This window comes from Malurus melanocephalus, unplaced genomic scaffold, assembly GCF_030028575.1.
Source record: "Malurus melanocephalus ecotype Western Australia unplaced genomic scaffold, MMel_1.1 scaffold_0, whole genome shotgun sequence".
In the NCBI taxonomy this organism is placed as follows: Eukaryota; Metazoa; Chordata; class Aves; order Passeriformes; family Maluridae; genus Malurus; species Malurus melanocephalus.
Window position 1 is genome coordinate 5,039,829 of NW_026623232.1, and position 141,795 is coordinate 5,181,623.

The 141,795-nt window shown below is 45.0% G+C and overlaps 8 protein-coding genes across 16 annotated transcripts in view; 3 read left to right on the plus strand and 5 right to left on the minus strand.

Annotated features, from left to right (window-relative positions):
- The window catches only part of LTBP2 (latent transforming growth factor beta binding protein 2), a 70,827-nt gene extending 70,012 nt beyond the window's left edge, over positions 1–815 (minus strand). For both annotated transcript variants that reach the window (XM_057372492.1, XM_057372404.1), the window contains exon 1: positions 1–815. This exon is cut by the window's left edge and continues 55 nt beyond it. In XM_057372492.1, the coding sequence (XP_057228475.1) occupies positions 1–400 (400 nt within the window). In that variant the 5' untranslated portion in view covers positions 401–815.
- A 19,544-nt stretch (positions 816–20,359) lies between these two features.
- Positions 20,360–43,272, minus strand: AREL1 (apoptosis resistant E3 ubiquitin protein ligase 1). 2 transcript variants are annotated; one of them, XM_057372827.1, is made up of 20 exons: positions 43,207–43,272; positions 38,399–38,660; positions 37,173–37,232; positions 36,316–36,512; positions 34,385–34,622; positions 33,245–33,414; positions 32,986–33,166; positions 32,043–32,290; positions 30,280–30,357; positions 29,635–29,776; positions 29,118–29,239; positions 27,073–27,148; positions 26,548–26,657; positions 25,866–26,045; positions 25,591–25,716; positions 25,267–25,396; positions 25,122–25,180; positions 24,842–24,931; positions 23,692–23,867; positions 20,360–23,510 (listed from the first exon to the last, which is right to left on the minus strand). In XM_057372827.1, the coding sequence occupies exons 2-20, from the start codon at positions 38,487–38,489 to the stop codon at positions 23,408–23,410; spliced, it is 2,577 nt and encodes an 858-aa protein (XP_057228810.1). In that variant the 5' UTR covers positions 38,490–38,660; positions 43,207–43,272; the 3' UTR covers positions 20,360–23,407. The 2 variants fall into 2 exon arrangements, with proteins under 2 accessions (XP_057228810.1, XP_057228721.1); XM_057372738.1 differs by having other exon boundaries at positions 36,286–36,512; positions 43,207–43,271.
- Positions 43,273–43,293: 21 nt separating this feature from the next.
- FCF1 (FCF1 rRNA-processing protein) lies at positions 43,294–48,675 on the plus strand. The gene is made up of 8 exons (XM_057372960.1): positions 43,294–43,365; positions 43,454–43,521; positions 43,679–43,750; positions 44,341–44,489; positions 44,895–44,967; positions 45,852–45,939; positions 46,389–46,483; positions 48,286–48,675. Exons 1-8 carry the CDS (start codon positions 43,363–43,365, stop codon positions 48,332–48,334), a joined length of 597 nt encoding a protein of 198 aa, XP_057228943.1. The 5' UTR covers positions 43,294–43,362; the 3' UTR covers positions 48,335–48,675.
- Positions 48,676–53,660: 4,985 nt separating this feature from the next.
- On the plus strand, positions 53,661–90,755 carry YLPM1 (YLP motif containing 1). 5 transcript variants are annotated; one of them, XM_057373084.1, is made up of 21 exons: positions 53,661–54,687; positions 59,934–60,170; positions 61,150–61,344; positions 62,485–63,221; positions 65,403–67,709; positions 70,048–70,153; positions 71,974–72,454; positions 73,597–73,689; positions 74,072–74,246; positions 74,397–74,542; positions 74,893–75,080; positions 75,711–75,773; positions 76,057–76,176; positions 76,458–76,634; positions 76,852–76,935; positions 77,165–77,248; positions 78,740–78,826; positions 81,817–81,868; positions 86,662–86,792; positions 88,549–88,730; positions 89,088–90,755. In XM_057373084.1, exons 1-20 carry the CDS (start codon positions 53,701–53,703, stop codon positions 88,693–88,695), a joined length of 6,597 nt encoding a protein of 2,198 aa, XP_057229067.1. In that variant the 5' UTR covers positions 53,661–53,700; the 3' UTR covers positions 88,696–88,730; positions 89,088–90,755. The 5 variants fall into 5 exon arrangements, with proteins under 5 accessions (XP_057229067.1, XP_057229139.1, XP_057229226.1 ...); XM_057373156.1 differs by having other exon boundaries at positions 72,211–72,454; positions 74,036–74,246; positions 89,088–90,754; XM_057373243.1 differs by having other exon boundaries at positions 72,211–72,454; positions 74,036–74,246; positions 74,926–75,080; positions 89,088–90,754.
- Positions 90,756–106,820: 16,065 nt separating this feature from the next.
- On the minus strand, positions 106,821–111,516 carry PROX2 (prospero homeobox 2). The gene is made up of 5 exons (XM_057385739.1): positions 111,464–111,516; positions 108,282–109,970; positions 107,692–107,803; positions 107,108–107,302; positions 106,821–107,006 (listed from the first exon to the last, which is right to left on the minus strand). Exons 1-5 carry the CDS (start codon positions 111,514–111,516, stop codon positions 106,821–106,823), a joined length of 2,235 nt encoding a protein of 744 aa, XP_057241722.1.
- Positions 111,517–113,949: 2,433 nt separating this feature from the next.
- Positions 113,950–130,253, plus strand: DLST (dihydrolipoamide S-succinyltransferase). Its single transcript, XM_057373649.1, has 15 exons — positions 113,950–114,083; positions 118,413–118,446; positions 119,769–119,817; positions 120,873–120,928; positions 121,292–121,366; positions 121,757–121,812; positions 122,501–122,612; positions 123,101–123,256; positions 123,523–123,608; positions 124,258–124,355; positions 126,168–126,298; positions 126,877–126,950; positions 127,805–127,888; positions 128,412–128,579; positions 129,046–130,253. Exons 1-15 carry the CDS (start codon positions 114,015–114,017, stop codon positions 129,178–129,180), a joined length of 1,383 nt encoding a protein of 460 aa, XP_057229632.1. The 5' UTR covers positions 113,950–114,014; the 3' UTR covers positions 129,181–130,253.
- Positions 130,254–132,414: 2,161 nt separating this feature from the next.
- Positions 132,415–139,721, minus strand: RPS6KL1 (ribosomal protein S6 kinase like 1). The gene is made up of 10 exons (XM_057373520.1): positions 139,320–139,721; positions 138,898–139,019; positions 137,965–138,057; positions 137,119–137,166; positions 136,246–136,378; positions 134,738–135,646; positions 133,807–133,896; positions 133,571–133,653; positions 133,207–133,302; positions 132,415–133,089 (listed from the first exon to the last, which is right to left on the minus strand). The coding sequence occupies exons 1-10, from the start codon at positions 139,555–139,557 to the stop codon at positions 132,979–132,981; spliced, it is 1,923 nt and encodes a 640-aa protein (XP_057229503.1). The 5' UTR covers positions 139,558–139,721; the 3' UTR covers positions 132,415–132,978.
- Positions 139,722–141,249: 1,528 nt separating this feature from the next.
- Positions 141,250–141,795, minus strand: part of PGF (placental growth factor) — an 11,851-nt gene continuing 11,305 nt past the window's right edge. For all 3 annotated transcript variants that reach the window (XM_057373867.1, XM_057373781.1, XM_057373955.1), the window contains exon 7: positions 141,250–141,795. This exon is cut by the window's right edge and continues 1,610 nt beyond it. The gene's annotated coding sequence lies outside the window, so the exon portion shown is untranslated.

Below are 141,795 nucleotides of genomic sequence, written 5' to 3' on the forward strand. Positions count from 1 at the left end.
TCAGCCCGCCGCCCTGCCGCTGGCGAGAGGAATCCTGCCTGTTCCTCTGTCCCGCGCCGGCACCGAGCCCTGCATCGCCCGTTTGGCCCCGGGACACGGGCAGCGCGCGGTCCGGACGCTGCCTCCGGCCGTCGGCACCGCTCGGGCTCCCCGCGGCGGCCACGGAGCCGCGGTCCACGTGGAGGGCGGCGGGGAGGGGCCGTGACGGTGGAGGGGACCGGGATGCCGGGGACAGGCTATGCGCCGAGCCCACCGCCTCCAGGGCAGCCCCCCGGCCCCGCAGCCGCGCCGCCCCCCCGGTCCCCGGCTCCAGCCTAGCCGCTGAGTCCGGCCGACAGCGGGCGAAGCCCAGGAGGACGGCGAAGGTGAGCGGGAGGAGGCTGGCGGCGGYGCCCCTCATAGTATCAGCCGGTGGCGGGGGGAGACGGGCGGTGCGGAGCGCTCAGCGCCCGGCTGGCATCCCCCGGCGGGCGCGGGGCAGCGGGGACCGCTGGCTCTCCGCCCCCCGCTCACCGCCCCATCCCGTTCCGGGACTCCGACGGGACCTGCCGCCCACCGGGGCCGGGGGCGCTGAGACCACTGCTGAGGCAGGGGAGAGGGCTGCCGGGCGGCCCCCGCAGGAGGAGGAAGAGGAGAGGGGCGGTCGGCCGGTTCGTTGGGCTGCCAGCGAGATCCCGCGCTCCGCAGGCAGCTCCAAGCACCTTCGCTCCTGCCTCTGGCACTGGCAGCGCCTGGAGGGGATGGAGGGTTTTATTTTTGGAAACCTCCCCCTTTGTGTCTTTTTGATGCTGACATCCCCCCTCTCCAGAGGACACGGCTCGGCCCCCCTTCTTAGGAGAGGAGACATTCCAGCAACACCCACTTTGGCAAAGGGAAACAAACTACAACAGAGAAGCCTTAACCCCTGCCTGGCCAGGGAGACCCGGCCGCCGCCGGCCCGGCAGTCGGCGTGCAGTCTCCGCAGCCCGCCCGGACGCCCGGCCCGCAGCGACCCGCCAGGCCCCGTCGCAGCGGGGAACACTCAGGGAAGGAAGAGCAGCCCCGGCTGTGGGTCACACGGAGCCAAACACACCGCTGCCGGAAGAATACACCGCTGCCCCTCAGCATCTGGGGACTTCTGGAGCTGTGTCAGCACCGCTAGCCCTCTCACTGCACTGGATCGCCTCTATCAGGAGAAAAGCACGGCAATGGGAAGAGCCTTGCTGGCCATCCTGTGCTCGCTCTTAGATCCTCTCAACCCAATTCAGAGTTTAGTAGTCTTCCTTGTATAGGTCCAGGCTAGGAAAGAACTCACCTAAAAGCTCCAGGTCCTTCAGCCTGAGAGATCTKTCAGGAGACATATTCCAGGAGCTTTGAGTAGATGTCCATCCTTCCCTTCATCTGTCTCTGCATGAGTACCAAGAGGTCGAGGGAGGACTTGAAATGACTGTTTTGCCTTATACACACTGAGAAAGAGTGAGAGAAGAGTAGGAGGAGGGAGAACGGGGGCAGGGGGCACAAATCCCCTTTCAGCCACACACATCAGTTTGACTTAGTGCTCTGCCACATCTCTACAGTTCTCTGCTGCTCTTGGCCATCTCGGGTAAGAAGAAATCCTCCCACTGGAGTGCAAGCACTGTCGTTTATTTGAGGTGGGTGGGCTCATTCCAGCTCAAAGAATCATTGGTGAGCTTGGTGGGTGGCTAAAGGCCTCTTGCTGCATCTCTACATGCAAAGAGGCAGAGGAGGACACCACAAATGCTCATAGGAAGGAGATACTCATTGGATTCTSTCCCTGCAGTGTGTCCTGTAGCAACCCTGAACACTGCAGCTGAATTTCTGCAGGAGAACACAAGGAACTTTGTGTACAGAGTGATCCTTTGGGTGAACTTTTATATCTTCCAGTAGTCTGCAGTCTAGGGGCTCCTTCAGCCAGATGCTGCAGCTCAGCCACTGGGCTTAAAAGGCAAATTGTCGTATCAGTCCATGATTTGATCTATTTTTTTTTGTTCCCTTTGATGTGTGAGGTTGACTGCAACTTAGACTACTGGCTCCCCCTCTGGCCCATTACATGTGCACCCCATCCCWCTGGTGCTTCTCTCCCTTCAGCCTCTCCCACTACAGGCGCCACCTTCCCTGGTCCCCACCAAGCTGTCTGCTTTCCAACAGCGCTGTGGCACAGGGCTCTGTCCAGCTCTCCCAGTTCTTTCTCTCCAGCCTCCAGCAGTTGTTCTGAAGTGTCTCCTATTTAAAACCAGTGGCTCCATGTCTCTTCTCATTGCCCCGTGACTTTTAGGCTCTCTTAGACCACAACTACCCCCTTCTTGGGATGGGAGCACTGCTGCCTACCCTCCAGTGTGCAGAGGAGCTGAGAAAGGAGCAGAAGGACAGGGAATTAATCCCCTGAAAGCATGTTGGAGCTGGAGTGGAGCAGGACATCAGCACATCCCTTCTGGCTGGGGATGACAAGTGAGAGATATGGGAGGTAACTTCCCAGGTGATCACATGTGATCAGAATAATGGGCAGAGTGGGTTCAAGCTTTACCCTGGCACTGGCAGCTGGCTTACAGGGCAGCAGAAATACCAGAGGGTGCTCTAGCACTTCCTGGGATGCAATCAGCTTGCCTTTCTGCCCTATCAGGGCAGAGACAGTATTTGGGCAGGAGTTTGCATGGTTGTCAYGAGCAATGCCCAGTAACAACCGTGGCTTGTTTCTTTTTTCTGAGGAAGAAGTATGTCCTTTCCATCCCCACCTAATTACTTTCTTATGCAGCAGTGGAAAGAATGCTTGTGCCTAAACCTGACACGAGAAAATTATCAATGCCATAAACAAAGCCATAAACAAAGCAGCCAAGAGCCAGGGTAGTGCTCAAAGCTAGAGCAGSAGACCCCAGAACAGGGGGCAAAAGTGCATTCCTCCTTCCTGGAGGTGCTGGATCACCCCAGAGAAGAAGATGACTTGCAGCATCCCCAGGRCACAATGTGTGCACAGAGCCTGCACTCAGGGACCCAGTGGTAGTGAGACTGCAGGAGTTTGTGCTTCCCTAACAGGGCTGAGCAATGAGATGTGCAAACCCAACAGAGCCATCAAAGGCCCCCTGGCAACTCTTGCAGCTGCCCCTGGCTCTGGTGAGCCTGGCCCGGGAGTTGGCATCCCTTCTCAAATCAGCTTAGTTCCGTGTTTACAGTAACCCCCTGGAGCTGGACACTGAGCTCCTTGCAGCCTCACACATGCAAACACTGCTTTGCTTTTTCAGTGGTGTGCTGATGCYGTTTGATCCACAGAAATGCAGCAGAGCAGGGGCCAGCTGAGGGCAAGCTGAGTGGCCCCCAAGACCCCCACCTGAGGGCTGTCTGGCACAAGGAGCCGTGGGCCCAGGGGTTATGCACAGATGCTCCATGGYTCATTTCATATTTGGCCATTCCCAAAAACAAACCCATTGAAAAAGGGGAAGGACAGGGTGTTGGGGGAGTCCTGGTGCAGTTTAGGCTTCAGCATGCAGCTCAGTGGGGGCTCAGCAGGCAAACATGAAATACCTCATTGCTCAGGAACTCACCCAGKCAGAGTGTGGATGGTTGGGCTGCTTGCTGCTGAGGTCAAGCCTGTGCTTGGGAAGAGAGATCAGCGGCAGGGAGAGGATGGGGTAATAAGTTGGCAAGCAGGGTTTGACAGCTTAGCCCCCAGCAGCAAGGAGCACAGGGTTCCTCTGGGGATGTGACCTTCACGCAGGCAGCTCAAAGTGCTTTTTACTGCCTTCACTTCCCTTAATTCACCGTGTGACCTTCTAGGCAGCAGAAATGGCACCAGAGGAGAGGCCAGACAGTTGTACCACCTCTCCAAGTCCATGCTTTCCAGGGCCAGGGCACCGAGCTGAATAAGGCAGACCTGGCAGCCAGTTCAGAAAGCAATTGGCTCACCACACCCTGCAGAGAAGAGGAGCAAGGGTGGCCTGTGTTGGTGACACTTCTCATCTGCCCTATCTATGGCAGAGAGGGTGGGGTGCTTGGGCAGCTGAGAATCAAAGCCTCAGGGCCAGAGGCAGATGGGTCAAAGTGGTCTGTGACCTGGAGAAATGAGCGTAAGTCACATCATCCTGAGCCCTGTCAAAGGATATGAAGAGATTCTGTGTGGATAGAGGCCCCTCTGTGCTAGGCCCCCTCACACCTTCATTCCCCCACCCATTGGGTCCMCACCAGCTCTGCACAATTCCGTTGGGGCAGTAACACCTGGGAGCCATGCTTCCAGGGCCAGTTGGCCCCCAGATGTGGCTCCTGGCACTGTATCCCTTCAATTAATTAGCCCCTTTTCTTCCTCTTCAGAAGGGTTCACAACCCACATGTGCTTCTTCCTCTGCTGCGAGCATACTCGTAACACACTGCAGATGGGACACATTCCATGGATTCAGAAGCTGCCTGCAGCTCCCTCAGAGAAAGAAGGAGTGCTCCCCTTACTCAGGCTCAAGGGCAGGGGAAGGTTGGCCAGCCTCACTAGCTTAAAAATCAGGACATGGAACCGGCCTTGTAGAGGTACAACTCACAGCTTCTCTGAACAGAACCATCTCACACCAGGAGGGAGAACATGGCAGCTGCAGAGAGCTGGACAGAGAAACAATTTCAAGGCAGCGGTACAAGAGAGACCTCTGGAGAGGATCTCTGTAACCATGGGCATCAGAGAGACAGGAAAAGCAGCTTCTGAATTTGCAAACACAGCCAGAAAATCCTCCATGGACAGAATTCCCACCCATTGCCTTTGCCATGAGATACACACAGTTTAGCACATTCATACTTAGGACACCCAGGGAAGTAGACATTCCCACCCAACAAATGAGCCACTACAGCCAGACACACAGCCTGGTCCTTCAGCCACCTCCACACACTCCTGGTGCATCCCTCAGAGCCTTGGGGTACATCCTGGCTTCTCCCTGTGAGGAGGCCACCAGCAGGTGGCTAAGAGCTGTGTGTGCAGTGTTTTGTTGTCAGAAAACAGAAATTGTCCAGCAATTCCTAGTCTAAAGCCAAGGTTTGCTTGTTTTTCATTTAACCAGGACCATCTCTGAGATGGAGGCACAGACCAGGCAACTGGGTGTCCTACAAATGCACTTCTTGATCAGGCTGCTGTCTAAGCATATGTCCATGCTGAGACCCAAGGGCTGAGACCACATGCTGAGAAAGAGGTTACAAGAGAAGACAAAGACATGCYTCTAGGAAATATAAACCTAGAGAGCAGGACCAGATGGCAGAACCCAAGGGATGRGAGTGCAGAATGAGGCAGAGAGGAGATTGGTGTGGGCTACTGCTGTAGAAAGGCCATGGTTGGGCTGGCTGCAGAGCACAGCTGGTTCCTTATTTATCCATCACACTATTTAGAACCCCTTTGGCAACTCCTCAGGAGAAAAAAAAAGAATGCTTAGTTAGCATGTGACTCATGCAGAGCTAGAGCAGCTCAAGGGAGTCTGCCCATCTATAATTAATGATGTCCTGTTTGAAATGATCCACTGCAATCTTCCCTCTTCCCAAAAGGCTGGTCTGGCCTCTCTGCTTCTTCAATACCTGTGGCTGGAACTGCACATGGCAGTGAACAGGACCCGAAAATCAGGAAAGCCTGATTATGTCTGAAGAGCACAGAAGCTGTCTTGACCAGGAAATCCATTCCRTAACATGTTCCCTGCAGGAGCAAGTCTGCTCAGGACATCAGCCTGATAGGGGACTTCACCTGCTCCACTCATCAGTCAGCTGTTCTCATTAAGGGAGGGAAGGAAAAGGGAAGAAGGAAGCAGAACATCTTGCCATTTTTAAGGACTGTGACCCAAAAAGAGGAAGCACTTCCTATGTGGTTAGGCTATGACTGAAAACAGCATGGAAAGGACACTGATAGTGTGGATTTCCGTAACCTTCTCTTCCCCTATTCACTGGGGTCTCAATGCCAGGAGGTTCTTCCTGTGGCAGTTATTGAACATCAGCATGTCGCAGACTGGAAGGGAACAAGGAAGCAGGAACAGCAGCTTGAGAGTATGCAGGGAGCCTGAGGTGCTTCCCTAAGTGGAAAATCTCTCTTCCTGGTGCCTGGTACAACTACACAGGCAGTGCTTCTGAAGGAAAACACAACCTGTAGAAAATAGAAGAGATGCAAACCATTTGACCCAACAGTGAGGATAGAAGAAACCAGTCAATGCCCAGACTATGCTGAAGAATTTCTTTCTGAGAAATTTCTCCCATGCTGAACTTCTTAACAACAAAGAGATCAGAAAAAAACACACCTGAATCAAATTTTGAATTCTACAGAGTGTTTGGGATTAAAGTAGTTTCATTCCTGCTTCTGATTCCAAAGCAATCTTCCTAAAAAGCAATGATTCATTTCCTTCAAGTTGCTGTTCCTTCCTTAAGACCCTCATCTTGGCTGCCCAGGGCATGGGAAACTTGGACTTTAAATTCCTCAGCCCATCAGCTTTGCGTAACAGACTAAAACTGATGATGGGTGATCCTGAAATAAGAATGATTGGTGGGGCTGATGTTATATCTGCATATTAGTTTGATTACTCTGCCATGCTGAGATTGTGAGCTCACTCCCATYACAAGAATTTAGGTGCTTTCCTACCAGTTTGGGCACTGCAATGGCTGTGTGAGCAGTGATCTCAGCTCATTACGATGCAGTGATTTCAAGGGGGTGTTTAATAGTTTATTAATGAGTGAATCTTGGGGAACTGCAAAAAGTGGCAATTATTAGGTGGCATGTATTAGAGCTTAAATGGTTAGTCATCACACAACAGACTAGTACATGGTCACTTTACAGTCCCATTGGGTAATTATTKGGATTAGGCTGAGTACCCAATTTCCCAGCTATGACTTCACAGGCTGGGAATCCAGMTTTCTGGTGACATCACAGCTCCAGAAGTCTCCCTCACTGGTTGCCATGCTGATTCTACTGTCACCCACTCTACACATAGGTGTGGCACACAGCCTTAAGAAAAGACCCACACTCTTACAGGAAATAAGAATAATGATGAATTAGAGTCTAACAAGGAAATAAATGCAGGTCAGCTGCAGAGAATATGAGCAAAGCCCCATTTCTTGCCAGACCACATCAGGTCATAATCTTCTGAGAAAAGCAAGGAGCTTGAGATGGGGATGCATCCACTYCCCACCCAAACACGGGCTAAACCAGGCACAAAATCCATAACATTATTAAAGGGATGGCATTCATAATTCTACCTCTCTCGGAGGAGCTAAAAAAAAATCAGGGACAATGTTCTCTGATGATGATGATGATTACCTCTGTGCTCAGCTCTGACATGCATTTTCAAGCTATGCCTCTGCCTTCCCACCCTCTCCCCTTTCCCCATTTCAGCCCGTCTGAGCAGGCAAGGGAGATTTGCACAGCTCAAGCACAAAGCAGTGCCAACAGCACAGGTGGCCACCTGCCTTCTCTCAAGAGTGGCAAGCCCTGACAGCAGGAGTGACAGCTGAAGAAGACAGCTAGCACCATCGAGACAGGAGAAACCCTCTCCTTCTTCCCTCCTAGAGCCTGGCCCTCTACATCCCTGAGCCAAGGGAAGGACATCCTGGAGGTGGCAGGGCTGAAGGAGGTGGGAGGTCTTGATATTTCTGGGGAACATCCCTGCATCTGCAACGTCAGGTCAGAACTGCCTGCTCTGAGACTCTGCAAGCTGGGCTGGTCTATAGGCAGCTCCTGCTGCAGAGGARCAGGAGGAAGGCAGACAGGCATAGAGCAGGAAATTCCTTCCTCAACCAGGTGTGCAATCTGGGAGTAGGTGAAAATGAAGCAACAGCACTAGCTAGTCTTATGCCCAYGGTAAGGGACATGGGAATGCTGACGGCTCCTGACTGGGCACAGAGCATGTTCTGCAACAACTCCAGTGCTGCTAAGCAGAGCCTGGGGGCTGAGGGATATTTTGGCTTGCCTCTTTCTTCCCTCACAGTCTGACTCTGAGTTGTCATGAACTACAGTTGACCTACAGCTCTCTCTGCCTCTTCTGTCCCTGCCTTAGTATCCATATCCTATGTGGCATCAGCCCCTTGGCCCCTGCTCAGTTCAAGCCTCCAGCTGGCTTTAGAGCCACTGCTAGAAACATTATTGCACACCTGCTCTTCAGATGAGGGTTTACAGCCAAGGCTAGCACATCTGGATTGTAAAATAGACATTTGGAAGTTTATCAACATGTTTCCAAACAGTCTGGGTATGGCAGAAACTCTGTCTCATTGCTTTAGAGGAGGAAGTAGCTGGGCTATAAGGATGGTTTGGTGCCCTTCTCAAGCCTCATGCACTTGGGCTGAGCCTCTCCTCTCCCATCACCTTCCCCTAGAAACTGAGCTGCCTCTTCCTGACACTACTGGTCCAGGAAGCTGTGTCAGAAATGCTCTAGGAGGGAAACAGGGAGGTGAAATCCTGTGCCCTTCCCACCCCAGACCCTGCTGATGCAGCTACATGAAGTCTAGACTTCAGCCAAAAATCTCCCAGAAACTCCACATGCTCAGAAAATTGATCATGAATCTGCACCATCTGGGTTGGGAGGGGGTAACTGACTCCATCAGCATGTGCAAAACTCAGCTGCCAAGAGACTCCAGGGCTTTTGGTCTCAGCAGAGTCCTCATCAGCAGCAACATCAAGCTGCCAYTAATGGGTTTGTCAGCTCCAAGCAGATCGAAAGGAGGAACGTGGCCCACTGCCCTGAGTTGTTTCACATGTGCAGCCCTTCTCATTGTATTTGTTTCTCAGATGTGCAGCACTCACACCGGTGCTAACAACAGACCTCCCACGTAAGGGTTCAGTAACATACTCTACAGATTTTGGTCTCTTCCCAGTCATCCCATACTGGGAAATGTTTGCCCATATTCCTTGCTAGGCTCTCTGGCACTCGAGTGARCCATATTACATAGAACAAAGGACATACTGTAGGAGAAAACACCTGAATTAATGTGAGACCTGTACACAGGTCACTGCTTAGGGAGAACAAGCATCTTTAGCTGCTCCTACCACTGAGCACATATAACAATGACTGAAGTCCATGCTAGGGCCCAGTTCACTGCTGGATACTTCTTCCATGGGATTTGAGAGCCTACAAAGTTGCTAGCAGCAATTCAGGGTAAGAGGCACTGCAAGACATAACAGAGAACAGGTTAGAAAATAAGGGGATTCAAAATATCATTTGCTTCTTGCCAAGCAAATTTCCTTTTTGCTTCTGGATGTGTCTGTGGGCCCATCTGCCCAGACTATTCCAGATGGTGTATTTTTACTGAGAGAGGAGGCAGCAGAGCTTCACATTTCTCATTAAATTGAGCTGGTCACCTCTAAGCTTACAGGTCACTGGGTCTGCTGTCTCTTCCTCCCCCTTGGAGCATGAATCTGACCCCCACCCCAGGCCATTCCTCCCTGAGGCAGGCAGGTCCTGCTCATGACAGCCAACGCTTTGTTTGGCAGTTGAGCCAACATTTCCTCCCAAGGGAGAACATAACTCTATAGAGGCAAAGGTCAAGTGTGCTCTTCCCAAAGCTGAGGATTTGCCTTTGCCACTTAATCCASCCTGAGATCTCACAGCCAACACAGAGCTTCTCTTGAGGCTGGGAACACAGAAAGGTGTGCACCTGAAGCACAGGTGCAAGTGCAAATATCTGCCCTTTACCACAAGCCTTAGATGCACCAGAAAGGAGGCAGCGAGGAAAATAAAACCCCACCAGATACTTCATCACTATTTTGTGAAATAACCCAGCCCTCACTCTCACCAGTTCAGGCCTGACGTCAAAGACAGCCAGGCTGGTGGTGCCTAACTTCCACAGTTGTTTTACAGCCCTGCCTCCCAYTGGGAGGAGTGGAAGCAAGTCACTTTTACCACTGTGGGGCTCAGACGCAGCAGCTCATATGGCTTCCAAAAACACTCTGTGGAGCCCTGGAGTGCTCCTGCCCTGCAGGGCTTAGCCACAACCCTGCAAGGACTGGCATAGGCAAGGAAGTGGTGAAGGATCCCATCAGTCTCACAGTGAAGGTGAGGAGAAAGCAGCTCCTTAATGTCTTTATCTCAGCCAGCTATGAGCCTCCCAGCCACAGCCAAGAAAGCAGGTTGTCCTGGCAGTGGAGAGCATCCCCTGGTGCTCTCCCACACACTCACAGGCTGGTTGACATGGGATATGACCTCTGGAGAGCGGCCCAGCCCGCTGCTCAGGCCAGGATGCTGGAGTCACATTCAGTTGGGTTTTTGAACTCCTCTAAGGAGGGAGCCTCCATGGCCTTCCTAAGCAACCTGCTCCAGCAAGGCTTTTTTTCTGGCCTCTAACACAGGTGGCCATCCACCAGCTTTGCCAGAAGGGATTTATTTGGCCACTGTCGGAGAAGGTGGAGGTGCCACTGGCGGGGATGTGACACTCGTGGACCCACACAATACTTTTAGCTGCACCTTCTGGCTCTGGTCCCAAGGAGCTCCCCTCAATCCCCAAGTTACAGGGCCTTGGTCAAGGGGCCTGCAGCAAAACAGGAGTGTCCYCCTCATTGTCTCTGACCAGGCAAACACAGTGACAGCAGATCTAGCCCTTGCCATTTGCCTGGTTTCTTGCTCTCTGTTCAAGACGACTGAAGATTTAGGGGTGGGAATCAGGGAACATCACTTGGGAGGAAGATTTCTTTCAGAGTTGATTGCCTCTGAGATTTAGGATGATTAACTCTTCAGCCCCCCCCATAAACACCAGATTACCCCATGGCCACCCTCCCTGCCAACTCTTGCAGTCAGTACAGAGCCATGAGGATTGCAGGCCCACAAGCCTGTTTTCACAGATCTGTGCCATTTTACCTCCTGGTGTTTTCTGGTTCTCATTATCTCTGCAGAGCTGATGACACTTAAGATATTTAATCTCCCTGGAGGTTTCTCTGGCACCTTAAGTCTGACTTATGCAACACATCCTGATGTCCTGATCACCCAAGCTCACCTCTGGCTTGTTAACACCCTGGCTGGCCAAGGACCCTTCCCTGCCTGCCAGCAGATCTGAACCAGGCTGAACCCCTGCACTCACCGGGGTTAAAGCCTTGGCAGCTTTCTCCTCCTACCCCTTCTCCTCTTATTCATCAATGGTCATTTATCACAGCAGCCTCTTCCCACAGGGGGCCTGTGTGCACAGACCCCAATCTGCCCCTGCAGCCAAGGAAATCCCAGGGGCAGGCATTGAACAAGGGCAATCCCAATTAGAAGTTGTCAGTAACACTATCAATGACCTTAGCCAGGTTATTAACCCCATCTGCTGGGACAGCATCACCAGCTTAGGATCCCTTCCCAGCCCATCTYGATGTTTCTTGTGGGGAGCACAGCCCCTTCTCAGCCTCTTACCCAGCCTTGTGACTTCTGCTCTTGTTAGAAACCCGTTCAGAAACACAAGAGTTTGGGAACTAAACAGTTCTTAGCATTTATCACTGCCTGTCCCCAGAGACATGTCTAAATCCAAAGTACAGTTACAACACATGTATATCTGTTTGCAACACCTCATTGGAGGAATTAAAGTGACAATTATACTGTTCTTGGGACACTATAACAACTGCTTCCATCCAGCCAAACAAGACTGAGGCCAAGGCTGGTCCAGCCTACTAAATGGTGCTGGAGCTTGAAGCTGGGCATGGTACCAAACAGCAGAGTGCAGCCCCTCTACATGGCCCCTGGACATCTTTGCATTTGCAGGCCTAGTGAACTTTCCAAGCTTTTCTCCGGGCTTTTCAGGCTGTTTCTTGCTTCTTGTCCACACTGCCTGCACAAGCTGTTTTGCAGGAGGAAGGATGGTCTCTCCTGAACTGTCTGCATCGTACCAATATGAGGCAGGGTGGACAGCCTCTGCAGAGCAATCCTCCCACTTCTGTGTTGTACTTGAACGCACCAACATCACTTGTGTTATGGGAWGGGCCTGCCTGTCCTCTGTCCAAGCCATGCACAGACATCACGCGGAGAGGAAGGTGACAACACTGTAACCTGGATGCCGCACACATTCCCTCCAAGACCTTTGCAGTGCTCACATCCAGCCAGGCCCACCAGGCAGATTGAATGGACAGGAGCCCAGCAAAGCCAACAAGGCCTCCACATAGCAACCACTGAATTTGCATMTGAAGCCACTAACAAACGAGTGAAGGAAAAGTCTGGAACGGTGACCAAGTTTGGGTTTGAGTCCTGACTCCAGAGCAGCTGGTGCAGCCTGGCAGGCAATACACAACTCAGCTGTCCCCGACACCCTTGCTGAGCTGGAACTTCCTCCAATGTTCCCACAGGCCAAGTGTGCTGTTCCACCTCCTTGAACTCCCACAGTCCACTACAATTGCGGATAGGGCTAGGACCCTCTGCCCCCCTCCCAAAGCAGACTTTATGCATCCAGGGTACAAGGCGGGGTAGTCAAGAGAGCAGCTCTTCAAAGTGGTTTGTAGTGATTCACCACAGCTGAACACCCCCAGCCCCAAACTCATAGGCCCCGAGACTCCAGCCAGACGTCATCTAGAACACAAGTGTTCCTCAGCTCTTGTCGTGCTGTGAGCTCCCCTCATAACACGGCTGCCCCTTCCCACTCTGCCTGCAGAGTTAGGGCAGGCTGATTTCCAACTGGATGCCATCCAGAGCTTCCACTGAGGTCCAGAGAAGGGAGCAGGAGGTGCTCTGAGGGGGTGGGAGAAGGGACAGAGACCACGGCTCAGGGGGTTAAGGTAGCATTGCAAGAACCCAGTACCTTGGGTGGTGGGGTGAGAGGTATCATGGGGTCAGACTTTTCTATCACTACAATTTCAGAGATTTCCTTTTTTCTATCTGCCTTCCCACCATCTGCTGAGGCGACTGCAAGGGAGCGGAGGTTTGCAAGGGTCACTCTTGGGCCAAAGCAGATGGAAAGGACCTGCTGCAAGCATTTTACTAGACATGGGCCAGACAGCTGCAGTATGCCCCTCAGGCCTGCTGACAGCTCACTGGATCATCCAGTGCACAGAGTGCCACRGTGAAGGAGCTGGCTCACAACTGCACGTGCTGCCCCGGAGGCTTGCTTGCAATGACGGAGGGTCTGCAGCTGTAYGGAGGAGTGAATTAACAAGCTGTTTAAGTCCTTCATTGGAGGCCTGAACAAACAGATGCTGCCAGGAGCTGGTCTCTCCCCCTCCTGGGGACCATCCTTCAGGTCAGAGACTTTTTTCTTGGTGCTCCCTGAGGGGAAAAACTGGCAGAACCTTTGCTACCCAGAGCTCAAGGGCCTTCTCCTCCCCCTGCGCCTTTGAACTTATTCCAAATTTCTCAGCTCTGCAGGCTTCCAGACCTGGCCTGCTGCAGACCTAATTAACTCCCTTGTTCATTTATGGTCTTTTGTCACTAAAGCAAGTAATTGGTGTACAGAGGCAGCAGATCCTCGTGTGCTCACATGGACCTGACTGCTCCCTTTGGTCAGCTGGGGAAGCCCTCTCCTGCTCACCAAGGGTGCCTGCAGACCCTCTCTGTGGCAAGCCACTTCAGGATCATCTGTGGGGAGCACACTGCCTCCATTTCCAGCAAGCTCTCTCAGTACTTTTGCAATTAGAAGACACAGACCTTCTCAGGATGTGACATCTTTGAATTYGAGCAAGTCTGGACCATGGACCGCACCTTAGCCCTTCTCCCTCGCTAGCAAAAAGAAACTCCTTGGAGTTTCTCACCACACACTCTTATTTGCTTGCCTGCTCATGCACACACACACACTCAGAAGCCTCCAGTTCAGTGGGATGGTGCAGACACCAGGCCTGGCAGGGATGGTTTCTCCCTGCACAGGTACTCATTCAGGTTTGCACACAGCCAGATGGATGCAAGAATAACGACCCCAACAATGCTCTTTTACTACCGCCACCCCCAATGCTCCCTTTAACCTCTGGCACCACAAGGATGGAGAGAGTGACACGGCCCATTCACAGGGGGACAGCTGGGCGGATTATCCCAGAGCTCCTGGACCAGACAGCTCTTCAGCCTTGGGAAACCTCCCTCACCTTTATTCCTTTGCCTTCTAGGGTTGGGGGAAGGGATCCCAACGAACATGTTTGTGCTGTTCTTCTTAATAGGGTGTTGTGTAACACAGAGGGAAGTGACTACACCGGGGACCCCAGCTGAGAACAGAGACTTTAATCCTGCTGCCCAGGAAAAACTTGGAAAAAATATCTACATCTGTTCTGTTGCATTAGGCTCATGGCTCAGAGGCTGACAGCTGACCCTGGCTGCTCATGATGCCAAGGTAGAGCCCCTGCCAAACAGTGCCAGGGTAAATTACCATGACTGATCAGAAAGGCAAAAGGCAATCAGGGAAAACGGGGGAGAGCGCTCTCCCTGGGCAGAAGGGAAAAGGCCAAGCCAAAGTTCATGAGGATACTCTGTCTTCTCCACTGCCATATTGGCACAGTGGAAGGAGCAATAGCAGAGCAGAATAAAGCAGAGGATGAAATGCAAGGAGAGGCACAAAGGTGAGGAGGCAGAGAAGACACTACAGCTGCATTCACCTCTCCATAGGGCTCACCAAGGATGAGCTTCAGGAGATAACTGTCCTTGTCCTCAAGCCTGTGCTAGGCTGAGACCACAGAGGACAAAAGGTACTCTTGTATCTACAAGCAAGGTACACAGCTTCTCAAGAAGGGCACAGGACAGGTGTTGGCCTCGTGGAGCAGTGGACACTCCCTGCCCAGAGTCTGCCAGCTCCAGGACATGTAAGAACAGAGGTGTGGGGCTCCCTGATGCAATCCTGCAACACCGTTCTCTTCCAGGCTCAGACTCTGTCATGACCCCACACCCATGCAACAACCCAGAGAAGTGAAAAGGAAATTAGCTATGCAGCAAACAGAGCAACAATACTGAAATTTTACTAACAGCAGACTCCTAGAMACTCAGGAAACATGTCAGAGACACTCATGTTAGAGACTTAGCATATTTCGCGGAGCTCTGTATCGATACACCCACTGGGAACATGGTAAATGCTGCACTGGGACCACAGGGCAGGAGGAAGAGCCCATTCTCCAAGCAGGTCCTCTTAAGAGACAGCAGGATGCTGAGAATGGCCCTCCCCTAGATGGGAGGGTGGTTTCTGGAAAGACATTAACACCCTGTTCTGTGAACRATATGCCTGCTCCTCACTCATGTATTAAATTGGCTCAACCCTAATTTGCACAATATCTGTTACAAGATTTAAGCAGATTCTACCTTCTTCTTCCTGCCTAGGCCAGCAGCTGCCAAACACTCCTCCAGGTCAGCATCCAGCACAGGACAGTGGACAGCTTCAAGAAAAGCAGAAAAAACCCTTCTTTCTAACTCCTGTCTGTCAGAGACAGGCTTTGGCCCTGAAGCAGGAGCGTTTATTTGCTTTAAATCTTCTTTAGCCATGGATGTTTTCATTATCCACATGCATGTCACACTGTTTTATCTGCCTTTAGGAGGATAGGCAGGAAAACTCATGCYTTCCTCGGTCCATCTGTGGAGCAGACAGCTTTGATTAGCCATGTGCTTTTTGCCTTTCAATCCCTGCCGGCTGCCACTTTGACCTCGTTCAACAAGACAAAGGCATGAGGAGCTGTGTGCTTCCTTCAGCCTCTCATAAACTTCAACACCACACTATACCCAACTCTCTTCCTCCCTCCATCTCCATGGTCTACCTGTTCATGCAATCCTAAGTCTCCAGCACTAAATTAAGCACTTAAGGAGCAGGGATCCTGATGAGAACTGCAGCCAGAGTGGTACCTTCTGACACAGAAGCATTTCTGTACTAGTTAACATGACTGTTCACCACCTTCCTACCCTCTGCTGTTATTGAACAGTCTCGTGCATTTCCCTCTGCTCCTTACACTGCTGGGGAGCAGCCTCAATGAGGTCAGAGCCTCAAGACTGAATTAGCTTCACAGCATCAAGTGTATTACACCTCAGTAATGTGTTTGTTATGCAGCTCCTCTGACACTCTGCCACTTCAAACTTGAAATGAAGCTCAGTCCTGGCAAGAGGAGGAACCAGAGGGGATGAGGCAGAGCAGATCCAACTCCCAGAAAGACATTCTTAAAGCACATTGCAAAGGCACTGTCAATAGGCTACTGACACCACTAACTCAAAAACCGCCACCTCTACTCAAAAACAACCTGATGGAGCATRTTTAAGGCAGGCACTGACCTGTCCAGAGACCACTTCAGGACAGTTGCCCCCTGAGGGTGGTAAAAGGGTCCTTTTCCCTTCCTGTCTCTGGAGCTGCTACACTGTTCCAGTCATTACTCACCCAAGCTCATGTCAACCGCCACTCCCTTAGGCTCTCTGGAAAAGCTAGTGGTGCCTGCAGTTAATTWAAAAAAAGTTCATTATGTTATAATGAGTCCTAAAAAGAGAATATCAGCTCTTTCTGTGAACCAGCTCAATTCTGCTTTCCTGATCCATGCATTAAAACTCCCTCTCTCCTCACATACTGATGACTAACCTGTGTCTCAAAGCTGAGGGAACACATTTAATCTGGTTAGTGTTACTGCTGTTGTTTGTTCATTCTAAGCACATTATTCTTACTAAGCTGTTTGTACTGAGCCTCCTGAGAGAATGCTACAGGTTAATCATACATAAGTAAATCCAACTTCCTTTCATGCATTTCAAATGTGTTGCCTGTTGGAAAACAAAAGGGCAAAGGGAAGTGGTGAAACAGGGACTTGTGCAGAACCAGGGGATGCTTCCTAGGTGCTCACTTCTCAAACACTCCAGTTTGGGGATTAGAAGCACAGCAAGTGACTCTACCAGCCAACTGGCTTGCTAGATTAAGAGGTCTGCTAAACAAAAAAGACCAAAAAACCAAAAAACCAAAAACAAACAAAAAAAACTCACAAACAAACAAACAAACAAACAAACAAACAAAACCCCAAAAAACCCCCACAAAACAAAACAACAAACCCAGACAACTGTAACCCAAACTGCACCGTTTCAAGAGAGCTCTAGTTGGCCGTCCTAAACGGGACCACCTCTAGTCGACTACCGGTCCCCCTCTGGTGGCCACCCAGCCGCAGTCAGGGTTTGACGGCACAAGAGGATTGCCACATGGCTACTGTCCCTGCACCGAGGGAGACACCCCGAGCATGGCTCGGCTAGGAGAGCTGCCGGGCAGCAAGGCTTCAGAGCACGGAGTTGAGGCAGGGAGCMGGGCACACCTGGGCTATAGGGAGGATGTCATGGAAGTCTTCTATACTCGAAAAGATTCATTACATGAACAGCCAGCAGGTGCCCAGTCCCTCCACCTTGACAGCCTCAGGACTATCTATAACTAAGCCCTCGGTTTTTAACAGCAATACTATGCAGCACTAGGAGCTCAGTCTTGAAGCAGGGCCCCATTGTGCTTGGAGCTATGCAACATCTGGACACAGAGAGTCCATAGGCTCTTTGGGATAGGGAATAAGATGGAGAGAAAGAACAGAAGATGGGTAGGAAGCGAGTGAGCATAAGGACACAAGATAGCACTGGTGAGCATAGAAGACAGCAGCAATCAGTGAGATGCTCTCAATGGGTGAGTACAAAGGCAACCATTCAAGGTCTTACTAGAGGACACCAAAGCAACATTTTTTGCCTATAATTTTTAGTTTCAATGATATGGACAATTGCTACCAGTGTATTGCATATTGTTCCCCATATAAAAGGGCCTAGGTGAGAGAAGTACCCCTAGAGCTGCTGACTGCTGTAGTCACAGACAAGAAAGAGGCTGCCAATTTTCCCTAAGYGGGGATCTGAGTCTGTTCCACAATATTCAGATCTGCAAATCTGAGCTAACTTGTATACTGCAAGCTGCTTCTTCAGATAATCCTGAAACACCTGCAGCTACTTTTCATCATTCTACAAGAGGACTGCAGGGAATTTTATTTCCTTGAATTTCTTTACCCACTCCTGTAAAAGCAGCCTTATCTCATCTCAAGGCAACCTCACGCTTCAGCAACTGGAGCACAAGAAAGCTCCAAACAGCTGTTCCTTCTGGTAAGAGATGAGATTTCTAAAGTTGCTCAGAAAATTGCATGGATTTACAGGCCTTCACTATTATGTTAGCACAAAGCTCTAAAATAAGGAGCAGGTATGGGCCAACACACTCAGCTTAGCAGAGAATTGCCTCAAGAGGATGGAAAGAATTTGGTTTTGGCCCTGCAGAGTCACTCCCCCCCAAACCACCTAAACTCACTCTGGCCTTCATGTGCTTCAGAAAACTCTGGAGCAACCTGAGGTCAACTCCAGTTTCTCCATCCCTCATACAGTGCAAGAGCTCCACTTCCATTGTCTGTATTATTGCAGCTTTATACTAAGGCAGAGAGGCTTGGCTCTCAGCCTCACTCCCCACTTCCAGCCCTGTGTGCAACTGCCCATGCCTCAGCATACTTTGTAGCATGCCATCCCTGCAGAAGGGTAGCTGGAAACAACTGATCGGGAATTTTGGGTGAACTTCAGCGACAGCTGTTTCGTTTTACTGCAAAGAAGTTATAGCAAATTATGTCTAAAAATGAACATGTTAATGCAGTAACACCTCCCTTCCTACAACCAAGTTTCACGCTCTGGAAAGCAGAGATTAGTGTCTCTCATGCATTTAATAAAAAAAAACCAAAGAGTTTAAGGGGAAGATTCTAAATCTTAGATTCTGTACAGTACAGCTGATGCCAACACAGGCTGAGGTTCTGGTCTGCTTAGCTGTTTCCCATAAGTGTTTCCCTTTTATAGGTTCTGTAATCACATATTTAAATTCTTTCTGTGGTCGTGTGCCAGGTCAGTCAGAYACAAGAGGGTAGCAGAACAGCCAAAACCATATAAAATGTAGTAGTTCACTACGGGAACCAGGAGTTACAGTTTGGTTCAATTGGACCAACTCAGCCATAACACCATGAAAGTAAGAACAGATCCAAACCGAGCATCATTTCCCCATTTTCTCATTTAGGTATCTGAAGAAATTAATTCTCTGTAGTTCCACAATTGAGGTAAAGCAAGTTGAGAAGAGCTGAATGCACAAAAATCCATTTTCCCAAGCTGTACATCATTATACAACTCAGGTCAAGTGGCTGTGTATGGAATCAAGGATCCAAAGATCAGGGAACTCTTTGCTGTTGCTGATTATACAAGCTGGGGCATGTAGGATTCCAGTATGAAGTGCATGGGCATGATTTCTCTCACAGCCCCAACTCCATGCCAAGTGCCAGGATAAATGGAGGCTCTGAAGTCAGCAACAGGGCACTGTCACCACTCCAAGACACCACAAGAAACTGGAGATGAGGATGGACAATGTGAGCAGCCAGATGATATCATSCCTCCTGTAAAGAGGGGCTGAAACTTTAGAACTTATTTCATGCTAAAGTTATCCAGCATGCTGAGCTCTCCTTCACACCCAAACAGATAAAACTCCAGCCTCAACTTGGCCCCCTTCCCATGAGTTGTACTGGTCATGGCATGTAAAGGCATGTCCACATGGCTTGCTGTGTATCATTTTGCTCATGCCAGGTTTGCTGGCCAAGTTACCTACCTTTCAGTACCCTGGCCCCAACTCCAGCAGCTCTAGACTCGCAACTTCTACAGCTTTCAGGGGACACTGAACTTCAGTTTCTGTATTTGTAATATCACCACTGCTTTATGAAACCTTCCCCATCTGAGCCCAACATAAGACAATTCTGTTGCCACAGGAGCTTCTAAGTAATACCATGACCCAACACAGTGTTAGAGACAATCCCTAAGAATCACATGCCCTACTTTCTCCTGTAGCCAGGTCTTATGGCCTGAAAGCCAGAATCAACACCAGATGCTGGTTTCACATGTGAGAACATCCTATAATTATATGGTGGAACACAMGTAGCCAGTCAATGCTTTGCTGGCTGAAGGCAGGCTAAATCTTGTACAGCCGAGGAAACAGTGTTTCATCATTTTACAAGCAGAAATGCTAAAACAGAACCATGTTGCAGAATCATCTCTAGTTTTAAAGTTATGATTTTAATCCTTAAGAACTCAAAAGCCCCCTCTTCTCCTGGCTGGATCTAATCCTCTTGATAGAACAGTGAAGCACAAGCCCTACAAGTACCKGAGCTCAAAGAGTCAGGTAATAGACTGTGAGACAGAAGTGATTGCACCAACTACATTATTAATTTACATATGAGTCCTTAAAGTACTTTCTAGCATTACTAGCTGCTCCAGAGCATTTTCCAGCCTACCTGCAGTGAGGCCTCAGCGTGGCCTGCAAGTCCCAGCCCAGGGTCCCGCTTCTTCCCAAAAGCCCACAGGTCCTGGCTTCAGACAGTCATCCGGAAAAGCTGTAGGAAGAGAACCATCCCCTCTCCCCTGAAGCAGACCTCTGCTAGACATGTGAAGACCCGTAGAGGCCACTTGCCCACAGACAGAACCTCTGTAAAACCCGGAAAGAATGCTGAGCTGAGAAGGCAGCATTTTTAAAATATTTTATTTATTATACAAACTATTTACAAAATCAGCTACTACAACCACAGCCTTCCAAATTTTGGCTGAACTCTGCCAGAAATTCACCAGAGGGAAGTAGGATTTGACCTGTATCATCCACAGCTCCTGGTTTCTACTAACATGCAACATGGCCAGCAGGTGCAGACTGAAGCCAGGCCCTCCGCACCTCAAAGCAGCTTCAGGAAACATGGAACCTGTCTAAGATGGTATCAGGATCCTAAGGATTTCTACCAAAGAGCCTCTATTAAGTGGCAATAAATAAAGAGTAAAAAAGAAAAGTAAYGAGCCTCTGCCAGAAGTAACATACAGTATAGGTGACCAAAGCACATCCCCACTCCCAGCATTAAGGGCAGCATTAAAAGTGACTGTACTGGGAAAGGGTGTAAAGCTAGAGACAAGTTTAGAAATATTGTGATGGAACTCAGGAACATGGGAGCAGCTAGGGGCCTGTGCAAACAATGAGGATGGRTTTAGTTGACTAAGAGTACCCATCCCAGTTCTGACTGCACAGGTATTAAGAAGAAAGTCCTTGGCATCTTCACAGCTGCTGGGAAGTGTTGGGTGCTGGCTGCAACAAAATGAGAAGCATTTAGGAGCTCTTTCCAGTAGAGGAAATCCACTCAGTGGTCGRCTACTTCATCCTCAGAATAAAAAAAGGCCAGTTCAAGAGAAGAAGGGAGAAGATTCCTGAGGGAAATATCACTGTCAGAGCTGGCCCATAGCTACAGGGCTACAGGAAAACATCCTCAACCAGGTAAGGCTACAATATGAAAAAAACACCAAGCCATGCCTCCCAACAAATTGGAGTTAAGCTGAGCACCACTACCTCCTCTCAGTCCCTGGAGAAAGCAGTGAAGTGGTGGCATGGTACACACACAGGAGCTGTAACTCTACTGACCATGGAAACCATCTGCAGTATAAATAAAATGGTACCATACTCTCCACCCAAAGAAGGTCAGAACATTGAAGAACACAGCCTGCACTAAAAAAGGGAGAACAGCCACTACTGATGTAGTCTGTCAGAGCACTACAGTGGCAACTATCAAGCTGGCAGCCTTGCAGCACCTTGGTGCCAGKGAGGGAATGAATTCACAAGGCAAAGAAATCCCCCTGAGTAGTCTCAATGTTCAGCTGACTGCTTTTTTGGCACCAAAATGGCTTGGTTTTTTTTCTGTACAGAAGTAACACACTCAGCCYAAGAATGACTAATATGCTGCCTTAAAACATTTCATAGATGTAGAATATTTCCCACAAATTCCCAGTCAATTCAACTAAGCTATACTTTAAAAAGCACACACCGTTAACTTAAAATATCCATACTGTGCTCAAGTCTGACCGGATCAGCCTGAGGACAGCAGAAGGGGACTGAAGAGGATGATGTGACATTTTATCCAATACAGTGTCCTAAAATTAGCTCAGGGATGCCACTCTGAGACTCCATTCTGGAAGAAATCCAGCAATTCCATAATCCACTGAAAGCTTACATTGCAGGTAGTAGCAATGCATTTCTCCCATTTTGACTCCTGCATGCCTTTCACTTGAAMTAACGGACTGTAGAAAGCAAAGCTCTTCAATTTTGCTTCACTGAAGGACTCATCAAGATTCCCAGATTCACCTTCCCTTTATTTCCCKGGGAAGGGCTGAATAGATTGCCAACTACAACAGACCCCAATCATAAGCTTACTTCTCATGCTGGTATAGCCACTCCACTCCCCACAAGCCAGACAATGATGGGTGGAGGCTGTTGGGTGATCACTTGAGTGAAATTCTAATTAGCATTTTTTGCTGGAAAGCCAACAGCACTGAATGGAACAGGTAGAAAGGAAAGATGAAGAAAGATGGTAGGAAGATTGGAAGGGCAGAAATCTAGCTGCTCTCCAGGCACCAGCAACTCTCTAAACACTCTACCTGAAATGCAGTAGAGAAAAAGAAGCCTCAGGCTGCTGCATGATAGAGGTAGAAGCCAAGATCCTGTGGGATGGTGGGGTGGAGGTACCAGGTTCTGCCCAGTACCATCATCCCAACAAGGAATGCAAGCCCAGTGCACACTGTAGCTGCTCATTGATCTGTCACTGTTACTACACAACATACATACCCTGAAGGTGAATGTGGGATAGGCATTGGTGCTCAGCATTGAGGGATCACACTGATGCCCATACTCTCTCTCCTGAGGAAGGGAAAAGGCAAGGACATGGAACAGCTTCCTGTGCAACATCAACTATCAGAAACATTCAATGGAGGAGAAACTCCTCTTCCAGTTCATTTGCAGGGGCTAATTACCAGCCACTGCTGGAGAAGGGCGCTTCTGCTGCTGGACCCTGGCGGAGGTAGTACAGGATCACTGTCAGGGCCAGCACTTGTGCTCCAATTAGATTGTTTTCCTCTTTGGGTTACTCCCTCCAGTGGACACTGCCCTTTCCTCTCTGTGGCACAGGCAACAATAGCATCCAGAGCAAGATGAAGAACCAGAAACCCCTCTGAGTCAGGTGCTGAAAGGGTGGACAACTCTATTCTCCTCACAGTCATAATGAGATATCAGGGAGCATCACTGGGGTAGTTGAGCCAAGATAAAGGAAGTTACTAAGACTTCCTATGAGCCACGGCTGCCAGCAGAGCTCCATGCTGGTCTTCCCTCTTTCTCCTAGAGAGCTACAATAAAGGCAGCTCAGCAATCTCCTGCACCTCAATGTAACTTCTGCTTATGAACTTCATCTTCTCACAGAAGGATAGGTGTACAGGGCACATGGAAATCAAGTGCAACRTCTCCTTGACAAACGCATCAGTCCTGCTGTTTCACATTGAACCAAAGGGAGAACAAGGAAAAGGGAAAAGATGAGCTCTTGATGACATATCTGGGATACAGAAAGGCCACATGACATCTTCTGGATGACAAATTCCTTTACATGGAGTCTTTGCTCTGCCTCCACTGCCCAAGTGAAGGGAAGGAGAACAAGCAGAGGATTGAACCTGGTCTTGCCACGAAGAGCTGAGAGGCTAAATGGTCTCCTGGGGAGGGGAAATCACAGCATGCCAAATCCCTCACAACCCTCGCTGATAGCTAACTGCAGCATCTTGTGCACTTCTTCATAGGAGTCATAAGTAGGGAGGCACAGCTGGTTAAAACTGTAAAACAAAAGAAAAATTCCTTTCATAGGTCTGAGAGGGAACTATCCCCATTAGCTGCCTTCAGATGGACTGACACAAGCATCACACACATTACATGACCTACGCTGCTTGCCCACAACTAGCTGGTGTCATTCACAAACGCACAATGCAGAAAGTCCTACCACCTGGGGATACTTGCCAAGTGTGGGCTGTCGGCAAAGTACTGTGAGTTGGAGCTGCAATGATCTGGAAAGATGGACAGAGTGCAGCAAAACCTCCTGGGGGCAGCTGGGAGGAACCTGTGGTGAACTGCAAAAGCCTGGCCAGCTCTTCCTGTGTGAAACTGGAGACCACGGTCCAAAACCACCTCATGACCTGTTACAAACCAGGAAAGGTAATGAAAGGTCAGCCAAGGAAATCAAGTAAGCGTATTAGCAACTTGCAAGAAGATCAGTCAGTCGCCCTGACAAGCAAGTGTTCTATTAACAGTTAGAATTGGTTTATTTTACCAGGGTGACACATAGAGGCAAGTACTACAGTTCCTAATCAGTTAAGAGAAGTCCTACACTGTAATTTCCCACCAATCCTTTCCCTTAAAGCAGAAAGATTTCTTCTGCTTCTGCTCTGCCCACAGGGATTTTATTTTTAGAAATACCGCATAAGCAGTGAATTAGGTTTACAATGCAGAAAATGCATTTACTTCTTTCACTATGCTATTTTTTTTTGGTTTTTCACATCCTCTGGTACTTTCGCAGGAAAGTGAAACTCTCCCAGTGTTGACAGGCTGAAAATATAAGTTTCTATCTCTTTGCATCTTGGGTGCTTTGGCAGCTTCCATTATTTTTCTAAACGAAGCTGCTACTATTCCCATATCCCTCCCATGGAAAATGCAGAAAGGGTTAAGAACTATCAGGGGTACAAATTTAGGCTACTGCATCAGTAGTCTTTACCACAGCACTGGACTCCAACCTCTCCAAGTAGGCTGCAAACATATTTTTCAAGCATCTCTTAGAGATATATGTATCACCATCTTCAGTAGCAGTAATTCCCATCAACTCCTGATTCCCTGCTAAACTGTTCTTAATTGGTGCTGTGTTGGATTTATTTAAGAGGCCACTGCTGACAATTTTTACTTGCTGGTATCTGATTACGCATCACCTCTAGTCAGCGAGGCTGAAGGATCTCTCTAGGGGGGAAACATTATTTCATAATGTGTGCRGTCCTATCTGACACATGAATTTTTCAGTTTGTCCTGGAAACCTAAATTTCAACCAAGACATCTGTTTGTCTTCTGCTGTATTTGGGATAACTGGTTTTGACAAGCAGGAAGAAGAAACCCTTTAATTTACCTTTTCACGGAAGTGCCAAGACCCTCCTACCACTACCGCATGTGCCTTGAAGTCACAGACACTGATATCTCCAGTACCACACATAAGCAGCTGAAAGGCAAGAGACTGCAGTCAGAAAGTCAGGAGCCCAGGAAACAAGGCAACAGCTACKGCGCACATTAAAGATGTTTAAAGTGCTTAGAGAAGAAACATTTTGGCTTTATCCCAGATCCAGAAAGAACTTCATTTGTCAGAGAGGAGGAGAAGTAAAGGTAGAGCTGCTTAGGGAGGCAGCAATTACCTCAAGTTCATTCTCATCAAAAATAGCCAGCAGGTTTTCAGGAACTAATTCATTAAGACCTGGAAGAGAAGAGAAGAGAAGAGTAGCCTGTGCTATGCCCTGGGACATAACAGCAGAGAGGAGCAGGGAGCAGGCAGCATGTTACCTTTCAGGAAGTGATCCACCTCCTCTCTAACCTGATTCGCCAGCCTGTACTGTGCAAGCAGATTTAGGTACAAGATTTTGTTTTCATTGGTCACTGGTACCTGAGCCCCTCCTGCCACCAGTTCTACCACCTGAAAACAGAACACTTGACATGAGCATGACCAGCAGCATTTCCCAAACCTGAACTCCCAAACAGAAAAAGCCCAAGCAAGGAGTTACTGCCCAGAGTAAGCTCAATTTTCTGGGGTATAGCAGAGTTCTCAGTCCCCACTGCTGCAGGCAGTAGGGGTTTAACTATCTCACCTTCAGGAATTGCCTCCCTTACCTTCTCCAGCTGTCCTGTTTTGCTATACTTCTCTTCAGCAAAGACCAGATCCATCTCACTCACATCATTGTTTAGTATGAAGCATACTTTGGATTTATAGAATTCTGGATCATCCGTTTCAAAATACTGTGTGAAATAGTAAGAAAGCAGGGACATGGAGGGAAGAACAAAAAAAACCCTTTCATTAATTGCCAGGATTCTGGGTGTGCTACTACATGAACATTCAACCTCTCCCCAAACCAACATACGCTTCAGAYAGGGCTGGGAAGCTTTACCTTGTAATGCATACGAAGTCCTATGATCTGAGCCAAGAAGGATCTAGTGAAGCGAGCTCGAACCAATTGTTTGTAAGCACCTCCCAGAGATGATTCATAAAGACACTTTCCTACTAGGCGGCCTGCAAATTCATATACTTTGAGTCGTAAATATGTGGGACGCCCTGGATTTGGATGCACCTGTGAAGAAGCAAAATGAAATATCCAAGTACCAGACTGACTGGTACAAATAGCAAATATGGAAYCATTTCAAGTTACATCTCTCAAGCTGGCCCAGGAGCTTTGTGGTAATATACTCAAAGCCAAGCAATAAAGAAATAAAATGCCTAAGCCTGCCTAGGAAGAACATTAAATGTTTCACAAGCACAGGCAAGAAGCTGTATGAGAGCAGAAATGGATTCTGAAATATTCAGACCCAAAAAAACCTCTAGACACTCTGATATCACCTCCTCTTGCCCAAAAATCCAGCCTTCCCTGCTGACTGGCCACTGACTGCTTGTCCAGCCAGGTCTTTGACACTTCAGTGGGTCAAGATCATCAAGCAAAGCTTTGAGAAAGGCACTGGAAGTGACTGTGAAGGCAAGCTAAAGAATGAATCAGTTTGCACACCACTTAATAGCAGCATTTTTTAACCATCAATGGTCACATTTCTGTGTATTCAGCATAGGAACTGGAGACTCACCAAGGCCTGGTTGTTATCGCTAAAGCGGGTAAACAGTTGATTGGTGGTATCAAATAATGCCTTACAAATGAGCTCAAACCACTCTCTGCGTGGACCTCCCCAGTCCAGAGCTACAACATAAAACAAGCTTGGTCATTCATGGGTCATCAGTTCAAAAGCTTCATGGATTTTGCTCAGTATCATCAGACATGAGAATTCATCACAATGAACAGCGCCATAGCAACAAAGCAGTAGCCAGGAACTGCAGAATTATAGGTTCTTCTCCCAAAGTCCTAGTTGATTTTTTTTTGTTTGTTTGGGGTTTTTTTAGGGGTAGAAGGCAGGGTTTACATGAGGCTTCATGTCCCCATGTGAAGTAGGCATAGAATAGCACCAGCAGGATAATTCACTAACATCTGCAAGAAAATCAAGGAGCTGGAAAGCTACAAAAGATGGACATACTACAAGAAACAAGAATTTCAGACTAAAACTACTCTCCATCATTCCTTCTACTTTGGCTACATATATATTCACAGGATAACTCACCTTCTTCATCCTGAAAAATCACTTCAAAGTTTTTGCTCCAATCAGAAACAGAAAAATTTCGTGTTGCTTTAAAAGACTGAAAAATAGAAAAGGAAAATAGCAGCAACTATTACTGCTGGCACCCCATAACCAATATGCAGTCCTACATATGTGAATGGGCAAATGCAAAACCYCAATAGTCTCACACTTTGAAGTATAAAAGTGAAAATTAGGAACACCTAAGGTCTAATTCTTATTTCTCCAGAGCTACAGAAGCCAATTCCTCATTTTCTGTTATGAGACACATTATCCACATAAAATACAGCTCATCTTAAAACCAGTGTGAGGTCTTAGGATAGACATATCCCTCTCAAGGCTGCAGTACAGTATTGTTTAAAGTATTAAAATGCCTGTGGGAAGGAGCAATTTCTGTAAAGCACTTTCAGCCCACGAGTTAGATTTAAAATAGGGATGTTTCAAAGAGACATAGAAAATAGCTTGAAGAGAATTACAGAGTTCAAACGTAGAGCAAGTCACGATGCAAAAAAGTAATAAAATATCCCGAGTGTCTAAAATTTCCTGTGCCTTGATTCTGGATTCCAACAGAGTAAATTTTAAAAGCTACATGACAGTCTTCAGTTATACAGGTAGTTTTAACTTAGTTTATCCTCAAATAGGTTAGAGCATCACACTGCYCACACCTCTGGACTAAACACATTGGTCACATTCATTGTGCCTATCAAGCTTGATCACTAGAGCTTATAGTTATTATTATTATGGCACTGGATTTATTTTGTCTTACTAGACTGTAACACCAATGCTCAAAACAGTGCAGGAAATTCAAAAATAATAGGGAAAAAAGACTAATGGAAATACTGTTTAGAAATGAAGTAATTTTGTCCAAACTACTAACTGAAACATAATCTCATAAACACTGCAAACTGGTACATGCAGAAAATACTCCAAAACACAGATTTTCTAAGTGGAAATCAAGGGAAATCCCAGCCACTCCTGTTTTCCTCAGTAATGTTCTTTCCATCTTTGTAACATCACTGTTGTGATACACATGTGGAAACAATAAACCAGGATGACTGCCTCCTCTGTGTACACAGTATTTAGAATGTCATTTAAGAACTGTATTATACAAATGATTAAGTTTGATTTTGGAAACACAACAGTTCAGCTCAGAGTTCGTAAAGACTTTACTAAGGAATTCCACAGAATATTTAATCATCACTCTGAACCACTACTAGTAGCCTACAGATGCAAGAATTTCATGCATGCAGCTCAGGAACATCTGACTTGATAGTTTATCTTGCTGAATGGTTCTGTGCCAGAAAAACAGTCGATAAAGATCCAAGAGCTCTATGCTCAGCTCCCAAATCTAGTCAAGGTAGACAGTCTTATTTCCAGGCCTGAAGTTCCCATATAAAGCAGGGACAGAGAAGCATGGGATTTCCTGCTTTTACAGACTATGAATCAATTTACAGAGTCACAGAATCATTCTGATTGAAAAAGACCTCTAAGATCATTGATTCTAACCTTTGACTGATCCCTACTTGTCAGCTAGACCATGGCACAAAGTGCCACATCCAGTCCTTTCTTGCACACTTCCAAGGATGGTGACTCCACAACCCCTCTGAGCAGTCCTTTCCAATGTTTAACAACTCCTTCCATGAAGATGTTCAACCTGAACTTTTTTTGGTGCAGCTTGATTTAATTTACCCTAGACATCTCTCAGGGCTTGATTTACTCTGATGAGCTCTTAAAAAATTTATCTGTTGAAGTTGCCTAAACTACTTAAGAAACTGATCAGATCTTGCTGCCTATAGAGAAGGAATACAGCATTCCACATAGTAATAAACCAGAACACAGAGGAGATAGTTTGATTTTTTTTTCTTTTTCCCATCCCAAGCTGCCTGTTGGCAGCTGCCTAAAAACAGGGTGACTAACCATTTTTAGCATGGCTGCCGTAGCACACTCCAGTTTGGATTTCTTTAGACACTGAGAAGATGAAAAAGTATGGAGGAAGCACTCAGCTAAAGGAACATGACTCATACACTCACCGACTCCAGCAGACAGTGACGGCTGACCTTCAATGTGACCTTCGAATGGGGTCTTTTCATATGCACCTGACGTAGCTCTCGCTGAAAGAAGTTCACTTTGTCTTGGAAGGTTTCGGAGCCTCCTGAGAAGAGTGATAATTTGGGTGAGGCCTGAGCTGTCAACACCTCAGACATCTACAGAGTATTCCTAAGATTAACTGCACATATCAGCTTCACAGCCCAAAAGTGTGTTTATTACAGCAAGGTTTGGAGACAGAACTCTCAAGGTAGTTTTGCAATTAGTCTTGCTGGTATTCATACTCACAGGTGCACTTTCAAAGAGCCTGACAGAGAAGCCAAGCTGAAAAGGAACAGCTGCTGTGATGAACTGCATTCACTGGAAGCATCAACAGGAAGAGAGCATGAGACTCCAGGAACCAGAGTTCTCATCAAAAGTCATTCAGTGCTGGCAATGTTTATTCCCCAGGGAATAAGTGCTAACTTCCTAACTACTGCACCCACCTCACTGTCCCTTTACCTATATTTTTATGCAGAGAGCGAATGAAAGTGGCTGCCAAGATGTTCCTCTCCTTGCAGCTGAGCTCCACAGGGGGTTGGATCCCATCATCCACCACCAGTGTCAGTAATTTGTGCACAGGATCAGGACCAAGGTATGAAAACTAGCAGCAAAAAGATGCAAGAAAGGGTAAACCCATCATGCAGAAGGCACTATATGTTCAGTAGACAGAGCAACACCACCTGTGCTCTTAAGACTTTCTCTGCCCATGTGTATGCAGTTAACAGGAAAACTATTTCAAGCATCCAGACTCCAGTTAGGAGGCTGCTTTAAATTTCACACACAAGTCTAAGGGCTTCAATGGACACAATCATAGAATTTTAGCAYGGTTATGAGGAAAATAAACAAGAAAAATGCAAAGGAATCAGGATTTTTGCCTAGCATTGGGACAAAAGGCAGAAAAGAATGGTAAGACTGGCTCTTAGTTACAAATATTAGCAAAACTTAGGCTTTGAGAGGGAATTCCAGAGTTGAAATTTATGCCACAAAATGTTGTTCTGTGGGTGGAAGCCCTTCTCTCCAAAAGGAAGAAACAGACTGTGATTCACAAGAATGACAAGCTAACAACATGGAGATGCAGTGACAGGTATATGGAAAGAGGCTCACCTTTGTGCCAGGACACACTCTAAAGGTGAAAAGGCGCCATGGAATGATCTTCAGATAGAATTCTTTTACTGAGAATTGCTGAGTAATCACAAGGAAAAGAAAATGTTAAATGTCACACATTTGTTAAGGGTTGTCCCTGAAACGCATGAGGCAGAGGACAGATCCATAAGGCCAGACCTCTATTCAATCCCTGGAACAGGTTTCTGCAGCATTTGGCAAAATACATGAGAGCCTTTAAAGCTCCACAGAACTATAAGCAACTTGTCAGTAAGATTTCACTGCGTGTATTTATGACRCACACAGGATGCCAGCATGACACAGATTTTACAGCAGTGCACTATTGTGTTCAGTAGAACATCACCAATCTAATTGGAAAGCAATCTTAAGTACATTTGAGAAGCTGAATTTAGGATAAGATTGTAATGCACTGACAAAAAGGTTTTGGTAAAAGTCATGCCAACAGAATACAGCTATTACTCCCTAATTTTCACAACCATTTCAAACGTCTTTTATAAAGCACTTGCAATTGCTAAATCCATGAGATTTGCAGAAATTTATTCTCAATGTATTTCTGCCAGAACAAATAATTAACTGTGCAACTGCTCTAGAGAGCAAATTAAGATGAAATTTTAACATCTTTAGACAAAAGAAAATCATTTCCTGCACAAACCTTTTCTAGCTACAATGATTGCGAAAACTGAAACAAGCAGTATTTGTCCAGAAACAAACCAAATATGAACAGCAACTCTTTAAAAGAAATAGCAGTACAGTAATAGTTTTCTAGTGTTTCCATTTCTATATATAGAGGCAGCCAGGTATACAATTATGCAAGTATAAGGATCGCATTAACGATTTTGGCACCTAAAGGGAGCTTCTAACAGTACCTACTTCTGGTGATCTGCTTTACCAGGTAATGCAATAGAAAAGAGCATGGAAGTCCAAAACAATACGCAAAGGATAAAAGGATGTTGCGCTCACGAGGACACAGCACTCACAGTCAGTTCTTCGAGCCATGTGCAGCAGAGATTTAGAAATCTCTAGCAGTTCCCTCCATCCTATAACTGTTTCATAGCCCTTTCTCCCTTTGGCAGGAAAGCAATTCCTGAATTAGTCTTTGATATTTATCACTGCATTTTTCATTTGAACAGACAGAAGAATGAAGTGAATTTAAATTCATTAGTAGATTTAGATGAATTTTATTTTCTAATTTCTGAATGCTTTTAGGCAATAATAATAGGAAAGAGTTACTGTTAACATATTCTTATTATAAGACAATCCTCAGTTTCTCCTTTTTCTTCTACTTACAAATTTGCCCTTTGTTCTCGGACCATTTTTCCCCTTTCCTTTTCAGCAAAACATTCCAGAAACAGACAAAGAAAAAATCTGAGAAAGGTAAGATTCTCTTAAGTTCAATTTACAGGTATCAGAAACTGAGAATAGGAACTGCACGCCTGACCTGACCAGAGCAAAGGAAAGGCTAACAGCATACCTACTGAACAATCAGCACAAAAATTTCCAGTAGGCTTTGGATGAGACCTAGAAAGACACAATCCTAAAACCTCAAGTTCTAAAACACAGTTCTAAAACTTCCAAGGCTAATTTTAACATTATTCTTAGTCACAAGTTCCATGTTTGCCATAAGCAAACCCTTTTTTAACAAATCTGAGGCACCTGAATCTGGAGCTAAGATATAGAGCACAAGGAAGCTCCTCAATTACAACATACTTTAAACATGCACTCAAGTGTGGTAAATTTATACCTACCTTAGGTGACACATAGCAGTACACTTTTTTAGGCTTCTTCACTTTCTCAGGGGTCTGGCTGTCAGAAGGAGAATCTTCATCTTCATCCTCAATTGCAGTAGAAGAACGGCGCTGGGAGGAGTTCAGGTGCATTGGTGGAAGTTGCCACTGAGTGTTGGTATAACTAGGAGCATCATAAAGGTAAGCTTCAAAATAAATACTGACACCTGAGGTGGACACATTGCGTTCTACAATGTTCTTTTCATTCTCTGAGGGAAACAGATACAAAAGAGTTGTGTAAGTTCTAATGGAAACAAGAATGAAAAAGAATGCACAGCTACCACCAAATCAGTGACTATGATTTTAAAGAAAATGTTATCCATCCAATGGAAAACCTGGTCAAGTAAAACTTTGATAAAGAGAACCCAGGAGTGGGATGAAAAGATTTCAGAATGGCAGTTTGTCTGTCAGTGACTGGTTGAAGAAAAATGGCATACAGAATCTCTCTCTCGGAGCACCAGCCGGARGGCACTTGACAGCCCCACCGAAGTCTGGCTCACTCCTGAAGAAACCAGGAATTGCAGCATTGTAGAAAATCTCCCCCCCCAAGATTATATGCCGTGTTCTTCATCCATGTAACTTAACATACAATGCATAACTGACTCAGATGCCAACTTCTAGCAAGCAATAAAAATTGCCTGATTTCAGAGGTAAACCCCCTGAAATAGGGGAAAAACACTTGTTTCTATCTGCTGATGGATCTGAGAGTATCAGCCCTCAGAGATCTCCCTTGTCAGAAACAAATCCATTTACCTTGCCTTTTTAAATGAATAGGCTTTCCTTTAGCAATTAAGCACGGCCAGCCTGCAGAGAAGTCACAAATAGCTCTGCTACTGAGTGTGCAAAGCATATTGTAAGAGGACACTTGGAGAATGAATACTGAGTGAATAAATACTTGACTCACCACTTAGAACAATGATGTCAAAATCACCATTGCTTATGGGCTGGTTCTGGTAGGAGATGCAGGCATGGAAACACCCCCTAGAGTGCAGGGTGAGTCGGAAGAACACCTCACAAGTCTGCCGATTGGACACCACAGACTTCTCAAACACCACATCAGAGCTCTCTTCTTCTTGAGGACCCAGCTAAATGGAAAACAAATTAATAAAAGCAGCTCTCCAGCTCACCCGAAGTCAAGCAGCAAGGGGTGAGGCTGCACTCACCTCATGGATGGAAAGGCTATAATTGTGCTCATCTATCAGGGACACAGAATTGCTGGTGGGATTGTCATATTCATCTCTGGGAGCTATCTGCAGAGTGTGCTGCTGCCCACAGGTCAGCACCAGAGTGGAGAAATGGCAGACAATTTTGGTTTTGGAGGGAACCACCATTCCTAAAGCAGACAACAATAATTTGGAATCAAACAAATTCCAAGGTAAAGCTACAAAAAGCAAAAGAAAAGCAACTAGGGGCACAATACCCTTGAAAATGGATCAAATCTAAACATGCTTTATGCCCCTACATTAAAAAAGAAAAGTATCTGAGCACTGAAGTACATGATGCAGTGCATAGTGTGTACCTTGGATCAGAGACTTAATACTAAAAAAGCAAACCCAGTTACTAGTCCTCTAAAGAATGCTTTTCCACCATTCTAACTTTCTACTCAGAAACTTGCTCCCACAGAACATACAAAATATAAGCTAAATGACACCTAAGAAAACCTGCAAATGCAGCTTACCAAACAAACTTTATTTGGGTTAAACCTGAGCTGCTTCTTTCCGAAGGGGTATTTTAGCAGGCTTTGTATCTATCTATTCACAATGCAATGAATAGATGGTACATGAAACATAAAAGATACCGAGGTAAAAAAAACAAAAGCAGAAGAAAACAAATTTTAGATGGATAAAAAGGAAATGTTTTTACGTAAGTGTGTAATCAAAGGTATCAATTGCTCCTGGAGTTTACAAGAATAGAGTAGGGTGTTCAGAAGAAGAGGCAAATAATGACAGCATTTCCAATTCAGATACAAGTAACTCAATACTTTCACAAAAGGCACTCTCTGACTACTAGACAGATTACGAAGAAGTTACTACAAAATTGAGAACATGACACAACTGGACAGGGGTTTTAAGTAGCAGTAGTGACTTCATGTGTAAAGCAGTTTCTGTTTTGTTATGTACTGGTAGTCACAAGAATGTTTTACTCATGGGTCTGCTGCTGGGCTCTACACATGGCAGGAAGAAAATGGTGAAGGGTAACCCCTTCCCCGTCACCTACCTATTTTAGCTGGAAACACATTTAGCTAAGGGCCTCCAATATCTCCCAATCTATTTTGAATCTTTACAGGACCACTCAGACCTTACCTGGCTGGAACACCTTGTAGTAGGGGCTGTAGGCCACATTCAAGCCACCAAGTTTTACAGTGATCTCGTATCTCCCGGCCCTGCGCACAGTGAAAGCCACTTTCACCACATTAGAATTGGGCTCTTGAAGAACTTCCTGGGTTACAGGAATATCAATTGCTAACTCCACATGGCAGATGTGAACTCGCAGCCCCACAGGTCGGTGAGCAGGGAAGGGCTGCCCATTTTTATAGAATAACTGCATGGGAAACAGAGAAGTCCAGGTCAGCAAAAACATACAGAGCACAGAGGAAGAGAAAACAAGATGCCTTAGGGAAGGGCAAGTACCTCAGCTCAGCAAAGGAAAAATAATTAATAGACAACTCTATCACACAGGCTGTGTTCTCCAAAATGAACAGGGCACAAGTAGACATTGAACAGCTCCATTCTCTTTTGTGCTGGGGCTCAAATGCATGCCCTGAAAAGAACATGCCTCTAGGCATTTCCCATCTGCACTTGTAGTGCAATATCAGAGCAGAAATCATAAGAACCCACTATCAAAAGGAAAAAAGTAAAGCCATATCCTTTCAGAGAAACAAGCAGATCKTGTTCATTTGTACAGCTAAGCTCTGAAAAGACTCTTACCAATTTGTTACAGAAAACAGTGTGATGAAGATGCCGACCTAAGGAGCTGACCCAGTCTTTACTGCTAAGAAGCATCAGTATGAAAACAGCACATTAGATAAAATCACAGGCAGCTCAATCACTGAAGTGATCTGCCAGACAATTTCAGAAGGTTAACATACCTTGACCACTACTTCCTTACAAGGAAAGAATTACAACTTGAAACTCTACATGCATAGCTCTTCAAGAGCCAGCAGCTTGTTGGCCAGAGCCTGCCTGCCATCTGCACTCAGCCTTCAGTCAGAAAAGAGTTACCATTATTCCCTGCTTCTAAGTAAGGGAGGATGTGGGGCCTGAGGTAGTTTGCATCTGAACTGACATAAAGAGAAACTAGTGTATGCCAAGCTACTGTTGATAAATAAAGGACTAAGCAAATAGGACACAAGCATGAAGTGGAAGGGCACATTGCTGGAGCTGCACGAGTGTCAGTAAGGTGAAAGAAATAAATTTGAATAGTAGGAGCAGAACAAGTCCCTTTCCTGTCAGCTTTTTTCATTGTCTGCCCTGGAGTTAGAAGTCCTCACTCACCATCAAGCAGAAGGGTTTTCCTCACCTTCCCAAGAGGGATGGGTATGGCAACCTAGCCGAACCTTTCTTCTTATTTTGATACCCTCCCAGATGGGAAGGTGGGATAGAAAGATGGGCACATGAGCCCAGCAAAACCTGCTTAAACTTTCTCCACATAACTCTCAACTCTCTGTGGTGACCCATCTTATTTGTATTCTCATCCCTTTTCCCTAGACTTGGCCTTCTGGGATTAGAGGGAAACAAGAGTCCTTGGCAGGCTTTTCCAGGTCTGACAGAGTAACAATCCATTTTGCTGGGAGTAATGGGGAGTGGCCATGAAGCTTTATAGCTCTTGGCTTGGTAAAATGCCCATTCCCACACCCTCAGCTTCAGTTGGACAACCAAAAGATAGCACTAAGTTTGTTGAAGGCAAGTCTCAGCCTACTCACTTCCCAGTAAAGGAAGCAGTAGTCAGAACAAGCCCAGTCTCCTCTGGCTCTTCAGAGAATTCTAAAGAGAGGGACATTAGATTTTAAGAAGTGTAAACCTCAAACATGCACTTACAGAGTTTTGCAACACAGTAACAGAGCAGAAGGCATAAACAGATAGCTTTCCTACTCCTCAGTTACATCTGGCTTAGTCTGAATAAAAAAACACTCAAAGAGCCCATCCTTAACTCAGACCTCWGTTCCTGCCCACAAAGCTGCATGGAAACAGAAATATTGCCTTACATGCACTCGGAAGGCCATGCTATGGCCCACCTCATAGGGGTCCTTCCAATCCCATGAGATTTTGCAGGACCGGGGATCCAGGTAGTTGCCTCGCACGTAGTCATAGATAGTTCGCTCCCCTCGGCGTTCCCGGTCCTCATGCTGAAGGAAGCTGACTATACGTGCGGCAAGCTCAAAGAGGAACTTAATGGTGAAGAAGAAAGCTACAACAGATACTGTGATCCCACCTGCAGCAAGGAGAGAACAAAGGGTGGTTGCAGCAGCCAAGGTGGCTGACTCAGGTTCTAAAATCCCCTCTGTGGCAGCCCAAGATGCCTTCTTGTTAATGATACTCCACTCAAATGCAAATTAGGTATTTATGGCAGATGCTGCTATGTGAACATTTATGGTTTGTGTTGTGATACAAGTAAGGTTAGAGAATATCAAGTCTCTTAAAACTCTGCAAATTACTTCAAACAAAGGAAATAGTTAAAGGTGGTATAGAATCTCAGGTAAGGCTTTCCGGACATCTCAACAGAAACATGGAATTCCCTTCAAGTTGCAAATTAGAACTACAGAGATTCCTTTAAGGGAAACAGATCATCACACAATTCCTGCACATCGAACTAAGGCCGGATTAAGAAACATCACAGAGGCAACAACCCTCCACTAGTTCTCAAAAGAAAAAGGAAGGAAATGGCTTAGGAATTAGGTCAATGAAAGGACTTTGGGAACAAGAAGGATGGTGGAGAGGCAGGTCTGCCAGGTGGAGGGCACAGTTTGGGGTGACAGTAACTTCATGTTTGTTAGGTAAACTCTGAACTAAAATTAAATCAAAGGCTTTGAAGAAACTTTCTAAACCCTACAGAGAGGCTAACAAGTACAGTGGCAGCCTTTCCWTCACTTACCAATAATGTAAAACATCAGGTCCCTTCGGTGAGACACACAGCCGAGGATCACAGCTGCATCTAGAACACAAAATAGGCCAAGTCCAGTCCAGTGACTCTTCCTCACACATACTGGCCTAAATTTAATCTGATTCCTCAAGAAAAAAGCCTATTGATCATTTGTCTTCCTCTCTAAGGACATCCCTAAAGCATTACTCTGTAACACTGGAATATGTGAACAGCACAACTACAATGCTACAATTAACAGTACTCCCTCCATCAGAAATTCCCATTCGATTCAGGGATCTATAAGAAAGACAACATAGCATCCCTCTGAAAACAGTGGGAATAGGCTCTGGGTACTGCAGGAAGGAGCTACTTTTTGCAGGATCACCAACTTCAACAGCAGTGGCCAAAAGCCACTCATCCACTCTCACACCTACTTGCAAGTCACAAAGTTAACTTCTACTCTGATATGAAAGCACMTCACAGAGCCACTACCAAAATGGACAGAAGCTGACCCTTTAACCAGCAGCCTTAGAAGAAAAAGCTGCAGAATAAAAGAGCTGCAGACAAGACCATCTGCATTTGTTCAGAACAAACAAAATGCTTCTAAGGCAGAGGTGAATTTATTTTTGCCCTGTAAGTCTACTTCAGAATGTATGAATGCAACTGGAAAACAGTCCGTTTGTATTTTCCTACTCACTTCTACAAAGTGGAGCCTCTCTGCTGAAACTCTCACTGATCAACACAGAAGCTAAAATGTTCTGTTTGTACACCATTAAGTTTACAATAATTTTTAGAGACACCAACCTAGACTCAAGTTTTCACTGAGGGAACTGCTAAACAAACATGTAGTAAAAATACCACACGCAGAACAAGAACATGCTGTTTGGTTGATAAGACATAGCTGATTGATGGAACAAGAGCAGCAGTAAGGAACGTGTGTGACAATCAGACAAAGGATTTGGCATACAGTAATGCATACAATATAGCTCGCCATGTCACCATTCAGTTAGTGAGAAGCTACATTGTGCATTCAAGCTGCTTTTTTTTTTTTTTTTAACAAACACAAAAGGGGAGTTATTCATCAGTCATCTGGACAGCAGCAATAATGGACATCAGCATGCAGAAAGCTTAAATGAGGTATTTCCCGCCAACAATAGCCATGACTTTCTAGCCCAGCAAATACCCTTTGCTGGCCTTGGTACAYAGTCCATCCCTCCAACCAAAGAGCAACCACATACCTTTAAACAAGTGCCCATGTTCTAAAAGCCAAGAAGTGGGTACCCATTCTTCAGCATCCTTCTGCTTTGTGCCCAAATTTGGGACAAACATCAGCAAGAAGAGGCCATAGAGAAGATTATCACAGAACAAGTAACTCTTGAAACTTGCATCACAGAATCACTGCTGAAAGATAAAGACTTGAGCACAGCAGTTTCTTCCTCTTTGTGGAAAAAGGGCTGTCCTGAAGASCCGTTTCCTTTAGCCTGCCATTTGCTAGCTTTCCTGCAAAAGTWAGAAAAGGAGAGAGACCAGTTAGATCTCTCCATTAGGGATAAATCTAGCAAGCAGAARCATGAGAGGTGCAAGATGCAAGAGCATCACTAGACATCAAATCTCTGAGAGGTGGTATAAAGTTATCACTGTCGATGAGGTGCAAAGCTTCACCATATCCTCAACCTCTATCTGTCACAGTCTCCTTTCATTATATGATCCCCTGAAACTAGCACATTCAAGATGGAACAAAATACATCCTTACCCCCACAGGTTTCATGGAGCAGCTAAGAACCCACATGCTGCTCAAAAAGGAGCATTAAGGATGGAAGCAAGGACAGATAGCCTAGGAGRAATACGGAGAAATTGTCTCAGCAGCCAGGGATCAGGTTAGAAAAGCTAAAGCCCTGATAAAACTAAACCTGGCATAGCATATCAAAGGCACCATCTTTAGAAGAGTTCATGGCTAAGTTGCATGGGGCCTTGAACAACCTGATCTAGTAGAAGGTATCCCTGCCCATGTCAGGGGAGTTGGAATTAGATGACCTTTAAGGYTGCTGCCAGGCCAAACCATTCTATGATCAGATGGCCCTTCAAATCTTCCCACCTAGCAAAATGCTATATACTATTCTCAAACTGATTTTGCCCAGATTATAGCCAAGAAAAAAAAAAAAAAAAAAAAAAGAAAAAGTTTTTCAAAGTTCTTGAACCACAATGCAAACTAGATTTTGGGTTTGGTACTGTTGTTTTAGGCATTCAGGAAACTGATACCCTCATAAGGGATTTCAGTTTCAGCAGCACTATCTACTAAATTACAGTTTACTGTCAGGATTGAGATAAAAAAAATTAATATTTAACAGCAAGGATTGACGCAGCCCACAAAAACCAGGACACATGCCAGAAGAAACGCCACAGAGCCTACACAATCCATATCTACTCATTCAGAGCACATATTACATAATGGAATGAGTATGAAAAGAACAGACCCAGGCTCACCAAGGCAGGTGTCTGTTAAAACAGTCACGGCTTCTGGGGATGTGATGTGCTCCTCCCGCTTGCCATGCCACCACCTCAGCTATCACTTCTTCCTTAGTCACCCCTCATCTGCCTTACTCTTCAGATGGCTCTTATTTCCCTCCACGCCAATAACCATACAGATCTGGCTGCCTTCACACACTTCTACTAATCTTTCTAATGCATATGAAAATCAACCAGTAAGTCTGTGCAGTGCTTTTTGGTTGCACTGCAGAAGCAGCCAGGTTTTCACTGTCTTTTCCTCACCCACATCTCAAGGAAAGTCCCACCCACTCATCTATTTTCCTCTTTCCTCTTCTTTTCCTCACTGCAAAGTGTTGCAGTCCCCAAGGCATAAGTTCTCATTCTCCTCCTAGGTAAAGTGTCAGGTTTCTAAACTCATAAATCTCTGTTTGTTAAGGACCACAGACCTATCAATTTCCTTGGTATTTTAGTTATTTCAAAGTACATATCCAAGATGTGTTACAAATGACTAGTTGAAACTGCTCCAGCTTGGCCTGGCTGTGGAAGGTGTGTGGCTACTCCCCACATAGCTGGGGAATTTCACAGAAACTTATCAATATTTAGGAATCTACAAGATCTTCCTCCACTATCTTCCAGAACCAGTCCCTTCATGTCACAAAAAGAACCATGAACACAAAGCTGTCTCTATGGATTCATCTACTCCWGCTATTTCTGCTTCACTCCACAACTCTTTTCCTTCTGTGAGGCATACCACAGGTCACACAGCCTCTCTCTCAAGCATAAAAAGAGAAAGATCCATCATTTAAACTACAAGGGGTTTTAAGTCAATTTAAACCTGAATCTCTTGATCTGGTTTGCAGAATTTCTGAACTCGCTGGACAGAGGTAATCAGCTATCTCAGGTAATCAGCACAGCAAYTTCTCATTATATTATCCCTACATGATGTGRTAAACAAGGCACCAACTTGGGTGGTCACCGGAGATAAGTGGCTGTTATATAATCAACTTCCTTCTAGCTTACACACTGCCAGCAGCTTTTAAGGGTGCTATTACAGCTGGAATATGTTGAGATGAAGAACCTAGCTGCAAGTAGGTGGTATCCAAGATACGTTGCCACTCACTTCACAGAATGCAGATGTGAATTAAAACAGTATCTGTGCTAAGAACTGCTGGGTAACAATCTGGGAGACAGATCCTAAAAAGCAGCTACCTAAGGTGCCATCCTAACTAGTCTGGAAAAACAAGTGCTGAATTGTCCAGCAAGTCTTGGTAATCTTGGTCCAAGGGCAGAGCAAGCAATGGTCTCCTGCCACCTGCAGGGAAAACAGGGATTTGGAAAGCTTCACCTTGGTTTGTCTCACAGAGAGGTACTGGCATAATCAGGGTAGACAGCCTGGAATCATAAAATAAAATGTAYTGGTGCCATTTCTACTCTCAAATCAGCAAGGAAAGGAAGTACAGTACAKTTAGTTTGTGTAACTGCTGCTGTTGAAGCCAGAGAAACACATTGCAGAGCTCCAGAAGGAAGCACAAGTGCAACCACACATACAAAAGGAACTCTAAGACTGCAAACTGCAATGGCACATTCATATGGCCACAGCTACGAAACCAGCTTGGGGGCATCTATACAGAACGGATGTAATGAGCTCCTAGGAAATCTGCTGTGCCTCTACATTTCATTTGGTGCACTGATAAATTGCCATTCTTCTCCTAACAACAACCTTTGATTTTGTTTTAAAGCCTTTTTGCAGGTTGGTACTATTTCATCCAACCAAGATAAGAGAACCATTTATCTCTGTGCAGAATCTCTCTCAATTCATGTGCACAAATGTCTACCACCATGGCACTCTGTCTCATGCCATGCACAGACGACTGTTCTCTAATGAAAAAGACAGTATGTTCTCACACTAAGCATGCACAAACCAGCAAGCAGAAATACCCATAAGAACCTAACTTTAAAATACACCCACAGGAAACTGAAAAGTCAGCGCAAAAGGAACTAAGCAGGATCCAGTATCAGCTATCAAGGACAAAAGCCACATCAATGGTTAGTGTCTACACAAAACAGTCATTCTCTCATTAGGGATGGAATTCATCAAATGCATTTACATACAAGCCATATAAAACAGTGGCAACAGGAAAACAAAACAAAACAAAAAAAAAAGAGACTTCTGTCAACTGCTTAAGTCGAAGGACTTTTCATTGTAAATGATCCACCACTGCTGTCAGCTCCTCCTGTCCTCCTCAAACACAGCAAGACAGTCAGATGGCAACTCTCAGGACAGTTTCATCTTGACACCAGATCTGCTTCCTGAGCCAGGACAAAATTCARCTCCTTGCCCTGCTGCACATCAGTGGGGAAAGCAGATCAACCCCTTCTTCCTCAATTATTTCCTTTCCCAAACCATTGAGGGTCATTTAAGCAGCATCATGGGAATGTCACTAACTGCATTTCCTCAACCAACAATTAAGCTAGGTATGATCASTCAGGCGGAAAGCTCAGCTGTGGTTTCCCTAACAAACATAGTTTCTCTTTCAGTCTAATTTTCTTCCTCATTGTCAGAGCATCAGTTACATTTCTACTGAAGTCACCACTTCAGGAAAAACTCCTGAGTATTTTCTCATTGGCTGCTTTTTCTGACCAGCATACCAGATAAAACCGGCTGTATTTGGAAGATACCAACAGCTACAAGTTCTCACTAATCCCAGAAGCTTTCATGAGTAAGGCCTTTATCTCTCCCTTCCCTGCACAGGACACGAGAAACCAAGTGCCCCGAACCAGTCCAAGAACTTGGAGAACATTTCCTTTCATACRCAGAAAAGACATTTTGGGTCAGACTACATTATTATGACTGCATAAAGTACAGCTGAAATTATGCTCACTCGCTATGATTTCTGGTCAAAAATATAGGTAAGATCTAAAGATAATAACAACCCACAGCTTTTCATTAAGAAGTTCATGAGCTAGAGCATGGCAAAACCAGCACTACATCGACTCTTTAAAAAGACCAAAAAGTCCAGCAAGCTCAAGCGAGTGGGATGAAGACCTCCGTAACATCCCGGCTTTGCTGAACAGAGAAGARGAGGAAAGAAGGACAAGCGGTGTGCTGCGATTCCCATTTCAGCCCGCAGCAGCGGTGAACTCGGGGCGACGACCAAACCCCACGGCCTTCCCCCAGGCGCCAGCTCGCCCCCACCTACGGACGYGTCCCCGATACCCCCGCATCGCCACGCAGACGGTGAGGCTAAGCCCAAGCGAAAAGCCGGAGGCCGCCGTCGGGCAGGCAGAGCCGGCTCTTCCCGCTCGCCGGGAGCCCCGGCCCCTCCCGCCCCCGCCGCGGCCCTTCCGGAGCGAGCCCCGCGGCCGGCAGTGCGGGGACCCTGCCGCGGCTGTGCCAGGCCCACCGCGGGGGCTCCCGGCCGGCAGCGAGGCCGTCACCCGGGGGGCGCCCGTCTCGGCGGGGCGACCCGGCTGCGCCTGCAGCTCCCTCGCCCCGGGAGCCCGTTCCCCGTGCCAGGGGCCGAGGTGCTGAGGAGGGAAACGCCACTACCGCTGTTACCGTGGACTCCGACGGCGGCCACAAGCTCGCTCCCGCTGGCCCGCGCTGCCGCTGCACGGCGCTGGCAGCCGGAGGTGACGCGCTCCCGGGGCGGGGCGCAGTGACGCACCAAGGGACACCGGCGGCGGCGGCGGCGGCAGGAGCGGCAGGATCAGCATGGTGAGCCGGGAGCGGGCCGGGAGAGGGGGGCTGGCTGGGATCGGGTCTCTCCTCAGCTCATCGCGGCTGTGTGTCCGTGTGCTTGCAGGGGAAGCAGAAGAAGGCGCGGAAGTACGCGGTCATGAAGCGCATGATCAGCCTCCGGGATGAGCGCCTGTAAGTGTGGCTGCGCTGGGCCCGGTCCCGCGCGGGGCCCTGCAGCGTCCTCATGGCCCTCTTGAGAGAGGCGGGAGGAGGTTCCGGCCCAGGGCTCTCCGCCGCTGGCAGCCCGTGCTTATCGCTTGGCTTCACTAGTGCCTGTGTTTCWTTGCAGTAAAGAAAAGGACCGGGCAAAAGCAAAAGTGAAGAAGAAAGAGGACCCGAGCGCTATTAAAGAGCGGGAGGTGTAAGTGCTGCCGACGCTGTGGCGGGGGAGAGAAGAAAGCGGGGAGGGAGGGCCGGCCACGCTGCAGGGTGGAATTGAAGGAACTGAAGGTGCTTCTGAGCAAATYTCAGAGTAAGAAGTTGTGTCCCAAACCGAAGGATTGTGCTGGGGAGGCAGCAGRAGACCTGATGGGTCTTTCTGCTCATTATCCCCTATCGCTCTCTACAACTTTCTGAAAGGTGGTTGTAGACAGGTGGAGTTTGGTCTCTTTCTCCAGGCAACAACTGGCAGAACGAGAAGACATATTCTCAAGCTGTGCCAAGGGAGGTATAGATTGGMTATTAGAAAAAAGTGATAAAGCATTGGAATGCGCTGCCCAGGGAGATTGTGGAGTCACCATCCCTGGATGTGTTTAAAAAGAGATTGGATGTGTCACTTGGTGCCATGGTTTAGTTGAGGTGCTAGGGCATGGGTTGGACTTGAGGATCCTGAAGGTCTCTTCCAACCCTAGGCAGGGTTCTGTGATTCTGTGATTCATTCTGTGCAAGTTGTAGGATTGGACATGATGTTAAATGCAAGTAACTGATATGAATTCTTTGTCTTCCTGTCAGCCCCCAGCATCCTTCTTGCCTGTTCTTCCAGTATAATACACAGCTAGGCCCCCCTTACCATATCCTGGTTGACACTAACTTCATCAACTTCTCCATCAAGGCCAAACTGGACCTAGTGCAGTCGATGATGGATTGTCTCTATGCTAAGTGTGAGTGTCTGCACCAGCTTCTTCTGACCACATAGTGCCACAATGTGCTTGTAATGTGTTTTGTCAACCTCATGCCACTGGCTGAGAATAACAAATCTTGAAAAAAGAATATGTGCTATAGTCATGGAGCTATGGTAACCCTGGCAATGTCTCTTGTTTCAGTCAAGTAATGGTTTTAAATGCTAATCTCAGTGAAGGTAGAGTGCTAGTAATTTAAAAATCTAAAATTACCATGGCATGGCTAAACTCAGAGGTTCTACATTTCAGTATCTTGCAACATCATCAGTTGTCACTGTAAGTAATATGTTATAGAGCTCCATGATGTTTCCAGGACATGTGGGCAGTATGGAGRGGTCTAGGAATAAATACTACTTTGTTTTCATACAGGCTTTTTTTTGCATTTAGGTATTCCATGTATCACAGATTGTGTAATGGGTGAAATTGAGAAGTTAGGACAGAAGTACCGTGTGGCATTAAGGTAGGTGTTCTTCTCCATTTCTAGAACTTAATGCTTTACTATAAATAAATGAAAAAAACTTGCTTTGACCGGTGTTCTTGCACTTGAAAATGGTTAGGCAGTTGCAGAGTCCTGAACTTGGTATTATTTCTCTGGCTCTATGAGATCAGTACAATGACTACAGTTTTAGAAATTAAATGCTAGGCATGCATTCACAATATTGATCTGTAAATCTTGCACCTCCTCAGACTTTGAAAATAATGCTTTTTCCTCTTTCTCAAAAAATATTTTTTAAATTATAGAATTTCTAAAAATTAATAAAGAAGTGACCAAGGTCTTACAGACCTTTTCAGTCATACTTTGTGTTATTCCTGTATGAGTAGGTACCACATACTGATAATCTAGAGCCAGATTATTGTGTGATCTGTACAAAACTAGTCCAGTGTAGTTCATGCTCTCCACTCAAATGTATTCTTTATTTTTTATTTTGGTCTGCTGTATTGTAAAGTATATAAGGGCAAACTCTAAGCAATTTTGATTGCTCTTCAGAGAGGAGTTGAAGTGTCCCTTTTGCATAGTACAGATGATCACATACCAAAAGTTCCTGTTTTTTCCACAGATAACTTATTTCAAATTACTTTGTTTGGCAATAGCCTGACATTGTACAGATTTTGAATCCAACAAACCAGTACTAAGAAATACTTAACCTATAATAACTAGACAAATTGCATTCTTTTTTTGCAAGWCATTTCAGCTCACTTTTGTCTACCATTTACTCCATCCCTTCAGACCTTGTTTTGAGAATAATGTTCTGCATATCACAGAATGGGGTGTTCTTGTTCCTCCATACTGTGTTACTGTACTCTGGTCTGATTGCTGTGATGCTGCTTTTTATATCCCCACAGAATTGCCAAGGATCCTCGGTTTGAACGCTTGCCGTGTATGCACAAAGGAACCTACGCTGATGACTGCTTGGTGCAGAGGGTCACTCAGGTATTACCCTTTCTGACATTTTCTCTACTGTGCTAACATACTAAAAATTCCTGAACTCTCCTAATTACTGATTGACTTAAATTTCCCACAAAGTAACCATAAAATCTCACTAAGGGACAGTTTCAGTCCCTAGAACAACTTTATTTGATACAAGATACTGTCTTCCCTGAACATTGCTGTTGTATGGGACAGCATCAAGAAGCATGTAGGATGGGAAAGCTGTCAGCTTGAAAAGCTGGACAGAACTTCCAGAGACTTCTTGAGTCTATTGGACGAAGATAAGGATGTTACTAGTCTGCTGTGGAATTCTGTACAAGTCCTGATAATGCCTTGCTAAGGATGGTTAGCCTTRTGTTCAATGACCTCCCTGAACAGGAACGTTTAGTCAGCCATGACTCCTTTCTATGGGTTCGCTGGTGTTGAATCTGACTTGCAGTCTCTTTTTGCAGCACAAATGTTACATTGTGGCCACAGTGGATAAAGAGCTCAAGCGGAGAATACGAAAAATCCCTGGAGTGCCTATAATGTATATTTCCAGGCACAGGTAAGGACCTCCTGACAGRAAGGAACCCAGTCCAGAGCAATCCTTATCTGACAGGGACTCTGTCACCACATATTTCTCTCCTTCATTGTGTGTAGTGCAGGCTGCAGTAAAGAGCCTGTTGTTCGCACAGAAGTTAAACTACGGCTACTGCTGAGAAGAGATTGGTCACAGACTCGCTTTTATTGCAATCTACAYGTTCATTTGTCTTAACCTGGAATAGTTTCCTTAAGGCCAGTGTTTGCATAGATCAGTTTTGCTTAGCAGCAGCAGCAGCAGGACTACCAGGCAAATGCATTCTACAGGTTCTTGAGGAAAAGAACCTTTCTTGTTCCATATTCTATTTGGTAGCTTTGTGTATCCTCAGCTAAGAGATTGAATTTGCTTCTTAGCTAAAAACCAAAACAACTCTGAAGGATACTAGTGTAGTATGTTGGAAATGAGGAGCTTGATTGCTATAAATATGTAAAGTTTTAACTGATCTGTAACTGGAATGTGACTCAAAAGAGTTTTCTCTCAAAACACCTTTACCCCTTACTCACTCTGGCCATGAGCTTTTGGAACGGGCTGCCAAGGTGATGGAGTCCCATCCCCGGGGCTGTTAAAGAAACAAACATGGGACAAGGTGGTATTCAGTCCGAGGCTGGACTCCATGATTTTGGAGGTCTTTTTCAACCTAAATAATTCTGTGAATTATAAGTTGAATTCCTAAAGTTTTATCCTCTGTGGTGATCTACTCTTAGATCCTAAATCAGATCTTACAAAGCCACAGGGTTTTTTTCCTTCTCTTGAGATGGTGAGTTTTTGAGATGGCTAATTGCTGAGTTTAAGATGAAGAATAACAGCAACCTTATGAAGACTTTTTATTTTAGAAGCAATATTTTTCTTACTGGGGATCTGAGCTGCAGATAGAAATGCAACAAAGCTTTTTGCTGTTCAGTTTGCCTGTAAGCCCGTTGCTGCATGGGTGTCATGAATGAGTGCTTTAGTGCACTTAAAGAATCACTGGAAAARACACACTATTAAAAGCAGGTTTGAATGTAATTTGGAGCAATGTGACTTAACAGAGTTCAATGGCAAGGTTCATTCTTTTACTACATGGATGAAACATACAAAGGAGAATTGACTTATAAACACTTTAGAATGGTTTGCACAGAGAACAGGATTGCAAAGRAAGACACTCCCATTGAGTCACAAGGTTCAGAAAGGATCTTCTTGCTTTCCAAACTCCTGATGGAGTCCGGGTGCAGCTGCATACAGTCTTAGTCCCAGACCTGGTCAACAGTGTCTATCTTAATTGGATTTTCAGGCGTTCTGCTCAGGGAGAGATGCTGGTGCAGCCCACAGCAGTCCAGAAAAGCTCYAAGGGCCTCACTTAAGACCACTGCTAATAGCATCACAAGATGATTACTTTTTCTCATGCATAAATTTTACATTTTGGCCATAATCCAGATTGGTAACTACTATAGTTTCCAAAACTGGTAACAATGGTACTGTTTCACTCAGGCCACAACTCAGATAGGATTGTCAAGGGATGGCTGACAATTCATCCTTCACCGTAGCCAGGCAACAGGAGTTCCCAGTGCAGTCAGTGGTGTTCTCACCTTAGTCATGCAAGGCTTCCTGGTATGGTCAAGGGTCRCTTCACCACCCAACTCTACACAAAGGCCAAGGCCTAGCAGGAATCCCTGAGATGGTAGAGTGGCCCTGARGAGGAGGAGGAGGTGGGTGTAGAATGCACCACCACAGTGGGGAGTGCAGCAGTGTGGAGTACGTTGTCTTCATAAGTTTTTCTTCTTTCTCAGATACAATATTGAGAGGATGCCAGATGATTAYGGAGCTCCCCGATTCTAACCTGTCAAGTCATCTATGCCAGGACTGTGAGCCAGGATAAGGGTCCTTCTGATTCCAGCCTTCCTGCTTTCTTCTTTTGTTGGAACTCTGCTCATAGGACTGTGGATAACACCAAACTGACATTTTAACCTTGATTTGCTAAGAAAAAGCTATTTTGAAGAATCTGGTATTATTCATCCATCTTCTGCCTTGGTCTGATTAAGTACAGCTGGGAGAAGCATATGGGAAACAGAGGATGGCAGTGTCCAAAATGTGTCTAGCTCTACATTGGGACCATTGGAAAAAGTGATATCACCATTCTGAATTAAATATTGATGATGCAATTCTGGCTGAGAATGAAACCAGATGAGATTTTTCAAGTTTCTTACTGGTGCACCTGCAGTGGGACAGGTATTCCTYTGGGAAGCTGACTCACACCTGTTTACTCAAACATCAGAATCTTCATTCTGGACAAGAGACACAGTTGGTGGCCATCTCTGGAACAGCAGTCCAGATTTTAATTTGGAACTGATGGGTTTTTATTCAACTGCACAATGAATGAAGTTTGGTTAAGTGTCTTGCTCAGACTGCTATTTCTGTACTGGATTAGCTGGCAGCCCAGTCCTTTTGCTTACATTTAGAGGTGGTGGAGGGCAGGGCAAGGTTGGGTYGGGACAGGTCTCTCCCTTGTGTTTGTTTGGGTGCCATGCACCTCAAAGCCTTACCACTCTTGTTACATATCAGGGACAAAAAGGGAAGTGTCTTAACAGGCAAAGGTATTAATGTGGGCTGGGAGGACAGTCATTGTGGGAATAAAGCAATGGTTGCAGATAAGAGTCTTCCAGAGACCTGCAGAATTTGCTGCAGGGAAGGAATTGGTTAGAAGAGGGAGGGAAAAGAAATGGTTAGCCACATGAAGAAATGCAGGGGGGAAAGTATTTCAAAACCATAACTCTGCATTCTCATATCTTCTCCATTATTCCTTCTTTTTTAGCAATGTAATTAGCTCTTACGATCTCTGTTGTGTGGTGAGGAGAGGGTCACCAGGAGCCAACATGCCAAAGCACACTTCGTGGCCAAAATGGTGTAGTACAGGAGAACACTGAAAATTTATACTGTTAGTATGAGAACATTTCCAAACCTTAATAGAGCTATATTCTGTAGTCCTTTACAATGGTTTGGCTGCAGACGTGGCCACAAAAGCCAAAGAGCATTCTTGCCTGTATCAGAAATAGTGTGGCCAACAGGACTAGAGAAGTGATCCTCCCCCGTTCTCGGCCTGGTGAGGTCACATCTTGAGTCCTGTGTTCAGTTCTCATCAGGGCCTCTCATGACATGAAAAGACATTAAGATCCTGGAACATGTCCAGAGAAGAGCAGYGGAGCTGTGGAAGGGTCTGGAGCACAAATCTGATGAGGAGCAGCTGAGGGAGCTGGGGTTGTTTAGTCTGGAGAAAAGAAGGCTCAGGGGAGACCTTACCACTCTCTGCAACTACCTGAAAGGAGGTTGTAGCCAGGTGGGCATCAGTGTGTTCTCCCACATAACTGGTAACAGGATGAGAGGAAATGGCCTCAAGTTGTGCCAGGGGATATTGGGGAAAATTTCCTCACTGAAAGGGTGCTGCCCAGGGACATGGTGGAATCACTGTCCCTGGAAGTGTTAAAAAATAGATGAATGTGGTACTTAGAGACATGGTTTAGTGGGAGATCTGGCAGTACAGTGTTAATGGTTGGACTCGATGACCTTAGAGGTCTTTTCCAACCTTAATGATTCTATAACATGTATGTATGCTCTRTGCTGGACAGCATGCAGTGAAGATAATTTCTTGCCCTTGGGAAAAATTCCAACATCCTAGTAACTTCCTTGATAGCACCATACCTCTACAGATACTGCASAAAACTTCGGGAACACATCAGACCTACCTCTCATGCTGTCTCTTCACTTGTTGCAGGCTCACCTATTAAACATCCCTGAAATAACAGCATACTAACACTTTGAAAACTTAGCCCCTTCCAGCCTATCACTATTGAAGTTTATTTTTCCACTTCCAGCCAGGAAGAAAATTGCCCACAATGCAGAGATTTTACAGTTAGTGCATAATATATATGTTTCAAAAATACTATCCTTAGTTTTTTTCTCGCAATCCAATCCACATTTTTTAAGATAAATGATCAAGTATTGTCATGAACACTTGAAGCCCATGTTTAGTCAAGTGAGGATTGAGAAAGTTKTAGGATTCTGTAACTTCATAATAATTCTAGTTTTGAATGACTTCTTTGAGTCAATAGTTAACTGGAATTGTTCCAGTACAAATAACTTCACTTGAATTAACCTAAATGGAAGAAGACTGGCAAAGAAAGGAATGGACATTTATGATAACATTTGATAAAGATTTTTATCTTTAAAAAGTGCAGAAGAGGTCAAAGGCACAGCGCCTCATGAATTTGGGGAACATACCTGCCAGCAGAATACCTTTTGCAGAGACTTTATGAAAATATATGTATGTATCATGAAGTGTGAGCAGGAATCAAAGTAAATGTGTGCATTTAACTGAAATCTTTTATTCCTTTTACTCTGCCTTSTTTTAGCAAAAGGAGGAGGAATCTGAAATAGGTATAAGGCCATTGCTAAAGATGTATTAGGAGGCTGGGAGGCTGAGCAGCACAAAATATTGGCAGTGAGCAAACCTGKCAGGAAATTTTCATTAATTGAGTATAGTTGATAAGACAGAAAACATGGCTATTTGACCCTTGGCTCAAAGAGCTTGGTCAGAAGATAAATAGGACAGGAGAGGACTACCTAGCTTCTACAGTGCCAGGGAACCTGTGTACCAAACACTTCGTTCAGAGGAAAATATTTACTCCATGCACACAATGGCATCCCAGCATCTGATCYAAATTATACTATGTCAGATGAGGAAAGATCATTGTCAGAGGAAGGAGTTGGGCAAGGTAGAACATTTTGATGTTCCCACAAGCAAAACACTGTCAGTCCAAACCAAAAGAGAAATTCCTTCCTGATTCAGCTCTAGCAGTGGGTTTAAACCTGCACAAGATTAGATATCAAACAGATGCTTGCAGTGTTTCTTAGTAACTGGAGAACTCAGCCTCCCCGTTAACATCCTGTCTCTTGCTGTAGCCAGTTTCCATAGCTTCAGAAGACAGAACGTTCAGGAAAACCACATATAGAAAGTGAATATATGCAAAGAATGGTAGAAAATAATTTCTGTTCCTTTCTTGAGCCACCAGAAGTTTTAAGATTACTACAGCTTTACCAGATGAAGACATTTAAGCTGCCAATCCAAGATGGACACTAGTTAATTGGGGAATAACTGAAATTTGATAGTGTTTAGAAGCAGGAAGAACGAGCTATTTTAAAGAATGAACCAAGACCAACATGATGGYACTCTTTAATGTTACATACTGAATAGAATAAAAGAATAAAAATAACATATTCTGAAGAATAAGAGGGCATAATGTGAACTTAACRGGGTTGCTTTAGGACAAGGTAACAAGGGTAAAGCTAGTGTATCTTGTCTGGTGGGAGTCAACTGTACTGCAACCCAAACTAGATTTGAAAATTGGAAAAGCATCGGTCAAGTTATTTGGAAGTTACATTTTGGCTTCCACAATATAGGCTGGAAAACAATTGCCCCTGAAAGTGTTTATCTATTCCTTCCTCAGGGAAGTAGCAARTCTCTTGACAATATTGAGTAACCACAACAAACAGCAAGAATAGTGGGAGAGACCTGCCTGCAGGAAATAACGATTAACTGATCACAAGAAAACTCACTTGGAGTAAATAGATCAGGAGCATAAATTAAAGGATGTTTGCAACACGAGTTCCCTATTTGGGAAGGACAGACTTTCAAAAGTCTAGTGAGTAAACTGGCCCGTAGAACTCAGGCATATAAGTGCTAAGTACCAGTACAATGAGCAGGAGATGGGGGTTAAAATCACGAATGCTTTCTGAAAGTCATTCACTGCAAGAGAAATCTAAACAGATCATGCTAAACAGAAAAGGATCAATAGCTGCTTATAGATGAAAAGAACGAAACTAAAGAATAGAAAAGGCAGTTCTRTAAGTATTAAGATAGTTTTCCTAAAGATTTGCATCTCATTTGAATTCACAATCAAATATTTTCTTGTAAATTCAGGGTGTATGTCCTCTGTGGATTTCCTGAAATTAAACAAGAAATAAATAAAAAGTCCAGCTTTTCCACAGGAGAGGACAAAACTTTTTCTCTACCTAATAATGAGGTTTTCTTGATATTTCTCCTGACTGAAAAGTCTTAGGACTTCTCCTCCACACCTGCCTTTCCCCACTGCCAGGGATTCTTGATTCAACAGGCATGAAATAGAGATTGAACATGACAAAAATTGCTMAGGTTTTCTGAGAAGGAGAGCAAGCAGTGACACACTACAGTGCTGGTGCGCTGCTGACCCAATGCCACCAGCCTTCACTGTCCAGCTACTTGAATTCACACACCCACGTGCTTCTTCCTTACCACGGCAGTTCAGCACTTGGCATTAATCATTGCTAACTGGCTACAGAATATATTTGTATGTTTAACTCATACTTGAGTGTGGGAAGAGAGAAAGGAAAAAAAATCTTTTCTTCCCCTCAAGTGCAGTCGCTTCGGAAATGTATGAAACTATTTCATATGTCCACTGCTTCATTTTTGTATCTCAAGTTTATTCACCGGCATATTCCCTGGAAACACGATCATTCATGGTATTCTAGGGATGGATCAGCGGAGATGGATCGCATCGCAGGGTTCCCGTCCCCACGCAGGGGCTGCATAACCATTTWGCCTTTGAGCGCCTTTCCCGGACCAGGTTCACCGGGACCTGTGGCCGTGTTATGTCATACTTCAACCGCTACAACTGATCGCCTCTGCCCTCGCTCCTCCGGTGACCGGCCCCGGGTTTGCCGTGGGTGCAGAGGCACAGCGACACCGCCAGTGAGCCACAGCCGCTGCTGGCTGCGGGGACAGGCAACAGGAACACGGCCGCCCCGGGGTGACCCAGAGCACCGGCGCCACCGCCCCAGGGACACCATGGCRCGTGGGAGCGCCGGGCTCGCCATACACAGCCTAGCTTGTGCTACACACAGCGGAGGCCTTCGCGTCGGGCTCCCCTCTGTCGCCTGCCCCGTCCCGTCCCTTGTCCCGGGCGGGCCGTGGTGCTCCGGGCTCRCCTCCGCCCTCGGCCCGGCGCTGGAGGCAGATGCCCGCCAGGCGGCGCTGCCGGCGCGGCAATCCGCCCAGCGAGGCGCTCTGGCGCGACGCTCGCGCTCGACTGCCCTGCGGGCCGGGGCCTCCCCGCGCAGGCGCTGTGCGCCGCCCGCCGCCGCCGCCGCGGCCTGTGTCCGCTCCGCGCTCCGCCATGTACCCGGCCTGGGGCTTGTACGGGGCGGCCGGGCACTACCCGCCGCCCCCCACCTCCATCCCGCCCCCGCCGCTGCCCATCCCACCCCCCAGCGTGCCGCCTCCCGCCGTGCCGCCGATGCCGCTGCCCAGCTACCCGCCGCCGGGGCCCGCGCCCCCCGCCGCCGCGCCGCCGCCCGCCGGTTCCTCGGGGTTCCTGAGCCTGCAGGAGCAGCACCTGGCCCAGCTGCAGCAGCTCCAGCAGATGCACCAGAAGCAGCTGCAGTCCGTACTCCTGGGCCCGCCGCCGCCGCCGGGGCCGCCCCCGCCGGGGCTGCCGCCGCCGCCGCTGCCCGGCTCCTTCACCGACTGGCAGCAGCAGCCGCCGGTGCCGCCGGTGCCGCCGCCGGTCCGCAGCTACCAGAAACAGTATGCCCACCGCGAGCCGCCGCCCCGCAAGCCCCCCTCCGCGGCCCGGGACCGCGACGGGCAGGAGCCGCCGGCTGGGCACGGTGACTGGGGCGAGCCGGTGCCCGCCGAGTCGGTGCCCATGGACATGGAGCTGTCCTCGCCGCCGCAGTCCCCGCAGCCCGCCGCCCAGCCCTACCTGCCCGCCGCCCAGCCCTACCTGCCGCCTCCCCAGGCCGAGCCCTACCTGCCCCGGGGACAGCCCTCCCAGCCGCCCCCCTCCTTTTCCGAGCCCCCTCCCTCTTACCTGGAGCCCCCGCCGGCCACCGCCTCTCAGCCCTACCTGCCGCCTCCTGCCCAGGGCTACATGGCGCACCCCCAGCCCTACCTGCTCTCCTCCCAGGCCTCTCCTTCCCAGCCCGCGCAGCCCGCCTTGGCCCCCTCCATCCCTCCCCCGGCCAAGCCATCGCAGGCTCATTTCCCCCCGCCCCAGCCGTCCTTGCCCCCGCCTGTCGCTGCCCAGCCGGAGGCCGCGCAAGGTGCCGCCAAGGAGGGCGGTGGCACGGAGCAGCCGGACCCCTCCACCATGACTCCCCAGGTAAGGCGGCCCGGCTGGCAGCAGGGAGTCGCCAGGACAGCAGCGGTGATGAGCCGCTGGCGAGTACGGAGTGTTGCAAAGTTCCCCGAGTAAGGGCAGTTAATAAACACCCCGTATTTGCATAATGTGTAAAGGGTTTGGACACAACCATTATTGTCTAGTATGACACAGCTCAGGGGAAGCTGCTTTATCCAGCGGACGTGGTTGGGATGGAGCAAATTKTTATTTCTCGAGAGCAATTGAGTTGTTCAGGGAAAGGTGTAAATCCTGGCTTTTATTTTCTTGAGCATATGTTGGTCTCTGGAAGATGTGTTCCAAAGTACAGCACGTAGGCAACCTGCACCTAACCCCTGTTGGCTTTGTCTGGCCTGTTGTGAGATGCAGCAATCCGTTGCTTCTTGCACACTGTGGGATGCATGTCACTTGTCTTCAGTGATTTATGTAGTTTTCTTAAGGGGTTGAGTTTCGGTTGTCTGCCTGATCAGTGTAAAATTGTGACTATTTTAATCTTATCACACATAGTTAAAACTGCAAAATTGTTTCCGTTATAGTACATACTTGCCCTCTACTTAGACTTATCCACATTTTGTGCTACATGTGCTTGATCTTCTAGTATAAAATTAGATTGGGCATTGGAGGGAAATGTTCTGACATGCCTTTTCACTTTTGAGGTGAAAAACGTTAATGCTGTGTGCTTTTTAAGTGTACACTAGGGCCAAAATACCAGCAAAATGTTTGTATGCTTCACTTCCTAAATGAGACTGTTTCCAGTGAATTTGATGGAGCCATTCATCTGCATTGTCAGGGACAATCCAGTGGCTTAAGGTTAAGCATGCACAGCAAAGCACATGTGTTGAGGCCCTCAACTATGTACATGGGTCAGGCAGATTGACTGAGGCTTCTGCATGAGTTGTCTTACAGAGATCCACCTGCAAGAACAAAATTGAAGTGCATGCTTTAAAATTTCTTTATTTAATTCTGTTTTTTTGACAAATTGGTATTAGGATTTTCATTTGAAGCTAAACTTGCAAAAATTCTATTGTGTCACATTAAAGTCACTGACACTTTAAATKTGTTAATTGCTGGGACATATTTTTAATTGTATCTATGGAAATGTCATTTTTACATTGGTACCATATAACTAATTACTCCCTGGCAAAATAGTTTGTTTCATTTAATTTTATAAAGGTTTTGTACAGTACTAATTAATTTTTTACAGCGATAGCAACAGGACTTAATTTTTTAATGATAAAACTAAAACCACAAAAAATCACATGTGGAAAGTGGTGGTAATTTGATATTGAGGCAGCTTGCTGACTTCTTAAGTTATTGAGCTCAATAATAGAACAATAAACACTCTCCATAAGAGTTGCAAGTAATGCATTATTGTGGTGTACATGGAAGCAGCAGAGTACTGCTGAAGTTTACGTTGTCTGGTTTATGAGTGTTTATATAGGAAGATTCTATCTTGAGTAGTTTGCTTGCTCATTCACAATTCAGTATTAATTCAAAAGGAATATGATACTTTTCTGGACATAAATTTATTATAACAGTTTATATCTATAACACATAAATATAAAGATTTTGGTCATCTTAGGCTTGGATTTGGAATAACAAGTTTTTACACAATAGAAATAGGAGAAGCCAAGTGTAGTGATGCTTTCTTGTTAATAATCTGAAAAGCTGAGTAACAAAACAGTGTAATTTATCATTTGGAGTGTCCTATTAAGCCRTTGTTTAAACTGGCAATTGAAAACAATTCTTTCTGTTCTCATCCCACAGTAGCAGTGGCTGCAGACATATAGATCAGTGTTTTTCTCTTAACTTAGAAAATATTATGCAATCTGCCATGAGTGGTGTTTTTATTATTTTCTTTTCCTGTGTAAAATACTGTTCTTTGCCTTGACAGTATTGTGAGTTTAGTGTAGTTTCTTCCATGGGTGTCTRGCTGGATTAAATTGCTGGGTTCTTGTCAAGTCCATTTAAAATATCTGTGGGATTTCCTTAATGTTCCATCTGATACTTGGGTAATGTATGCTGCTATTTGTTTGCAGTATCACAGAATGGGTAAAGTTGGAAGGGACCACAGTGGTTTATCTTAACCTCCTACTCAAGCAGGGTCATCTCAGAGCACATAGCRCAGGGTTGTGTCCAAACAGCTCAAGARTATCTTCAGTGAGGGAGACTCCACAACYTCTCAGGGCGACCTGTTACAGTCAGTTCTCAGTCACCTGTAGAGTAAACAAGTTCTTTCTCATATTCATGTGGAACAGTGCCTGTTGCGCCTTATCCTGTTCTTGGCACAACTGAGAAGAGCCTGGATCCTTCATCTTGACATCCTCCCTTCAGATGCTTGTGTACATTGATGAGGTCCCCTCTCAGTTGTCCCTTCTCAAGGCTGAACAGGCCCAACTTCCCCAGCCTGTCCTGATTAGAGAGAGATTCTCCAGTCCCTGAATCATCTTTGTTGCCCTCCAATGGACCTGTTCCAGGAGCTCCATGTCTCTCTTGTCCTGAGGAGCCCCAGAACTGGACAGAGCACTCCAGATACGGCCTCACTGTGTCTGAGTAAAGGGGCAGGATCACCTCCCTGAACCTGCTGGCAATGCTCTTCCTACTGCAAGTATCTGTGGGTACATCTGTACCCATAAATATGCATTTATCTACATCTATTAAAGCTACCTTAGCTTTACGACCTCACCATTTAGCAGGCTGCTGTGCTCTTTAAACAGCCCCTTCAATTTATAAAGGATGGTAAACCATTTTTTTGCAATTTTACCCGGAAAGGACCTAGGGTMCTCCCACATAGATGTGTTATGTTATGGCCCAGGGCCACCTAAATGAACATTGGAGTAATCTTTCAGTGTGGGCTTTGCATTAACATGTTTGGTGGTATGTCCTGTGGTCAGGAGCTGATAGTGATGGTTTCAGTGTTCCTGTAAAATATCCCAAGCTTAGTCTCTTGGTCAGCCAAAAATGGAAAAAGACCTATTTTGATGCTGTTATTTTCCTTGGGCTTATGGATTATAACTGGATTTGAAGAATGACAAGTCCAGTTAAATGACAAGTCGTTGTGAGGAGGTAAGCACTCAAATAACTGAACTCTTCATCATCAAGAATTTTCTACRCTAGCACTTCTGTTTTGCTCTAAGATGTAAAAATCTACCTTTCCACTTTTCTCGTGCTTTTCAGATAGAAMCTGTAATAGTTGTGTCACTGACTTACCTGCTGAAAAAAGTAGGTAACAATGTTATCATAGCTCTGAGAAACCCTCTATTGGCTCTGAGTTCTAGCCCTTTGTACAGTTGGTGGAACAAGGAGGAAACAAAATTGATCTGTGGAGACAACAATTTAGTGGCAGTAGAACATGTGCTCACCCATCATAGCATCTAGCACCATGATGGCAAATCACCTTGTAGTGCCTTTTGAGATGGATATTGGATCAGGTTTTGGATAGCTGGGAAAGTATGTTTCTCCCTTGAGTTGCACTTATTTCAGCATGTTGTTGAAGTTTTCTGACAGAGTCCATGCTGAAGTGTGAATGCACATCTTCCACCCAAAACTATGGCAGCTCTTCAGAGATATACTCTTGTTAAAARGATTAATGGCAGGAATAACTGCACAATCAATTTAAAGTCTGTGAAGCAGTCTCTCCTTTCATTGACCTAATTCCCAAGTTACAGAAATATTTTTTAAAAAGTACAACTCTACGTTTTGTGTTTGCTACCAGTAAAAAAGACAAACTGATTCCTGATATGAGCATGACATAGGTTTCTAGAGGAAAGTTACACTTCTTTTAAACCTGTTTTAAGATAGGCAGAGTGATTCACTTGTGAGAAATCTCCTCAGACAGCACTTACTGCTTTAATGTTGTCACACTTATTTTAAAATGTCTGCATCTTTTGGAATCATCTGTTTCTCACTGGGCTTTATATACGTGTTTTTTCTTAGTTGTGCATGCTTGGATGGAAAGGAAGAACAGACAATATAAAAGATGGACATCAGTCACAGATTCTCAGAGGTGATAGAGTTGAAAGCACAAGAATGGTTGCACTAGGTTAAACCAAAAAGTACAGTATTTTATCATTCTGTTTTTGACAGTGACTAAAAGCAAATGGAAAGAGAACAACTTAAAAATCAAATGTATAGCAATACTTCCCTAAGATATAGGAGCTGCCTAATCTGTAAACGGTGTATTTATTTTTAAAATATGTAGATTTTTCTTTTATGAGCATGTGGGGCTGTGTCTTGAAGCCACAAAATTTTAGCCCTTGGAGAGTTCTGTAGCAGTGATTCCAGTGGCACAAGACCGTGTCAGGTGAAGAGCAGCTTCCCACATATGTCTTTCTATTAATTTGGTGTCTGATATTTCTCAGAAGAGATACAGAACTATGGGTACTTACTCAGGTCTTTTTAACTACTACTTAAGTGTGGAGATAGTTATCTTTAGTCCTTTCTTCTTTATCTTAGTGTCAGCTTACTTACTTTTTAAAGCTATTGTCATCTGTCTTGAGTACTCTTAATTCTACCGTGAAATATTTAACACTGAAAGTTTATTATTTCTTAAATGGGTAATTTTTTGGGTGCAACCTTATGTACTTCCCTCTTCAGCTATTGAATGAATCAGAATTAATGAGAATTCAGATGACATGTAATTCTCACTGTACACTGGTTCTGATTGTTCTTTTCTCTTTCCATAACTTTATTTAAACATCTTTACCACAATTTCTCAGCTGTCATTTTCAACCTACTTGATGTCTCTGTTCACCTCTCATGAAGTGTTCTTTGTTCATCCTCTTTATCTCTTCTGTACATTTCCTCCTTTATCGCTTTACTGCTCACTTACTCCTATTCACCATCTTCCCTTCATTTTATCTTTTTTAGTCTCATAATAAGTACCTGTAGTTCTTAGATATCAAAAGCTCTAAAAACAATATGGTACTTATAGCATGTCTGTAGTAATTTTGCTTATTATTCCCTGTGCTCCAGATTTTTGTTAGCCTACAGTTATAGAATAGTGAGCTAGCTGAGGTTAAAAGTAAGTTCTGTTGTGGGTTCTATGCATCACGTAGTGGTTTCTGAATTTTGATTTGATCTTCTGACTCCATTGCAATACTGTTACTGAAGAAGTAAGTTTTTCCTCAAAACAGTTTTAAAAACTTCTATGGTATGACTCTAGTGACTGTCATTATTTTCCATTGTTTTTCTTGTGAAAACTGTCTTAGAAAATTTACGTCTTATTACAGGAACAGCAGCAATACTGGTACCAGCAGCACCTGCTTAGCCTGCAGCAAAGGGCAAAAGCCCACGCTCAGGGACAGCAGCAGATGAAAAGTCCAGTACTGAAGGATGAGCAGAGAGCAAAGTCTGAAGAAGGGAAAATTAGTGCTTCAGGTCAGCAGTCTGAACCTCCTCCCCTTAATGAATCCCTGCCTYCAGCATCCAAAGAAGATGAGTCTTCTCTTACATCCACTGAAACTCAGGTAGGCTTTGTAAAGCAATGCCACTCCATTTGTATCCTAGACAGGCCAAAACCCTAGGAAAATTAATGCCATCAAATTTTCATGTATACTTTGTAATAATAACAAAATATTCTGAAGCAGTCCTTAAAAAAAACATTTGCTAAAGCTGCACCAATTAGAAAATAGACTTCTTGTATACAGAATTGTATGTTCACCCACACATGCACCAAGCAAGTCTGAGCTGACTCCCCCACGCCTTCTGCRGCATTGTCATCTTTGTCTGCGAGAACACTTCATGATACCAAAGTGCAAAATCAGGTACTCAATAGTTGAGGAATGCAATGTTAAGATACTATTTCTTAATTTCTCTCTGGCAGTTTGTGAGTTCTGGCTCCCCTTCTCTCTGTGTGTTAGAGTTGTTCTGAAAGCCAAGAATTTTGCGCAGAGATTTATTTGTCAGCATGCTTAATAACAGTTACTGCATAAGAGATGGAGATCATGATTGATGTTTGAACAGTAGGGTAGTACATTACCCTGCAGTATGTGGTCCACTTTAACTTTCAGCATGCAGATTCCTACAAAGTGGCAAAAATAATGCACTTGGTGTAATTTTACCTAATCTTGAAACACCACTGTTTCTCATTATGTTTGCTGTGAGCGACAGGTAACAGATTTTCATTAATCTCTTTCCTGTGGATAGTTTCTTTATGTATGAATAACATCATACATTTGTATGATGTTATTCAAGTAATTGTCATCAATTGTTTGTTGTTGTTATACAAGTAATTGTCATCAGCCTAACCTTTAGATTAGACTGTTCACATTAAGAAAAGGTGAGATAAAAATCGGCCTTCCAGAATCTGTGGGTGGCTGGAATACTGAAATAGTGTTAAAGTAAGGAACTATGAGGAAGTTCCTGTAAAATGTGTAGTGACCAAGTGCATTTCTTCTCTGACAGAAGCAACTTTCTGTTATTTATAATATTTGCCTTTTTCTCTAGCTCAATATTGAACCTCCTGATGATCCTGAGGAAGATTTGAGATTGCAGCAATTGCAAGCGGCGGCAGCTCAATGGCAGCAGCACCCCCATCATCGTGTTGGATTTCAGTATCAGAGAATAATGCAGAAGCATGCTCAGCTGCAGCAGATAGTACAGCAATATCAACAGATCATGCAACAGCCTCCACACTTAGAGGTGAGACATTAAGGAGGTTGTGTTTGATATACATCCTGTGCGACCCAGCACTCACGGTCTGCTGAAAAATATGTAGTTGAGTAATTTGTGATGATTGGCTCATTTGTCTAGCTATTTTTTCTGCTTGGGTAGGAGTTTATATCCACTTCCCCCACTGTCACTCAACTTCAGAAAAAAGAATTGACAGATGATGATGAACCTTCAGTAGGATGAGAAATACAAGACTTGACACTTCTCGTAAGATTTTTTAGACATACCTGGGTGATACAGGAGCAAAGCTGAACACGTTATTGAATTTATTCGGCTTTAAAATGTTTTGCCACTGGAGAAGCAATTGAAAGAGGTCAGGTAAACAGATGATTGCACAGAGTGATTTGGAAGCTACTCTTTTTTACAAAAGTAAATACACACAATGATAAATATAGATGCCAAAAAGAGTAATGTAGTAAATGTAATTAAGAAAATCACTGTCTCACATTGTTTTTAACTCAAGTAATCAGTTGCAACCAGTGCTGCAACCTTAAGCTTTTAAGTAGAAGTTGATTACTCTACTAGAGAGTTCAGTCAGCTTTTACTGGGTTGGTAGAGTTCATACATTAAGTATTTCTTTGTAGTTTGGGCTGTCTGCTTTTCTTTAAAAAAAAATCTCTTCAGGTAAACCTTAAAAATCTCAGGCAAAATCAAACCATGAATATTATGATAKCCACATATAATGAAAGGCAGAACTCCTTGAAAGAATCTTCGTTGTGCAAATGAGAAAATCTGGCAAAGGCTTAGAGAAAAATAATTGCAGACAGCTGAGGCAATTCTGAGCAGGTTAATAGCAAAAACTGAAATCTTGAGAAATAGCCACATAGTGTATACATGTGAAAATTGATTTGGGTTTGCCATTTTGAGGATCCAGTAATAATACTGTTTATRCAGATTATATAGACGTAGTATATAGTCATAAAATGTATAAATTTTTCCAGTGACTTTAGATGTCACAGTTGGTGTTTGCTTTTGTTTCAGAGTAGTTCTTCCTCAAGCTTCTGGCCAAGTCAGAAATTGTGATATTACAAGTGATATTGAAATATGTGGCTCTGAGAGTAACTTGACTATCTAAGGTATTTTGAACCTATTCTTGTCATCTCATTGCAGACAATGTCAGTGGACATGCAGCTGCGACATTACGAGGCACAGCAAAAACAATTCCAACAGCTTTATAAAGATTGGGAGCGATCAATGAATCAACAGTGGCAGCATCAGCTTCAAACCTACCCTCACAAAGACCAGCTTCAAGAATATGAAAAACAGTGGAAAGCATGGGATGAACAGATGAAGGTCACTCAGTCCCATCTACAGGAAAAAGTGACCTCACTCCAAAATCTGAAGAATCARTATCCTGCAAATGCTTCGCTGCCACCTCCATTTATCCCATATTCCCAAACTGGTCAAGGTGGCATTCCTATTATGCCTCCAACCTTACCTTCAACTACACCTCCCCTGGTTCCCCCACCTCTCTCTTCTGTTTCTCAGTTATCCAATTCCTCTGTCCCTTCAGGATCCAGTTCTCAAAGCAGTCAAGCTCCTGRAACACCAAGGCCAGCTCTCCTTCCCACCCCTGGTACCTATCCATCAAAAATAGCTAGTTCAACTAGCTATTCACCTTACCATTCTCAAGTAGGTTCATCCTTTGGCTCATCAGACCATGGGAAGTCTCATCTTAGTAAACAAACTGTATCTATTTCATCTGAACAGCAGTGTGGGGAACTGAAGGGCACTTCTGCAGTGTCTTCAACACACATGCCTACTGTGCAGGATAAACCAGTGAGGTCAGGTGGACTGCTTCCTGATCCTCCTAGATCAGCACGTTTTGAAGGCCCCAGAGGCCCTAGGTAAGAATGTTTTTGTTTATTGATGCATATTCCAGGCTACAAGATTAAAGTGATTTATTAAGAAATGAAACATACATCTTATTCTCAAATCTTAGGAGGTTGTGTGAAGTGTGTACTTGTACAGCGGAGGTTTTGTTTTTAACACATGTTCACCACACTCTCTGTATTTGTATTTATAAAACAAGAATATATAGATGACTTTCACCTGAACATTATTTAGAGTAGATGGAACTTTTTTCAGGGGGTGCTGCACCCTTTTCATTCCCAGAGACACAATACTCCTTTGAAAATAGGAAAGCTGTTGTAAATGTTCTGTGTGTTTTTGCTGATTTTATACCTGCTATATGATTTAATCCAAGATCTTGTTTTTTGAATGTTTTTCTTTAATGCATGATATCAGGTTGCAAAAATGATGTCTGTTCTGTCTGGCCATTAATTCGAGGTGGGTTGGTGTGATGTCCACTGAATCAAAGGACAGCAGCGTTATGTTTAATTGTTTCTATCCTTGCATACTCTGCTGGACTTTACACTAATATCATCATGTTTTTTTCCCTTCTCTTTGCTTCCAAAGTGATCAATCATAAATAATAATTTGTGGATTGCTAGCAATGTACATTTGCATGAGCGTACAATGTACATTAGCAATGAACTATATAAAGGAATAATCGTCTACTTCCGGATGGTTTTTAAAAAGTGTTGTTTGTATTCCTGGGGATTTGTTGGATGTACAGTTCCAAACAGACCATTTCCATGACTTGCTAGTAGTGCGCATCTTTTATGTGTGTTGGTTTAGAGCTCAGTGATRTGCAATGATAGGCACAGGATGCAGTTGTCTTTCTGGGCTGTRAGCACACATTTTTGTTCACATCCAGCTTTTCATCCACCAGCACCCCCAAGTCCTTCTTGGCAGGGCTGCTCTCGATCTGTTTTTAGCCCAGCTTGTATTGAAACCAGGGGCTGCCCTGACCTACATGCAGGACCTTGTACTTGGCCATAAGATGTTCCCATGGGCCTACTTCTCGAACTTTTCCAGGTACCTCTAGATGACATCCCATCCATCAGGCATGTAATCCACACCACTCAGCTTGGTGTCATCTGCAAACTTGCTAAAGGTGCACTCAGTGCCACTKTGTATGTCACTGATGAAGATATGAAACASTGCTCATTCCAGTGGAGATGTCTGAGAGACACCACTTGTCACTGATCTCCATCTGGACATTGAGCCATTGTCCTCTACCTTCTAGATGTGACCATCCAGCCAATTCCTCATCCACCAAATAGTCCCATCCATTAAATCCATACCTCTCCAATTTAGAGAGATGGATGTTGTGGGGTCCATAACAAAGGCCCGGATAGATGGCGTCCATATCTCTTCCTTTACCCACTAGTCACTCCTTCATAGAAGGTCGCTGTGCTGGGCAAGCAGGAGTTGCCTTTGGTGAAGCCATGTTGGCTGTCTCCAATGACCTCCTTGTCCTCCATGTCCCTTAGCGTAACTTCTAGGATGATCTTCCCAGACACAGAAGTGAGACTCATGGATCAGTAGTTTCCAGGGTCCTTCTTCCTAGCCTTTTAAAAATGGGTGCAATGTTTCCCTTTTCCCAGTCAGCAGGCACTTCACCTGACTCACAGTTTTCGAGATACAATGGAGAGTGGTTTGGCAAATACAGTAGCAAGTTCCTTSAGTGTTCTGGGTTCCATCTCATCAGGTCCCATAGACTTACATATATTCAGGTATTTCAGGTCATCATGAACCTAATCTTCTCTTGTTATGGGAGTGACTTTGCAACCCATAGTCCCCGTCTTTCAGTCCAACTGCTCAAGAGGCATAGGGTTTTCAGTGAAGACTGAGGCAAAASTTGTTGTGTGTCTGAACCTTTTCCTCATGCATTGTTACCAGTTGGCCAGTTTTGTTTGTCTGTGGGGTACACTCTCCTGGACCTTTCTTTTCTGGCTGACATACTTATAGAAGCTCTTCTTGGAACTCTTTGCATCCCTTGCAAAATTCAACTTYAGCCATACTTTGGCCATCCTGACCCACACAGTGATGTACAACTGTGAATCGCAAACATCTTAACTACTTGACTTCAGGCATGAGTTCTCTATTTTGTCYAGAATTAATCTATAGTATTTTAATATGGCATGTTCATTTGAATAAAATTTCTGTTTTGTCATCTATAGATTTGATGGACCTCGAGGAAGAGGATATGACAAATTTGAAGGCTCGAGACAGAGAGGACCTCGTTTTGACTCCCAGCGCTCAGAAGGATACAGGTCACGTTTTGACCGACAAAATACAGATGGACAGTCTTCAAGATGGGGGTCTATCCCACGAGGACCAGCAGGACAGTTTTACACAACAAATGCATCACATGGACACGGTTCCCGACCTAGTGGTCCACGGTGGATGGGGCCCAGGCCTCATTTGGGACAGCAGCAGCAGCAGGCACAGACAGACTCACAGTCAGAAAGCAAAGAACCTTTTACAGACACAGCTGGTGATCAGCAGCCTGTAAACAGAACAGAGTCTACTCCTGACACACAGAGTGCAGGTCCCATTGAGCCAAATGAGGACCTGACAGACTCTCAACAGGAACCATCCAAATCTGAAATCAAAGAACCTAGTTCAGACCCTCCTAAAAAGTGGACATGGAGTTCACATGATCCTAACCAGCAAGTAGAAGAGACAAAGGCACCCACCCCACCTACTCAGAACCAGAATACAGTAACCCCTGTAACAGGAAATCAGGATTTAGATTCACCAGATGGCCAGCTGACTGCTTCAGATACTACCCAGGGTCTGCCTGGACCAGAAAACAGAGGGAAGGGGCCATTTATGCATGAAGATAGAGGAAAGGGACCAGGAAGCAGAGGAAGGGGCCGTGGCAGAGGGCAGGGGGATAGCCGTGGCTGGGGCATGGGCCGTGGAAGGGGGATGGGAAGGATGGATGGTGGCCGGGGAATGGGAAGGATGGATGGTGGCTGGGGAATGGGCAGGATGGATGATGGCCATGGCCGGGGAATGGGCAGGATGGATGATGGCCATGGTAGAGGATATGTATACAGAGGCAGAGGGCAGGCTAGGCAGGCATCCATCCGTGGCAGGGGAATGTTCAGAAGAGCTGGCAGCAGGGAGAGGGTGCCAGATWCTCAGTCAGGCAGCAGGGAGAGGATGCCAGATGGACAGTCAGGCAACCGAGAGAGGGGAATGGGTGGACGGTCAGATAGCCATGAGAGGGCATTCTCTAACCGAGACAGAGAGATACCTGGACACACAGGCAGCTGGGATRGGGGACGGGCAGGAAGCCGGGAGAGAGGCCCAGTCAGGAGGGCCTGTAGCCGGGAAAGAGAGCCCATGCGAGGGGCAGGTAGCCGGGAGAGGGAGCCCATGCGGAGGGCAGGTAGCCGGGAAAGGGTCCCCGTCAGGCGGGCAGGGAGCCGGGAGAGGGTCCCTGTCAGGCGGGCAGGAAGCCGCGAGAGGGACCTGGTCAGGCAGGCGGGTAGCCGGGAGAGGTGTCCCATCAGGAGGGGAGATAGCCATGAGAGGGAGGCAGGAAGATCTGAAACAGGCAGTATGGGTAAACCCATTCACGTAGGAGATGACCCTGACAAATTGCCATCATACCATCGAGATGAAACATTCAGGGGTTCTTGGGGTCATGAAGATGATGCAATGCAAGAGGAATTTCCTYTAGATAGTCAAGATGACCCATCTTTGGAGCATGAGCAATTGGATGACTGGGAAAGAGAACAGTACTGGAGAGATCACAACTCTGATTATCAGGATGATTCTGTAGAAGCATATGACAGAGATGACAGGTTGCAATCCCACCATTCACTGCCTCCATTATCTCCTCTACCACCACTACCTCCTTTATCATCTGATCATGACAGACGAGATTCATGGTGGGATGACTGGAAAAGGCCAAGAGAAAGGGAATTAGAGAGAGATCTAGATAGAACTGGAAGATCCTCAGATGTTTATGATCAAGATTTAGACAGAGAATGGGATAGAGATTGGGACATGAGACCTATGGATGACAGAGAAATGGGAAATCGTGACCTGGATATCCCCCCTCTGCCACCATTACCACCTCTTCCACCTCTGGACAGATATCGTGAAGATAGGTGGAGGGATGATAGAAACAGAGATCATTATGACCGAGATCTCCGAGACAGGGGGGAGCTTAGGATTCGAGAGTATCCAGAGAGATATGACACCTGGCGGGAGAAGCAGGACTACCCTCCTGAAAGGACTGACTGGGAGAGGGAACGGTTGTCAGATAGGTGGTATCCAGATGATGGAGAGAGACTGCGGTCTTTGGATGACCACTCAGATTCATCCCTTCCTCCTCCCTCACATTCCTCTGATATGCTGGGAGCAGATTCAAACCTGGACTCTGACCAGTCCTTGGGAGGAGTGATGGTCCTAAGCCAAAGACAACATGAGATAATTCTGAAGGCTGCCCAGGAGCTCAAAATGCTTCGGTGAGTTGCCTGATTCTGTGACTTTGAATAAGAATCCCATTCTGTGGGATCCATTTGAATTGATGCAAGTAATGGTTTCATTTCTTTCACCCACAGCATGATAGTAGGAMCTCATGTGAAACAAGTGATTTGGAGTACCTTTATCACATGTTTTGCAGATGCACTTTTATTCTTAAATAGATTATTATCCTTTTCCACATGAATATGGCATTCCCTGTATATCACTTTACAGGAAGAGATCTGTTCCATCGCCTGACCAATCTTTTTGTTATCCTCTAATTAACTTGTGGAGAATTGCTTTTCAGTCTTTTTGGTAGTGTCAAATTAGCTAAATAATTGTGTTTTAATACTTGCCCCTCAAGACATACATTAATGTGGTTAAGACCTGTTTAATTCTTTTGGATACTGCTTGCTTTGTAGTTAAAACATAGGTGGCTTTTTGTTTGGTTTTTTTTTTTTTTTACAATGCTTCTTTATTTGAGTATTTTCTTTTAGTTTTGTCAGTGAACAATTTCGTCAGACAAATTTGGTTGATCATAAGTTCTGAGAATCAGCATAAAATGAGTGATATGACAATTAGGAGCATATGAATGTCAGAGTTCATCAAGACCACATTTTTAGAAAGCAGCTACTAGACTTCCTAAGGCTTTAATAGGTGTTTATTATGAAATTAGTAATAGAGAAACTAGGCTGTATGAGGCTTTGAACAACCTAATCTAGTGAAGTGGGGTTGGAACTACGTGATTTTTGAGGTCCCTTCATCCCGAACAAATTCATGATAGAGATATTTTGTACTTTTCTTCAGGCTGTTTTGTTTTCAGACTTGTAAGATTGCTGAGCATCTGTCCCATGTGGAAGGTCTTAGTTGTGTGCCAAAATGCAAGAAAAATAGTTTTTACAAAGGGAGAACTTTTATTCTGAATAATTCAAATCAGATTAGATTAGTTCAACAGTGTTAGTAACTGTGAAATCTGTTATAAAGCCATATTTCTAGAAGTTTGGACTAGCAGATTATTTTCAGCTTTCTGACTTTCCCATTGCCTCAGTTGACAGGCATATGTTTTGCTGTTTAATGTGACTARCTGTAAGTCAGTGGACTTAAGCTAAGGAGCATAGTTTGGGAATCTCTATGAGAGTGGATCATTTATAATGGCTGAAATATTTTAAACATAGGCACTAAAATGTTTTTATGTAAAAAGTAGTTATGTATACATCTTTCTAAGCCAGAAAAAAAAAGAGGAACTATATGCATGATACTGATTTTTAATTGAATATGAGGGTAACCTTAAAATTAGTYACTCTGGTACTTCTCATTAGGTTCTTATAGGCAGGTGATCTAAGTCTGAACAATAGGAAAAACTTTATGGAGACTATTCATTAATTTTATGGGATTTTTTTGAGCCAAGAGTCATACCAGTAGTGTGGTGCATAACTGCTTTCATCTCCAAAGGTAAAGCCTTCATCTGGCCCGGTTTTTATTATGTGTAAACCAGCATACTCTCAGCTGCAGACTGTTCTTTTTTGTGATTTAATGTAGCGCTCAGTTTACTCTTTACTTACAAAACACTGAGGATTCTTTCCTTTGAGCCAAGTTCCCCTTCTGCAGAGCACTGAACACATGCATATCTAGATAGGGTGGTTTCTGTTATGTSTTGTACAGAGGGATCCCATTCTTAGTTGTTATGTAGGAGCTACTTCAATACACAAGGTAAATTAGCACTTAAAAAACATAGGTTAAAAATGTTAACAAAAACTGAAGAGAAAGGAAATCATATTCACTAGAACTTTATAATCCAGTGGTTGTAGTATTCAGAGCTGAACTTGGTCCCCACATCTATTGTTTGTATATTAAATAGCATTTTGATATATAAACCAGAAGTTAGACTCACCGTTTCTATATATTGGAATCTCTTGTGCTTTGTTGGCCTCAATCCTGTTACCATGTGAATCAGAGCAAGTAACTGAGAGCACTTACGTATGCATTTCCAAGGGATTTCTAGCATGGCGAAGGTCTTGACAGAAAATCCAGCTTTGCTTCTTACTGTCCAAGTGGAGTGGTTCTGGAAAAGCACAAAAGCATAACTGCGTGTCAGGAAACTTGTGATCAAAAAGCATGCAGCTAATACACTAAATGCCTCCACTGGTTAGGTAGATGTGAAACAGGCATTTCTGGATCACAGCATTGCCCATGTGAAGCCTACAAGCCTACACTGTCCTTTTCTTCTTTTGACTCGGCCTCTGCTGCTGTTGTAATATGTGTTTTCACCATGAGCATTGATTAACTTAACTTTTCATTTAAGCTATAGACTGATAATACTTTCTTATGATGCATGTGCAGAGAGCAGAAAGAACAGCTACAAAAGTTGAAGGAGTTCAAACCTGACATTTCCACCCAGGACTCTCCAAGAGCACAGAACACCAATGCAAGGCCAGGTGCCTTTCAGGTAAATTTGTCTTACATTAATAGCATGTTGGTAGTAATTACTGTTTATGTTGTATATGTTGAATCAGTTCCACACACTGATGGTCTAATTTCTCTGTGGCATGCCCTYCCTAGCAATCCTTACAACCTCAATAATCTTCTGTTGAGGCAAAACAACGTGGTTTTTTTGTTTTTTTTTTTACATTTTCCAAAGCCTTTTCTACTTAGTCAGTCCTCCATATCTTCTGAGTATGACCTATCAGGGATGGTAGCACATGAGGTTCAATAGTCTCGATTGCTGTGGGATAATGTGCAAAAAGAGGTGAGCTCTTCCAAAACAGGCATAAGGTTCACAGGAAGACCCTGCTCTTCATTGCTTAAGTTCTGTCAATTTGCACTGCTTTTCCTACTTTAGGAGCTATCTTCTCTTTGTAGTTGGAAAAAAAATGAGGATACGTCAATCAGAATCTTGAGATCTTTCTATGTAGCATGGGCATTAGCCTTCTGTTTGTTGTTTCTGTTGGGAATTCTTGTTACCTTCTGGAATATCATAAAGTGCATGGAAACTCACATTTGTGTAGCTCCATCCTGCTGTGATACAACTACTCCTCTACTACTTAATCTTCTGTGTAGTTCTGGAACTCTACTCAGATGCTTATATTTGAGGGTTTTGATAATTCAGAAATCAACTGAACTTCCGTGGTCATGCTAACTCAGGTTTATAAATCCTTCCTAGAACAAGTAAACAGTTTTGTTAAATGTGTATTGGAGAAGATGTCTGAGGTCATGCACAGTCTTTATTCTTCATCACATCTTAACCCCAARGTTACTTATACCAATACATTTAGCCATAAGGTGGTCTGGGTCTGTCATTTACCCAGACCAGTCTATGTTTGTCCCTCCTTCCAAAGAAGTGTTATGCAATGAATGAGGCRCTGCAAGTTTTCTTTTTGCCTAGGTGATCTCTTCCTTGTTTACAGTGTCTGCAAAGTAAAATAATAGAACTGATTTCCTACCAAGAACTTCAGGTATATTGGTGCCTTTAGGAAGTTACTTTACTCAATTTTGCTATTTTGTATCTCAGGCTACTTAATTCATATTCCTAGAGGCTTCCAAASAATTCTTTCTTGGAATTCCTGCCTCCAGATATTTCTGTTGTAACTTTGAACTGTTATTACAGAGGTCAGCTTTGTGTCCACCATTCTGTAATTTTTGTTGCACGTTGCTCATAAGGCTGCYTGTAACTTGGCATCTGTTATGATGCTGAAAAGATTTGTAACATGGGGTTTCTTGTGGATGTTTGGTTCATTGGAAGATTTGTTTTTGTTTGGTTTGTTTTTCCAGTGGGCAAGACATTTCAATGTCTTACGTTCTTTGGGTATTGTTTTCATTAAGGATTTTCCAGGTATTTCTGCTCTCTGAATTTTTCTAGTGGTTTCCACAAAGAAACTGGCCTTATCAATCCTTTTGCATATCACCAAGCTGCCCTACTTTTAGACTTTCAGCCTTCACACAGACAGCAGAAATCTTTGCAGACAGCAGGAGTCTTTGGGAACAAAACAGTAGATACATTTGAATTGAGATAGGCCTACTGGAGCTAAAATTGGTAAGGTAATTTTGAAGAAGAAAATAAGTAGTATTTAAGCCTTCAAACAGTGAGCAGACATGAAATCAGATCAGGCCACCAGTCTTTGAAAATAGTCCTCCTACCTGTAGCACCTTGATGGAGGTACTAGAAAATATATATGAGTTGATTACTGACTGCCATTGCACTTACTGACTTACAGAGGATGAGAGAAGGTTAGTTTACAGAACTACATTAAAAGTGCTTTCTGCATCTAGGTCTCTTCTCAGCTATCTTCAGAGGCACCAGTAGAAGCCCAAGCTATTAAACCTTCTCCTGCTGTTATTATAAAACCTCCCATGTTGTTCAGACAGCCCACCCCTGTGGCAAGACCTACTACACCTATGGCAAGGCCTACTACACCTATGGCAAGGCCACATGCTCCAGTTTCTACTCCAACTACAACCCCAAGTAATGATCAATCTTTAAAACCATCACCTTCTGCTGTGGAACAGGAACGCTGGGATGAGGACTCTTTCCATGGACTGTGGGACACAAATGAGGATAAAGGTGCAAATATGGAGTACGAGTTGTGTAAACATGAGTCAATGATGCCTCCACCTGTCTCCTCACCTGTGAAAGTACCTGCCATCCATACCTCCATTCCATCAGCTGTACCAGTGTCCCTTTCTCCAGTTATGCCACCAGTTCCTAAAGCACCCGTCATTCAGCAAACGGTGGATTATGGCCATGGGCGAGGTGGGTATTACRGTGTATTTGATCTGTATCAAAGAGCTAATTAGTCCTTCTGACTTATTTTTGGAAGGAGTGTTCCATGCAAAGCAGTATGCATGTTCTGCAGTTAATAAGTAGACTTGTGTACATTAACGATGTAATGCTGAGCAGTGCAGTTTTAAGAAGTCTCTAACCTCCAGCCCTGAGTTTAGTGTTTTTCTTACTGCTTTTAGAAAAAGCTATTTTGGTGTGAACTGAATAGTGTACAGCCATGGCTGTTTCCAATAAACACAAAATTATGTGTTATATTTAGATTGATATTAATACTTTCCCTTAATTCCTTTGTAGGTGAGTATGGAAATATATTGGGCTAGAAGATACTTTGGATGGTTACAGTTCTTAGGTGTGACTTAGTGATTTAAAGTGCCATGTGGCTGGTGTTTGCATTATTTATATACTGCATAATGGGTGGGAGGTACCCTCTAGCCAGAGAGGGAGACAGAGTCTAGTTCTGAAGGCCATGCACCCTGTACAGGTGGTTAAGATGAAGTAGTGAAGGACTCTGCTTTTAGTATTGAGCYAATCAAAGCTAAAATTCAATGCTAGTTTTTAAATATAATTAATCTCCCTCATATACTAAGTTTTAACTGGAGTGAAATCATTTCATAAAGAAATTCTTAAATTGTATGTTGTCATTTGAAGTGTGTTTTTTCTCTCTCTAAGCTACCATAAGAGAAGTGGAAGCCATATCTCTTCCATTAGCTAGATGTTTTACTAAAAGCTGTTTAAAAAATGTTGCTGTTATGGGACTCTCAGTTCCTTTTCTTGACATTATGGTAGTTCTGTGAGTTACTGAAACTTTCAGAGCATTTTAATGTTTATAATTTTCTGACACTGCAAGCTAACTGAACTCACCTGAAAAGGCAGAAGTCCCATTATTTAGATGGAATGATTTGCATACACATACAAACCCACTTTCACCCTTTAAAAACCATGGTGCTATTTATTTATGTAAAGCCCTTTTTGCATTATCCATTAAAAGAAACTATGGTAGGTTGATCTAGTCATTCTTAATGGCATTGACTGATTACTTTTCATGAAGAGAAAACAAAATGGAAGACATGTGTTTTAAAATGTTAATTATTCTTTTGTTTGTTTTTAACCAGATATAACCACCAGTAAAGTGGAACAGATTCCATATGGGGAGAGGGTAACCCTTCGTCCAGAACCTCTACCAGACAGGCAGACATTTCAAAAAGGTAGGGGATGCTTGGCTAGCTCTCAAAAAGTTAGTTTGCTCTTAAGGAAAGTTGAAGGCAATAAAAGTTTGTTCAAACTAAGTAACTCACGTTTGAGCTAGAGCCACTTCATTTTCTTCAGAGGTCCATAAGAGTAACAGTTTATATTGTCAAGAGGAGTAATGCMGTCAATAGCCTAGCCACTTTAAAAATTCAGTTTTGTAGCTTTTAAGTAGGATTGCATGGTATGGTTGTCTGTTACAGTTTGGAAAAGAGATAGTGTGTAATTAAGTCCATCCTAGCTCACATATCTTGTGTTTCTATATACTTTTCTTGCACTCTTGCCTGTTGCCTTTTTTTTTCCAAGATATTAGTTTGGATTTCCATGGGTTTCTCCCTTCAGAGCATCCAGGTCGCTACAACAGAGAAAGAGATCGTGAGCCTTATTTTGAGCGTCAGGGTAATTCCAACACAGATCATCGGGATTTCAAGAGAGAGCGGGAAATGCACAGAGACCGTGGTTCTGTGGACTACGAACGAGAAAGATTTGAAAAAGAGCGGCATCCTCGAGATGATAGGTACGTGATTTTGGAACGCTATTGCAATCAATACAGTTGAGGTTGTATTGTGTATCAGGCTGTCCACTTTGCCATTTTGAGGTACATGCTCCTTTTGTTCTGGAATCCATGGTGGAAATTCTAGAAATACAAAAAATACTGTTTTGACAGGGTTCTTCCTACTACACCTTCAAGAACTCAGTCTTACCGTGACAAGAAAGACCATCCGTCCTCCAGGCGAGGTGGTTTTGAGAGACCACCATATGAACGGAAGACAGATCGTCCACCATATGATCATGGGCCTTCCATGTTTGGAGGTACAGTTTTCTCAATTTTGACATCACAATAGAATGTTATGAAAAATAATGGACTTGCATAGGTGAAGATTAATTGGTAGAAGATTGATTTGCCGTATTTATTTGTTCAGAGTGTATAATTCAGGAAAATTTCTTTAGGTGATGTAATTTAGATTTGTTTCTCATTGGTGATGAGATCATAAAGGAAAAAGTTACGGAGTCTGCTAAAAACTGTCTTTGAAATAGGTTTAAGATCAGAAATTTTACTTATTTTGAGGACATGTGTGAATTTAACTTAAAATAATGAAGGTCTGTTTAAATCAGCTCAGCCGGGTATGAACATCTTAATTTTTTTATTTTACTGAACTAAGAAAATTCTTCTGTCCAAACACTGGAATTTGAAGGTGATCGTAGAAATTACCCCGAGGAAAGGATTCCTATTTCTGCTCCATCCATGCCTCGTCAGCCCCCACCTACTCCACGAGTGGAAAGGAAGCCAGAATCTAAAAATGTAGATGACATTTTAAAGCCACCAGGACGGGAGAGCAGGCCAGAGAGGGTGAGTATAYATTCTACAATCAACAGTTGGTTTCTACCATGTCTGTATTCTGATAAAATGCTGGTGGATGTAATGCATTGGGAACAAGTGTGCATTTGAGGAATCTCTGGAAATTAGCTTGGTTCCTTWGGAAATGCTTAGAGTGTTGTAGTACAGCTATTAGAAGTCATAGGASAGGTAGACTTCCTGGGAATGCTAAAAGCAACTTAGTGTGTAATATTAAGGTATTTTGGCCTCTTCTGAGGTCTTCACTTGGGTTTTTGATATTTCGGTGTAAAGAYTTGGCTTTACACAAAGTCAGATTTGGCAGTGCGCCATGTTGTATAAGAAATAACATAATTTAGGCTGTAAAATATTTAGATGTTTCATTCAGTCAAATGAATTAAATGAGTGAAACTGAACCAGATCTAGAACATCTTATGCAGCCTAAACTGCTTAATTCAAAAATTCTGAATTAAGTGGAACTACTACCATTTCTCATAGTCTGATTTCTAAAATAGATAGTGAGTGCTTGATGATATGCCAAAATATGAGCCCACTGCACATAATTCTCTAGAAGGAAATGTTTGCAAAAGAGATTCTGTTAAATGTAGTACAGTATCCTGTCTTCTTACATGATCTTTGTTTCAGATTGTGATCATCATGAGAGGATTACCCGGCAGTGGAAAGACACATGTAGCAAAACTCATCAGGGTATGTTAACAGGCACTCACTGTGTAGTGCTGCTTGTCTTTTACATGTGCTTCCTCTGCTGTTTGCTTTCTGTTGGCCTGGAATTTAAGTCTCTTACTATTTTGTGTTCCATGTGATGTGTGAATCTTCCACCACTCTTAGCAAGCAGGGGGGTGACTACTCTCTTCTTGTTTTGAGTATTGAGCAGGGAACTGCTGTTGGCCAAAAGTATTTTGAAGATTCTCTGTAGCAGAATGGAATTTTTTACAGCAAAGGTATATGTTTCTTTTTGCTTTCTTCCCAGGATAAGGAAGTAGAATGTGGAGGACCTGCACCAAGAGTGCTGAGCCTAGATGACTACTTTATCACGGAAGTGGAGAAAGAAGAGAGAGACCCAGATACAGGAAAAAAAGTTAAAAAGAAGGTACTCTTAATTCAGTTTCTTTTCCTGACAAAAAAAGAGGCATTCTGGAAAAGCACAGTGGCAATCAGAATTTCAGTCTGTGGGTTGGGAAGAGTGCAGAGATCTCTGGGCTGTTTTTCAAAAGAAGCCAGCATGACTTAGGCTGGTATGAGAGAATTCTTAAAGACTGACCTGAAAGGTATTTTTCACATACCAGTGTACCTTGTGATCATGACATTCAAGTGTTGAATATTAGCTTTTTATAGATATCCTCTTTCTTAAATGCTTTTGTCCTTGTAAAGGTGATGGAATATGAATATGAAGCTGATATGGAAGAGACCTATCGCACCAGCATGTTTAAAACTTTTAAAAAGACCTTGGATGACGGCTTCTTTCCCTTCATTATCCTTGATGCTATCAATGATAGAGTGCGACACTTTGAACAGTTTTGGAGTGCTGCAAAAACGAAGGGGTTTGAGGTAATGGAGCCTAAATAGCATTTGGACTTGCTGACAGCCATGTACAGATGTTTCTGAACTTTTGCATGGAAGATGTCTCCCACATTCGGGAAAAATGCTGTGATATACAGTGCAGGTTTTCCTTTCTTAAGGTGTACAACTGCWGAGTGTATTATGAGGTAGAAAAAGAGCTCTAAAAATTGATTTCTAATATTTAATATTGTCTTTTTCTTTCTAGGTCTATTTAGCTGAAATGAGTGCAGATAACCAGACATGTTCCAAGAGGAATATTCATGGACGCAAGCTAAAGGACATCAGCAGGGTAACTGTATATATCTGGAGTCCTATTGTACTTTTGGGCCTCCTGTTTTTTGAAAACTATAGGCTACATAATGCTTTCACTTTTCCTCTAAGAAGTACTGTTAATTATCTCATGTGGTTGATCAAAATTACTGAAGTACAGATACATCTTGTTAGTGATCAGAAACCAGATTTTCCAATTAATCTGTTAGATTTTTAGTGGTGCTTCATTTATGTTTGTGTTTTGTTAGATGTCTGAGCACTGGGAGGCAGCACCACGCCACATGATGCGCCTGGACATTCGCTCTCTGTTGCAGGATGCTGCTATCGAAGAGGTAYGAATCTCTGTGCTTGGTAAAACTACAAATCAGGTCAATGTGACTATATTGAAAATACAAAGCAGACAAAGAAATTATCACAAGGAGGCGGTTATAGTTGGCACTGTAGAAAGCCAGAATCACTGTGTCAGGGAAGTGTATTCCATTATTCTTGTCAATTACTCCAAACATGAAGGTACAGTGTTACCTTTTATCACCTTTTTGAAACTCAGGCTTAGGTATCTTTGAGCAAGAGTTGAAGTCACTTTGCTCTTAGCAACTGTTGATTACCAGTTAAAGAGATTAAAGAGAATCTTTGGACTCTTAGATGAAACGCAGCACTATTTCCAGATTACTGAATTATTTAGGTAATATTTTGAGAAAGCAGTTGGAGAAAGTAAAATAAGGAAATTAACTATTTTGAACTCAGCCTTGTTTTGAGAAATACAAATATGTGGCAGWAAATGAAGAAATAAATAACATGTAGCAGCAGGTTACAATTGCTGTAAAAGTATGCTGCCTTTTTACTCTTTTGCAGAGTGCAAAATTTGCAGTTTGCCATGACATGCAGCTTTGTGTGTCAGCTTACTGTATTGTTGCATTCTTCTTTGGCAGTTGTGTCAGGAGCTCTGGGAATAAATTAATGTGTTGATTGTATGGTCTTTGTGAATGAACCATATCTGCTTGTTGCTGTCAGAACAGCTCTTGACATGGCCATAGAAACCACTGAAGTAGACCGAGAATCTTTGCAGTTTGTCATGATAGCAAGTTATTATTAAATCTCCAAATTCTTTGCACTGGAAAATAGTAAGCTTTAAGAGGACAGCAAAAGGCTTCCCTCTAAAGTAGGCTCAGAGACCGATAGATTGAGGTTTACAAGGTTTTGCAAATTATGTAAAGAATTGTGCGTACTTGTAGAGTTTTATGTATTCCACAGTATATGCATGAGTCCTCATTAGAGCTGTGGAGCCCAGAAAGTATTGCATTARATGAGCAGGGTTAGATGTATGGCTTCAAGCATTCTTGTATTTTGTTATTTCTGTGGTTATTATTATTCTCTACTGTGATTTAAAAATATATGGAAGATAAAGGCTCTGTAGAGATATTCTATGCAGAGAGAGCCATTCCAGTGATTTGTAAATGGCAAGTTTTAAGAAYTTTTTCTGAGATTGCAAGTTTTGAAATGTGATTGTGGGGGAAGCAAGAGAAATATCTTGCTGTTACAGATCCTGGTAATACAAGGAATGCATGTAAAGGAAGAGAATGAACTATTTCTCTTTTCCCCAGAAAATCTTTGCAAAGATTATTCTTTGTCGTACTGTTGCTAGAAGGGAACCTGCTTCTGAGGAAATCCATAATGGGCGCCTTAGTCATATATATTGCATCATCATTCTTTTGAAGATGAATTCTTTCTTTTCTATTTCAATTTGGAGTCTTCTACYTTGTTAAAAAGAAAATACTTAAAAGCCAGGCAGTGGCTTGTAAGTCTGTGCATATGATTTGGAACAGGTGGAGATGGAGGATTTTGATGCAAATATTGAAGACCAGAAAGAAGAAGTCAAGAAGGACACAGCAGAGGAGGAAGAAAGTGAACTGGTAGGAGACACATCAGCCATCTCTAACAAATTGTTCATTAATGTGTCTGAGGGAGAATCTCAGTCTTACAAGTGCCAACCCATTGCCATTCTTAACACTGCGATCTTAACACACATGTTTCTAGTAGTTTTTTACTTACACATTTCTAGGAGAACTTTAATGATAAATCATATTATTTCTTCCTAATTTATTTCTAAGAATATGTGAGTATGTGCCACAAACACTATTGTCAGTGGAGCACGGTAACATGCCTTTTAGAGACATTTTAAATTGCAGTACRCTATGCTGCTGTCTTTCAGATAATCTGAGAATTACACTAAGTGGAGGGATGGGAAMAATGGGCAAAGATTAATTTAGCTTATTTCCTTTCACGTGTCTAAAGAACTTTCCTCAACTGTCACAGTATATAACAACAGTTATGAAGACTGCTTTTTCTGCCACGGTTGACTGACTTTGTTTGTCAGGTGGTATTTCCAAGGTGAGGCATTAGGTCTCTTGGATAAATAAAGGTTATAGAATTGTCCTGAGGGCTGGCTTTTYTGAGTATGTATTTCAAAGGCTACGAAAGGCTTCCTGCTGTAACTTCTTGGTATGTGTTGGAGCTGCAACTGGTCAGTGCATGATGAGTTGAACGTCGCAAATCTTGGTTCCCACAACCAAGCAGTTAAAGTTCAATAAACAGGAAGTAACCAAAAATGTCCAAGATGAGCAAAGTGCTTTTCCTTGATGGAAATTTACTGTTCCTCAGGAGTGGCAGTTTAGAAAGCAGTTGAAATACAGAATTAAAAAAAGCTTAGGAAAAGTGGATTTTAATAAACATCTGTTTTTTGCAACATGACTCATTTATTCTCTTTACTAAATTATTCTTTGGCGCAGAGTATGAGACTGCATAATGTGTGGTTAAAACATTTTAATGACACATCCACGTTTACAAGAATATGGCTCCTAGTTTCATTTCCATGAGCTGTAGCTAAAAGAGAAAGTTGTCTTTAGCTTTTGAGACATCAGTGCATAAATACCTGTGTGTGTGTATGTGTTTATGGGTTCCTGGGAGTGTCCTRATGTATAGCACATATAACAATAAGCCTTTTCTTTATGAGACAGAAAACTCGGTGGTGAAAACTATGCAAATTATTAAAAACCTGAAAGTAATCTGCATATAAGAATGTGTTCTATTCAGATTCACAAGATATGAAGAATAGCAAAGCATTATCTACTGTATGCAATCTCTGGAATTCAGTCAGATAGCTAATCTCAGAGAATTATGTCAGACAGAAAGGTGGAACAGGATATTCTTATTTGAGATCTCTTGCCTTTTTGAGAGCCTTTGGTAAGGGCTCTGCAATTCATTTTGCTGCATTTAATCCTGTGGGAAAAGGGAGGTCTGAAGCTCCTGCCATCTGGCAGATACCCTTGAAATATCCAACTGTCTTGTACCAAGGGATAAAGTCTGAATCTTTGCTTATCCTATTTGAGGACTGGGATATTGTATAGATTCAGTGCACAATAGGCCATTTCACACCATCAAAGTCACTCTTCTTGCTATTATCAACTCCCATAGGATTATTTGTAGCATTCAGACAGTTCTGCTTTTCTGTGCTTGATGGCATGAATTATTGATACATTTAACTTAGTGTTCTCACCAGCATATTACATATCACTTTGTTTAATGCAGGGTTTTAGTGGTGGTATAAACTTTCTGAACAAACTTTTAAGGTGCAACTTGGTTTAAAAGTATTAATATATGTATAGATACGAATTTTATTTATTTGTTACAAGGAAATACTGCAGCATAAACTGTCTTGGTTTGCATTAATTACAGATTTCATTAAAAACAAGAAAATCCAGAGATCTGATAACCTCAAATCACTGGTGCTTAATATATGCTTAATAGGAAAAAGGTCATTCAAGGATTTTGGATCAAATGCAGTGTGGCTCTCTGGAATTTACTGGAATACACTAATTTAGTAACACATAGTGTTAACAAATACACTCATATTTTTACCGCAGTGGAAGTGACCTATAAATAAAGCAGGAAAAAAAGTTAGTGTAGTAAAACTGGTTTGTGGATTATTTGTTTTCTTTTTGAAATCTTCTAGAGTAGTTATTTTCTCTCTCTATTAAAAAACATTTTAAAAATAATTAAATTCTCACAGGGCTTCCATTACATTGAGCTTTCTTATGTGGTTGCAGAGGAACATAAGTATGTTATACCAAATCTGAACAGCTGACATGAGGGTTGATTACTAATTATTTACTTGTCGAAGACTATGAAAAGAAAACAAGAAGCTAACTAAAATAAATACCTTTTTGCCAAATTTATTATCATTATGCTCATTTACAGAGAATCAACTGGCTAAAAATCATTACACATGGTGGCATTATTTGTAGGGAAAAATTGTTTTAAAAGAATCAATGAGCTAAGAGTACTATTTTGAAATGAAAAGTAATATTTAAATCCTAGTGATTCAGCAGATACTCTCATTTAAACAAGAAAGAAATGGTTTAATTGTGGATTAACCACTTATACATTAATTTAGTAAAAAAAGGAGTCAGTGAGGCTTGTGAGTGGTAAATGTGGGAATGTGATCATAAAAGCCTACGGTAACTTTTTCATTTCTATATGTAAAGCTTTGAATATTCTTTATGCCTGAAAGTTMTATTGCAGTAACTTTGCCACCTGGGATAATACAATACAGTAACTGTGCACACAGTGCCTTTGCTGTCTGTTAGACTCATTCTGGAGTTCTGTGTTTGCAGAGGGCAGCGCTCTTGTAGTGATTTGCAAGGGCTGCTCAAATCACTGAATGCGAAGTGGATGCAGAAGTTCTGAAATACCAAGTAATTGATCTACTTCATCTGATAATGAGAATTGTGCCTTACAAAAAGAAATACCTTAAACTCCCATTATAATGCTGTTTCCAGTTCAAAAGTGATATGCATGTGTGTCTCTCTCTAATCCTCCGAGCTTCTTTCTGTGTATGATTTAGGGTTACATTCCGAAAAGCAAATGGGAGATGGACACTTCTGAGGCAAAGCTAGGTGGGTATTTATTTTTTCCTGTTTCTTATAGTTGGTATCTAATGATGTTTGCAAGACCTGAATTTTTGTTTTTTACTGTGCCTTCATACAAAAACAAATAAATGTGTTGATTTCATACGTGTCTGAAAATGCAAAAGCGTCTATACAGAAAAGGAATTTATCTTCTGCCAGAGGCAAGAGACTTTACCACTTTCTAATCATCGCTGTTTTATATACTCATTAATTGTTGCTCCATCTGTTCAAGGAAAGTACCTTGTCTTAAAATTTTCAACAAGCAATATTTATATTCTTCATATTTTCTGTGTTTATTGTTTTTATATAAGCAAAGAGTCAACTTACATTGTACTGTACCTTTTTTTCATATTGCATACCCTTTTTTAAGCCTAAGTCTTGAAACTTCTAACATTCTTTGAGACATGTCTCATAGCTGAACTGTATTAAAAATGTTTCTCAATTTCCAAAATTGACATCTGTGAAGCCAAAGTAGTGGCATGCTTTGAAGTTGATTCTGAATGATTAGGTGCCAGTGTATATTTTCAACATCTTAGGTATTGGAAAGTTAAAAGTTCATTAYGCTTTGCAGTTCTAGGAGAGCAATGGAATTGTTCTTAGTAGATGGAAATGGACTTTTCATGAGCACAAGGGCATGATTTTTACTGCACTTTCTGTTCTGATTAGTTGCTGATACTAGGATTCTGTCCAAGTCAAAAGTGACTTTCAGGCAGAAATGCATGCACCATGGCTATGGTGAAAGAAGTATTCGTAGAAAGGGGTTTCTGGTTATTATGATCAATTTCATTGTGGGCTTTTTTGCTGAACAGTAATGGTTCTAAGTGAAGATTTTGTCTTGACAGTCTACTCACAACTCCTATTTTTATATCATGTCTGTGAGAAGTAACATACTTGAATGGGACACAGCATGTCTTAACATTTTGAGGTTTGCTCCTGCACGTGTGGTACAACCCTATGTATCATTACTTTCCAATAACCAAAATCACAACTACGTCATAGAAATAGCATTAGAAGGTCTGGCTTACATTATCTTTTGCTGTTAAGGGCTTAGCTACACCATCTCTTCTGCTACTGTGCTCTTTTTTAAGTCATATAGTTGTGGATTACRTTGATGATGTGGCACTTGCAGTACAACCAAAGGCACCTGGTGCTCAATGATTTTGGTATATCAAACAGCTAGGCAATTAGAAAATTAAGTCAGGATTGTTTTGAGTTTTTGTTATAAGCAATGATTTCTCTAATAATGTAAAATTATCTCTTAAGTTTATACTAAGAAGTGTGTTGCGTTTCCTTTCATAATGAATATTCCMTAATGTAAAACACAGGATTTTTATGTGGTTACCATTTAAATGCAAAATGGGTAGAAAGCAGCAGTCACTTTTATGCTGAAGTAAGTTACTTGCAAGGCTGTTGCAATATTCCTTTAACAGTCAAACTTCATGTCAACAACAGTCAAACCTGACGTGAGCATGCTGCAGGTCACAGATACAGATGCTGAGAAGGGCTTTCTATTAAATCTGTATTCACAATTTTACAACTACTCTCTAGATTCAGTTTCCTATTTATATAAATTAAAAGTAAATTCTGACAGAAACTTAGGTTTAAAAAAAAGCCAGGCGTTCCTATGTAAGGAATACAGTTCCTTTGGAAAACTGCTCTGCCAGGGCAGACAGCTTTTAGCTCAAGATACACATTGTGAGTAAGAATTACTATATTTAGTTCACAATAAAACTTCATTGTAGATGACCAATTATAATTATTCTTGGAAAGGCATGTAAACTGTGGTATGCATTTGTTTCTCCAAAATTGAGTTATTTCCTGGGAGCTGACCTGCCCATTAGGTTTATTGCATTAGTCCCAGAAGACACACATTTGCAGAATGATGTAAGTGCAGACTCCAGAAATGATGCTCTGCGTCTCATTTTGCTTTTTTGTTTTGTTTCCGAATAGATGTTGTTACAGGAAAAGAGAGTATATCTTGGTCATTGTAATAACCTCAGGAAATGTCTGAAAAGTGTGAGTTCTTTAGCTGCAAACACTGACTTGTGACAATCGCCAAACATGCCCAGAGCTCTAACTTTAGCACAGATTTACTTTACTCTTATATTCCCCTTGAGTATGTGTGTGATTTATCATTTCCTTACGTGCTGTACGCAGCCACAGTTTTCTTCTGTAAGTCTTGTTCGTGGATCTTCTCAGTGCGTAGTGTACACAAGTTCTTATATTGAAATTTAACGTAATGGACACTCATTTTTAAAACTGGGCTATAGTGTTTAGTGCAATGCTCTGTTTCAAGGTGTGGCTTAGTAGTGAGTTCTACAGACTTTCAGGAATGGAGAAATAACCTCTGGTGTAGCTGAAACTTTGATACCATTGTAAAATTTGCTCTAGAATGCAAACAGAATTCTACATAAAACTTTGTGAGTTTTGTATAAGAAGGGCAAAATTTAATTTATTATTTAGTTTTTAAAGGAGCTAATTAAATTAGTTACTTTCTGAAGTCCTTTTAAAATTCCAAAGGTGAGTTTTTAAGTTTTGTGGGTTTTCAGAAAACGCTGCTGCTTTGTTGGTTTTAAAATCTGAAATTATAAAATGATGTTCAATAGTTTATCACTAAATAATCATCTGCCATAAATAATCACAAGCACCAGTGTTACAAAATGACACCTTGACTCATTTCAGAAGACAATATTCTGAAAAAATCCTTTGTGGCAGATTTTTGACATTTGTGTAGTGTCTACTGCATGACACATGTACCTTGAACCACAGCAGTATGGATGGAAGCAGACCCTTCTGGAAAAGCAATCCAGCTTCAAAAGTGGAAGGAGACAACATTTAAAAATAAATTCTGTGTAGCAGTAACAAAAAGGGACAGAGGGGAACTACATATTCGGAACAGCTTCTGAGCTCCTCCACTGATGTTTGAGCATGACACGGTTCTTCACATTCACGTGTGAATGTTTTCAGTTCTGTGTGCAGCAGGGAATGGGAGACTGAACTTAGTTTCACACTGGTAATGAGGTGTGCTTGCATCATAGCATGTTGTCTTCCAACAGGAATATGTCTGTCTACAGGTATTTGCCAGCAGAGAGCGCCTCAATTTTCACTTCTCCATGTTTCTAAATGCTTCGCAATAAGTTTGTTGATCTCCTTTTCAATGTTAGTTTTTTCTGGAAATGCTTAATGCCACAAATGATCTACATTAATTGAAAGTAATACTGAGAAACAGTGCAAGTATATTATGTCCTGGAGTAACAGAGGAATATTGTATAAATCAATTTTGTCTTCTAGAGGGAGTGTCGCCTATCTGTGGAGATTGAGCATCAAATTTGGCAGATTTAACTTAAAAGAAGAACCTTTATTAAAACATGTAATAGATACATATATTCTGAACATTTTTCTTAAATGTTGGCTATTTTAAGAAGCCAGGGGGATTATAATGTTTTATTAGAAGAAATTCTGTATCTGTTCTAGGGAAATGGGGCAAAGGTGGAGTCTTTAAGAAGTTTTGAGCTGTATGAGGGAGAAATAACTTCATTAGTTCATGGCATTTAAATTATACTAGTGTGTCTACAGTACCATTGCCTCACATTATCTCCATTGTTACTCTTCTCTCTCCCATATTAAGTAAAAAAAATCATCTCTGAACTGAGCTTCTTTAAGTACATACTTTTGAACATCATCTATTCCTATCCAGATAATAATGCTGACTTGTATTTGGTCCATTTCTGACGCCTTTGGTTGGTGAATTTAATTACAACAGTGACTTCTGAAACAGTATTTCTAACATCACTGGGAATGGTTTACTGAATGTAATTGCCAATCTTAGTGTTCCTTCTACACAAACTTGAATTGTTGGCTTATAAGTTGGTAGCTTACATTGACAGAAGTAATGGAATTTCCTTTGACTTGTAAAGCTGGTTTTCCTTTTCATCCTTTATTGTTCATAACCTTATGATGAATGTTTCATCTCCTTCCCAAAGACAGTTTGCCATATAATTTCAAGAAGGTGTAATTTGCTTTACTGAAAATAAGTGTCTAAAAAGGAACAAAATTTTAGAACCTAGGAGTGGAATTGTTTCTCCTCATGCKGTGTATCAGTTCAATAAGAAAAAGAAGAAAATGAGGACTGTTGGACAAACGTACTGCTCAAATATTCATGACTGATCTCTTACACCATGAAAGAAAAGATTCTRAGATATTTTTCTCCCAGTCCTGGAAGACTTTTTAAGTGGTTTGCCTTATGGGGAGAGAAAAAGAGAGGGGAGAATCAGGCTTTCCAAGGAGGCTTGTTGTTTAGCAGAAACAGTATCTCAAAAACTTGGTTTTGATGCATTAAATGATATGCCACATGTTCCCTAATACTGCATGTATGCCATGTTTGACACAGTATTGATCCCCAAATCTGGGAAAAGTGCTACAGCTTCAGTATTGTGTTCAAATGCAGAAAGATGGATCTGTGGTTCCTAGCTACTGTTGGCTATATTGTACCTGTAAGGACAGACTGCATATAGATCCGGAAGCGCAAACTTTTTCTCCCTTATATAGATAACAACACTGAGTGTTATTGCCACACAGTTAACATGAAAGATCAATAAAACTTGAAAACTCCTTTGAGTCTTCTCTAGTTTATTTCAACTCATCATTCCACCTCTCAAGACAAGCTGGATGTACAAATTCTGCTGCTCGTTCTTTTGAAAGTTTTCCACTCTCATCTTGTTTGTGTGAATAATAGAAAAAAATAATCTCCCTTAACGCTGAGGCTCTGTGTTTGTTCTCAGACAAGCTGGATGGTTTGCGAACTGGCACTAAAAGAAAACGTGACTGGGAAGCAATTGCCAGCAGAATGGAAGATTATCTGCAGCTTCCAGATGACTATGATACACGTGCTTCTGAACCTGGAAAGAAAAGGGTAATAAATTTTCAAATGAATTACTGGCTATATAAAACCCTTTAATGGTCTGTGTGAAAAAGATTTGATATCAAGTCATTCAATATCTATGAGTATGGGAATTTCACTGACTCACTTTTCAGTTTGCTGTTTCATTAGATTCTGTAAGAGGTTATTCTTGCAAGTAAGGTCTTCCAGAGGTAAACATAATAATTATAACAAAGCTAGGAATTGTAGGTAGTACAGACTAACTATGCATGATGTGGCTTAGAGACTGAGAATGGGATGCTGTCCCATTTTTTGCCAGAGGAGCTGATGCACTATGTTGGAGCAATGAGAGTCCTTTTCTCATGCTGTATGTTTTGTCGTGAGATAGTGTGATATACAATGTAGATTGCAAAACTAGGTGATGATTTTATTAAGGTATTTTTTGTTAAGTTTTTCTAAAAAGTAKACAGAAACAGTACACTGTTCTCATATTCAAAAAGATTTGTCTCAGGAAAGTATCAGTTATTTAGGTTTTACATCAATCAGGTCTTGTAGATGTTACTTGCATAAAGCTTGGGAGATGGTATGTAACTTTATATGTAGTTCTGTTCTGAACACAAAATGCTACATGTTTAAATTCTGTTGTGGAGAAAGGGGGAAGTCATAGAGGGAAGTGAAAGAAAGGTAATAGAAAGAGGTAATAATTTTTTTTTTCTCTAAAATAGACCAGCTTTTGCCACTAGAAGTAATTTGAATTAACTGTTGGTATTTGGGTATTGTTTTGCTCTGTAATATCAAAAAGAAAACCAGAACTACTGGACAAGCATGCCTGAGAGAAATGGAGATGCTTAAGGCATTGGCAGAGGAGATGATGGTGGAAGAAAGTTGACATTGCTTATCAGTAGGAATTTCAGGGGAAATCCCGGTAGGCTGTGGATAGGGAGGTGCTGGTTGAGAGTTGATAAGGCTACATCCCCCAGTAACACACTGGTTTGAATGAGATTAATCAGTATGTCAAGGAAGAGCTCCTTACTCTTTTTTCTTGTCCTGGAGTGGTGTGTTTCAGCTGAGTTTGTGAACTGTAGCCTTTACTCATTGTATCTCTTATAAGCTCCCTCCTCCCCGTTGCTCTCTCTCCCATCCATGTCTTGTTTTGTGGGTGTCACTGTGTGTCTGAACAGGATAAATGCAAGCGATCTGCATTACATGAAGAGGTGCAGTGCAGATATGGAGATGTAAAGCTGGGGAAATAACATATGTGTGAAAAAGTTACATAGTGTAATAACATAATGGAAATATTTAAATGGAAATGTATCATGGAAGATAGAGAATAAAACTGTCCTTCATTAATTTATTCATTGCTGAGTTGCTCTTTAACACTGTCTTTCTAGAGTTTCATAGTTATCCCTAGCTGTTTCCATTGAAAGACAGATTTCACAGAAAATTAAGATAGTAAATGAGTCTCGGTTCATTCTTCCTGCAGAAAGCATTGCTTTGAGCAGAGAAATAATTGTAGTAGTTACACTTCAACTCTCAGAACTATAGCACTGAAATGGAAAAAAACCTTATAATCTATATTTATTCTGCTCCACGGAACACCTGGTGTATTCAGTTTTAAAAAATGTAACATAGTTTCCCTCTTTACCTATCAGAAAAAAAACCCAAAACCTACCTGTTCAAAGGAAAATTAATAGAAATCAGTATTCTTGTACTCTTACTTTCAGTGGAAAGCCTTGACTTGTGTCAGGATTTCTTGAAAGATACTGTACTGATAGAATGTTTTCCTTAGGTGCGATGGGCAGATCTAGAAGAAAAAAAAGATGCTGACAGGAAAAGGGCCATCGGTTTTGTAGTTGGACAAACAGACTGGGAGAAGATAACAGATGAAAGTGGTCACCTTGCCGAGAGAGCCCTCAACCGCACCAAGTATATATGAAAAAGTGGTTAAGTGGATTTTTTTGTGCCTTTAAGGTAAATATTCAATTTTCCTGTGGGTTTATAGCCTTGATGTTTTTCAAGAGTTGAGGTTGCAGTTCACACCRTTGTTAGAGTTCTCCCAGACAAGGCTATTTGATTTGGAACCTTGTATAGGTGTCAGCTGTGCCTATGTCAACATGCACCCTTCTGTATAGCACCCAACATTAAAGGGAGAAGGATTGTCAGCTATCAAATCTCCCAGTCTTATTAAAAGGATGCTTATGGTTTCATTAAAAGTAGTTTAGCTGTGTGCCCTGTTCCTGTTGAGTTAGATTTTGCTTACTGTATCTTAATTCTAACCATGTTAATTACTGGTTTACTTGACATAACAAATGTTTCCTTTCTTTACAGGCCATTTGCTCTGAGGAGAAGTGAACCAAGGTGTCATGAGCATCTTGCATGGGTCATGTCACTCCCACCTTCACAGTTTTTCTTTGTTACTTTAGTTTCAGCCAATTTTCTTGAGATACTGGCAGATAACCAGCACCCTCAAAAAACTCATTGAATCCCACTGCTCCTAAGTGAGAGAGACAGTTTACTTTTTAATATTTTTGGAGGGGGGGGGGGGGGGGTCAGTAGTTTTAGCTGCTCTTTGTGGGATAAAGTGGAAGGATTAGACAGGTGTTACCTCCACTGTACCATCACAGAATGTTTATCACCTTTGCTCTGTGGATGTTCTCGTTTTATACTGTATGTACCTTGTAGCTTATTGTATTAGGAAGCAGAACAATAAATTTCACTATAAACTCAGTGTTTTTGGTGGACCATATAGTATGGTTTTTGTTTGATGYTTTAAGTGTGGTCTGTGTTCACATAGTGCTCAGAACCATCCTTATCTGGAAGACATACTGTGCTCATATTTTGGAATGTGTCCTGTCTTCTAGGTTTTTCACCTCTCTTCTTCTCATAGACAGGTCTATTAAGACCCCACCTGCTGTTCATGTTCCTGGAAAGCAGGAATATCATTATTTTTTTGGATCCTAGTTTCCCAATTATGTCATATTTTCATTACTACGTGAGTATGAATTCTGTTGGKTGGCTCTGTAATGTTCAAAGTAGTGGTGTGTGAAAAGCCTGTCTTTAATGCTCAGCATAAAAACAGGTACTGCAGAGTTCTCTGAAGGGCAGGCTAGAAAATCTGTTTTGGTCTTATGATAACTTASGAAAACTTTTAGTCCACACTGATCCCTATCAGGGTGTTTCATTCCATTCATAAGTCTATTGTCTCATAGAGATGCGTCATTAAAAGAAGTAACAAAGACCAGAAGTGATACCCTTCTGTTCTTTTAATAAATATGTTAAGCTTGCTAAAGAAAGATCATAACAGTCCACACTATTAAAAATGGTACAGATTTTTCATAGATGCTGGGATATTGCTTCTCCAGAGCATCAGATTTGCTGRTGAAAACTTTCTTTTGTCCACCCAGGTTTCAAAGTAAATGCTTTGCATTAACAATGTTGTAACCAGGCAAGAGGTTTAAATCTGAAAATARTTGCTGTTTTAATTATGAATTGAATTTTTTCTTCTGATCTTTCTAAGGGAAGAAAATGAAGTCCTGAATTTTCCTTCTCTGTTGAGTTATTACATTGTATTTTGCATCTAGGTTGGTAAATCAACTAGTTCTGGTGTGGTGGCAGTTCAGGCTGTTAAGGGAGAGCATGGTTGCAACAGATGGGTTTGTTTGCCATTCTGATGTTTTGGTTTATTGACTGCTTTCAGCTTTGTTTGTGGTGCGTGATTAAAAGTTCTTTAGTAAACAAGGGGAATAGCTGAACTTGTGTTATGCCCTGAATATGTTTAATGCAAGAAAATTGAGCTTCATGCATGCAGCATGTTAAAAACAAGGTATTAAATATGCATTTTCTGTGTACATGTACTTTACATAGCATATGTACTTCTCAAAATGTTGCTAAGTAAGTACTCTTCTAATTGTGACAGAGAATTGTTGACAAAGGGAAACTAATAGTTAACAAGAGATCAGTACTGTGCATTGCTGTGGAAACCAGGTGAGCTTCACTTTGGAGAAGTTACTCTCAGGTATGTGTAAAGTGGTTTTCAGTTTATATTCAGTTTTCCATAGCAAAACTGGTGCTCTTGTGGCACAACATCATTATGAGTTGATGCTGTTTCTTAACTCTTAAGAGCTGGTGGTGATTTTTTCTGTATTTTTGCTAATACAACTGTACCAGATCCTTTTCTAATATTTTTCTTTCCAGGCTAAAGAGTTTTTCTGGAGCATTCAAATGGATAGTGTGTGACAGAAGTTATAATAGTGTTTATTCTTTTTGCCATTTTTGAAATTATTTTAGCAGATAATACCGAGAGGTTGTCACTGTTTATTTTGTGGTGCATGTAGAACTAAAGATAAATGAGAGAACTAAAGATAAAGAGAATATGCTCAAAGTTATATTTTACTCTGATGAGAACAGAAAATATATCAATCTTGAAGTTTAAGGCAAGATTCAGTTAAGAAAACTTAGCATTGTAGACTGTTGTCAGACTGATCGGAGAAAGCTGAAGGGCTTGGGTTTTGTTGTTTTCTTGAAGTTCAGAACTTTTCCCTTTCTTTAGTACAGAAATATCAATATATCCATACCCTTTACATTTGTTTCAGTTGGTTTGAATGTTCAGCAGATTAGTCTTCAACTTCTTGGTGGGGAGTGGCTCTGAAAGAAAATATTTTATGCCAGAACTATAACCTATAGCAGATTCTACATATTCTAGACCTTCAGTGACTGAAGAAATCTGGCAAAAGGAAAAAATCATCATTGCTATGGGTAGAACTGAGGATAGCTAGGCAGTTCCTTGCTTGGCTCACAAGCAGAGGTGGGTGATTAGAGATTTTCTTTTGTCTGGAAAGTCCTTCAGTACAGAATACATTGTCTTGATCCTGCTTTAGTTCTTACTCATTTGTTCGCTGATACAGTCAGGAGAACCTTTCACAGCATTGAGCAGAAAGAATACTAACTTCCATTGGTAACTAAATAGGAAGTTATGCATCTAGCACTCTGATGTAATGATCCATCTTTGACCATGCATGCAATTACGCTTACTCTAAGTTGAACTGTTTCTATGCAGTGCATCACATTGAAAAATGCAGCTCTGAGAAAACATTAGCTGCTGCAGAATGGAGTTGCTACCTTTTCAGCAAAGTTAATTACTAAAACAATATTTTCTGTGAATTACATTTTCTTATGACACTTCAGTTTTTCTCAAGTCCATTTGCTTTTTTAATATTTAAGCTTCCTGTCTTATGATAGAAGTACATGTGGTTTTTGCAAGGGARTGTGGAACACACATCAGGTTGGGTTTGGCATTTTTTGGACTTTGCCTCTGTCATCTTTGATAACCCTGTCCATCAGTTTTTCCTTGCCTGTCTGTCGATACATAAAATACATCACCGCTCTTGTCTCTTTGGAAGGCAATAACTATTTTCTGAAGCCTTTKAATCTCTGAGCAGCTGGAAAATGAGTTCTAAATTCTGGACTTGTGGTCCTCTGACAATTTGGGATCGAACTGTAGCAGGACTTGCATACTATGAGATAAAATATTTAAGGAGCGAAGGTGGCCATCTTGGTTGAGATTGTACACTTGCAGCACCAGCTGTTCTTGAACTGTGGTTATACTTAGTTTTCTTGTCATAGTAGAAATAAGAAGAGGAAGAAGTTTCATGGAATTTAAAATATGAATGGCACGTTTCTGGTTTGAGTCTCTAGGGCAATCATTATTCTCTCATAAAACTAATCAAAATTGTTTTCTCTTCCGCTCTTCCATTTCTACATGCATGAGTCAGAATCCTTCAGACAACTAAGGGATTGTTTACGCCAAGGAACTCTTCTAATTTCTGCTCAATATTAATCACTTTCTTCCTTCATGGTGTGACTGTTTCATTTTATTCTTACCTGTGGAGTGTTCCAGCAATTGTCATGTCTCTTCCAAATTTGCATGGTACCTGACCTGCAGCCTGGAGCCTGAAGTCTTCCTCATGCATGTAGATTAGAAGATTAGTAATGACAATATTCCATTCAGGCAAATTATCACCTTCTAGCTGATTAATGCTGTTTGGTAGCAGAATGTTATCTTATTCAGCATTTTGCTTAAATCAGGTAAGCTCAAGTACTGTTACCAAACAAAGGCACAGCAAGTTACTGCAAATGGAGAGGCAGTMATATTTTGAAGTTGCTTGTATTTTCTACTGTGTGTTGGGTTTCTAGTCAGAAGACTTGGGCTCTTTGGATTTTAGGTTTTAGTATTTCAATATACAAAACCAAAGACATGAAGCTGTCTTGGCGGAAATGGCACMGTTTAATTTTTTCCTAATATTTTTCAGCCTCATGGAATTCTCAGACTGAATCTTTTTGGGAGGGGAGGCCACTCCCTACAGCTTGTGCTCTGGAGTGTCAGTCATTCAAGTTTCTCCATACTGTTTCCCTTTTAGGTGTGTACAGGGATAATTTTCATTCGCATAACTGGTCAAGATACACGTGTGTGAAAGGATGTTCAGCTTTCCACAAGAAATTCCCAATACTTTTTATTAGGATGGCACCTGAACTGTCTGCTGTGACCAATATATTCCTATATGAAGTCACTGTGTTTGAACAGTTAGTACTCTGAGAAGTACATGAAGGCTGCATGGTTATCATCAGTTCACCACCAGTTCCTGTGATGTTGCTKTCTTTTGAGAGAAATTATTACTGCAATGGTCCTTGGGGAAAAGAAAACTAAAACCCTCAAACCCAAAGAAAACACCAGAAACAGAAAAAAAAAGGAGTTCAGTTAGTTTTACTCTAATTAACGGAGCTGGAATCTGTCTTGTGTGGGTAGAATGTGCTAGCAGCCCCACTGTCTGAGATGTCTGCTTTAGCTACTGGATGCATATATGTTTATGCAGGAGAATCTTAAATTAATCCCTGCCATTTTTTGCCTGCAGGTCAAAAGTGTAATAAAGCAAGCTGTGTTACAAAGCATTTTGTCTTGAAGAAGCCTTTTAAGGGTTACATGTAAACTGAAATGTTACCAAAAAAAAAGTCTTTCAAATCTTTCAAATTCAAATTTTTTTTCTGTTTCAACCTTGTAGGAACTTAACTCTCTGGGAGTAACACAAAAAGGGAACAGAGCTGCAAGTCTCTCTGGCTTCAGGGTGTAAATAGCCTTTAACTTCAAAAAACCTGAATATTTGTATTGAAAATTACTTCAGTGGTAGCATACACTGTATGTGAATGACAAGATATCTTAAGCAGAAGTTTGGGGTTTTTTTAATTAATTCTGTTTTGGTAAGTCTGAAAGTTCAAGTTTTGTTTGACTGCTGTTGCTGACCCAGGTGCAAGCCTTTGCATATATGTGGCTTCTGTTTTCTTGAGAGGACTATTACTATTTGAAGGGCAGAAAATACAACCTTGCTGACAAACACCTGCATTGTTTCAATTTATTCATCTGTGGATGCTCAGGAGTCTCGTGCAAGCAATGAGTCTTTGTTGCTATGCTACGAGGTGTTTCGTTTTCCATTTCCATTGAACTACAGTTGCCAAATTCTTTTCTTTGAAGAAGGTGTGGACAGAACTAATCTGGTAGCAGATTTCATAGTAGTACTCTTCAATAAGTCACACAGAAACCAAGATTTTTCAGGTAATGACAACCAGATGACAGTAAAGCATTGAATTAATGTTAGGATTAATTTGGAGAAAAAAWAAGCCTGATATTGATTCCACAATAATTTGATTTTTGTGGTTTCCTATTGTCTGATACAGTTATAAGCCAATACTTCTACTTCATGAAGAAAAGTGACCACTTTTCCATGAAAAAAAATTCCATTAATTAACATAGCACTGTTGTGTGGAGTATCACTTGCAGTCCATAGTCAGTATTTTGTGCTCCATTGCACCTACAGGCTGGGTARACATTGAGCAAGACCTTTCTTCTTTAAGGAGAGGCATCAAAATGAAATGGTCATGTATATCCTCCTTAAAAGCTTGACAGYTGCTGACTTCTAACAGAAAATTGGATTTAACTTATTAATACCTGCTTTTGGAGTGTAAAGTCTTTAAAGATATTGTAGTAAGAAATAATGCTTCTGAAGCCTTCTAGAGTTTCTTATTGCATCTTTTGTGGGTTGTTTCTGTTTCTTCTTGGGGTGAAGAAAGATAAGTATAAATATCCAAGTCAAAACACTGAGGATACTTCTTGTAGAAGAACCTGGTAACTTGACCCTGGCTAAGAAGTCTCAGAACTTCAGCTTGATCAGAGGCACTACCAAGATTTGTCACAATGAAACAAACTTGCAGCTCTAATGTGAACTGTTTGCATAGGTTTCCACAATGTACAATATGATTCTGGCACAGTTTGCAGAAAGTGCTTTATAGTTAGGGAGGAATGTGAATACTCTTTTCCAAAAAGTTTACAATCTACATGTTCCTTTATAGGAATATTTATTAAGAATATATCTCTTTTCTCTACTCCCAGTAAGCAGAGAAAATCTGCTGTATGGCTGAAGGGGTGGCCCTGAAATGAACTTGGGTATAAACTTCCTCATTTTTACTTCAAAGCCTGTCTGTTATAGTCTCATGGCAGTATGTATGGTTCAGGTGTAGCTTGAGAAGAACATTCATCTGCCCTTTAAGAAATTCTAGTAATCTTTTGGAAGAGACACTGAATTGGTGAGTATGGTGTATTGCTAGCAGTATGGTAACAGTGCATGTCTGTTATGCTCTATTTAAAGACAAACTTGAAGCAGAATAAAAATCTAACTCAAAAGCTAGACTTGCCTCAGTAAAACCAGAAATTACTGTTTGACTTTGGTGCAGTTTGGGGGGACTGTTGAGACCTCTGACCTTCAGTGATAAGTATTTCGTCATCACCTTCCTTATCAGTTGTATCCAGTACTGGCTTGTAGAAGGTTGTCTGAGTCCTGCAGATTTCGATCCTTCTGTTTTTTTTCTCAGCTAGGCTTAGCAATGTGCTATGTTGAACGAAAAGACTTTCTAGAAGTTAAAACTGGCGCGATTTATGTTTTGCTTATGCAAAAATGCTGACCATATCATGTCATTTTGCATGCAGCTTTGATAGTTTTTTAGATTGTATATATAAGTAATTTCATTTGAAAAGCTACAGTTACCAAGACTATTTCTCAAAAGCTATTCTTCACTACATCCTCTGATGCGGCAGCAGCCAGTGCACTCGGAGTTTTGGATACGTGTTCCTCAGTAGTGTCTGTTACATCATRCAGATTGTCTTTCTCAAGGAATATTTCAACACTTCTCTCATCATTCAATTGCGTCTTCTTAGCATGTGAACTTTCTGTTGGTAAATTCAGCAGGCAGAAAATATGGATGCTGTATTCTTGTGCATGGGCAGTTGTTTATCATTCCTAGCGAAACAAAACTTCAGAAACACGCTACTTACAAGTCTGCATGAGGTTCAGGGTTAGTAATGAGATGACTACATTCTTGCAGGAGTGCAATTTATTTATGTTTTTCTTCTGGGTGTTTTTATTTAAAGAGGGATTGATTTCCAGTATTGTTGCCTTGGCAAATACTCTTCTTGCAGCAGTTCCTTATCAGTCTTGAATGCTTTAGGTTAAAACTGTAGTATATTAGCTCATCTGGTTTAGGAAACTTGGCTTTCCAAAACGCAGATGTATTGCTTATCTCCTGTTGTATGCATTGGTTTTCCTTTTCTGGACAATTGTGGCATTTCCTTTGATCTTGCCCTTGGCTATGTGCATCGCCAAGATCAGGGACATCTTTTTTCAGCAGTGAAAGCTACTGGGTAGCCTTGAGGTACAGAAAAGACAAATAAAGAACTTCTGTCTTGTGATAATTAAGCTAGTTGGGCATCATTTTTAATGTTTTTTTCTAGCACAGGTCATGAACAAATGTGAAATGCACCTCATATGTATATTATACAAAACTTAAATGTGTGATCCTGAAATTGGTTTCCTTTCCATTAAGTTCTCCAGCCGGATTGGTCCTGTCCAGCAGAGATGTAAGACCTGTAAATGGTCTTCAGAGCCTTCTGTACTGCTATTTTTGAAGTTTCAGACTTTGCTGTGATTTTTTTCCTCAGTGTTAGTGTCAAGTTGTGTACACCTGGCAAGTGGAGTTCAGTGTAGCTGAATGCAGGAAGTTAATAATGTTTCTAAAACAGACTCCATGTGTACAATGCATCAGTTGCTTTTTTTTTTTTACTAGTTTCACTGTTCCCCACCTTTGATACACAAGCAATAATGGAAGTAATGAGTTTGAAGTCATTAACAGTATTAAAATGTTYTACAAATATGCATCTGGTTCGCATCTTCGCTGGCAAAAAGGGTRTAATTAGCAGCAATTTCAAGACTGGAAAATATTCTGGGGAATTTTGGAAAGTGTAGAGGGGTAGGAATACATTGTGAAAAAATAAGGATTGGAACTTAGCATTCAATGTCAGATCCCTCTTTTTTTACTGATTTTCTGTGATAAATGATGAAGGTTTTGAAAAGAGGATAATATTTAAAGTACTGCTTTTTCAATTAGGCACCACRTTTTTTTCACTTACACTGTTACCAACTGGTATTTTTTTTGTTTGGCTGTGTTATTTTTTTTTTCTGATATCATTGTCACAGAATTTGGTTTATTTTAAGAGCAGTTGTGCTTTTGGAAGCAGTGGCCTGTCTCTGGCAGTCACTGACACATTGCCCTTGAGCCCTGTGCACACAGGGATTCCATCCTGTGCCCAGGATGCGTCTGAGCCAAGCTCTGAACAGTTAATGTGCTGCAGATAAGCCCTGCATTACTGAGCAGGAATGGCACACAGATGCATGTCTTCAGGAATGCTTCTCAGAAATCACCTTGTAACTCCTCATTGACTAATTAAATTGATGTTTATCTAGGGGTTTATCCTAACAAGTCGGTGCTCTTCCATTTTGCATTTGGGGTAATGGTACATGTTAACGTGGGATAGTGGATGAATCTCTTGTAATTTGGGCTGGGTATGGTGTGGATTCATGTGCTGAGGCACACTGAATGTCTGAAGTCATCCTACAGTATATATTGACAACATAACTGTGCGCTAAATCTTATCAATGCAGAACTGAGTTGTCACAGCAGAACAGTTTTCAAATGCTGTAATTCTGTTTAAATGTCTTATGGGGAAAAGGAGGCATTGGAGAGACATTTGCATAAAACCTTCCTCCCTATTAATTCTTAGTKCTCCTTTATTTGTACCAGGATTTAGAGCTATCGTATGTAGGTCTTTTCCCATATAGGACCTGATTTTTTTGTTATGCCATTACTCCATTACTTCAACAGATTTCTGTTTTACCCCTGCATGATATCTAAGTTACATCAACAGTACTTGCATTTCTCTATCCTCTCTACCTCCCTCTCCGCCAGCTTTCTTAATTGTTATTTTGTGTGCCTTGAGTATTCTTTCTCAACTTTAGCTTCCAGTTTGCTTAAAGGTGGTCTGTTTTGGGTGTGGACTTTTAATTCTATGGTTTATTTCCGGTGGAAAAAGCCACTGAATGTTTGCAAACATATGGCCATTCAATAATATACTGAATAAAGACAATTAAACTGACACCAGAAGGCTTATAGGAGCAGCTTTGGGAGATAGTGAACTGAGTTTTGCAAAGTGCTGAAGCAGCAAGATTCTAGGATCATGACTATATCTCAGAGATGATACAAGGAACAGTAAAACTTTCTGAAAAGGCTTTTGGGGCACTACACACTGCTTTCAGGTGATGTCAGTGCCGTGCTCCCAAGTAACACTTCCCACACTGATTCCAGCATCATTTACGATGAGGAGCTGATGTGCAAAGGACTGCTACTGCCACTAGTTACAAGAGAACAACCTCTGCAGAATAAACATTGGGTGGCCCTGAGGCTGATGGTTGGCTGTGCTGGCATTATACGCCTTACAGTATATTRAGAGAGGTAAGATCCTGTGGTGGTAACTGTGAGTCTACTGACTGACTGAGGCCTTCATATTCATTATTTTTCAAGTTAGAGTATTCTCACATAAATGTTGGTCTGTGATTCATGACACAGTCAAAAGCGAAACTTGGCTTTTGCATTGCCAATAAMTTTGGGAGTGAATGGTCACAGATGGTGTTTTGGTGTTGTTTGGAATATAACCACTATATTATATGGAATATAACCACCATACTTACTATCAGGGAATGAGGTAGTTATTGGTGTTGCCAAGTGCGTAAAGGAAAGATATTGCTCTTTTTTTGCTTGAAATACTCAAAGCAGTTTTAYAGAAACAACCTTACAGCAGCTCAGGGGAAAGACAATTCTGTAGTTTTGTCTTAGGTACTCAAGAGTTCACATGGCAACAGTTTGTTCTGCACCTAACAGATGCTCTGTGCCATTGCAATCTTTTTTAAAGTAGCTGCTCAASAAACACTGGTCCAAAGATAATTCCTCCTATCATGAGGTGCCCCCTTCTAAAAAATTATGTGCAGTCATTATGAGTAAGCCTGGGATCTGCAAAGATTTTGATTCACTGGTCAGTATGACTGTTCAAATGCTGAAACCATTGCCAGCAGCATCCTGGTTACATTGCAGGTTGGAAGATACTTACACAGGCACATCAGACTGTTATTGGATGTGTCTCCAGTTCAGTGGTGACATRTGGGTGAGTATGGTATTGTCACTTCTTTACATTTCAATAAATAATCAAAGTTCCATGAAGTTCTTGAAACAGAACATTTGTCACCAGAGCAAACACTCCTACCTTGGCCTGGTTTGTTACAGCTTTATTACAGTCAAGAACCTGTACCATGAATGCTCACTGCTGGACCATTACTGAGATGGTGTTTCTTCCTGATGCGTCCAGTTCCTGCAAAAATTGCCATGGTTTTTGGATAACATTTCTTATTAAAATTTTAGTCAGAAATGGAGGTGAGAATGCTTTGAAGCTCAGGGGTTAGATAGCTGCAGAAAAAAAATGGTTTGTTTGAAGTCACGGAACAAAACACARTGAAGCTCTGACTGCAGCGGTGACTGCGGGTGCTGCACTGGAGCTTGTGTTCTGCCCAGAGGCTATTTGAAGAGTCCASCACCAAGTAAAAAGCATCTGGTATTCCATGCTCGGAAGGAAATGACATTTTATGGGCACAGCCTTCCACAAAAGAAACAACAAACTGAAAAATCTCTGGGCTCACAGCTGCAGCCTGGAACATTGAGAAACATGAACAGATGATAATTCTGCTTTATAATTGCCCAAGAGGGGCAAGCACTCTGGTTTTTAAAAATACCATTTTACAGCATTATCTTTTTGTTACTACAGGTACTATTCCTAAAGTGTTGTATCAAAAAACAGCCTTTTTTTCCTATTTGAACATAGGTTGCATTGCAAATCATAGGGACTCAGTAGACAGAGGTGCATAGGGCTGGCCTTACTTTTCCCTTTAGCAYGAATTCTTGCTGTTTTTTAATGTTCTCCTTATAGTTATTGTTTCTTGCAGACTTGGACACTAGAAATGAAAAACAATTAACTTAAACTGTTGAATATTCTGTGCTTGTTCTCTGAGAACCAAATGAGAGGATTTATATTGAGATGTATAAATATGTTTATATGCATACATGTTGTCAGATATTTAGCTTTTTCAAAATAATACAAAGTATTTTTTATAATTTCTTTGTGTAAAGCTGTGGATGACACAAATGTGCTCTGGGAAATCCAGTAAAATATCTTCCTTGAAGTTTCAGGTTCTTTCCTCTATATTTTTCATACTCTCTTCAGTTCACCACTTACTTTTAGCTGCTTATTTTCCATGATTGCAGCAAGACAAGAAGGTTGATACTGTTGGGTACAGAGTGGCACTTTTAAAAAATGGTCCTTTTAAATCTAGTAGTACAACTAGTGAGAAAGCAATAAACACCAGGAGGGAAACTGCCACATTCAGCTCATGCCAGTTGGACTTTATRCTGTATCATTAAGAGTTGCTTAGTAGTTAATCTGTAGTGCCTGTTTTACTGGATTAGCAAAAACAAGAACAGTGTTTAACCCTTGTACATAAAATGAAAATTACCCTCTGAACTTTTAATCAAAAGCCTAATGCTAACAAACATGACTAAATGTGGGAAACCTRTAGAAATACTGGAGAAGGTGATTGTAGGTGGGATTGCTTGCTGTAAAAATGCAAAAAGCCATCTCAAAAGGAGGTCTTTCTAATGTTTGTATGTTGCCAGAAGAAAAAAAATATTGATCATGGGACTTAGTGACATAGGACTTCACCTGTCACTCGGCAGCCTGTACAGTTAGAAAAGAAGGAATTAGTACATGAATATGAACTGTATCCTCACACGTGTTGAGTGCTGACCTAAATGTACTTTTCCTTAAGACCTGTGCATTGCCCTCCCTGGCTTTATTTGAATAGCCATTCTCAAACATTCTCTGCAAGCCTGCTTTTAGAAATGGATTTATTGGTTTGGTGTTTACCCATGGACACGTGCTTTTTCTCTGGCAGCTTTCCTGTCATCTTCTCCCACCCCAGCTACACACACACACACACACACACACACACACACACACACACACCCAAGACAAGCACCAACCTCTGGGATTTGGGTGGTGGAGACAGCTTCCAGCAGAGGCTGACTATGATCTCTCTGCTTTGTGTACCCTTGATCAGAGGATCTCCCTCAAAAGCCCTGGGGCTCCACGATGGCCTCCCATCACAGTGCACCCGCTTGTGCTGTCTTGTCTTGGCAGAGCTCCCAATCTCCCTTTTCCACCGTGTTTATCTCTGCACCTGAGCTTTTGTGCTTGTGCCTGAGCTGCTAGAGCAGGCTGGTGAGCCASGGCACCCTGGAACATGGGGGTGCAGCCCTGGCTATGCAGCTCCATTCCTGCTGGCTCATCAAAACAGGGCTTTTCATTGAGTAACTCAAGGGAGAACAGCCCACCTGACTGCTGCCTTGAAGCTGCCACCTGGCACAGCCCCAATTCTCTTCTCCTGGTCCATGGTTCACATTAATACAGTATTTCTTGGTGTGCAAAGGGAAAAAGCTYTTGCTGTCAGCTAGACATAGCAGTCTGTCCTGGGTGAGCCCACAGCCTGTTTTCTCCTTGAGACTGCTCTCCACAGCCTCTCCGTGCATCGCTTCACCTTCTCCCACAGTAGTGCTGCGTGCACAGCACAGGGCAGCTCTGTGCACAAGGGGCAGAGCAAGAGCTGTCTTCCCCAGATGAAAAGTGGTGTTGGATCTCTCAGATGTAGCAATTGTACAGTTACGTGGATTAATCTGTCCTTCCAATGCATATAATAGGACAGCAAATACTGAATTTTCGTGAACATGGGCCACTGGCCCACTAAGGGATGCTTACACGGAGAGCTGCCCTGATGCCAAATAAGCATCTGAGATGTGTATTTGTGGGAAGGGCACCCTCAAGAACATTTGTCTTAGCTGGGAACTTTTAGGGCTCGTTCAGTCACTGTAGACAGGTCCAAGTCATTAAAARAAGAAAAGGAAAACCAGTTATSTTTTATTGTTGGTTTCCCTCAAGCTATTTTGGCACACRGGGCGAACATTCACTAGGAACTTCTGCAAGCTCTAATTAGCTATACATTAGTAATAAGGGCTCTTATGGTAAGTATTAACGTAGAGGAGTACATAAGAGCTCTAGGGCCTTTGCCAGCTTAGTCACTGTGGTCGCGTCTCCCTCTTTTGGCAGCTGCAGCCTGGAGGCAAGAATCAGTGATTCTAAATATTTAGCAGTCTTTGCTTCTGTATTGCTGTGTGGACTGGGTGTGTTGTGGACWGTCTGTGAAAGCAATTGGAAATGTTTAAGGATAGTCTCGAGGAATTGTCCCCACAGGAGATAGCTGTATGTGCCTGTGGGCTTTTTCATATACTGCAGAAATTCGGATAGAAGGAAGGAACGATTTTATTATTTAAAGATGAAACTCAGTCAGCAGTAGTGACTGCACTACCCAAATGGCTTCCTTGGTTAATTAGTGGAAAATGGTGAAGCAAGAGCTCACCCAAGCCTGGTAGTCATGACCACAGTGTCTGTGTGGGCTTTCCCTTCTGCCCCCAGCTTTCCAAGCAGACCCGCTTTGACAGTRGAAATCTCTCTATGATGGGCACCCATGGGGCTTTGTTTGAAAGCTAGCTTCTAGGTCTTGGGTACRGCTAGAACATAAATGAAATTACACACCATACCCTGCACAGCACAAACAGTGAAACCTTAATTTGGTAGAGTTGTAGAATATGCTGAGTTGGAAAGGACTCATCAGGATCACTGACATTCAATRTCTGTCTCTGCACAAGACACTCCAAGAGTCACACCATGTGTCTGAGGGCACTGTTCAAGTAATTCTTGAGCTCTGTCAAGCTTGGTGCTGTGACCACTTCCCTGGGGAGCCTGTTCCAGTGCCCRACCACCCTCTGAGTGAAAAATCTTTTCCTGATATCTAAATTAAACCTCCTCTGACTCAGCTTTATGCCATTTCCTCAAGTCCTGTCACTGGTCACCAGAGAGAAGAAATCAGTTCCTGCCTCTCCACTTAGCYTTCTGGGGATGTTGAAGACAYGCATCCAGGGTTGCCCCAKCCCAGGGGCAGAATCCGGCACTTGCCCTTGTTCAGCTTCATATGGTCAGTGGTTGCCCATCTCTGATTTGTAAAGCTCTCTCTGCAGGACCTCTCTGCCCTCAAGGGAGTTGACATTGGCAAACTTAGTGTTCCTTTAGGTCCTGAGTCTAAGTTGTTAATGAAGGTGTTGAAGAGAACTGGGCCTAAGACAGAGACCTGCAGAACYCCACTAGTGAATGGACAGTGTGGAGTTCACACCCTATTTCCCTCACACTTCAGGCTCCACTGCCCCTAGACTAACTCCAGCTCTCCCCACCTCCCAGCAGATGTTCTGCCTTTGCCATGTCAGTGATTCTAGGACCTGGATAGGAGGGAAGGCAGTGTGAATTCCTTCTTTCTCAGCTGGCTGCTGCATTCCAAGGCTCTCACAGAAGCACAAGGCTTTGATTCAGCAGCAGAGTTGTGCCTGCCTGAGTGCAACCCCCTTGCTTCCAAAAGGACAAGTGGCCCTGGAGGAGGCAGCTGTGCCCCAGGCTCCCCAGACAGGATCTCTGCTTGCAGAAGGACCATAGGCTGACACAAAGGTGGGTGGATTCTACCTCTGCATCTCTAACACTTCCGTGGTCTCTGACAAACTTGGCTGAAGGTRGGCAAGACCTAAAAAGCTGCCAGAGAAGATGCCAGCCAATACAGGTGCCCTGTGATCTTGGGTCCTTTGCAGAGTCTCTCTAGCCCTTCTCGGGGGCCTTGGGGGGGGGGGGGGTTGGGCTTGGTTTTGGTTTTGGTTTTGGTTTTTTTTCTTGGGGAGGTTTTTTTTTTTGGGGTTTTGGTTTTTTTTTTTTTTTTTTTTGTTTGTTTGTTTGTTTATTTGGGTGGATTGTTTTTTGTTTGGGTTTTTTAGGTTGGTTTTGGGTTTTTTTCTTTTTTTTTTCTGGGGGTTTGGGGGTTTTTCTTTTGTTTGGTTTTGTTTTACTTAGGGATTTTTTGGTTTGGTTTGGGTCTTTGTCAAATGGAAAATCTGTCTGGGCAGAATTGAACCCATGGATACAAATAATGAAGCCTCATCACAAACAGAGGATAATTGTTGCCAGATGCTGTTTGTTGTGGTCATAGTGGCCCATATTTCACAAAAAACCCATATAATACACTGCTCTTTCAGTTCCCACTTCCAAGTAATTATATGGCAACCACTGGAGCAAAAATACTGCTTCAAATACTTGATCTAATCCTATTGAATCTCTTCATTAATGATCAGGTTGTAGAGTCCCTTCTTCTTTGGAGATACTTTRAACCCCTCTGAAGTGGTCCTGGGTGCCCAGCTCTTGGTGGCTCTGCCAGAGCAGGGGATTGGACAAGATCATCTCCAGACATCCCCTACAACCTCAGCCACTGCATGACTGTRATTTGGGGCTCTGCCTTGTCCTCAGAGCTTCACCTGCTGCTTTACTGGCACTCATGAACTTACATGCTACCACAGGAAGCAAGAAACTTTTTTTTTCCCACCAGGAAGCCTGTGGAAAAAGGCTTTGTTTCAGCAGGATGCCTCCAGTTAACCTGTGCCTTATGTTCCCTCATTATTTAGCTATGAACAGATAAATTTACTGACCCTTCCCTGAGCCAGGCCATCATTTCCCTTTCCAGCACCTTTGGTTTTGCCTACCCAAAGCATTACTTAAGCTCTTCATTACTGCCTGCAGGAATGGCACAGTGCCATTCATGGTACCWACAGCAGCACTTACCAGATGTTGCACATTTGAGTCCAGGACCCTGGAGCTTTGGGATATGTCTCCATCTGCCTCCAGCTCCCCCCTATTCCTGATCCTCATGAGTTGTTCTTCAGACCAGACTGACATGAGGCATGGGGTGAGGGGCAGGTGTAAAGGAGCAGATGTTGGTTAGTGGGGGCTGCTTGGCCCCACAGAGATGCTGGTGGAAGGACTGCCCTTTTGCTGCAGTGTTATTTTTCCCAGCAAAAAGCAAGAAATTCCCAAGATAAATCTTTAAAACATAGGTTATCAAATAAGTCTATAGGGATATAAACTGATAACTTAAACAATGTGTTTATTTAAAAGGGGGTCAAGTAAATTTGGTCTTGGGGTTGTAAAACATACAAACTTTGAGAAATAAACATACAAACAGAAGCGAGAAATCTGGATRGCTACACTTGCAATGTGGGGAACCACTGTCAAGCTGCCCCTGTTTCAGAGCTCCCCACTGTGTCCTGATGTTACCACATGCTTCCTTACCCCTACAGATTCATTGGCTGTGGACCACCCCATGCACTTATCTGATGCTGGAGCTGTGATTTTCTTCTCATGAGTCACTTGCTGAGCTCTAGTACCAGCTGACACAACACACCCCACATCTTGGCCTTCTSCCAATCTTCTTCTCCCTGAGGGTTTTGCATGGGCATGTTGTTGCTCATCACTTCCCTCCCAGTGCCCTCCTGCCTTGCCTCTGTCAGGACCTCCCTCTCTTCACCCTTTTCCTATCCACTCCCACCTCTGTCAGGATTAGAGATCCTGTAACACAAAACGCTTCACCATGCTCCATCAGGTAAAAAGCAGCCAAAGAGTCTGAGTCACAGGGTAAAGAAACCTGACTTTACAGTCCTTACAGCACTGGGGCTGTAGATGTCAGGGCCCAGCTCTTCCCCAGCTTGGGTTAAACCCACCAGGATTGATGGATCCCAAAAACATGCTCCTCTTTCACCAAAGACAGGTTGCAGAGCTGAGATGCTTGAGGCAGTTTTGCCTTCAGGAGCGAGATGTGAGGGGACAYGGGAGGGTGTTTAATGTGGAGCTGTCCTCCCAGGTGATGGGCTGAGGAAGGCTGTTTGGAGTGCCAAGCAGCACTGGCTGTGCACCCTGTGCTCCTCCAGCATCCCAGAAACACTGCTGGGGCGCACAGCCCTGCTTGGTGCAGCACGCAGCTGCACGGGGGGTCTTGGCTAACAGCACGGGGAAGGTACAGGAGGGTGTTATTCCTGCTGGCTACAACAAACACCGTTTTGACATATCCCAGACACGGACAGCTATCCCCATGGGGTGCTTGAAATGCTGGAATTCGCCAGCTGTTTTCTTTGGACACTGGCGTGTTGTGTCTGGACAGGAACTCAGTGATTCCATTGGACTGGGCACGTCCGCTGCTCTGCTGCGCCAAGGAAACTTTGCCCACTACTAGGACCTCTGCCTGTTTTATAAACAGCAAGGCTGTTTGCCCTGGTTTGTGACCTCCAGAAGAGAGAATGAAGGCGGCTCAGCTCCCCAGGGTCATGGGGATAGCTGAGCCAGGGCAACTTCTCAGGCTCCAGACTGCTGGCCTCATTGCTGTTCCTCCCTTCTGTGGGTCCCCACCAACTTTAAGAAGCAGAATAAAATACACAGCATAAAATCTCAGCATATGAGGCAAGTGATAGGCCTCACCCAAAGAGCCTCTTTCCATGAGGCCATGGCCCTCAAAGAGAGAGAATACCACAAATAACAGATGATGTACAGGGTCCCCATGATGTGCTGAGCACATGGTGGCTGCACACAGGACCCAGGGCTGCTTTCACGAAGACTTAGCTGTGGAGCAGTTCCTGGGAGCAGCTGGCAGCTTTGAACCCTTCTGGGATGTCACTGTCCAGTTTGGAAATGATTTTATAAATGGGTTTCTTCCAGGAGGGATCAGCATCCTTGCCTGCCCTGACGGCACTGAAGAACTCCTGCAGTGTCAGGCTGGCCACCTCCAGGAACCGCCCTGGCACCTGCAGCAAGACAGGCATCCCCCAGTGACACCACCGTGYCCCTGGTTCCTCATTACCACTGAAAATTCCACCACCCTCTTCCTCCAGATCCCCCTCCTCACCTCGAAGTCATTCCCCTTGTTATAGTGCATGTTGAGGGCACGGAAGAGCTCCGAGTCCCGGGAGACCTGGAGGGTGCAAGGATCCACAACACCCTCCAGCAGGGCCTGCCGGGCAAACTTCTCCACCTGGATGTAGTAAAACTCACGGAAGTTGCTGAACCACTTGATGAGCTGGGAGGTGATGCAGCGGCTGAACTGGAGGGGGAGAGCCAGAGGACGGTGTTATGGTGCCCCCGAGCCCCCAGAAACCCAGCCATGCCCTGCTGGACTGGCCCAAACCCAGCCCTGCCCCAAGGCTGCAAGAGCACGAGCTGGGACTGTGATTTGGGGGTGTCTGTGGTGCTTTCCATGCTGAGGTTTGGATCTCAGCTGCCCTGCAGTGGTCGGGCCCATTCATGTACTTTAATCTGAATACCTCAACTGCACAGAGTGAAGACCTGACATAGGTGCTGTCCCCATCTCCTGCCAGCAAGGCAGGAGCACACAAGAGCAGCCCTTTCCTCATGGTTCCCCAGGGAGGCAGGCTAGCTGCCACACCACACGGCAGCCTGGCCCAGCACCAGCTCCTGCAGCTTCTCTTTTACCTGCACATCGAGGAAGTAGCTCTTCAGCAGAGTGGAGCTGGGGTAGCGGGTGAAGAAAAACATCAGCTTGGCCTTCTTCAGGTGTCCAGGGGTCAGCACCTCCTGCATCTGCCTTGGGGTCAAGGAAAGCCTCCACGTAGCAAACTGTGAGCTCAGCATGTCCCTGCGCACCAGCCCTGACACACACATGGCCAGTGCCCACGATAACCCCTCACCATGCCTGTCAGTGGGGCAGAAGGGGTTCATCCCTGGCTAAACAGCCACTGATACTTCCCTTCAGCATCCCTGAGGAAGCTAATCCTCCCCCCACCTCTTCAGAGTCTGGTGAGAACTGGAACTTCCATGGGACACCTGTTCCTGGATTAGGATGACAGGATCCCCAGTATGGTTGAAGAGCAGGCTTGGTAGCTGCTGACTTATACCCACAGCTACACTCCATGAGGAGCAGCAATGCCTCTCCATGGCTTAAGATCCCTTTCCTGCCCACACCTTTTTAGCCCCCTATGGAGGGACCTTGGCCTTACAGAGACYGGCAGGGGCAGTGCCAAGCTGTGGCTCCAGAGGACAAGGGGAGCACATTCCCCAGGGACCTCYAGCTGCCCCCAAAGGATATATGGGTCGAGGCAAAGGGCACTCGGTCCATCGCAGCTGGCTGCTCGCTGCGGCYGTCCCTGTCAGCTGACAGTGCCAGGCTCTCCATGTCAGAAGGGCTCAGGGGCAGGGGATGCTGCTGCTGCTGTCTCACAATCGATGACCTCAGTTTGACATTTCCCCAGTGCAAATTGAGTGGTTCTGGACAACCCCTCTCCAGAGCAGATGTGTTCTCACGAGAGTCGCTGCCCCAGAGGCTGTGCTGGCCATAGCCCAACAGCTGGCTCAGSAGCTGGCTGTCCTGGTCAGGGGTGGCTGTGCCCACTGAATAACCCATACTGGGTAGCTGAGAGGATTTTCTGACCCCCTTTGAGCTGAAGGAGCCAGCATAAGAGCCCAGGCTCTTCTCCAAAGCTCTTGGCAGGACCTCAGCCTGGGGTGAGCCCAGCGAGCCTGGTGCATTCATGGGAGATGGCTTAGCAAGTGACTTTCTGCATTTCCCACCAGCAGAATTCTGTCTCCTGGCAACTGGCCCTGGCACCGGGAGGCTGTGGTGCTGCTTCTGGATGTGGCTGCCTGCCTTTGGCCAGACAGTCTTCAGGACAGAGTCCACTACCTGGGATGTCACCACAGCCAGCTCGTGCTTCAGTGCCTGTGAGAGGACCCTCACTGCTGAGGGCAGGCCACCTGTGTCACCTCTGTCCTCAGCTTCCTCCAGCCCATGCACCTCCAGGGTGCTCCTCCTGAGAGGCACTTTGCATGGGTTGCTGGTGGCAGTGGCACTGTCCTTGTTCCGTCTGCCTCCAGTCTTTCCAGGTAGTAACTGCACTTTCTCGGAATCTTCCTGGGTTTGGGAAGCATCCTCAGAGTCACAGACCTGGTAAAACTTCTCCTGAAGCCACYTCAGCTGCTGCTCTAAAAAGCAGAGCTGCTCTTTCAGCTGCTGGCAGCCCTTGGCATGGGAGCTGTCCCCTGTGGGAGCCACTTGTCCAGCTGTCCCCACGCCCTGCTGAGGCACCCTCAGCTTCCCCTTGCTCTCCCGGGGTACCTCACCACCCCTGTCCCTCTCATGCCTAAAAGCTGCCCTCAGGCTCATGTCAAATGCCTGAGGGGTTAGTGGAAGGCTCATGCCCTGGATGATGCTCTCCACCCTGGCCCGCTTGGCTCGTAGGTGCTGGTCAGACAGCTGGTCCCGTGGGTGCTGCTTGGAGAGCTGGTCCCCATCAGCACAGGGCACAGGAGCCGGGCCATGGGTCATGGGGAAAGCCAGGCCTTGCGCTTCTTCTCCAGGACGTGCACAACATTTGTAGTCAAGAGGCAGGGCCACTGTCTGAGAGGAAGGGAAAAGGATGGTGGGATCCGGGCTCCTGCCAGCCATGGGGTGGCTGAGGAGCTGTGGTATCAGAGTTGTGTCAGGGGAAGGCAAGAGAGAGTCAGTCTGGAAACAGGGCTCCAATTTCAGCCCCTGACCATGCCCTGAAGTGGCACAGTCTCTGTCCTGCTCAAAGCCAGTCCTGCTGTCCATCGTATCTTCTTCCTGCCTGGACAGACTGGCAGGTTTCCCAGATGTTTGATGTTTCAGCCTGGTAGCGGTGYGGAACTGGAGAAAGAACAAGAAAAAGGACCTCATACAGCAGTTTTCCAAGCACATGGACAGAGATTTTTCCTCCCAGATTTCCACGGCATCCCTGCAGAGACTATTTCACCATGGAATGACCCAGGCAGAAACCTCCAGGCACTGCCAAACCTGTGAGCAGACTGTTGGGTGTCACACAACAGCAGCAACACCCCGGGCACTGCCACAGCTCACACCTACCAGCCAGGCATTCATGGTGCCCAGAGCACATTTCATCTGCTTTGGGCCCTGGCTGTGCCTGGTGGCACAAACCTCCCACACCACCAGCTGTGTCTGCACCAGAGGCGTTTGGGGACAGTGCCCTCTGGGCCTGGGGGCTCGGCCACGGGGACAGTGAGCATCAGGCACAGCCCTCTGCCACACACACACACGGGCAAAGGGGTGGGTTTGGGTGCTCCTGGGTGCTGGCAGAGCCCACAACAGCTGCTGCATGCCTGGTGAAGATATTCACAGCACACAGCAGGATAGGCCATGGATGCTGCCGGCTGCTGCCAGCCCCAGCASCCACCAGCAGAGCCCCCAGGGCTGGTGGAAGGGCACAAAGAGGGTAAAAGTGCAGTGTGACTGCTGTGAGTGGGACACACCGAGGTGTTCAGGCTAACACAACACGGGGCTCCTAAGTGCTTGGCAAAACACCTAATGAAAGGAATGAGGGCGGGGATTACGAGGGAAGAGAAAAAATACTGAGCCAGCAGCCCGAGGCTTAAAATTGTCATGCTGACTCCAAGCAGGGATCCACCCCCTCCACTCATCCCCTCGCTTGGACAGCTTTGCAAAAGGTGTAAAACATTGTATCCTGGGCAATTACACAGTAACTATCCCTGTAGGATGTCTCTTCCACATCCACATTAATTAGCAGTAGCTTTGCACCACTAAACTRGGACAGCTCTTATCTTTCCCTGACTCCTTTGAAGACTGAGATTCTTTTGCTATTTCCAGAAATGCCTGATCATTTTCGACACCATCAGTCTCCTGTCCCTGTAACTGTTTGCTCCACACAGAGTCCTCCGGGCAGGGTAGAAAATGGGTTTCTTCTCAGTGGTTTTTAGCTGGTTACCTTTAATCAGAAATCCCTGAATTCCAGGCAGGTGTCTGGGAGAACTCTACTTTTTTGCAGAGCTCTAATCTTGACAAAACAAGTATTTTCTGGATTATCTGACGCCACTTGTTGATCTCCTGTGTTGTCTCCCCACCTGAYCATTAGRGTTTCATTTTCCTGATAGTTTGCYGTGGGGTCTTTCAAACTGCTCAGTTTATCCACAGCCAGCACAAGGTCAGGGTGCCAGCACCTCTCAACATCAGGCCTTGCCCTTGTGTCAGAAGCTTCACCATTGCCTCTTAGCCTGCCATGTGCATCCCCTGAAGTCCCACAGCAAACATATTGCAGTCACAGATTCCATCCACCCTTAATCCTTTCTGCAATGGTGTGGGCACAAGACAGCCGGTCATCTAAACTCACTCATTTTTTTACAGAAATAATTCATTTTGACACTTGCTCACAATTTCTCTGGTCTGCTGTTCTCAACAGCAAGGTCTGGAGCTTACCTGCCCCTGTTCTGAGGCTTGGCAGCCCCCCAGAAACTGGGTGATACACCCATTGTAAGCAGATCAACGCAGAGCTRGCAAGGCAACCTCCACTTGCTTCAGGTTTCCAGCACCACCGTCTTACATGTGGAAATTTGAAGTGAGGGAGCAGAGCCTGTGGTCCCAGACCATGGCAGCTCGCTCTYGGTGGCCCTGGGTCCTCTTCACAGTGTCCCCAGTGCCACAGGACCAGGAGATGCTGCCCTAAGCAAACTCTTTCCCCACCAAGTTGAGAGGTGAGTGCTTTGGTTCCTACTTTTACTACCATCTTTCACTAGTGCCACCTTCTAGAACAATAAAAAGCAGCCGAGACGCCTCTTACCTGAAGAGAAAGACAGGAATGAAACAAAGATGCTCAGAAGGTCAGTGTGCCTTCTCCAAAACTGGAGCCACCCCACATGGGCTCCTCAGGTTCTCCTCGATGGGACAGCCGTGCACGGAGCAGCCTGCCGTCCTTCCAGCACTGCCATTCCCCCCAGAGCCATCCCCAGCCGCCGCATCCCTCTGTCCCCGGGGCGCGGGGAGCGCGATCCCGCGGGCGGGCTCCGGGAATGCGGGATGCCGCAGAGGCAGCGCCGGCGCRTCCTCCCGCTGCGCTCAGGGCCTTTAAAGAGGGAGTGGGGAGGCCGGAGGCAGCCAACCAGCTGGGAACGACTTCTGAATATGCAGATGGACATCCAGGAGGTCAGGTCCAACATCAGCTTCCAGCCACCTTCCCTGCTGTCTTCCACGATCGTAGCCCCTGGAGTCAGATAGGCAAGGGCTGTCAGGTGCCGAGCTGCTGGCTGCCCGAGTGGGCAGAGGCCCAGAAGAGCAATTTTCTCCTAGAATTTGGCCTGGAAACCCCATTCAGGACCCAGGATGGTGAATRGTCAGTGAGACATGCAAATACACCAGGCTGACAAGCAGTGCTCCAGACAAGGAGCTGGTCCAGATCCCACCAGCTACCCATCTTCCATGGAAAGTGCCCAGGGATTTCCAACATCCCCCACCATGGGTGCATGAAGGCATTTTAGCTGGCCTGGAGGTCTGCAGCATAGGACATGGCCAGGAGACGGGACAACACAGGAAGACCAGTAAAACAGAGTCCCTTGCTTGTCACAGGATGCTTTAGAGACAGTGCCAGCAGAGCTGGCATCCCTCCCAGCTGAACACATCCTGACCCCAGCCCCAGGACAAACCTACCTGCCCYGGCAGCATGTGGGATTGTCAGACAATTCTCCTGATGCAGGAGCTGTGGTGGGTGGACAAAGTCTAGCCATGAATGCCACTCCTGGGACTTCATCTGCTTTGCATGCTCATGCTTACTGAGCATGGCAATGTTTAGTGTGTTCATTGGATAGGCAGAAGGCTGTGGTTAAAAGCGATTGACATCAGGTTATCAGTATTGTTCAAGGATATTAGTCTTCGAAAGATCACAAAGAAATCCCTGGCAGAGAGCCTTTCTGGCTTGGCTACATTTTATTGGAGCAGTCAGCTCATCCTCAAAGCCTCAGAGACTATTCCCTGTTGCTTTTTATTCAACCTCTTTCGTTTGAAAATGATCTTATATTTTGAAGCTTGCAGTTTACCATTCATATATTATTAAGTAGTGGCTAAATTAAGCACATGTGCATAATCCAGACTTGGCTCCTTGAGAGATGCCTGGATGCCAGACAGCCCTTTATAACCTTTCCAGGCTAGTTCTCASAATCTGTAAATAGATTCCTTGGGTTTTCTTCTACCTGTGTTTTCCCACCTGGAAGCAGGCAGAAAAAAATAATGTAGCTGGGGGATTCTCTAACATTTTTAACGTGCAGAGCACACAGAAGAACAGGGCTTACTTATGGACTCATTTTCCTTTCTACCATGGTGAGATGACCTCATTGCCCATTTCTAACCATGCAACATCCCACAGGCTGCTGCTCGGGGCAATATCATTCCACAGGAGCTCAGCCCCAAGGCTTGCCAAGGCGAGCAGGAAAACCACGGGTACAGCTGCCCTGCAGCAACCCGGGGCTGCTTCAAAGAAGAGCATATTGAAACAGCCCTCTTTGTAAAGCACAGTAAATAATAAATGTAAAACATATACATATATTATTACATATAATAACACCTACATATACATATACATATAGGTGTGCTTATATAAATATATGTAATACATAGATATTTACATATGTGTGATCTATACATAAGAATATGTAATATACGTGTACTATATTACATATAATGTATTAATCCATACGTTATTACAGATATGGTAATACGCGGGAATATTAATCCAACACCCCGTTCCCGGCTGTCCCGGCCGCACAGCCCCGCCCCCTCCCGCCGTGGCTCCGCCCCCTCTCGCCACAGCCCCGCCCCCTCTCGACATGGCCCCGCCCCTTCTCGCCGTGGCCCCGCCCCCCGGCCGCGCTCCCCTCGTTCCGGGAGGTTGGGCCGGCCCCGTGCGCTTCCGGCTCGCGCCGGGCCTGGTTCCGGTGTCCGCCCTGCGGCCCCTCCCGCCGCCGCTGCCGCCGCTGCCGCGATGGTGCCGCTGTGGCGGTCCCGCTGCCTCGGCCGCGCGCTGGGCCGCTCCCTGCGCGCCCTCCGACAGGTACCGCCCGCGGGCGCCGGCCGCGGGGAGCGGGGCAGNCAGCGAGGGAGGGCGGCGGCTGGGCGGGCGAGGTCGGCGGCGCCAAGGGCACCGGGACGCGTCCCCTGCCGCCCGGCGCTCGGCACCGGCGCCCCGGGGCACGGCGGGTCCGGGCACAGGGAGGGACGGCGGGGCTGCCCCCCAGCAGGGGCCGCGGTGAGCGCGGCGCTGTCCCTTCCCAGCGGGTGCCGCTGTCCCGCTGTCACCCGGCCCGGCCAGGCCCCGTCCGGCGGGAAGGGCGGCGGCGCAGCGGCACCGGGCAGAGCTGACAGGCGGGAAGGGTTTCCGAGCGCCGCCGCTCGCGGGTTCCGCCGTACCCTCCTGTCAGTGGCTGCGGTGACTGAGGCCCTCGCTTTGGCAGCCACCGGCCTGCGCCGGCACAGACCCGCCCGGCTGGGGTGCACCCGGTGCTGGAGCGGCAACAAACCGGTCTCTGGTCTGTTGTTTAATTTCTGTGCTCGGCTCTCAGGGCAGTCATTGAACCGCTACAAAAGGCGGTAACCTCTGCTGGCTGCACAGAGCCCAGTAGCTGCTTAACCCTGGGGCTGCCCTTGGCCAGCTGGGTCCTGTCATTCAGTGACTTCTGGATACATCTTCCATTTAAATAGCAAACATGCTCAGCTTCCTGTGCGTGCGCATACATGTGCATACTTACAGAATGAGAAAGATCACTTGTCTTCCATGTAACCACCTGGAGCCCTAGAGCATGAGACTRGGTTTTAGCCATCCTGTAAATGTAGACGAGCAAGTGTTGACAACTGATTGTAATGTAATGACAGATTTGTGTTTATAAATATGTGTGTATACATGTAAAACTGCATTATGAACAACTTGTAAGTAACTATGTAGTTACAGTTTGCTGTACATACATATAGCGACAAGTCCATTATAATGCAGTTTAAAAGAAGCTTATTGAAATGGCATTTTAGCAATATTTACACTTTTTTAGCTCTCAGTGATGCTGTGTAATTATACAGAACAGGAAAAAAATCGGATGGAGTGTTCAAACCTTTTACGAAACTAGTCTGAAAATCATGAGGTTTTAGCTGAATGCTAGTAAAGTAAGATAATTTTAGTTAACCTGTTAAATGTGCTGGAAAAGTTGTAGTAGGAGTTTGATTTCCAGTTGAGCAGCAATATGGGAAGTAAGTTTTGATTATGGGGTAATGCAAACTTTTTGGAGAGACAGAAAGAAGTTCCAGAATTTGGCAAACCTCTGATGGAAGAAGTGAGAACAGTAGACATGTACAAAMTTGAGAAGTGGAGGATTGAATGGAGAAGAGTGGAATCAATGAGGGTGAGGAAGGGTTGACTGGATTTTGACTGTCTGTAAAAGAAGAAAATGTCCTGAATTCATATATCAAGTAGAAACCATGAATGTGCAAGTGTAGGAGCAGGCAGACGCTGAAGGATGATGTGAAAAAGTCCAGAGCAGAGATAGTCTGGAAAAGAACAGTTTGATCAGGAGCTGCATGCAATGCTTTGAGAATCAGATCCTTCTGTTATCTGGGGAGGAGTTCCTAAAGAACTTTATCTTCCCTGTTTGATCTTCCCTTGGTGCTGGAGGAGTTCTCAGCCTGTTGTCTTAGTAACAGTATCCTTCACCACTCAGCATTGTTATCTCCATCCCATCTTGGCATCTGCCCTCCCATSCTATATATAATTGTGTTGATATCTATGAAAGCCGTGCAGTGGGGTTTTTGCATGTTGCAGTGGTTTGTGCTCATCTTTGTCAAAGCAGCAGCTTCTTTGCTCTGAAGAAGCCATGGCTGGAAAACCAATTGCTGCTTTGCCTGTTGTTGGAGCTGCACCACAAGGGCCTTCTGGTTTGTCTCCTGTCCTGTTCATCAGATTCTTTACCTGAWCTGGTCCCTCACTGTTGGTATACAGGCTGTTACTTCAGCTGATGTATTCCATCATTTATTTCAGTATGTCATGACCTGCTGGAAGGTTATGGCTCCTTGAAAGGTGTGGCTTGGGACAGTATGTGCCAGGGTCACTTTGACATAATAACAGTTATAAAAACAATTCCGAGAAGTCATGTGAAACGAGAGGGAAAAGTTAATCACTTGGTACATGAGTCACTGGCTAATTAGACCAAGATTTCTTTCCCCAAGTGAAGGCTGGTTTTTAAGTGACCCAAAGTGCTAATGCCAAGTAGCAAAACTGAAATACTTCCATTCTCACTGAAAAAGCTCCAGTAGAAAGCAGAGGACAGATTAAGTCAAGTGATCCAGGAACAGGTACAATCAGAATGATTCCTTCAGCAGAAAAAGGGAGTGAGATGCGGCCCTGTCGGGTATGTCCTGAAGCTGCATGTCCATTTCTGAGGTACTGTAGTTAAGAGATGATAGACACACAGTAGTTCTGCAGAATGGAAGCCAGAGAAATCTTGGTATCTTTTATTAGTGGCTTCCTCCTCACATTAAACTCTTTCCCTAATTTCTTAGCCTAAAAGACAGAAGGGTAGAGTCATACCAATTTTTTCCTTAATTTTACTACAGTTGTCAAATGCAGACTTGATACAGCTCATGGAAGAGAGCTGCAGATGTGTTTTCTCTTGATGATTTATTTTAACTCCAYAGGTTTTGCTTCAGTTTGAGGCTGTTCCTTTTTTAACAATTTATTGTGTAGCATGCCTGGAATGCCTTTAACCACTTCTTTAATAAAGAAACCAGAAAAATGTTACTGGGTAGAGGGCAACTCAGATCACTCTATTTGTGATGATTGACTCCATGTTATCTGGGACAGTACATAAAGTGGGAAAAATTTGATTAGTACAGAGTGCTGAGGATTGTGGTGCTCTGGATGGTTGATCCCGTGGAGTTGGAGTTTCTGTTGCTGATCCTGCCTTAGGGCTGGCTCTACACAAACCAGATTGGAGTTAGCAGGGACCAGTGCTGCACCAAGATTAGGTGTTTACAGAGTCTGCACAGCACTTCCTGCTTTCCCTTACCCAGCCAGACTTGGGGCAGGGGCTCCACCAGGCCCTGGCAGAAGCTGGTTTTGCAGGACTGTTGGTTCAGGATCATTGATCCCTGCAGTGGACTGGTAAGCAGGTTAGCTGTATGGTGTTGTTCTGGAGCTTAGAAGTTTCACTGGCTGCCTGCATCCTTGGCTCAGCTAAGCATAACCCTGTTGAATTGCCTATTGATCATTGAGTTGACKCTGTGTTAATATCCAATAAGCCAAATCCATTTATGAGCTTTGATGATTAAACCATCAAGGGCTTGATTCCAGGCCTGTTAGTAGTTTTGATATGATGTGTTCATTGAATATGTTTTTGTATGCTTCAGCACTCAGTCCTGTAGATGGTGTGCCAAGCTTAAGTATACTGTTGGTCCTTGGTCCCTGTGTTGTCTTGCCACACAGCTCAAATTATTTTGATATTTAAGGTCAGTTGTATCCCATCCTGCTTGCTTTGCTGAAGCTGAAATCAGGGCTTGTATGCAAAATTCACTTCAGATGATGAGGTTTGAAAGAGATCTAAATTTTACCTCTTACCTTTGCTGCAGGATAAGGGTATTTTGAGSTCTTGAGCTGCTGTTGCTCTAAGTCAGTCAAATGCATTTTAGTCGTGGTTACGGTGCTATTTTCCAATTGCTTTTAAAGAGTTCTTAGCTTCTCCAGTCTTGCAGGTTTAATGCAAAAGCAATATATAACAATAGGTGAAGTAACTGGAATATCTTTAAATGTCTTYTACTTTTGAACACTGTTATGCTGAGCTAGGAGTGTAGTCAATGATTACACAGATATGAAKTGAAATATCACAAGAAAGTGGAATTCATGGCTTACTGACGGCAGTAGAAATTTTGCCATTGAGAGGAATCCTGGCCTTCTTGAGTTCAAAGGCTCTGTAGCTTTAAAACAATTTTTTAAAAATGCTAGATGCTGCATTCATGACTGTAGAAGTAAACATCATGGAATTTTTTTATCATCCTATCCAGCAGCTACCCTTTACCTTCTCATTCATTTCAAATTTAACTAGAAGTCTGTTCCTTCTTAAAGGGGAAAGTGTGCATGAGAAGGTCAATACTGCTGGAGCCAGAACTGAAAAACAAAAGCATCAAATTTAACATCACTGCATTGTAAAGCACCCTGGGAGGAGACAAAGGAAAGAGAAGGACATAGGTGCTCTTCTGCTCTAGCATACTGTGGGAAAATAGCATGCCTGCAGACTGGAGCATGGGAATGGTGGGTCATGTGTTCGATTCAGATCTCAGGGATAAAACAAAGTCCTTCTAGAATAGGTTTGTCTTCTTGCAGTACTGATACTCTTCTCTCTGACAGGGGAACTGTACTCTGGCAAGATGCTCTCTGCCTGGTGAGTCTTACACTTTTTATTTCATTTCATATTACCTAGAAAGAACAGAGCTGCTGATGGAGCTTGGTAATAGGTCTGATTGGGGTTTGTTTCTGTCAGTGGTGTAGTGAAGAAACAGTGAAATGAGCCAAGTTTCCATGGGATTGCCTCCCTTGTCTAACTTACATGCTGCCTGGTCCATTTGGCTTTGGTGAAGATTTCACAGCAGCAGCACAATGTATTTCAAGCCTTGCAATGCTTGAAGCACATGCTGTTGCAGAGCCCTAGCCCTGTAATAAACTCCTTTGAAAATGATGGGTGAATATTAAGTGACATGTCAAATCTAGTGTGCCTGTGAATTGCACTTCAGTGCTTAAACTGTTTTTCCTTAGATCTGTGTTTTATCTAGCTGCAGTGTGTTAATATAGCATTACTTCACTCACTTCTGATTCTACTTTGAGAAACCAGTTAAATCTGCTTATCTTTTTTGGTGTCTAGAAATCCTGTATCAACTCCTTTGTAGGGGATGGTATAGAAATTGCTTTTTTAAAAAATCAAATGGGGAAATGGTTCTTCCCTCTGGCATTGTGTAATTGAGATAATTATATTCTTCAGATACTATGCTGACTCTGTTTAAGATCAGTCTGGAAAACTGCCCAGTGCCCTGTAAGAGTCAAAGAACAGGAGTTCAGTTCGTAATAAAAGTTGCAGTGTCAGGGCACATGAGCAGTGTGGGAAGGGGACAGTGGGGTATATGAAACTGAGAAGCTGTGCAAGTATTTCCCTGTTGAGAGTTTTGGAAAAACAGTTTCTCTGGACTCGGGGTGGGAAGAGAAGAGGGATGATAGTGGCTTGCTACTCTGCCCTACACTCTCTTTTTGGTCTTTTTTTCTTCCTTACCTGTCTCTGCGACTGTGAGGCTTCCTGAGTATATCTCTTACGGGGCTGATACCTTGCTCCTACCCTTTGTATGGGTGAGGATAACTCAGCGGTCCTGGAGGTGGTTCCTCATAGCTCTTTCCTGGTTTTGCTTTAAACAGGGTAGCTGCTGCTTTGTTAGCCCTTGTCAAAGTTACTCTTAATAGCTTTGTTGTCAAGCTATAACTGTTTTTCCCATCTGTATAAATCTAGATGAAGACAAGACAACTGTTCATGGCAAACTCTGGGCAGGTTTGATGGCACTGAGGTGTCTCTGAATGGATATATTCCCCATTTAGTCCCAAACTTCTTTCAAGGTCGATAGTGGTGTCCTCTGCTTTCTTTTACCTGACAGGGATACTTGAGGGCTGGACAGCTGGATCATATTCCTATGGGTAACTTCTTAACTTCTTTCTTATTCACAGGTGTGTCTGGGAGCCAAGGACTGGCTTACACAAACARCAGGAAGCTTGCGTAAGTATCCCCAGGAAAACTGTAATGTAGGGAGACTGGGGCTGCTCTAGCCCTGATCAGATTTGAGGTCTGAGAAATGAAATTACATTAAATCCTTGTGCACATCGTAGGAGCATGGAACTAGCCCTAACAAAACCCAGGTTTTGCAGGTTGGGAACTGAAAATAAGCTTTGTCTGCAACGAGATAGTGAGGCAGGGAAGGGACAGGAATGAGGAGACCAGTGATAAATGGATCTCTACTCTTTGATTATCTGACTAAAGGTGTTGTTTGCTCTCTGATGATCTCCTGATAGGTTTTCTGTCAGGAGAAGTGGAGTCATTCACAGAGCTGTTGTTCACATGTTAGGCTTTACATTACTGAGGTGGTCTTATAAAAATGTGTTTGGGGAAATAACAGGAAGAGTACATGTATAAAAGCCTGAAATACTGCTCTGTTTATACAAAGTAGCCTGTGCTAGAGGAAATGCTAAAGCATGTTTGTTTCAGTTTTCCAAATGTGGTGTCAGTAGATATAAAAATCATCCTTTGAAATGCTTGGGATTGCCAGCTCCCTGTGAAGGAGCATGGTGGAGGGAAATACCTGGGTTTTTAATGTGTTGCCATTGGCAATTTATGGTGCTTTTCCTTTTTATCTGGAGCAGTCTAGCAGCTTCTGTAGAGATTACAGTCCTAATCTGGAGGTAAAAATATTGTTACTGCACTAGTCTTGGGCATTGCATGGACTGGCCAGGTCACCCTTTAATCAGTATTTAAACCATGAGGGTTCTGTTGGGTTGTCTGTCTAAATTAAAATTCTACACATGTCAGTTCTCACTGAGTTTCTGAGACCACCAGTGATGGTAGGATTCTTTTCCTTTGAGGGTAGTAATCTTTTCCTTTCTTGCTGGATTGTTGTAGCTTGMACAGTAAGTAGGAGTCCTTTGGAACAAATACATCCGAACAGCTGAGCAGCCTTGCACATCAGTTAAGCAAGTGTAAATTCTGTACTTGAGCTTGGTGCCGGCAGCCTGCAGAGGAATGTTCTTCTGTGTTCATACTTTTCTCTCTTTCTGCAGAGTAAATAGCTCCAGTGTCTTCACTGTCCGCTACTTCAGAACCACTGCGGTACATAGTAAGTAAAAAGTCACGAATTAGCATGATGCTTCTTTTGCTATCTCTTGCTGTCCTGCCAGTAGCCAAAGCTACCTTCCATCCTTGGTCAAGGCTTACTGCTGTCCTGCCTGCATGGATGGCTCAGGGGCCCTATATCCCCAGGGCCCTAAAGATTTTGTCTGGCATTGTTGTCACCATGCAGCTTTCTGTCAAATGTGAATTTCTCTGGTGTTCAAAGGTTAATTAGTGTTGAAGCAAGGAGAAGGACAGCAATTAAATTTTGATGACCTACCCACTTTGATACAGTTGTGATGACAAGAATGAAGCAATGCTATAAATTTTGAGCTCTTAATGCAGCCAAGTCTGTTTGTCTCTCTCACAGGGGATGACGTGGTTACGGTGAACACACCAGCCTTTGCAGAGTCAGTCACAGAAGGAGATGTCAGGTGGGAGAAAGGTAAGCAGTTGCCTMTTCCCCGAAATTCTCATCACTGTTACTGCTGTGTTGGACACCTTGGGGATGCATTATAGTTTACTGGCTGACAGCCTGCTCTGTGCCTTTCAGTCTGTGACAAATGAGGCATTTAATTGCAGCTCTCCTAAGGAGTAAGGATTGCAGTTACTGCCTTATCACCTCTCTGTCAGAGGTGGTGTTGGGTGAAAGGAGATGTCTAAGCTGGAATCAGACTCTTAAACTGTGCAGTAGCTTGTTTGAGCTAGTCTTTTGTTTAGTTGTGGAGAACTGGGGTGAAAAGATTATGGGTTAGTGTGGGAAACTGCTGTGGGGAAAGAGGGGAGGCCGGAGCACACCTCCCTCCTCACAGTGGTCTTCATATCTGTCATTCAGCTGTTGGAGACACAGTGGCGGAAGATGAAGTGGTGTGTGAGATTGAAACAGACAAGGTAGGATTTTCTGGACCAAAACTTTTTCTAGTTCTGTAGCAGGTACCCTGTATGGCTTCTTTCCTGCTAAGAGCTAGAGCCTGCAGGGCCCTGACTGTGTCTCCTGCTCTTTATATGGAGAAAAGTTATCATCTGGTATGAAAACCTGCTGTGCCTTAAGTGAGAATTCTTTGATAACACTTACTAATACATTTGATTAATCATCAGCGATGCTGATGTTTGTTGGAGCTGTAATTCTACTCCTCCTTCCAATTTGAGTGTGCTAAGCTTTGAAACGTGTTTGTGTTTAAACAAAGGAGAAATCTGCAAGTCATGGGTTGTCTTCAGATTGTTTTAAATTTAGGCTTTAAGTTTATYCTCCCCTTAAAGGACTGTTAAGCTTTGAAGTTCTTGCTGAATTCTCTGCCAAGTTCTGTTTTCAGCTTTGCTGTCAGGAAGATGCTGGCAGTGGGTCAGTTCTTGACTGTACCCTATCAGGCTATACATTACAYTGCCAGCATCTCCTAAAGCTTCTAACAATTGGCACAAAATCCYGGAGGAGGGTGTGAAAACTGTTGCAAATAATGTGAGACGTAGCTGCTCTCTGTGCCAAATTACCATGTGTATTTGCACATATTGGCATCTTCTCTTGGGCACTTGTTCCCCAACCAATGCTTGGGAGAATTTCACTGATTTTCTTTTTTTTCAGACATCAGTGCAAGTTCCAGCCCCAGCAGCTGGTGTGATTGAAGCTCTGCTGGTACCCGATGGTGGCAAAGTGGAAGGGGGGACACCTCTATTCAAACTCAGGAAAACTGGAGGTAAGTCAGGCATGTATAACTTGCATAGGCTGTTGTGTTTCCACCCAAGTGTTTCTTTTCTGAAGATGAAAGCAAAGAATTTAGACGGATCCTGAGAGAGGTTAAGTAATTCCTCCATCTGCCTCTGTAAATGGAAGAAAATACTCCTATTCAAAAATCATAATTTTAGTCCTTCTGAGGTGATATCTTCTCTTTTGTTCCCTCTGGAGAGACTGACCTCTCAGCTAAAGCTAGTTGAGAATTCTCCTGACTCCTTTCTCTGCCCTCTTCTGTGTAGCATCCAGTCTCCTGCACAATGAGGAGACCAAGGGTGTCAATGAATAAAACTTCCACCATGGCTTTCTCTTGTGGTGACTTCTGTCATCTCAGTAGTGCTGAGAGTGTAAAGGCACTCTGCCAGAGGCTTAACTTTTGTCAGGTTGGTTGGACTTGCAGAACCCTGCCAGTGGAAGCTGGTGGCTTTACCATGGTTCTTCCTGGTCTTTCAGCTGCTCCTGCCAAGGCTAAACCAGCAGCAGCCCCTCCTCCTCCTGCAGCCCCTGAACCTGTAGCTGCACCTGCTCCTCCCCCTGCTGCAGCACCAATTCCCACTACAATGCCACCAGTGCCGCCTGTGTCAACTCAGCCCATCGACAGCAAACCAGGTGAGGCAACGGCCATTTGTTCTGTTCTCAAGCYTTTCCTCTTTGGGGGAGAGTGTGCAAGGTTAAAGACAGCAAACAGAGGCATTTATGATGAAGGCCTCCCACAGTATTGCCCGGCATGCTCCTGACTCTGCCTGGAACCTTCCCAGCCTAATTCAAGGCTGCTTCCACACTGCGTTGCTTACTCAAGGAGCTCAAAGGTGCTTTCTACTTCAGGGCTTTTTTACCTGGCTTCCCTTTTTGACTGATGTGTTTTTTGCCCTCAGTGTCTGCGGTAAAGCCGGCTGCAGCCCCAGTGGCAGCCTCTCCTGGAGAGGCAGTGCCCACCAAAGGTGCCAGATCAGAGCATAGGGTAAGCTGTGGGAACAGGGGCCTTGCCARCACTTCTGTTGCTAGGTGATAATCTGTTCTGGCATAAGCCTTGAGCTTTCCGGATATGTCCATATCTACCTGTACACACCCAGTAGAGCTGAGACAGAGGGAAAATTCTCTACATAAGGGAACCATTTAGGGGTGGTGTGGAAGAAGGGCCTGGACCAGTCTTTTCTTGGCAAAAGTCTTGTCTTGAGCTCTGCTGGCTGAAGGTAGAAGGACTCCGTGTGATCTGCTTGGTTTGTTCACAAGCCCTCTGCAAAGGGTTGAGGCTGCTGCAACTGTTTTGTGCATTCTTAAGAGAACATGCTTGAGCAACCTGCTTTCTTAGCAGTTTTATTCTTCTCACGTTAGCCCCGTGCTATAAAGCTATGCATGCTTTGAGTTCCTGAGGAATGCAGAGGTCAGAAGTAGTTATACTGTGATGCATCTCAGCACTCCTTTTCAAGGGAACTGTGTGTTGAGCTGAGCAGTGAAATAAACTCCTCAGCCCATTGTGCTCCTGACTTAGCCCTAGGCATCTATTACTAGTCAATCAGATGGCAAGAGGAGGGCTTTTTGAGTTTCGTTTGCATTTTGCCCTTGGAGGAGCTTGAAGTGGCTTCTGCTGATACCTTTTTAATTTGCAGGTGAAAATGAATAGGATGCGTCAGCGTATTGCTCAGCGACTGAAAGAGGCTCAGAATACTTGTGCCATGCTGACCACTTTCAATGAGATTGATATGAGGTGAGGAGCAAACCTCTTTTTCCCTTTATGAGTAGAAACAGATGAAGGCAGTCATCTTTAAATAGCAGTCAAAACCCTGCGGTTCTCTTTGGAAAGACTGGCAACATGTTGTTTGGGACCTCTTTCTTAGGTGTGTACCACAGTCTGCACAACTTCCATGGGCCATGTTGGGCCATGTTGGTGTTGTGGTATGAGGGGGTGCATAGCTTCCTAATGGCCTGTCATTCCTTGGGAGTCATCTGCTGCTTGTAGTAGGGGTAGTCTCTGGTTCCTCTTCTGAGGGCTTTTTGGTGGAGGACGTGTAAATGTTGAGCAGAAGATGAGCAAGATGTAGCATCTGCTTTCTGCCATCCCACCAGCTTACTGCTTTTGGAGGTATTTAACTTCCAGTGAGGTAGTTCTCCAGGGTTCATTAGCCTTTTCGATGAACATTCCATAGGTTTGAGGCCTTTGCTGTTAGATGGTACTGCTTTCCAGAGACAGACAAGCATACTTCCCCATCCCCACAATCAGGTGGGGGGCTCCTGACTCAAGTGCTTGTGTGGACTGAGCACACTAATGTCCTTAGAGAGGGTGGGCATCTTATGTTACAGTGCATTAAGGGGAAATTGTGCCCAAATCAAATTGCCTTGTGAAATCCTATGCTGCTCCTTAAGACAAAACATGTAAATATTTGGGTCTCAAAACAATAAGGYTGGCAAAATAGTCTTGATTGGAGGGAAGTGCTGCAGCTTTATCTCCTCTCAGAGGCTCATTGAGGTGTCGCTTTACACCGGCCTGGGGCTCTCATTGCATCTGGTAAAGTGGTTTGGATTGATTCCTGTGAAGTTGACTCGTGAAGACCTGTGCTGGGGCCTCCTGCTTCCCACGGGGGTCAGCGTCTGAAAGGAGGAGGCCATAATGAGCCAGTTTCATAGGAAGCTGCATCCTCACTGCTGCAGTCCTTGTGTCTTGGGAGGCACTAATGTCTTTGGGCAGTAATCCTAACCCTAAACAAGGTTACACGCAGGAAAACAAACACTCTAAACCACTGAGAACTCTGCTCCTTGCTGAAACTGTCTCTTGGAAGAYTCAAGGTCTCTGAAGGGGGAAGGGATGAACCATGCAATTCCACAACATCTGGTATTAGTCTGGAAGAGGCAGAGCTTGTAGCCACAGCTTGGTTGACTTTTTGTAAATGGCCTCAATTTTGATTAATAGAAACAGTAAGGAAACGTGATTCACCTGGTTAAGGGCTCTGGGTGGACTGGCACCCACTACCATAGCACCTGGAAAAATTCCTTTCATATTCACTCAAATCCCAAAGCCAGAGAGTTTGATACATTGGGGGTGTTGTGCTGTCTGGTGCTAAACTTGCAGAGTGATTGAGTTCTTTGATCACCTCCTGCATGTTTTCTGCTTTTGGAATTTCCTGTTTTTTCACCCTTCTGTATCAGCCCAGCCCCACCTGCTTTTGCTGTCTGTAGTGCCACACTGGTATGAGAACTGGTATCTCCAGAGAACTGGTCATCAGGCCTAAGCAGGAAATACACCATGCCCTGTCTTGCTTCTGTGCCTGGCAGCGTGCCCCTTGCAGGTTAACCCTGTCCTGTAGGTTCATGGAGAAGACCAGTTTCTCTTTGACCCTTTGGTAGGAGCCTTAGAGCTATGTTCAGTACCTATGATGGTTGAAGGGTTTTTCAGCAGACTGGTGATTTCCCATTTGGTGGTGCAGATTTGCATCCTTGGGACTGGCACTGACATCTGTTACGGAGTAGGGGAACAGTGTTTTCTTGGACTTCCCATTTACCAGTGTCATCATGCATTTTGCAGTAACATCCGGGAGATGAGAACTGTACATAAGGATACCTTCCTGAAAAAGCACAACCTGAAGCTAGGTTTCATGTCAGCTTTTGTGAAAGCTGCAGCTTTTGCTCTGCAGGACCAGCCTGTTGTGAATGCAGGTGAGTGGTGCCCCTTGCTGGTGACTTGCATGTCTAGGGAACGTGGCAGAGTGGGGGAAAGCAAATGTGTATGCACGTTTGTCCTGTAGTTCATGGCAGGACKAATAGCTTGGAGAAGCAACTCAAATACGCAGGCAAAAGGGTGATCGTCCTCCATGCTGCAGCTGGTTTTATTAAAGCCATTTACATAAGCAGAGGACAGCTTGCCAAGAGGGAAAGGATTCCCCTATTAGGAAAGGATGACCAGGAGTGGGGCCGGGGCCACGCAGAGGGCAGAGCCTACTGGTTGGTGTACAGGTGGCTGCCGTAGCCACATTGCAGTTCCTGGGAATGTCAGAGGTGCTTGCTGAAACCAAGAGGAACAGAGTAACCAAGGGGAGAACAACTGAGGGGGACTGAGCTGTGTGGGCTGTGTTCTTTCTGTTTATCCTGATGCTTCTCCCACAGGTACAGCAAGGGCTCGTTCTTTTCTGGAGTTATGTTTAAGCTAGAAATGAGCAAATTGTTACGATTTTGTAGCCTGTCAAACCCTTGATCTTGGGTTCTGCATATGTAACACAAACTTTTTCTCTTTCTAGTGATCGATGACACGACCAAAGAGATTGTGTACAGGGACTATGTGGACATCAGTGTCGCTGTAGCAACTCCCCGGGTAGGTACCTTGGATGCTTTGTCCGTGCTTCCTGCCATCTTTGGTCTGGGATGGTCATAGACTTTGAGCCAACTCAGCTGTGTGGTCTGCTGCAGCAGAAATTAACTGACAAGACTGGTCATATAAATGAGATCTCTGATATGTAATGGACTGCTGAGATAAGTTTTGAGAGAAGTGGAAGACCAAGAATATTCTGCCACTATATTCATCTTAATAGGATATGTGGTAACAGGGTCAATATAGATCTCAGTTGTTAATGAGTTGGGCCAAGTTAGAGAAGCCCTGTTTCGTCATGAATCCATGACCTAGGTAATAAAAACTTTGAACATCCTGTCCTTTGGCTAACTTTGCTATGCTGTTCCACAGAGATGTTTCTTTCTAGGGAGAGTATGGGATGAAGTTACAGATGTTGAATTAGTGAATTACTTTCTTGATTAGAAGTTTCTGCTATAAGGCAGAGGTTTGACGAGTACTGAAGTTCTGTCACTGCTCCCAAAGTCTGGGGCAGGGCCAGCATAAAGGGATGAGAGAAAGAGATGCCAGCTAAAATCTCCCAGTGCCTCACCTGGAAATTTTATCAATGTGGAGCTGGATCCAGACAGACCTGGTTGATTTTATGAGGTAGGGTAACAAAGCCAAAGATGACGGTTCAGTTTAGGGTGTCAGCCCTTGATGTGTGTCATGCCAGGTTTCCTGTCAGGCTGCCAGGGTGTGAGGCAGCTCTGCCAACCACCTGCTATGGGCTGAAGGAGAGGCAGGAACTCTCCGGGGCTGTGTCCAGGTTCCTGGCCCATGACAGCTAGCTGTGTGTCACTGCACTGATTTTGCTGTTCATGGACTTTGCTTCTCCCCAGGGTCTGGTGGTCCCTGTGGTTAGGAATGTAGAAAACATGAACTTCGCTGACATAGAGCGTGCTATCTACGAGTTGGGGGAGAAGGTAAGGAAAGTTTTCTGCAGAGGGTTGGGAGTAATGGAAGGAATTGGGAGTGCTGGATCGGCATGTATTGATTTAGTCTCTGTGTTGTCATCTGTGACCTCTAACACACTGAGTTGTGCTGTGATCCAGTTACATCTCTGGCTGTGCCTCTGCCTTCTAAGACATCTCTATCTACTTGTTTCCCTTCCAGAAGATTGCAATCTGTGCATTAATGATGTGGTGTATCTTCACCATTGTAGAGGCCRAGGCTGAACTGCCCTGGAGTAGAAGTCTCTGTGTCTATCACCTGCAAAAGCAGGACTTGGAAGTGAAGCCGAGAGAATCCTTCCCCAAAGCCACTAAACGTTCAGCTCTAAAGATAGGATGTGTTTTCAAATTATTTGTGCTGGTTTTCAGTTGAACAAATCAATAAGCAAAGCTCTTGGCAATCACTATTTATTCCTGGAGAGTGTGAATGTGCAAACCCGTGTTCCTTGCTCTCTGTGATCTGTGTGGCTTTCTAAGACCTTACTTTTACTTCTAGGCACGGAAGAATGAACTGGCCATTGAAGACATGGATGGYGGCACTTTCACAATCAGCAATGGTGGGGTTTTTGGGTCACTCTTTGGAACACCTATTATTAACCCACCCCAGTCTGCCATCTTAGGCATGCATGCCATCTTTGACAGGCCTGTGGCTGTGGGAGGCAAGGTAGGTGGACCTGTACAGGGGATTTTAGTGAACAAAGGAGAGGGCTCTGCACATTGAGGACTTTTTTCTAAGGGATTAGTGTCACTTCTAAAACATTTTACTGTGAAGGAGCAGAGACTTATTGGTTCAAGGAACCTTTGCCGGCCCTGGTAGTTGCTTCAGCTGTGCAGGGGGCTTTGTCCTATCTGTGAGGGGGTAAACTGGATGTAATCTGTTTAGCCGTGGGAAGGAGGAGGTTGTAGCCTTTGCGATAGGGAACAGTTGCAGGAAGGGACCTAGTCTTGTATATGGCGTGGACACAGCCTGGGTGGGTGGGTAGGTAATCTTGCCAGGTGGGACACATCCAGGAGGGTTGGAACCCTGGATTTAGGGTGGGAAAAAGCCAGGTCTTCTGTGAATTCCCGGGAGGGAATGATGCAGGCAGTTGCGCTGAGCTCACTAATCCTGGTGTCACTCCTCTGCTCAGATCGAGGTGCGGCCTATGATGTACGTGGCGCTGACCTACGATCACCGGCTCATCGACGGCAGAGAGGCCGTGACCTTCCTGCGCAAGATCAAGGCGGCGGTGGAGGATCCCCGCGTGCTGCTGCTCGACCTGTAGGGCAGCCACACCCCCACACAACCCACCCAGGACAGGGCTGCAGCACCAGCAGGGACAATGCAGGGCATTCAGGAACGGGCAGGGGTCATTCCAGTCTTTCTTCCTCCGCTGTGATTGGAGCTGTCCCAGAGGGAATTRCGGGAATAGCTCCTACCTCCTTTCCTATTTTGTTTAATGAAGGTTTAGTATCTCACGAGAGCTGCCATGAAGTGGGCCAACCACTGAATGGCCATGCCTTTCCAGAGCCATCTATGTGGCATCCTCTCCCTCACAGCACCAAACTCTCACCTCTAGCTTGTTCTATACCACTGGAAACTGCTTGCTGCTGCTGTGCTAGGGTACCCTTCCCTGCCCCTCCATGGCAGGTTCAGCTTTATTGCCTAGCACTGAGGTTCCTGGGAGGGAAAGGAGAGGAAAGGCTACTGTCCTGTCTATGTTTTGCTTGAAAATATTTCACACTCATCTGCCTTGCAAGGGTGGTCTGACCCCGAGGCCACTTGCAGGAAACGTTTGGATCAGAGCGGGGCTTGAGGTAGGTGTCGTGCTTCTGGCAGTGCCCTAGTTACACTCCCTCCACAGACAGTAACACAGGGTGGCAGCTCCCCTACTTTCCCTTGGAGATTGTGTCTCACCAGCCCAGTCACTGTGGTGTGAAGGTTCATGTCTGGGTGGGAAGAGCCCGTGACCTCTGTGGAGGTAGCACTGTTCCTGGGGACAGCCCTTTCACCATTACATGCCCGACATGGGGGTGAGAACCAGCCCTCAGCAACTCTCCTTGACTCACAGCTCACTGGCAGTGGATCTGACTGCTGGCTTCCTGCGTGCGGGGGCTTGGCCTGCTCCCAGCGGACACAGCTGGGGGGGCCAGGCCTTTCACTGTAATGTATATCCCAGCCCACGGGTGCTGGTTTTGGGGGGAGGGGGGCAGTTCTTAATCTGATAGCGCACACATGAATGAGGRGTGAGGGGGTTGCTAGTGCCTGCAGAGTCTATTACTCTTACCCCCTACACAGAACTTGTAACAAAAATATTTAACACAGCGGATTTTAAATGAAATAAAACTGTGCAACGACTGCCAGGTGGGGTGTGTTTGAGGGGGCGAGGACTCTGGCATCAGCATCATCTGCAGTGTAGTGCAACAGGCCTGTTACCTGGTGATGAGAGAGGAAAGAGGCAATTGGAGCTAAACCTACCACTGGTGCTACTAAACTGAGTCTTCTCTGCCTGTGAACTCTACTGTCCTCAAACTCTGCCAAAGAATTGGCTCTTCCCAGCAGAGAGGTTTTTAGGGCTGGAAATAATCTTTTTCTTGGTCTAGCAACAGAACTGTTACAGATGGTGAGGAATTCCCGGTGTTTGCTAAAGGGCATGATGGCCGAGAGGGAGACCTGGCATGGATTCATAAAGTACAGATACAGAGACAGGGTGGGTTTTCACTGCTGCAACAAGGGAGARTGTAATTCATGCAAGTGAGGAAAAGGCTGTCGCAGAGGGAGAAAGGAAACAAGAACAAGGGACTGTAAAGGAGAAGCTATCTGTGGTGCTGGGTATTTTCCCCAAGGAGCTGTCCTTGTTGGAACCATACAAAATCATTCCTGGATAATGGCAGGGTTTTCCCARCTCTGACATCAACTTCAGAGAATGGTTTGCCCTTCCCAGTTATGGGTGAAGAGGGCAGCCCCTTCTAAAGAAAAATGATTGTACTTACAGCTACCATGCTGATGAAAGGGAGAGCCGTTCCTAGTAGTGGGGCCTGTATTTTCCTGGCAGCTGGAGACAAAACCAGTGTGTGGAGTCAGCTTTTCTTCCTGGCCCTGGCTAGGGTAGGTTAGGAGAGGAGCGAAAAAACCCTTGTTTGTTCTGGGAAGGGTAGAAAATCTACTTGTTCTTGCACAGATGAGTGAAAGAGCAGGTTATGATTAAGAAAATGCTGCTTGCACCCAGCCTCTGCGCTGGTTTAGGATACAGAGGGTCCACCTTTGTACATGAGCCTGGGGAAGGGTAATGCCTTTGTTCTGTCTGGAGCTGCAATAAATGAGGCCTTTGAACCATCCAGGAAATGAATATACAGTCAAGATCTTAAAATGGTGCAGCTTAAAAAATTGCTTTATTTAATCTGCCCTGTCAAGGCTTATAAGAGAGTTGTGCTTGAAACTTCTTTTCTTGTGACTCGGGTGACACCCATGGCACTAAGTTGAAAGAAGGTGTGCTGTGGCTTTGGCCAGAGGGTCCTTCCTCCTGAACCTCCCCTTAATCACAGGACTAGGAGGCACATGGACAAGGGTACAAGCCTGCAGCTGGATGGTTCAGCCAGTGCAGGCTGCCATGGAGAGGAAAAGCCCCAGGCTCAACTGCTCCTGCTCTCTGGCCTTCTGTGGCATTAGTGGTCAGCTCCCTGCTTAGTCCTCCAGTTTCTGCACAGCCATTGAGTCTGTACCTTTGCTGGCACAGGAGGTGAGTTGGTCTAGGGCTCTGCTTCCCTCTGCTGGAGGAGCACTCCTGCTGCTGCCCGAGAGGCAGGCTGATGCTGCAWGGTATTAGTGCTGAGGGCAAGCAAGAGCTGGAACCAACTAGCCCAAGAGAGGTGTCACTGGTACCAGTAAGTCCTTGCTMTTGGAGGTAAATGGGCAGTGTGAGGGAGTGCTGGGAGAGGAGGGCCAGAACTGCACTGCCACCATTGCAAGCTCATCCTTCAGCCTGTGGCTTTGACTTGCACAGCTGAGCACAGCAGCCTCTGCCTTGGGCTATCAGCAGACACAAATTTATGCCATTTTTCTTTCAGCCTGAATGTATGTCYAGTTGGCCTCCCTCGTTGGCTGTCAGAGTTCACTCCTTTAAACCCTTGCTGTTTGGTCCACCAGGGATGACCATGCTCAAAGCATGGGCACAAGGGCTGCTGTCCTGCCAGTGGAAAGGAGTACCCAGGCATGGGAGGCTTGAGCCTCAACAGGAAATGATGACAGAAGTCAAGGCTGGAAGAAAACCCAGGCATTCTGTGCACTTCTCCCACATCTGAGCTGCAGTCATACAGGTGTGGACACCTGAGGCTGTGAGGCAGACAGGAGCACAAGGGCAGAAGGCCAGRCAGTCATTGTTACCTTCTGGGATTTGGCTGCAGGAAGCTGATGGCTGGGAGTCACACCAGCCCAGGGTTCCCAGCCAGATTTGAGAAAAAGATTTGGGGCTTTCCCTTGCTCAGCATGCTTGGCCTAAACCTGGCTGGTGCAGCTCAGAAACAAAAGGACACTTCTCCAAGTGATAATTGAGTAGTTTATTTTTTTCAGAGGGGGAGAAGAGCAGAGAGCTCCCTCTTCTCTCACCCCTGCAGCAGGGATGACCCACAAGCACACATGCAGTCAGGGAGGGGCAGAGACCCTGGGCTCAGGCTCCAGCCAGCAGGGCCTGGAGGGGCTGCACTGAAAAGCCACAAAAAGTAACAGAGCAGGGGGGTCACTGTGGTAGCAGCAGAGAAAAAACAGGGAGGGAGTTCCAGGGCAGGATGCTGAGGTGAGCAAGGGATGTCCCAAGGAGGGGAACACCACCTATTCCTGGGATTGAGCACCCAGGTTCCTTTTCCTACCAGGGAGGACCTGGAGAAGACAGCCTGGCCCAGCCTGCTGCCTCCTCTTTGGAGATGTCAACAGAAGCAGAGACAGAAAGACACGTAAGGCTGCAAAACCTCAAGTGCGCCCCACCTCAGGGCAGGCCTTGAGGCAAACCTGCCCCAGAGTGTTACCTGGGGTCACAAGTGCCAGGGAGCAGTGTAGGGCCCAGCTCCCTGAAGGAAGATCAGCCTGCCTAGCCCACCAGCTTGTTCCATGGGACTGTGCTGAARAAGGAGTGAGACTTCAGCTTTGTTATGCCGCCTGCTCCAGAGCCCAAGCGCCGTTTTGGATTGTACTGCAGGAGCTGCAGAGGAAAGCAATGGAACAGGAGATGGGGACACTGGAAAAGGTACCCAGGCTGGACTCTGCCTTTCCCCAGCCTCTAGTACCATTCTCCCCSCTATCCATCCAAGCCCCTCACCTCAGTGAGCAGCGATGTAGCAGCCAGGCTGAGGCCCTCTGGCAGATGCAGCTGGGTGTGAGGCTGAATCCCTGATGGATGGTTTTGGGACAGTGGCTGCAARAGGCAGAGGGCGGTGGGTAAGCAGAGGCACTGACGAAGGTAGGAGCACTCTGTTGAGTCTTCATTGTTACAGAACCTCAGCCCTACACAGAATTTAAAAGCCAGGGCCCTTAACATTCAAGAGACAATCCACAGGCACTGGGAATCGCACAACTAAACCAAACTGGCCAAGCCCTGAGGTACCAGCAGGGCAAGGCACCCTCCCAGCCCTACACAGCCTCCTCCTCCCCTGCCCTTCTTGCACAGCTCTTCAGCCTCTTACCACTCCTGTCAGCAACTCATACAAGAGAGAGCCAAAGCTCCAGCAGTCAGCTGCTTCAGTGGGCTCCGTGATCCCCCCCACTTCTGCAGAAAGAGACAGAAAGGGGTTAGACCTGGAGGCAGGGACCACCAGTGGCCACACTGTGCTGGGCAGATCTCACTGCCTACCGAAGCCCCCTCACTCCAGTTGGTGTGCCTGGGCAGAGAGTTGTAGAAGCCAGGGGACACATCCCTTACCTGGAGCGCTGTACAGCTCTTCCCGTGCCTGGCTGCAGTACTGGGGCTCCACTTCTGTCCAYTGGCCAAAGAAGGTGAGACGGACATGTCCTGCAGAACATCACCAGAGTCAAAAGCAGGGAGGTTAGGACAAAACTAGGGACTTTGGTCATAGCACGAAGCCAAGCCATATCCCTTCTGCTGGCAATAGCCAGGGCACTGGGCCCCTATCATGCCCTGAACACAGAGGCGCTGTGCATGTCCTAGCACCACTCCACCCCCCAGCCTCCCTGTGCTTGCCCGAAATGCCCARCAGGCATTTGGAGCTAGTGAGACTGCTTAGGTGGGCTCCAAGCTCACAGATCTCGATGCAGGCTCTGGTGAGGAAAGAAGTACTTTTAAAGGAGAAGTGTGGGGAGGAGGTTAGCTTTCTCATTGCAAAACTCTCTGCATTTTTCTTTTCTCAAGCAATTTGTAGCTCTCCAATTTGTCCAAGATTTTGCCAGCTGGGCAGGGACTTGCACTGACAGCAGTACCCATGGCTCAGAGGGATGGGACGGCTGCAGAACACCTCCAGCAGGCAGTTACTATAAGCAGGGGAAAACTAACYGTGAGTCCCACAAACCTCAGGCACAGTTCAGCTGGTTTCACCTTCCCCATGCTGGGATTTCCCAGGCAGCCAACTCCCAAGCGGGAGCAGTGGCAATGCATTTCTGTGGCTATGGCCCTTGACTCTCCTGCTGCAGAGCCATTTYTTGTAATACGCACTTGGAAAACTTAAGTGAAATCACACTTTCCAATTTCAGAAATATCCAAACCTTCCCAGACTCCCACCCTCCTCCAAAGCCAACTCAAKAAATTCCACATCTTCTGGAAACGGGGCAAGCAGTCATCTCCCAGTTGAGAGACCATCTTCCTTGTCCTTGGGGCAGCAGCACGAGGCATTACCTACCAGCTGCATCAAGCAGCAGGTTCCTGGGGTTGAGGTCCCGGCACAATACACCCTGTTGGTGAAGTCCCTCTAAGGCCAGGAGGATTTCTGCTGCCCACAGCTGCACCTGCTCCTCCTTTACAGCCCACGCTCTCCGGCTGTGCCCATGGGAACCCAAAGCCTTGCATTGTCCCAATGGTGGCTGTTTGCTGAGCCGGCCGCAGGTCAGGCTTGCTCCCGGTGAGGGCTCCCTCGTGGCTGGGTCAGGCACACAGGATTTGCTGGAGCTGGACAGGGCAACACCTGCAGGAAGCTGCCTCTCAGCCAAGGTCAGGAGGGGCTGAGCCTGGGAAGCCGCAGACACTTTCTGAGCTGGCAGTCGCCCTGCCCCTGGCTGGCCCCCTCTCACAGTCTTTGGTACAGGGAYGAGTCCCCGAGGAAGCTTGGGGCTTTGTTGTGAGGCTGTTCTCTCAGATTTGCAGTTTGCACCACTGGTTAGATCRTTCCATGGGTAGATAACCAGGCCCTGGGTGGCCAGGTGGCCAGGACATTTGGCTGACGCTGCTGGGAAATGGTCCACACCACCAGACACAGCCTGTGTCACACTCAGATCCTGTCCCCCAGATGCAGCTCTCATGYCACCAGCAGGAGCCAGGAGAAGCTGGCAGAGGTTCCCTGAGCCAGAGTCTGTAGGGTGAGGGGACTGCTCCTGAGGGAGTGAGGCATCAGCATTTCCCAATATTTGGTAGTTCACAGAGCCTGGGAGGCCACTTCCTATCCAGGCAGGGGAGATGGATACTTGGCTGCCTTCCTGGGAGTTTCCCACACCATCTTCTGTACCATGGTCCCTCAGGGTGTGAATGGTGTTTGAATCAGCAGAGTCCTGCTGGACACAGTACTTGGAGCGGACGTGAGACCACAGTGTCTCCCCTGGAAAGCAGAAAGGAGAACAAGTGACGAGGCACAAAGTATCCCTGGTTAGCCCACGATGGACACGGCCCATTCAGGCACAGGCCAAGGCCCACACAGTGGGGATGTGATTGAGCGCCATTGATCTCCCCAGCAGCAAAGCTCAAGTCCATGCAGGATACACCCCTGCCCAACAAGCGCACTGTGCCCAGTGCCACACCTCCCCCAGGACCTAGTACACGTAAGTCTCATTCCCTCCTCCTTTAGCAGCCCTCTCCCCGTTCTGCAGTCTCCTTGATCCCAGTTCTGCCACTTCCACGTCACAGAAAAGCCACATTTTCACAGATACTCCTGATCTCACTGCCATCCCCACTTTCCTGAAAGCCTTTCTGTCGTGTGTGACAGAGATGCCAGAGAGCTCTCTGGCCTGCATGGCACAGGCCCCTGGGTCAGCACAAGCTCTGATACCTACCACACCTCTATGAAGAAGGTATCTTGCACTATCACTATAAAAAATAGTCCCAAAACAGTAAAAGAAACATCGTTCAGATTTTAAAGAAAGGAAGGTTAAGGATAAACAAGATGCATCACGGATGGAAGGCAAGGCTGTTCTCACTCACCCTCCACGTGCTCCAGATGAAGGAAGATGGAGTCCTCACTCACATAGTAGCACAACAGCTTGACCATGAAGGGGACCCCATGAGGGATGATGGTCTGTCGCTCACGGGTCTCAACGTGGGATTTGGGGAGGCTCTGAAGAGGTACAGGTGGGTGTTACAGCCTGGTAGGGACTTGAACTCCCTGCAACCTGGCAGCTGGCAGGGCTGGAGGCCAGCCAGTGGGGAGTTTGCCTTCTGCCAAGCGCCATGGCTGCTCCCGTGTCACCTGCAATGGAGCTCCCTGTCTGTGCAAACCTGCAGCTCAGAGGGAGTCTGTCAGTGCCCAGCACCCAGCTGTGATAAGGCAGTGCTCTGCAAAGCTCTGCCAAGGCAGGGCACTCCCCATCCATACTGTGGGACCTGGAGGGCACGGCTGGTCCAGAGCAGGGACTCCTATGCAACCACCCTGCTCCCTTCAGGCAGGAACCTGCCATCCAAGCCTTTTCCTCTTCCCCTGGAACAGATGCTTCTCCCTCTCATGCCAGMTCCTTCTTGTCCCGTTACTGAAGTCCCTCACTGTTAGTTCCAAGGGCACTGAAAAATACTCCAGGACTTGTACAGAGCTCATTTCACCCACAACTTGTTTCAAGAGCAGACCCAGATTAACATGGGCTTGAATCATTACAAGTCAGAGAAACGGACAACCAAGAACCAATTCTTTTCTGATCACAGAGGATGGCTGAGGCAGCCAAAATATTTTTGAACCATGAACTTCCTCCAGCACCTCTGACAGCTGCTATTTTTTGATCCTGTCATCTGCCCCAGCCATCTGCTTGGACAAGGTGGCCCCGGCCTCAGAGGGAGAAGCAGAAAGATGAAACTGAAAACGCTCACCTTGAGTATAAAGGTCTCCCCAGTGGCTGGATCCTGGACAATCTGCACCTGGGACAGTACACACAGTACTGGTCAAAATCAGTGACCCAATACACAGCCTACAGGAATGACCCAAAGGACTCAGCCCTGGAACTGAAACAAATTCCCACCCAGCTGGAGGAGTTTGGTGGGGCTCAGACCTCTACTCTTGAAAGACAAAACACAAGTTATTAGCAAGGCAATAGCCGTGCAGCCAGGAAGCAGAAAATTAATTAAATCAAGAGAGGGCTCCCATGTCAGTTTTGCTTCCTTCACACTGAAAGGTTTCACATTGCTCTTTCTGGGCTCAAACCTGGGCCCCAGCAGGACAGGAGGATCACATGAGTCTTGACAAATCGCRATGTGCAAACGGCAGTGGAGAGCAACGTGCAGTGTGTGTGTGGGTACAGTAAGCCTGGAATCTTCACTCCAAGATAATGAACTTCTAACTAGTTTATTCATCCAGATAGCTCAGCTTCTGCTGAAGTCTAGATTATCCACCGGGGTCCACCATCAGGGCACCAGGGCATCAAGCATGATTCCATATGTGGGAAAGAACCAGATACATAAACCACCCTGTAAMTATCTTGGGAGCTCTGGTAAGCAAAAGTAACAGGGACATTAAGAGATTTCCCARGTAACTCCCTAAGGGGTCTTGAATCCTCTCCTGTGAATTTTTCTTAGTGGGAATGGTGTGGATGGATACCCCAATGTTGCTTGATGGATGTGCTGAGGGCTGTCACCCTCATTCCAGCTGCTAGGACCCTCCAGCTTAGCTCCTTTTGGTCCAGCCCCAGCCTCACCCTCATCTCCAGGTGAAGTCATTACCTTATCAATCACTCCCACAACCTTACACCGTCTCAGGTTCTCCACTGCCGAGCTCAGTGTCCTGATTGGCCGGAAGCGCAGGCTGCTGTAGCCCTGCAAGGTGATAAGAGAAGATGAAGGGCTAAGAAACGCTGCTGTTCTTGACAGTGGGTGAAAAAAGTCCCTGCATTTTCCAGAGAAGGCAGCAATACTGCCCACCTGGTCAACATGCAGATTCAACACTCCAATGGCCATGATTCATTTCTAACAACAGATGGACCATTTTCTTGGCCAACCCCTGAATTTCTACATATTTTAGGGAATGCTTGCAYTTGCAGCTGAGGTAAAAATCACAACAAAATTTGTAGCTAGACCTGAACTGATTCAACACTAAGGGGATCTGTATGGAAGGTAGTTGTCTTTCTCCCCACATTCTTCCCACTAGGCTCTGATCCTGCCCTGCCTCATTTCCTTCTTCCTTCTTCAACCACATCCTTCCCACAATGCAGAAAGCAGCCACTGTCTTTGGTTCCCATACAGATGGGAACAGTGACAGGGAAGATGACATTTTTAACATTTGACAGAATGGTTCCTTGCAGTGGCTTCAGTGTCCACAAAAATGTCCAAATTCACTACGGTGGCAGCAAGCTAAGCTTACACACATTGGATGGTGGGGTCCTGGAAGCACCCTAGGCAACCTGGGCCCACCTCAGCTCCTTGATCAAGGCAGAGCACAGCGCTGCCAGCTCCCTTGCAGACACTGGCCGGTCAGGACACTCTGCAGCTTGATGTGCCTGCCATTTTCTCRACACCATCTTAGTGTGGCATCTGGCAGAGGCGGACAAGGAGGGCCACCGGGGCTGCTTTATCTGTGTGTCCACATTCCCACATCCGCTTCCCAGTGTCACAGAGCCGCAGCCATCCCACCCGTGCCGCCCCACGCCAGCCCCTCACCGTGGCAGTGGTGTTGCCACCCCCCACCCGCTGGAGGTGGCAATTGAAGATTTCCTCGGCACGCCGCAGGTACTGTGTGATCTTCCTCTTCACGGCCTCTCGACGCTCCTTGTTGGGGTCAACTGCAGTCGGTGCAAAGGGYGGCTGTGAGGTGTCTGGCACTCACCGAAGGGATACCCTGGCCACAGTCGCCAGGGGGCTGCCCCAGCCCCTCATCCTTCTCCCGGTAGGGATGCACTCCCTGGATAGATGCCCCAATGCCCTCACCACACACCCTGGAGGGATTTCCCCATCCCATTGTCATTCTCTGTGGAGGGATACCCTGSCCCCCTCACGCAACTCCCGATATGAGAGCTCTGGTCCCTTGGCTGGTGCTCCCGGAGGGCGGCCCCGGTCCCCCGCCCCCGGTGGGCCGCACACACCCTGCACGCCGCGGAGCAGCACGTCCACGCCGTTCTGGTAGTGGTTGAAGGCCTCCTCGTAGTCCTCGCTGACGTCCCGCTCCAGCGCCAGCCGCAGCTGCCGCGCCGCCTCCACCAGGTAATCCCGGCGCCCGCCGCCCTCGGGCCCCGCCGGGCCCACTCGACCCCGCAGCTGGCCCAGGTAGACGCGGGCCTGCGCCAGCGCCCGGGAGCAGGGCTCGGCCTCCGCCCGGCTCATGGCCCTGCGCCCGGGATACCGGCAACGGGGCTGCCAGGTCAGCCAGGCCACGACGCACGCCTCGGCCCCTTCGCTTACCGGCACGGCCCCGCCACCCCCGCGGCCCGCACCTGGGCAGCGCCGCCGCCAGCAGCCAGCATCCCCGGCGCCGCCGGGCGGGGCGGCAGGGGCGCGGCGGGGGCGGGCGGCGCTGATTGGCCACGGATGAGATCATCATCATCATCATCATCATCATCATCATCATCATCATCATCATCATCGTCAACGTCAACGTCAACATCATCATCATCGTCATCCTCATCGCCCCCCGCGGGGTCCGTGCCCGGGTCCCCCCGCCGCGGTCCCGCCCCCGCCCCAGAAAGGCGCTCCACCGCTCCGTTAACGCGCGATGAGCGCCGTCGCTCCACTAGCTTTATTGTCATCGTTACTCACCATTAATTGCCCTTAATTAACCAAGCTCCCGTTCATTAAGTGCTGCCTTTGCTGCCTCCCATAAAGCGCAATTAGCTGTGTTTTAATTAGCCTTTGTCTCTGCCGGCCGCCCAAGGGGCGCACCCGCTCCCACAGCTCCCCGCTGCCACAGTTGAGGTGGTGGGTGTCGTGTCACTTCATCATGGCCAGCCCTGGGTAATCCGGTTCTTCCCGATTTCATCTTTCAAGCGGGTTCTGTTGGCTCTCACACTGGGCTCTTAGCCAGCCCTTCTGCCAGCTCTTGCAGACTCATTGGATTTTATGAACTTATTTCAAATGTACAGAACAGGGAACATCAGCACAAATTTATTAATGTGCCACAAAGTGACAACGTAGTCAAGATCCCAGCTGGTGGTTAACAAATGCTTTGTAAGTGGAAAATATTGGTCTTTGGCTTATCCTACAAACATGTATTCCTGGCCTTCTGGCCTGGCTTTTTCTTGGAAGACCAAGAGGTCTTGCAGGGCCTGCTAGATCATTGCATTTACTAGCAAAGGAGATTTGCTGAACCAGAAGTGTTCAGGTGGTTACTGCTCAGGCCAATTGGTTTGCTGTGTCTGTGGGATGGTTGGTCCCAGATTAAATAACTGCCTTATCAGAGGGGTGGCAAGAGACCTGCAAAGGGAGGAGGGCTGTAATKAAATCTAAGAGATAGCGTTAGAAAAACGGTAAGATTGTTTGGGAAGAGAGAGGCACCTGCATCTTCGTYCACCCCTTGCTAACCTACAGACGTGTCCCATTGCAACAGGCAAACTTCATGAGAATGCAAAAGACTTGTAAGTCACAAATGAGAAGTTAGGACCTCAGTACTTCTTCAATTTCATGGAGACATGTGGGAGACACTGCTTGGAGGCAGCACTGATGGCATCCTATGATCAGGGAGACCGGAGGTTACCAGCAAAGTTTTAACATCAGGCCTTCATCAGCTACAATGCTACATCTGTGGGCTGATCTCCACAACACCTTTACACTTATTTCCCAAAAAACATAATATTTTGTTCCTGGGGCATAAGGGTGCTTTATGTTTTGTCTCCCTATAACTATCCTCCAAAATCACCTTACTGCAGCTCTGACTCCTAAAGCTTTATTAAACAAACCTTTGCTCTCTTAGGCAGGAAGACATAGGGAGCCCAGGGACGCTGATAACCCAGTGATGTGCTGCTCCCATGGGACAGCTGCCTGTCTGCAAGGGGTACAAGTAATCCTAGTCATTAGTCTTGATAAATTTATTTTTATTAATTAACATACTTAGATTTATGTAACTTCCTTTTTTAAAGGTTTAATACTACAGGGGTTTTAAAAACACTACAGAAACCGTCACAGACACCCTCAAGCACTGCACACAGTTCTCCTTGGCCTCAGGGCACAACCAGCAAGGCAGAAATGGCACACAGTAACAGGGAAAGCCTGTGTGGACCAGGACAGGACACCACACGGTCCACACAGACTCTGAGTGATGTGGGAAGAGGAGCAGTGAGTTCCCCTCATCCATGAGGTAGTGAAGGAGGAACTTCATGGGCCACTGTTGAGGGAAAGCCCATGTAGGCTGTGTCCCAGGATACYGTGAATGCCAGAACTGGAAATGGGATCCAAAAGGGATCCAGCAAGCTCCTGAAGGATATGCCCAGCTGCAAAGGTACAACTCACCAAGTCCATTCCCTGCTACAATGGTGGCAGTATGGAGGCTCACATCACCTCAACACTCACTGCCAGCTTTCCCTGACAGGGATCTGGCCTGTCCCCATGTCCTTCTGCCAGCCTGAGTCA

Coding starts and splice junctions, on each gene's coding strand:
- AREL1 (XM_057372738.1), bottom strand. CDS start 38,489: ATGTTTGTCCCAAATTTGGGCACAAAGCAGAAGGATGCTGAAGAATGG. Junction 32,291..32,985: donor TGACATCATTGTTCTAAGTG/GTGAGTCAAGTA, acceptor TGTTTCCCTCAG/AGAATGAAAAGAACATTGTA. Junction 29,240..29,634: donor CTCTCTGCATAAAAATATAG/GTAAAGGGACAG, acceptor CACTCTTCTCAG/GAGGCTCCGAAACCTTCCAA.